Genomic DNA, 144,179 nt, shown 5'->3' on the forward strand with positions numbered 1-144,179 from the left:
TGGAAGTGGTATCTCTTTTGACGGAGAAGACAAACCACATATATTTAGACCTGAGAGCAAAAACTATTGAAATGGAAGCAACAAACTGACAAAGCAGATTTTATAATAGGACAGAACCCACGGTAGATTTTATAAATTTATTAAGAAAAAACACTGTTCAGGTTTCTCCGCTTTCATGGTTGCTTCATAGATTTGGAATTTTCTTTGGGAATATTTTATTTAAGGATTAAGCTTTTTATTAAAAAAAACCAATCAATGCCTAATTTAGTGCTGCTAAGTGCAATGCACATGTAATCTCGTCATTTTCTACAATATTATGTTTAACTTAATAACATTGTTCTAATCACACTTGGTTTTTTATTGATAAAATAATTAAGTTGTGCATCACCTCATGGTTACTTGTTTGAAACCCCAGATTTACTTGCCCCATTTTGCTTTGTCAGGACATCAGATAAGACCATCTTGAATTATATGCAAAATTATTTATTAAATAAGCTATAAATAGTTGGTTGGCATGAGAATATTATAAACCAGTAAATCCTTAAAGTGAACAAAAAGACATGTTGTAGTAAACAAGATAAGAAAAGAAGAAAAGTAAGCCTCAAGACTCAAGAGCCATCATTCAATGTATCGGCCTTACCCAGAATAGTGCTGAAACTCAGACGGGGGCCATGATGATGATGACAGCAATACATTTTGCAGGAATCAAGGATCGGCACACTTCAACTCTTGGTTTAACTTCACTGAAAGGAATGGAATCTTATTATTCATACGTTGGAGTTTTCTCCAGATAATAATAATAACACAAAAAAGTGATATAGATTCTTATGCTGAAGGTGACTTCTTTGGCTTCACTGTATAGAAGCCATGGTTGGTGGCCGTCAAGCATGGCTATCAAACAGGGCCTGTCCCACAAGTTGCAGCCGACTTATCTGATCTTTTGGTCACCTTATGCAAAGTTCAAGAAATCTAAGAAATAGTGAGATGTTTCTGCATATCACACAAGGGGTGTGAAAACATCTCTCAAACATTGTTTGGACTTGTTGGGTGTTTCCAAATGCTAGATCAACTAGGACCAAAAACTTGAACATATTTGTACAAGTTATAAGAAACTTCATATCAGCTCAATTTCACCTTCCACTTTACGAGGGCAAAACTACCTTCATATCACTACCAAAGTGAAGAATAATTCACAACTTATGAAGATTGTTCGCAATTACTTTGTATTTGATAAAGAAATCAAAACGAAGTACAATTCAGAATCTCTTTATCCAAACCCTCCACAAACATCTCACATGAATGACATGATTCAAACATCTAATAACGAGGATCCAAAACAAACGATTCTATGAAAGTGCATCCGCTCCAGCAACAATTTCCAATATCTCACCAGTGATCTTAGCCTGCCTCTGCCGATTATAAGCAACCGAAAGGCTTCTCTTCAACTCGATAGCATTCTCGGTAGCATTACTCATAGCATTCATCCTCGCTGCAAGCTCACTGGCAAATGACTCTTGAAGTGCCTTCAGAATCTGACTATTCAAGTAAAGAGGCATCAATGCATCAAGAATCTGAGCAGGATCTTGCTCGAACTGCAAATAAGGCGAAATCGGTACAGTTTTAGATTCCCTATGATCCCTCTCTACACTCAATTTCCCCTCCTTAGTACTCAACCTAAAGAACTCATCTCCCTCTACATCAATGCAGTTTCCATTCACATCTCGAATCTCGCCTTTTGCAGATAATGGGAGCAATGTGTGAATTACTGGTTGGGACTTAACCAAAGACACAAACTTTGTATACAAAAGCTCAACTTTATCAACCTCTTCACTCACAAACAACGAGAAAACATCATCTGCTATAACCTGAGCCTCCTTTGCGGTCGGAAAACTGCCTCCTTCGACAAAACTATCCACAGTTTTGTCGTCCCTTCGTCGGAAATAGGTATTCCCCTTTTTTCCGACGCTAATTATGGTGTAATCCAAGCCGAGATCCACCAATTCCTTTATACGATTCTCGGATTTTTTCAGAATAGCGTTGTTGAAACCTCCGCAGAGGCCTCTATCGCCCGTGACGACAACAAGGGCGATTTTCTTCACCGGCCGGACGGCGGTCAAAGGGACTTCCACATCGTCCGATTGGAGCTGCTCGTTGATGTTGTACAGAACCTCGACAAGGGCCTCGGCGAAGGGCCTGCCATTGATGACGGCCTCTTGAGCTTTCCGAATCTTTGCCGCGGCCACCAGTTTCATTGCTTCTGCGACTTTCTGGGTGTTCTTTACCGTCTCTATTCGATCTCGGATTTTGCGCAGATTGCAGCGGATGCAAGGAGAGAATGAATATTGGGGATTTCGGTTCACAGTGGGTTTAAAATTTGGAAATGAGGTAATCTGGGAAGAAGAAGAAGAAAGAGAAAGTGAATTGGAGTTGCGGAGAGAGGGTTTTGATAAGACCATAGATGTTAAGGCCGCCATAGATTGAATGAAAAGGGATGAGATTGTAATATTCCGGCGACTATCTGAGAATATTCCGGCGAGGCGGCTACACTTGAAGGTTTTAAAGTTATGAACAAGGAACTAAACGCGAGTCACGTGACAGAAATTAGATCGTATTTCGTTAATAGCTTAATCTACCATCTACATCTACAATTACATTATTATTACAAATTTAATAAAAGCGAATAATGTTAGGCCTTTAACTGGAACAAAAAAATGTAGGTACTAATTATTTTTTAAAATGAATAATTCATATTATTTCTACATCTACAATCTACATTTACAAATTTAATAAGAGCGAATAATGTGAGACCCTTAACTGGAACAAAAAAATGTCGGTACTAATTGTTTCTTAAAATGAATGATTCATATTATTTTGATTTTAGTATTTTTAATGATTTTCCTTATTTACCCTCTATTATATTATTTTCTTCCCTTAAATAACCCTAAATTCCGTTAGTTTAAACTTTAGTTAAAGAATATTCTTTTTTTTTTTTGAAAATAGTTAAAGAATATTCCGTTAACTATTTATTATTCTTAACATACTCTTAATTTATATAAGGTCTTAGGTTCGAACCCCATCCCAAGTATAGTTGGCATAATTGTTAAACATATATTATGAATTATGAATATTATATTTGTATAAAATACTTGATAAATAAATAAATAAATATGTTATTTATTTATTTATTTATTTATCAAGTATTTTATACAAATATAATAAATATTAATATTTTGTTCAATACTTTCACATGATTACCTACGACACACATCTCACAACACATGAAACATGTAGGGAAAAAACTACCACTACTAAATATCAATAGGTGTTTGTACGTTAAAGAGTTCATATTACAACTAAAATCTTAGTCATATACACAGCAAGGCAAATCTAAAACTTCCTACACTCTAATCTCATTGCATGATGAATCCCTCTATGCTTCTACCAGTAACCTAATTGCACATGACACAGTACCAATAAAAAAATAAAAAAAGAGAACATGTACTAAACTCTATGTTCATAATTACTGAACTTCATATTCATAATTATTGAACTCTATATTCACAATTACAGAACTCTATGTTCATAATTACTGAACTATATGTTCATAATTATAAAGGTATATATTCATAATTTTTTAACTTCATATTCACAATTATTGAATCTCTATATTCATAATTACAGAACTATATGTTCATAATTATGTTCACAACTCTATGTTCATAATTATAGAACTATATGTTTATAATTTTTGAACTATGTATTCATAATTATGGACAATTTTAGAACCGTGTCCACTTTGCAAGGTGGACACGGTTTCACAACATAATTTGCCCACTTTATTGCTCTTATTACTTAAATTAAAAAATAAAATAGTAACTACAAAAAAAAAAAAACAAAAAAAAAAAAAAAAACAAAAAAAAAAAAACAAACATACGCATTTAATTAATTTAGAATTAGATGTCTCACAACACATGAAACATGTAGGGGAAAACTACTACTACCAAATATCAACATGTGTTTGTAAGATAAATAGTTCATAGCACAACTAATATCCCAGTCATATACACAACAAAACAAATCTAAAACTTCTGATACTGCTAATCCTACGTAAGCAATATAAATAACACGAGACCAAATAAAGCAAGTAAAATCTTTATTGATCCCGGGAAAGGCCCTAAGTACAATCTACTTGGTTGTTCTGAGTACCGACTGACTGCGGTCGGGATTCTCTAACAACAACCTATCGATCGTCCAAAAGTCCCTTACACTGTAGCTACTGTGGGTACTTATAGCCGCTATGCCGGGGACAAGATTCCTGCCGCTCGGCATGTCTTCCACGTAGCCACCACGTGTCATCTTCCCGGGTGCCCTGTCTGTCGCCATGAAGAGCCGCCACGCGTCCTCCCGCGTCCTTGTACCAGCTCTTTCGTCGAAGGGCTACCGCTCGGTGGTTGACATCAGCGCTCGGGCAACTCCCGGCCATTCCCGACCGGGGTCTTCATGGAAAAAAGCCCGACCTGCCACCTGAAAAGATCATAAGAGAAAGACAAAGGCAAGTCGGTCGTGGTGGAGCTTATGTCGGTCGGGATATTCCCTACCAAAAGCCCCCCAGCCCGGGCCTTTTTGATCAGTCGGGAAAAAACGGGACGGGATGAAGAAGCCCAACCGTCAGGCATTAGACCGACCGGCCAGCTGTCATTCCCTCCTACGCCACGTGTCGGCCTCTGCCGGCCTCGGCGATCCCATCCGTCGCCTCGGATTCAGCGCGGGTCGTGTCAGGTAAGTTGGCCCATTTCCCGCCTAAATGCCCTCCTATAAATAGGCCCTTGAGGCCCTCATTTGAACTTTCCTCACTCTTTCGCATCAGTCGGTACCCTCAGAGAGTCCCGAGCAGAGCAGCTTAGCGAGGCAGTCGAGCAAGCAAACTTCAACTTTCAAGCTTCAAACTTCAATCTTCCTCCACTCGGTAAGCTCTTAACCCTCCTCTTTACTTTAGGTTCTCATTTATAGGTAGAACTGCTAGGTCAACTAACTGTCCCGGACGTCTCAAGTCCTTACTAACTCCGACCGACCTTTAGGTAGATCGATATGACGGACTCAGACAGTCAAAACGCCTCGATTGCTGATTACGACGAGGAGGTCGAGTACATCAGCGACGAGGAAGTGGACATTATGTCCTACACCCCGGACGCCAGTCCCCGAGCGACGCCAGCCCCCGAGCAAGCCGCCGAGCGAGACAACGCATCAAGCTCCACTGGATCGTCAAGCTCAAGCTCGAGCGGATCGGGGAGCTCCAGCGAAGAAGAGGAAGAGAGGACCACGTCAAGCGGGCGGGGTTCTCCAACCGAGGGCGTTAGGGAAACGCCCACCCAGGTGGTTGGGGACCACCCGGAAGCTGCTCCTCGAGGGGGTGATCGAGAAAATACCCCCGAGCAGACCGAAGAAGACCCGGCCGGGCCGGCCACACCAGCTGTCGAGCTCGAATTCTTGAACAGCGAGAGCGTTGAGCAAGAAATGAGCCTGCTGTCCAAAGGCGAGGCGGCTCGGATTGCCGAAATACTCCGGGGTCGGGCAGAATTCGACACGAGCCGGCAGCTGGGAAACGTGATTGAGAGGCATCGGGGCAAGTGGATCGGGATGCACTACGACTCCCTGATGGCCCCGATCGCCATTCCCTTCACCCCCCTCCTGAACGCCTTCTTGGCCTATTACCGGGTCGTCCCGGCCCAGATCTGTCCGAACGCACATCGGATCCTGGCCTGCTTCCCACAGATATGCGCTCGGCACGAGGCCGAGTGCACGATGGAGTTGTTTAACTTCATCTACCAGATCAAGGTTCTCCCGGGCCGCTACGGGGGTGGGTTCCTGATGCTGCAATCCCGAGCGGATATGTGCTCGATCAGAGGCTTGCCCGGGAACAACAAGGGGTGGAAAAACAGGATTTTCTCCATCAAGTACGACCCCTGGATCCTCCCGGTTGACCGCACTTGGAGCACCCACTTTCGAAAACAAGTGGTGCCGGACGCGACCCAGGCGCTCAAGGAAACGGTCTCCCGGATCTCGAGCGAGCTGCATGAATACACCATCTTTCGGACGGCCGAGAGTCTGGAAGCCGCCAAGCTCCCGCCCCCCACGTACGAGCTAAGGGAGAAGTACCTGCCCGTTCCGATGGGCGTGACGGTCGCCAAGCCGTCCAAACGAAAGAAGAAAGGTTTGCCACGAGCTACTTCTCTCGACCTGGCTTATTATCTCGATCTAAGCAACTTTCTTGTTTTGCAGCTATGGCCGAGTTCGGTGATGAAGACACCGCCCTTCCCCCACCCGTCAAGATCTCGCTCGGCGGGAAGAAGAAGGCCAAGACCAAGGCGGCCGGGGAGAAGGAGATCCCATCTGCCCGACCTCTGAGCGCCTCGACCGTGACGACGGGCGAGGGCTTCATCGTGGAGCAGCCGGACGTTCTAGTCACTCGGGTGGAGGTCGCCCGGGGCAAGGAGAAGGTCGCCGACCAGGGCGCGACCGAGGTGGGCAACCTGAAGCGCCGCCGTGAACAGCACAGCCCGACCCCTTCGGCCGGGCGGGAGAGGGGGCCTACATCCGTGCTGGCACGGATCGGCAATGCCGCGCCAGCCCGAGCGGACCTGGGGAAGATGACCCCAACTCAGGTTGCTGAGCGGATCGGCTACGATCTTGCTGAGGTAAGTCCCAACTTTTAATCTTTCTTTGCCCAAGTATCGTTGATCGGGCTAATCTTGAATATCCTCTTTGTATTGCAGATCTCCCGGGCGACCCAACTTCTTCAGGGTTAAGCTATGCTGGCCGAGGAGGCTGATCACCACAAGAAGACGGCCGCTCGTCGTCTGAAGGAGGTCAAAGAGCTCCAGGCCGAGCTGGAGAAAACGCAAAAGGCCCTGAAGAAGGGTGACGAGGAACGGGTGCTGGCCGAGAAGGTCGCCAGCCGGGCGATTGGGGAGGCCAAGGAGCTGAAGGCTCAGCTCGAGAGCCCGAGCGAGCTAGCGCGAGCAGCCTTCAAAGATAAGGACCTGGGCTCGGCCTTCCTCACTGAAGCCCGGGGGACAGCGATCGGTGAAGAGCTGATCGTTTCGTTCGGCCGCTGGGGTTTTACGGCCGGGAAGCGGAAGATGCTCGAACGAGTCCGCACCCGGTTGGAGCAAGCTTTGGATGGGGAGGACCTTCAGCTGGTCCTCTCGGTCTTGCCCCCAGACCTAGCCGATCCCGGTCCCTCTCCCTTCGCCCCGAAAGCCAAGGCGTCCGAGCCCGGGGCATCGTCGGCGGCCCCTTCGAGCGGGAAAGAAGCAGCTGCCGGAGCTCGGGAGGCGAAGAAGTAGACTAGGCTGTCTCCCCCTTTTGTAATGATGATCGATCGGGAGCCCGGTCCCGAATTGTACCGGGCACCTTTTGCTACTTAATAAAATTTTATTTTTGCTCTATCTCGTGCCGCTCGTCTTTTATTTCCTTGCCTTTCAATTTGCATACTGATCATAATCACTCGACCACTTGGCCTTTAGACCCGGTCTCGCGACACTCGATCCGCTCAACGCCCGATCTTACGACCTTATGGCCTGGTCGTGCGTTCGATGTTTCGACTTCAAAACTGGCCAACCGATCAGGTTTACCCGATCTCCGGGCCTTTGTCGAAAAAAATTTTCAAGCCTCTACGGTCGGAATGTAACCGAGCGACGGGCCGAGAACAAGCAAGCCTCTACGGTCGGAATGTAACCGAGCGACGGGCCTTGTACCATACTTCCTTATCCCAGCCCCCACACTATCGTGCGCTCGAGGCACGAGTGGGTGCGATAGTGGACAGAAGTTGGACGGATCGGGGAATAATGCCGAGAGCTCCTGGCTTCCCTGATCGGTGGCGTGACTTGAGTGTCCGCCTATGTGGAGCGCGTTTTGACCGGTCGACAGACTTCGCCCGATCGATTGAATGTTGAACTGATCTGCTCATGACGAGGGTGAAAGAAAGTAACCGATCGTGCCGCCGCATACAAACGGTCGAGCAATCATTGATCGTATATACATTAAACTTTCCCGCTCGCAGGCGGTTGAACTAATTTTACAACCATAACATTTACATAGAAATGACGACCGGGACTAACTCGCAGGTCCAGCCCCCACTTCGTCTAAAAATACAAAAAAAAAAATAGGCTAATGCCTAAAAAGAACGAGGTGCTCGGAATTCCAAGTCCCCTCTATTAGCCGACCCGTCGTTGTCTCTAGTCGGTATGTCCCCGGCCGGATGACAGCGTTGATGATGTACGGCCCTTCCCAGTTCTGAGCTAGCTTTCCCCCTTCTAAAGGTCGACTGGCCTCCCTTCGTCGTAAGACATAGTCTCCGACTTGAAAATAACGAGGGTTGACCCGAACGTCCTTCGAGCTCTTGACGCGCTTCTGGTACTCGGCCATACGCCGAGCGGCTAGCTCTCTTTTTTCTTCGACCGCATCGAGATCCACAGCCATGGCATGTTCATTGTCCTCGATCGGGAGTCGGGCTTCAGCTCCGTAAACCAGGGCGAAAGGGGTCTCCAAAGTAGCTTCCCTCGGGGTCGTCCGATAAGTCCATAAGACATATGGCAACTCATCGGCCCAACTACGACCGGCCGAGTGTAACTTCTTTTTAAGACCTTCCAAAATCGTCCGGTTGGCATTCTCCACTTGACCGTTTCCCTGCGGGTAAGCCACCGACGATCGGACGTGAGTCGTCCCGATCGTGGCCAAGAAGCTCTGGAAATATTGGCTCACGAATTGGCGGCCGTTGTCACTGATGAGATGCACGGGTACACCGAAGCGGGAAACCACATTTCGCCAAAGAAAACGAGCACATTGCTGAGAGGTAATCGTGGCTAACGGCTCGGCTTCTATCCACTTGGAGAAATAATCGATGGCAACAATCACGAACCTTCTCCGACCGGAGAGCTGAGGGAAAGGGCCCAAGATGTCCACCCCCCACCTAGCGAAAGGAATGGCGGTCGTGACTGGCTGGTAGAAGGTTGCCGGTCGTCCAGGCATCCGGGCGTACAGTTGGCACGTCTCACATTCCCGAGCTAACTTTTCACAGTCTAGCTGGAGGGACGGCCAATAGTACCCGATCAGCATGATACGACGGGCCAGGGATCGACCTCCCTGGTGTGAGGAGCAGATTCCCGAGTGCAGCTCCTTCATGACTAACTCGGCCTCGAATGCGGTCAAACAACGCATAAGGGGCCCTACATACGACCGCCGATAGAGACGACCGTTAACGACTTGGAACCTCGGGGCTCTCAGCTTGGCTTTTCGAGCACGTTGCGGGTCGTCTGGGAGTCGACCGTGCTCGAGGTATTCCTTCAGATCGGTGATCCAGCTATCTTCCACTGGTTGGATTGGATTGACCGGCAGGCGATGGATGCTGTGTTTGGGGATCACCAAGATCCGAGCTATCTTCGACATGTGTTCCGGGGCGTCTTGGGCCAATTTGGACAAGATATCCGCATCGGCGTTATCCAATCGGGGTATATGTCGGACGGTATACCCCCGGAACTGAGCGAGCTTTTCCATGGCGAGGTCTCGGTACAACTGCAAACGCTCACCATTGACTTCATAATCTCCGAGAACTTGCCCGACCACGAGCGCAGAATCTGTTTGAGCTCGAATGTATTCAGCCCCCAAGTCCCGAGCGCACTGCAGGCCGTTAACGAACGCTTCGTACTCGGCCTCATTGTTGGTCGGGTGGAACTGATACATGAGAGCAAAATAAACTTTGAATCCTTCTGGGCTCGTGACCACTACTCCTCCCCCTGCTCCTTTTTTGCTACTTGACCCATCAGTAGCCAGCGACCACCACTCGGCCTCGGGATCTGCAACCTCGGGGGGTCGAGTATCCCGGGCGGTGCATTCGACCAAGAAGTCAGCAAGGGCTTGACCTTTGATAGCAGGTCTTGGTCGGTATTCGATCGCGTATTGGGTCAGCATTAACGCCCACTTGACCAGGCGACCGGATGAAGAAGCGGTGCGGAGAACTGGGCCGATCGGCTGATCGGTCAACACGCGAATTGCTCGACCCTGGAAGTAGGGAGCCAACTTCTTCGCGGCGATATAGAGGGTGTAGACGACCTTCTCTAACCGGGAGTACCGGAGCTCGGGACCATGTAGCGCGTGGCTTACATAGTACACCGGTCGCTGGACCCCTTCCGGATCGGTTCGGCACAATACTGCGCTTACTGCACGATCGGAGACGGCGAGGTACACGTCTAGCTCTTCTCCGAGCTCGGGCTTTGAGAGCACAATAGGTGACATGAGGTACTCCTTCAACTCGTCAAAAGCTGCTCGGCACTCTTCGTCCCAGACGAACCCATTAACTTTTCGCAATACCTTGAAGAAAGGCAAAGCGCGCTCGGCTAACTTGGAGAGGAACCGGCTGAGGGCTGCCAGTCGACCGGTCAATTGCTGGACCTCGCGAACGGTGGAAGGTGGTCGCATGTCCAGAATCTCTTTTACCTTGGCCGGGTTGGGCTCAATTCCTCTCTTGGTCATCATGTAGCCAAGGAACTTGCCGGTCCGAACCGCGAACGTGCACTTGGTCGGGTTCAGCCGTAACTGGTACTTCCTCATGATCTGGAAGCACTCCCGGAGGTCCCGAGTGTGGTCGGATCGGTCACGACTCTTGACCAGCATGTCATCAATGTAGGCCTCCATCGTTCGGCCCAACAGATCGGCAAAGAGCATATTGACCATTCTCTGATAGGTCGCTCCTGCATTCCGGAGGCCGAACGACATCACTCGGTAGCAATACAGCCCGTCCGGGGTTACGAAGGCTGTCTTGCTCTCGTCTTCATGGTGCATCATTATTTGGTGATATCCCTTGAAGGCATCCATAAAGCTCATCAACTCGGCCCCGGCCGTCTCGTCGACCATCTGGTGAATGCTTGGTAGAGGATAAGGGTCGAGCGGACAGGCCTTGTTGAGGTCGGTGAAATCAATGCACATCCTCCAAGCTGGGGGCTTCGGAACAAGGACAATATTAGCCACCCACTCGGGATAGATCACCGGTCGGATGTGCTCGATCGCCGCCATCTTTTTGACTTCCTCCCTGACAAATTCGCGGCGATCGGAGGAGAGATGTCGTGTTTTCTACACGACCGGCTTGGCTGCGGGATCGACGGCTAACTTGTGACAGATGACCGACCGATCGATCCCGGGCATGTCTTCGGGCCCCCACACAAAGATATCAGCGTATTCCCGGAGTACAGCCAGGACTTCTGCCCGGAGCTCGGGGGTGAGGGCTCGGCCAATCTTAATCTTCCTGTCCGGGCGGTCCTCGGACAGGGGAACTTCTTCAATCTCTTCGGAAGGCTCAGGCTGCTCCTTCCGTTCCTTAGCCTCCTCCTTGGCTATGGTATTCACCCGGGATGACGGACCGGAGTCGCGTCTATTAACCGCTCGGGAGTAACATTTCCGGGCGGATTGGACATCGCCGCGGACCACGCCGACCCCATTGGGGGTAGGGAATTTCATGCACAGGTGGGGCATAGAAATTATCCCACCGATCTTCATAATGGCGGGTCGGCCCAAGATTATGTTGTGGACACAATGGAGGTTGACCACAACAAACTCCAGCTCCGTCTTGATCGACTTTGGAGGCGTGCCGATCTCTACGGGGAGCGTTATCTTTCCCTCGGGGTAGATCAAGGCCCCGGTAAATCCCGACAGTGGTACACCGACCGGAGTCAGCTCCTTCCTGTCGAGGCCCAGCTTCTCGAAGACGTCCAAGTAAAGGACGTTCACACTGCTGCCCGTGTCCACCATAACCCTTTGGACATCCGTCCCCTTGACATCGATCGTGACCACCAGCGCCTCCATGCCGTGGTCGCTGCTGCTAGGTTGGTCCTCGAGGGTGAAGGTTATGGGCTCCATCCTCTGTCTTTTCCCGGTCTCCCGAGAATCTACGATCGCGACCGGGCAGTTCGTCCTCGATCGAGATGCATCTTCTAGCCCGCCGAATATGACATGGATGGTGGGCTTGCCGGATGGTCGGCTGCCAGATGGGGGGTCAAGGTCCTGTCGGTCATCGTGACGATCGTCTCTTCGGTCCTGACCCGACCGATCAGAGCGGTGATGAGATCGCCTGTGATCCCTCCGATCGGTACTTCTCTTGTTATCCTCTCTCTTTCCCACACACTTGTCCAATTTTCCCAAATTGAGCAAATCTTCCAGCAATTGGCGCAAGTGGGTACACTCCTCGGTGTCATGCCCGGCGCATCGATGGTAAGCACAATGCTTACTCTTATCAGGGCCGTCTCGATCGGGTTGGGGGAGTTTGATGAGATTGCAGGACTGGGCGTACTGCATGGCCTCCGCGGCGGATCGGTTCAAGGCCGTAAACTCGCCATGCCTGGTGCGGGGTCGGGGATTGTCGTCTCCCGATCGGTGTTCCGCCCGGCCGGCCGGTTTACGGGATGACGAGCCGACCTCCTGCGAGCGCTTAACAGCATTTGCCTCGCCCGCATTGGCATAATCAGTGACCCGTCGAAGGGCCTCCTCGTACGAGGTCGGGGGGTGAAGGATAAAATCCTGGTAAAGATATCCCGCCCGGAGGGAGATGTGAAGCATGTGGGTGGCGGTCGCATCATCCATGGGCTCGACTTCCCCAACTGCTGCCTTCCACTTGACGAGGAAGTCGGTCAAGCTTTCCCCTTCGAGCTGCTTGGCCTTTTCGAGGTACATATAGGACTTCCTCACCACTTTGGAAGTAATGAACTTCCGTACAAACTTGATCGCCAGGGTCTCAAATTTGTCGATTGACCCCGGCTGCAGGGTTCGGAACCATTCTGCCGCCCGACCGGTGAGGGTTGAGTAGAAGGCCCTGCACATCACGGCGTCTGAAACGCCCTTCAGCATCATATTACTGAAAAAATCATTCACGTGAGCCTCAGGATCTGTCCGACCGTCGTAACTCTTCTCTCCCGAGACCTTTAAGTCGAGCGGGTAAGGCTGAGCCATTACCGCTGCTGTGAAAGGCGTCTGGTGTAGGGTCGATCGGTCGGCCGGGGGTGCTGTAGGATACGCACTCCTGAGCTGCGCAACTTCAGCCTGGAGGTTGTAGAGCAATCCTCGGGTTTCGTTGAGCTCGGCGGCTTGGGCGGCTTGGGCTGTATCCCGAGCGCGTCGCCGTCGGTGAGATCTCGACCCGCTGTGCCCAGACGAAGCCTCCTGGCTGGCTTCCTGCATCTGCGCGTCTTCTAACCGGCGATCTGGATCTTGGGGTCCCAGTCTCTGCCGCATTTCCGGTCGAAGGCGGTTAAAAGCTACCGCTCGGGCAACTTCCTCAGGATTCTCCGCTCGGGCAGGAGCTTCCTCTTCTTGCTGGGCCTGCGACGCCTCCATCGCAACAGCAGCCCCCGACCCCAACCGCGAACGAGCCGAGCGTCGAGCCCGGGAAGTGGGCTGATGCTGCGGCTCTACCTGAGCGGCCGGGTATACTGGGGGGGCGGCGGCTGGAGCTGTGTACGCAGGTGTGTACGGCGCGTAACCGACCGGTGGTGTGTAATATACCGGCTGGCCTGGCCAATACCCGTATGGTTGAGGTGGGACTGGGTATGGATACTGACCGGGATAGACCATCTGAGGCATCGGTTGCTGATATTGTTGACCGGGCTGCTGGTACCCTGGTTGGATGTACTGCACCGGCTGTTGGGCGGTCAGGTATGCATTCGATGGATGCGGTGGCGAGAGGTTGAGGTTGAGGTCCATCGTCTGACCCTGCTGTTGGGTAGCATAGTGGTCGGAGGAGCTCGCCGCATCCGCCTGGTCGTCGGCGAAGTTGTTGTGTGCCCACGGATACATGTTGGTATGGTGATCGGGTGCTCGTCAAGACGTTGGCTTGTTGCACGCGTTCCCCACGGACGGCGCCAAAATGATACTGCTAATCCTACGTAAGCAATATAAATAACACGAGACCAAATAAAGCAAGTAAAATCTTTATTGATCCCGGGAAAGGCCCTAAGTACAATCTACTTGGTTGTTCTGAGTACCGACTGACTGCGGTCGGGATTCTCTAACAACAACCTATCGATCGTCCAAAAGTCCCTTACACTGTAGCTACTGTGGGTACTTATAGCCGCTATGCCGGGGACAAGATTCCTGCCGCTCGGCATGTCTTCCACGTAGCCACCACGTGTCATCTTCCCGGGTGCCCTGTCTGTCGCCATGAAGAGCCGCCACGCGTCCTCCCGCGTCCTTGTACCAGCTCTTTCGTCGAAGGGCTACCGCTCGGTGGTTGACATCAGCGCTCGGGCAACTCCCGGCCATTCCCGACCGGGGTCTTCATGGAAAAAAGCCCGACCTGCCACCTGAAAAGATCATAAGAGAAAGACAAAGGCAAGTCGGTCGTGGTGGAGCTTATGTCGGTCGGGATATTCCCTACCAACTTCATACTCCATAATCTCATTGCATGATGAATCCTTCTATGATACCACCAATAACCCAAATGCACATGACACACTACTACCAATAACAAAAAAAAAAAATAAAGACATGTACTGAAAATGAAAACAATAACAATGTTACCCAAAAGAGAATTAAAAAAGTTTAAACCAAAAAGAATATTTTTTTTAGACTATCGCTTTTAGACTTAGTACTTAGATTAGCGTTATTACAAAGTTGCAAACATTTATTTTTGTGACAATTATATATAATCAACCTCTCATATATTATCTTGCATTTATATACTTTAAATTACCGATTTAAATAAACAAATTCAACATTTATTTACTTATGCATGAACATCTTCTATATAATATTTCATTAGTATACTTTGAAATACTTATTTAAAAATATGTATTGGGCATTATCCTATTCGCGCAAAGCGCGTAAAAAAAACTAGTTTCATATATACACGATGGGCCCGATAAAAATTAAAAAAAAAAAGATGATGGTTCAAGTTGGACAGCCCGCCAGGCGCTAATGGACCGAACTGCACCGGCCGGTTATCCTTCCACTGCAGAGAGGTGGAGGTTTTCGTTTCTCTGTGAAATCAGTCTCACGCGGTGCCGTCGTTCTATGGACCGAGATGCCAACGCTTTCGCTCAGACTCCTCGGCCCAACTAACTACTTGGAATGAGCATGCCAGAAAAGATAGCAGCCCAAGCCCAAGCCTTCAGGCAAGCCTAATTATTCCACCATCTTAGTGCTCCCACTTGGGTTAGAAGCTCGCATTACCAAGCCCAGCAAATAGTGTTTCCAGCTAACACATTATTAAGGGAAAATGTTGTCAAGCACATTATGCTCAAATGACACCTCTATGGCTTCCCTTGGGGGAATGTCACATGATTGAACCCCGATGGTGAGGTGTTGACTCTTTGAGATGTAGTAGTTAGAGAAAGTATAGAACATATACTAAAAAAAATGTTGCTTATCTGAGAACGATGTGGGAATCATGTTAAGGATACGTTTGGCTTGCGCATCCGTTGCAAATTTCATATTCCGTCACATAATTATGTTATAAGAAAACGACAAAACAAATTGACGTCGTGATTTCGTCACCAACCTTTCGGATTGCAAATTTCGTCTTCCGTCACAAATTTTGTCGTAAAAAAATGACGAAACAAATTTATGTCGCGACTCCATCGCTAGGTATTCCGTTACAAAATTTGTCTTCCGTCACAAAATTTCGTCATAAAAAATAAAATAACTAATTACTATAATATGTATAGGGTAATAATTCATTGACTATGTCTACAATATAGATATATTTAATGGACTAAAATCACTATTTTCCCATTAAATAATACTTTGTTTACAGTAACTCCGCGCTATTACAAATAAAGTAGGCATCAAATTATTTCAATTTAGATTACCAAAAGCGATTTTTTGAATCCAACATTACAATCAAATAATTTTAACTGAACTTAATAAACTAACGGCTTGTAATTTTTTTAAAAATATAATCTATACTAAAAACATATTGGCCATGTTTAGTAAATGACTATTAATTGATTGAGTTAATTAGAAGATATAACTAGTTGATAACATTAGTTGATTGTAAAAAAGTGTTTGATAAATTAGCTGTTTAGTATAATTTATTTTTCTCAAAAAGCTAATTGAAAAAGTTATTTTGAGTAGTTTTTAAAATTTTTAAATTTTAAAGTACAAAAAGTTAATTAATTTTTAAACTAAGTCAAACAACTAATAGTGATCAAATAAGTCAAAATTAACCTACATTAACTATTTTACCAAAGTCATTATTAATTACGACAAAGCCTTGTTGGCTGCTAAAATACATTGGAAAATTGCTTTGCGAATAAACATAAAATATTATCTTCATTGCTGTATGGGGTTTATTGGGCCAGCCAGAACCCATTCGCATGCATCTGGGCCAAAAATGATCGAGGAAAATTAAAAAGATGGTGGTTCAATTTGGACAGCCCATCAGGCTCTAGTGGACCAAGAATGCACCGGCTCGTTATCCTTCCACTGCAGAGAGGAGGAGGTTATCGCTGCTCTGTTAAGCCAGCCTCACGCAGTGCCCTCCGATCTAAGGACAGAGAATCCTCCGCCTTCGCGGAGACTCCACCGAACAACTCACCACTTGGAACGGGCAGGCCAGAATATTGCACTCCGAGCCCAGCCTTCAGGGCAAGCCCAATTGTTCCACCGTCTTATTGCTCCCACTTGGGTTACAGGCTCGCGTTACCAAACCCAGCAAGCATTTCATCCAACTACGGCCTTATTAAGAGAACTTATTTCTCGTCTGATTCCGATGTGGGAGCTTGTGCGAGAGCTTGTTTGCCTTAAAATTATACTTTGTCGCAATTTTCATATTTAGAGGAACACATCTATGCTGAAAGAAAAATGGGCCAAGAATTTGTTTGGTGATTGATATTTCCACGATAATTTTAGGTTTATGATGCTATTGAGCTTTGGCTTGTAGCTGCTCAAAGGTTGAGGCTACCTCTTATTCCCAAAGATGGTGAGATTGAAGATGATGAAATTGAGAAGTGGAGTGTACTCTGAAGAAGTTCCCTTGGCAGCATAAGTAGCAGTGTCACTAATGTGTGAGCAATTTTTAAATGGTGGCAGAAAAAGTTTATATGTTAGGTATTACTAAAAGAAAACCTGGACGTGATTTATGAATATGGATCATAACTAATTTATAATCAACTCTAATTTATAGATTATTTATTTAAATAATCTAAATGGTATTATACAATCCATAATCAATACAAACATAACTTGGCATGTGGCACAATTTTGTTACTCTAGCATCTGCCATTTTAGCTTTTACGTTTTATTTCATTACAGAGTTTTTTTTTAAAGTACTTATCAAAAACTGAAGCCAGTGGAAGAGTGGAGATATATTTATATAGATTGTTCTCTAAAATACTTCATTGTATAGCTCTGACACATTATCTAACTAATCATCTAAACAGGTGAAGTTTGTAATTGAGGAGATTGAGAGAGAAGAAGCATTTCTGCATCAGCAGAAAATTTACAATGTAGGGATCTCTTGCAGCCTTTTATCTGCAATTTCCTCTTCTTCATCTCTGGACTGACGTTAAGAACTTTGTTTCTCGATCAGCATGCTGACATATAATCTGTATGTGTTTCCATTCAAGGTTTTGGAGCAGATACTTAGAGTGGTTATGAAGCTTCTCAAAGATAAAAGTTGCAACATCATCATAAATATGCATGTGAGTTTAGTACTTTACCTCTTCTAGTATGATTCTTTATCAAGGAAATTTCAGCTTCTGAGTGGTTTCTAGGCTGATGCTTTATTCCCGACATGCTTCACGAGGATTGAGTTTTGCATGGTTTCTGATATTTCAGAGGCACAGACGAATCTACTGGTAATCAAATACCATGTTGTCTCTGTCTACATGGAAGATGTATACTATTAAGTAGTGATTAAGCCAATTTTGGTGTGAATGTAAAAGCATTAGGATTTACTATTTCTCATATATAGTTGTGTGCATTGCTGTCACATATATATATATATATATATATATATATATATATATATATATATATATATATATATTGGTTACAACTTTTATATTATACGAATTTAAACACCTTCGAAATTCTGTTTTTGTAAAGTACACATCCTATAAATATGTGCGTCAACGTTAAATAATATTTCAATGGAAATATAAAGTATTTATCAATATCATTTTTTTAATTCGTCACAATAATAAAAATTGCAATTCGTGATGGAAATATTATGTCGCGAAAACGCCAAACTCCATTAAGAATTGCGTTTTGCGACGAAATTTTGCATTTTCGTGACTCATTCCGTAGGCTCCAGGCTTGTCGAATTTCATTTTGCTACGGAAATAATCTGTCACGAGCGGTGGCGAGGAAAACGACAATGAAATTTTCTGTCATGAAGTTGGTGACGGAAATTATTTTATCGTGAGTCCGTCGCGATTTTGGCGAAGGAAATGTTTTTCATATGTTGCCATTGCGTAAAAAAATATTTCATCGTGAAACTCATATTTCACTGCCTATTATCTTCGTGATATATAACAACAGAAAATTTGTCGTCATGATTCCGTCGCTAACCTTTCTGTTGCAAATTTTGTATTCCAACACATAATTATGTCATAAAAAACTACGGAACAAATTGTCGTCGTGATTCCGTTGCCAACCTCTTTGTTGTAAATTTCATCTTCTGTCACAAAATTCTGTCGTAAGAAAATGATGGAACAAATTTCTGTTGCGCGATTCCATCGCAAGATATTTCGTCGCAAAGTTTTTCTTCCATCACAAAATTTCATTGTAAAAAAATAACATAACTAATTACTGTCATGATTCCCGCGAGAGGGGTGGATATAGGAAAAAAAAAAGGATGGTGGTTCAATTTGGAGTGGGCTGAATATGCCTTACACAATACCCTCCCATCAAAGTGTCGAGAGGCTTCCGCTTCCGACACAATTCAGTACATGGAGCGGGCAAGACTATGTAAATAGCAACTCAAACCTAATCTTCAGAGAATGTCCAATTATTCCATCATCTTAATGCTCCCACTCAAGTTACAAGCTTGCGCTATCAAGCCCAACACACGGTGTTAGTTGTTAACAACTTATTAAGAAAACATACTACTCCGTATCATTTAAGAACAATGCGGGAATTGTGTACGGACACGTTTGGCTTGCATTGGAAAAAATAAAATAGAGAATTGTCATTTTTATATAGTTTGTGATAGTTATGATTATTCCATAAATCAATCAACTAGTAATCAAATTACTAAATACTGATTGCTCAGCTTCCACAAAGTAAAGATCTTTTTCATGTTCTTTTCCTAAAGAGGTTTCAGGCATCACTTATTGCAATGTCTCAAGACAAGATTTATTTAGTTTTGATATTTTTATTGTCAACATGGTAATTGATTGTATCTAATACAAAATAGCAAAATATCGCTTAGTTATGTACATACGAAAGCATCTCAAAACTAGAATACACATTACATAACTAAATAAGTTAGGGTGGTTAACTTAAACATAATGTTTTCATTATGTAGAAGCAATGTTTAATTTGTTTCTAAAATTGAAGCATGTGCTCCATCTCAACAAGTCTAAGCTGATAGTTGAATTACACATTAATGGCTATATGCTCTGTTTCTAAAATTGGTTGGATTGCACATTAATGGCTATATGCTCACCCTCACGTGTGAGATGGGTTCCAAGCTCAAACCCATGACCTTTGGCATGACTCTGATACCAAATTGAAGCATGTGCTCCATCTCAACTAAAAGCCTAATCTGATAGTTGGATTACACATTAATGACTATATGCTCAATATCTAATACCTTTTTAATTTTAATTTCTTAGAAATGATTTTAAAAAAAACTAGAATCTCTATACAAATATCTTGCAAATGAGAAGGGTCAATATTTGTTAACATTTTTCATCTCTTTTTTTTTGAAAAACCAAAGAAACAACTTCATTAATAGCTCAGAAGAGCAGCAATACACGAAGGCGGGTTAACCAACCATGACCCTAGGACAGACGGAGAATCTGTCGCCCGCGCAAGAACGTGAGCTACATGATTCGCTGACCTCCTGACATGGCGAACCTGAACGGTCCCAATGTCAGTAGCAATTTGAACACATTGCTTTACAATTGACCCAACATACGAAAAATCAGAATTACCATAATTAAAAGCTGAACTAAACATTAAACAATCGGTCTCTAAAATGATATTATTAAGACCTAAACTCTGTAACCATCCCAACGCTTGTGCAATCACCGAGGCCTCTGCTAGCAACGGGTCTTGGATATAACCTAGTCTGCCACCATTGGCCGCCACGAAGCAACCGTCATGATTTCGAACCACGGCTCCAAAGCCTGCCTCCGTAGCGAAGAGAGCTGCGTCCACATTGCATTTCAGCCAGTTGGCTGGTGGTGGAGTCCAGAGAACACTCGATGCAGAAGAAGTCGCTGCTTCCACAGAATTTTGCTTGATAGAGGACCATAAAGCCTGTAGAGAATGTACCTGGATTAGTAAAGACTCGGGTGAAATAGATGTGTCTCGCCAGATCTTATCATTCCTAGCCTTCCACAGGACCCAGAAGATGGCCGCCGCACGAATGATCTGATGCATTGGTGCGCTCTTGATGAGAGCGTCCAAGAACTCCAGAATCGAACCGTTATGAAGCACATTACCATTCTCCCAAAGACGCATCGCTACCGTGCATTCACAGAACACATGTTCAGCCGTCTCCATTTGGCAGTCGCAGTGTGCACACCCCCCACCAATCCACACATGTTTTTGCTTTAGAACTTCCTTCACAGGCATGATGCCCCTAACGCATCGCCACAGAAGATTCTTTACTTTCGGAGGGATGGGTAGTTTCCACAACCGGTCCCATGCCGTGAAGCTGTCGTTCCAGTCATCTGAAGTATTGCTTTCCGTTAATAATTTATAGCCGTGCCGGGCAGTGTACATGCCCCTTGTGTCACCAAGCCACCGCCAGGAGTCCGGTAGCGTGGGCGATAGGGGCGTAGCTAAAATCCTAGGCACATCTTCCGGGGTGAAGAGGCCATGAAGAATAGCAACGTCCCATGTGCCTTGAGGCGTAAGCAGGCTTGCGACTGGCTGATCCCTTAAATGATTGATGCAGGACGTGGTCAGACGGGGATGTATCGTGTCGGCAAGCCACGGCCATTCCCAGATTTTCGATCCCTCACCATTGCCAATGCGTCGTGCGGCACCTCGCTTGAGTAATTCTTGGCCCGCCATAATGCTTCTCCACAAGTAACTCGGGTTGTAGCCCATTTGAGCGTTCAAAAAAGAATTGTTGGGATAATACTTTGCACGTAAGAGACGACTTACCAGTGAGTTCGGGTAAATCAAGAGACGCCACCCCTGTTTTGCAAGCAAAGCAATGTTGAACTCGTGTAGCCGTTTGAACCCAAGACCGCCCTTTGCCTTCGGTACACACAGTCGGTGCCAGCTTAACCAGTGGATACCCCTGCTGGTCGACCCGCCTCCACCACCCCACCAATAGCGGTTGAATAAACGTTCCAAAGTATCACAGAGTCATTGCGGTAAGTAGAACACCGACATTGTGAATATAGGTAAGGCTTGGGCAATGCTTTTCAAAAGAACTTCCTTGCTTGCCCGTGACAGTAACCTCTGTTGCCAACCCCCAATCCGCTCCCGAATTCTCTGTTCAATATAACAAAAGGTAGCCGACTTGTTACGCCCCAAAAACGAGGGTAGTCCTAGGTAGCGGCCCAAATCATTGCATTCTCGTACTGCCACAAACTCCATCACACTAGAGCGGGCTTCCAAAGTGGTATTGATGCTGAACATAATATTTGATTTTTCATAGTTGATTACCTGGCCTGACGCAGCACTATATGTATCGAGGCAGTTCCTGATAGTCTGAGCTTCCGTACTCGTGGCCCTGAAAAATAGAAGACTATCATCGGCGAAGAATAGATGTGTCACCGCCGGCGCTCCCCGAGCAATACGAATACCATGAATGTCCCCTTGTCTCTCAGCCTGTTGTAATAACACAGAAAGCCCCTCAGCACAAAGAATGAACATATATGGAGATATAGGGTCTCCCTGCCGAATGCCACGTGTCGGGGAAATAGTACCCACAGTCTCGCCGTTTACCTGGATATGATAGATTACTGATTTGACTCCCATCATGAGTAGATGAGTCCAACTTCTGTCAAAGCCCAGTGCCGTGAGCATACCTTTCAGGAATCCCCATTCCATACGATCGTAGGCCTTGGCCATGTCGAGTTTCAATGCGGTCCAACCCATAGCCCCACTGGTTTTCCTCTTCAGATAGTGACCCACTTCTCCGGCCACAATAATGTTGTCAGTCAGTAGACGGTCGGGAACAAAAGCACTTTGCGACTCCGACACCACGCTGTGAAGTAAGCTTTTCATACGGTTTGCTAATGCTTTGGCTAGCACCTTGTACACTACATTGCATAGGGCGATTGGGCGCAAATCAGAAACTTTCTCGGGGCACTTTTTCTTTGGAATCAGGACAATGTTCGAGTCGTTCAGACTCGGTGGTAGAGAACGATCCAATAAGCAGTGAGTAATAAAAATAAACAAGTCGTGACCCAAAATAGGCCAGAAATGTTGATAGAAAGCGGGTGACATACCGTCTGGACCTGGCGCCTTTTCCGGTGCCATAGAGAATAAGGCTTCTTTAATTTCCACGATGGTAAAAGGTAACGCTAGTGTAGCGTTCATCTCCGGTGATACTCGACTCGGGACGTGGTTAAAGATGTCAGCGTTGATGCCTGTGGACTGAAAAATATATGAGTAATAACGCAGTACTTCGCCATTTAGCTCCGTACCTTCAAGCCACTGACCCTCCGGGTTCCTAATGCGGTGCAACTGGTTCCTTCGACGTCTGGCCGAGGTTGATTTATGGAAATATTTCGTGTTGAGGTCACCATGCTTGAGCCAAAGCTGTTTCGCTCGTTGCCTCCAGTAGACTTCTTCTTGTCGTAGCAAACCCTGTAGTGTCCCCTCAGTTTCAATATAATCGGCCACATCCTGCTGTTCCCGTGAGTCTCTTAAATTTTCCAATTTGTGTCTGAGGCATTTTATCTGTTTGCCATTACGCCGGAAATAGTCCTCCCCCCATTTGCCCAGATAACTCCCACATTCCGTGATCCGGTCCTGAAAATTCATCCCCAATGTTGATCGCCATACTTGATCTACTGCCTTGTGACAACCCTCATCCTGTAACCAAGCAGATTCAAATCTAAAACGTTTCTTCGCCCGACGGAAAGTTCTTGATTCCATATCCAGAAGGATGGCGTTGTGATCAGATTCCATTGTAAGTAAGTTGCGGACAACTGCCGAATCATAAATTTCTAACCAACCGTGAGTAGCCACAGCTCTGTCTAGGCGTTCTTCGACCCAAGCATCTGTACCGCGTCCTCTTTCCCAAGTGAATCTACTTCCCTCCATGCCCAAATCAAACAACTGACAATCCATAAGCGCATCATTAAAACCCTCAATGAGATTTGTGGGTTGAGCATGAGGCCCCCGCTTTTCTGACTGACATGTGATGTCGTTAAAATCTCCTATGGTGACCCATGGGAGAGTTGACCGATCTCTGAGTTCCCGAAGGAGGTCCCAAGATTCTTGCCGCCGATTTTGGTCCGATTCACCGTAAAAGCAGGTTAGGCGCCATGCTGGGGTATCTGGTAAAGAAACACTTACATCGATGTGATTTGCAGAATAAGAAAGTAATGTGGCCATAGCTGCGTCCCTCCAAAACAAAGCTAATCCACCTCCCATGCCACTCCGTTCCACGCATAGCAGACCTTCAAATCCCATGCGCACTTTTATTCGTTCCACATATGTCTTCGTAGCCTTCGTTTCTATAAGGAAAACGAAGCTGGGTTGCTGGCTGGATACGAGACCTAGCAATTCCTGAACTGTCCGGTCGCCCCCCAATCCCCAGCAGTTCCAGCTCAAGATGCTCATTGCGTGGGGCGAGCCTGGACCGCCAGACCCGCCAAATCTGAGTTTTTTGAATGATCAACCATGTCTATATCCCCTTCCTCATTCCCTTCCCTTCGACGCTTCAGATCTCCGTGCAGACTGCTCGCGGCTTCAATCGACGCCACCTCCTGGATAACCGATCCCGAAGACAGGGTAGTCGCCGGCGGAACGGTCGGAAGATCTTGCAGCAGCCATTTCGCACCTATTGGCCTCACCTGACGGCGAGCCCCGACTCGCATCCATGCTCCATAGGTGTAATCAGTCGGTTCCAGGCCTTCATCGTAGGCTTCCTTGCAGTATTTTTGGGCATGCCCCAACACCCCGCAACAGAAGCAAAATGTACCGAGGCGCTCATATTTGAAGTTCACCCAGTGCACCGATCCATCCTTGCGAATTAGACGCATTCTGCGTTTCAGGGGAAGCAGAACATCGATCCGGACACGAATCCGGAAAAAGCTACGCCAATTACTTCCGAAATTGTAAGGATCGATCGCTTTGAACGAGCCGATGTAGTTTCCTATGCGGGATAAGAAATCCGTAGAGGCATAAACAGATGGTAAATCGTGTACCTGAACCCAGAAATCCACAAAGCCGAGGTTGACATCTGTTGGATTCGTTCTGATCGGCACCTTGTCGAAAACCAGAGTGTGGTTTTCGAAAGTCCAGGGACCATTGTCCGAGACGCGTTGCATGTCCTTCAGGTGCGGAAACTGGAACAGAAATAGGTTCTCTTCGATCGGAACAATGCGCATGCCCATGACTGGCCTCCAGACCGCCGCTAGAACCTGTTGCATGTGTTCATGCTTGATCGGACGATCAGTTAAGAAACGTCCCACCATTTCATAGTGGTAGATCTCCGGTGTGGCAGTCTGTCCTTCAGGAGCCTCCAATCCGCCTGTTTCCTCCTCCGACAGCTTCATAATCGCACAAGCCTCCTCAATCTCTTGAGTGTCCATGGGGAACCAAATCAGATCAATCGGGTGACAGGTAATATGATCGGATGGGATACGGAGACTGCTAGAATCACGAACCGGACGTAAAAGGCTGACTGAGTCGAGTGCAGAAATTCGAGCGGAGCCCGTGTTTTGTGTAATGCGATCGCGAAGCAGAGCGATGGCGGTACCGTGCGTAGGCCGATCGTGGAACAGATCACAGAGTGCGTTGATCGCAGAATAAACGTGACTAGGCCGATCGTGAAACAGATCACAGAGTGCGTTGATCGCAGAGTAAACGTGACGGAGATCGTAGATCACCGCGGTTGGGAGTCGATCGGAGAATCGATCGTGAATAAATTGACAGAACAGTATGGTGCCGAGTGATGGAATGATGTGATCGAAAGCTGGAATGATCGCATACGTAAATAGCATGCAGAGGAGAACGTGGAGGACTGCATCGTGGGAGAGGAAAGAACGCCATAGTGGGGGATAATCAGCCATAATGGGGTAGTGACCCTAGAGAACTAGGGAGAAAACTCTCTAAGGGAAACTCAGAGAGAGACCACGTTAACATTTTTCATCTCTAAATACAAATGACATAACAATTAACAAATTAATGTTCATTTAAATAAATAAATTAAAAGAGATATATGATTGTAGTAAAATGTGGATCGGAAGATGTATTCTTTTTAATAGAATTAATAAGTTAAAATTCAATTTTCTAAATACAAAATGAGTTTGAAAGGCTTTGTTAGGTCAGAAAGTATACTAGAAAGTGAAAATCATATCACTCAACTAGTTGACGGTGGCCTCTATTTATAATCATAGTAGGGATCACAATGTTAGAATCTCATCAACAAATTTGATTTGGTAGTGTGTGACTAGTTGATCATGACGTGTGTTAGATAATAATGTAATGTATAGAGAATAATAATAGAATTGATATGTTTTTTATATGAGTATATAACACATAGTATTGACAAATTGGCCGATTTCATGACCTTAAAGGTCGAGAAGTGCCTAAATATTAAAATTATTATACTAATAATCTTGTTATATAACCCAACTACTAGTTACTTGTTAAGCTCGTGACTTCATGATATGACTGTTGAAAAGGTTTGGATTATATTATTGGATTAAAAATTAATTACTTTGATTGGTTTACTTTTTTGGATGTCTTTGAATGAGATTCATATTATGAAGGAATGAAAAATGTTATTTCCTAACAATATTTATTGGAATGGAAAATGAAGAAAGAAAAAATTTCAAAAAAAAAAAAAAAATGCTATCATTTTTAAAGTCTCACATCTACTATTAAGGAGTCCATTCATATATTTTCTTTGAGCATAGTTGCATAGATGTGTTCCTCTAAATATGGAAATTGCGACAAAGTATAATTTATGAATGAAAAAAAATGTTATTCACTCATGGTTTTTGACAGCTATTAGATTTGCGAAGCCTTGATTTTTGTTTTTGTGATGGAAATTGTATCATTTTTGTTGAAGAGGTGAGGGGCTTATATGTGAAGCAGAGACATATATAGCCTGGAAGCGAGTGAACGAAATGACAGAGATGATTGGATTCTGCTGAGTGCTGGCAGCGTCCAATCACACCCTATATAAGTTCATTTCCATCTCACATTATATATTTTCATTTGTTTTATTATTTAGTTTAATTGTAGTTTGCTGAAGTTTTAGAAATGAATTGAAGTTGCAGCGGCGGTTTGTATAGATTTGGTTGTGGTAGGAAAATGGTGAAGGGGTTCAGTAACAGAGCAACTAGAGCGTCACTGCTTAGCCCCCTATGCTTCTCTCCTCTCCAAATCCACTACATCAACTATATATCATCTCCAATTTGTACTCTCTCCATCTATATATACAACTTGAAACCCCGTATATGGAATTTATTTTGTAACATTCTGGAATCTGACTAATTTTTTCTTTATCATTCCATAGGATGAGCGCTGCTCAAAGTTGAAAATTTATCCAATCTTGCAGAAGGTATGCTCCTGCTTGTTATGAATCCATAAATTCTGCATTCTGCTCTACCTCCAACAAATTCAAACCTGAAATTGATGCTTTTGCTGGAGAACTAAAACCACACCAGGTTTCTTTTTATTTGGTTAACCTAATTGTTACAGCAGCAAGAACTTCTGCCAGATAACTTTACTGTTCTGGATTGTGCTATACTGATTTTGTCACGTTTAGTTTTAAACTTTCAAATTACTACTATGATCTTTCGACTTTCAAATTGTTACCATCTCTAATCCAAGTTAATCACCCATGGTCATTCAACTTTCGAAATTTAACCAATCGCGGTCCTCTTGGAAGGACCATGGGTGGTTAAAATTTTATAGTTGAAGGACTATGGGTGGTTAACTTGGACCATAGATGATAACAATTTGAAAGTCGAAGAATCATGTGTGATAATTTGAAAGTGTAGGACTAAACGTGACAAAACTGCTATACTCGGAAGTTGTAGATGGTATTAACTTGTATATATTATATATATACTCTTGTCAATTATTAATGAAAGAAAGAGTGGTTCCTTCAATTTTTTGATCTTCTCTTTATTTTTCAAATATATACTCTTGTCAGTTATTAATGAAAGAAAGAGTGGTTCCTTCAATTTTTTGATCTTCTCTTTATTTTTCTTTTCATATTGTTCTTGCGTACAACTACGACAAAATCATCTCAAAAGATTGAGTTAAAAAGATCAATTTATAATACGTTATCAACATGATTCACGTCATATTCTCTCCGCTATGGTGAATAGTGACATAGTGTGTGTGTGTGTGTTTTATTCTAGCAGATTGTCCAAATATTCCTCCACCAAACTCCTTTTTTATGTAATAATATTTTCCCCATTAGCAGATTAGCAGCTTCGGTGCTCCGCAACACGCAGCTCGTCCTCTCCATAGCTGATAGCTCAACGCCTCCACTGCTGCTGCACCTTGCCGAGGAGAGATTCGCATGCGTCCGAATGAAAAATTAAAAAGATGGTGGTTCAATTTGGGAGGCCCATCAGGCGCTAATGGACCAAGGACTGCACCGGCCCTGTTATCCTTCCACTGCAGAAAGGAGGAGGTTTTCGCTGCTCTGTGAAGCCAGCCTCACGCGGTGCCCTCCGATCTAAAGGCCGAGGAGCCTCCGCCTTCGCAGAGATTCCACAGCACAACTCACCACTTGGAACGGGCAGGCCAGAAGATAGCACCCCCAGCCCAGCCTTCAAGGCATGCCCAATTGTTCCCACTATCTTAATGCTCCCACTCGGGTTACAGACTTGCGTTACCAAGCCCAGCGAGCAATTCTCCTAACTACGGCGTTAATAAGACAAAATATTTCTGCTGTAATTTCCATGTGGGAAGTTGTTCGAGGACATGCTTGGGTTTCATAGCAAAAAATGGAGCAGAGAAGTATCGTGTACTCATGGTTTTTGCGTTGAATCATTGTTCACCAATAACTTAGAAATGAATTGAAGTTGCAGCGGCGGTTCGTATAGACTGGTTGTGGTCGGAAAAAGGTGAAGGGACTCAGTAACGGAGCACAGAACCTCCCGGTGGACGTTACTCTGCTGATCGATCAGTTGCTTAGCCCCTCATGCTTTCTCTCCATCTTTATAACTTCCACATTTTTTTTTTTACTAAAAGTTCCGAGAGAAAATTTGTATTTCATTCAAATGTGGTTGGATGTATGTTGATGCAGGCGAGGCCGCGAGGGAGGAGATGAGGAAAGAATCGGCCGCATTATTTGGAATCATGGGTGCTATATATGTAAAATTTTGCAGTTTTGATTATATAGAGTTTAGGGGAAATTAGGATTGTGATTTGAGATTATGCTTATTTTTTTTCATTCTAATTTGAGTACAATTTGACCTTTTTATGGATTATGGATAAATAATGTAGGCAGTTTTACACTTTACATAGAGGCAATTGCATTGGTGGAAGAGTATCAGCAAGTGCTTTCTGCAGCAAATCTTTTAAAAATTCATCCTTTTTTCTGAACCATTTGCCACTTCAATTCAGAAAGATATTTAAAAAGATGAATTTTGCTGAAGCATCACCCTTAAAATTATACTTTGTCGCAAATTCCATATTTAGAGGAACACATCTATGCTGAACCCTTCATTTATGGTTTTTGCTCCTACACTGCACTTTCATCCATCTTCATTGATTCATTCTATCTCTGTTTTATATGATTGCTGATGTTTAGGCTATCTTTCTATTCACTATTGTCCACTAGGTGAATGTTAGTAGTTTGGGTGTCAAATGAAATATCTAAAGCTATGTTGCATTAATAGATTGGTGAATGTTTTTTGAGATATATGCTATTGCCTTTTTAGATTGGTGTATCTTATCAAAAGCTCGTCTTCCAGAAAGGTATTTCCCGCCTTCTCTCCCCAAACTATATTCTTGTTATACTGTTATTTATGAATGAATTTTATTTTTTCGGGATACCATATTGGCTCTGTCTACATGGAACTATTAAGCAATAATTTAATCACATCTGATTCCCCTCTGATCTTTAACCCTTCCAAAACTCAAATATAAATGAAGTTATTTGTCAACATGACAAACCTCAAACAATTTTTCAATGATGGCAGAAAAAAGTTTATATGTTAGGTATTACTAAAAGAAAACCTGGATGTGATTTATGAATATGGATCATGACTAATTTATAATCAACTCTAGTTGAATTGTAGGCAAATACAATTCACATATATAATACAATGTTGCTTTTATTAAGGAGTCCCAATACTAAACACATTCACAAATATTCTGAATATTTCAATTTTAAAATCATTTGAAATTTTGAATAATTTTATCTAAAATATTAAATTTGGAAAAAAATGTTCTTGTTGCCCATGCTAACATGGCCGAACACTTCACACTCCCATTTAGCTCTCTAACTGTTGTAAAGGCTTTATTGGGCTGTGTGGCCCATGCTAACTTGGCCAACAGGTAAAAAGATGGTGGTTCAATTTGGACAGCCAATCAGGCACTAGTGGACTGAATATGCACCAGCCCATTATCCTTCCACTGCAGAGAGGAGGAGGTCTTCGCTGCTCTGTGAAGCCAGCCTCACGCAGTACCCTCCGTTCTAAGGACACAGAAGCCTCCACCTTCGTGGAAACTCCTCCATCAACTCACTACTTGGAATGGGCAGGCCAGAAGATAGCATACTAAGCCCAACCTTCAGGGCAAGCTCAACTGTTCCACCATCATAATGCTCCCACTCGGGTTACAAGCTTGCGCTACCAAGCCCAGCAAGCAATTCTTCTAGCTAGGGAGTTATTAAGAGAACATATTCTTCATCTGGTTTCGATGTGGGAATTGTGCGAGGGCTGGTTTGGCTTTCATGGGGAAAAAATGGAGCAGACAACTATCGTGTACTCGTGGTTTTCTGCGGTGGTGTATCATATTGTTCACCAAAACTTAGGTATGTAGATGAAGTCTTGATTTTTATTTTAATTTTGTGATGAAAATTGTATCATTTTTGTTCACTGAATGAAATTGCAGAGACAGCTTGGAAGCTTTGCTTCCCTGAATGGGAAACTAAACTCCATTCAACCTTCCTTCCATTTATTTATAGTTTTTGCTCCTACACTTTCATCCATCTTCATTCTTGACTTTCAATCTTTCTCTGTTTTATATGTCTTAGCTTGCTGATGCTTAAGCTATCTTTCTATCCACTATCGTCCACTGGTTGAATGTTATGTTGCCTTTATAGATTGGTGAATGTTTGAGATATATGCTATTGCAAATCAAAATTGATTTGGGCTTATCCTACCTGTCTTGAGCTGTAGACTTTACATCATGAATAATTTATAATCAACTCTAGTTTATGGATTATTTACTTGATTAATCTAATTGGTATTATACAATCCATATTGTTTGATTGTGGCCTTGATCAATAATAACATAACTTGGCATGTGGCACAATCTACTCTAGCATCTGCCATTTTAGCTTTTAAACTTTATTTCATTACAAGAGTTTTTTTAAAAGGACTCTGCAAAAACTGAAGCCAGGGGAAGAGTCGAGATATATTTATATAGATTTTTATCTCTACAATTCTTCATTGTATAGCTCTAAGACAAGTTATCTAACTGATCATCTAAACAGAGTAAAGTTGGCAATTGAGGAGGACGTTGAGAGAGAAGAAGCATCTTTGCGTGAAGATTTATATTCATCGGACAGAAAATTTGCAGAATATTACAATGTATGGACTTCTTTCCCTTCAGTGCACCACCCCTTTTCTTCTAAGTTTTAATACCGGAAAAACTTCATATTGGGCTAAAAAGATGGTGGCATTTGTGGGCTTAGAATGCCCCAGCCTGTTATCCTTCCACTGCAGAGAGGAGGAGGTTTTCGCTGCTCTGTGAAGCCAGCCTCACGCAGTACCCTCCAATCTAAGGGCTAAGAAGCCTCTGCCTTTGCAAAGACTCCACCGCCCAACTCACCACTTGGAATGGACAAGCTAGTAGGTAGCAACCCAAACCCAACCTTCAAGGAAGGCCCAATTGTTCCACCATCATAATGCTCCCACTCGGGTTACAAGCTTGCGCTACCAAGCCCAGCGATCAAACTTCCTAGCTAGGCGTTTATTAAGAAAACATATTTCTCATCAGGTTTCGATGTGGGAATTTGTGCTAGGACTTGTTTCCCATGGGGAAAAATGGAGCAGAGAACTATCATCATGTACTCATGTTTATGTTTGGTTTTTGATCGCTATGAGATGGGTTCTGCTGGCAGAGATGAATTTTGCTGAAAGCATCACCCTTAAAACTATACTTTGTAGCAATTTTCATATTTAGAGGAACCCACACTTATATATATGCTCAAAGTAAAGTAAAATGGGCCAAGAATTTGTTTTGCTATAGATGACATTGAATTGGTATGTCAGCTAGCATTGCAATAACCTTCCTTCCATTCATTTATGGTTTTTGCTCTTACACGTACTGCACTTTCATCCACCTTATATATATGCTTGCTGATGCTTAGGTTATCTCTCTATCCAGTATTGTCCACTAGTTGAATGTTAATAGTTTGGGTGTCAAATGAAATATTTAAAACTATTTATAGATTGGTGAATGTTTTAGATATATATGCTATTGCAAATCAAAATTAATTTGGACTTATCCTGCCAGTCTTGAGCTGTAGAGTTTACATCTGACCAAACTTTTATTCCACAGATAGATCCATCAACTGGTAATCAAATACCCAGAATGGTTTTTCCCACATTCTGTACCCACATTATATTCTTGTTATACACTTATTTATGAATTACTCTGTCATGATCAAGGGGAGAAAAGAGAGAAGAAGAGAACAGAGGGGAATGAGCATGAGAAATGCAGGGATTGAAGAAGCTGGAAACAATGAAAGGTCAGACGACGTTGCTTGAACAAAGGTTCGTGGGAATTGCTACAAGCATTGTGACTAAGCTCATGGCAATATACTACAGGTTAGTGGAGTTAAAAACAACATTTTTACTTGCAACAAGGAAGATTTTTGACAATGTGAAAAGTTAGCAGATGTTGCTATAGATGATTAAGTAATTGTTTAAGTACATATTCGATATTCCCCTCTGATCTTTAACTCTTCCAAAACTCAAATATAAATGAAGTTTATCTCTGTCAACATGACAAACATAGAACAATTTTTCAATGATGGCCGAAAAATTTTATATGTTAAGTATTACTAAAAGAAAACCTGGATATGATTTATGAATATAGATCATCACTAATTTATAATCAACTCTAGTTTATGGATTATTTATTTAAATGATCTAAATGGTATGGGGTATTATACCAATCCATACTCTTTGACTGTGGTCTTGATCAATAATTTCACTATTGTTTCTTGGAATGAAAATGAAAAAGAATTATTTTTGTTTAATTACTCCTTTTTTAAGCCGCACACATTCATATAAGGTGAAGCCGGCTTCACGTGGGGCTTCCCGATCTGAAGGCCAAGGTACCTCCCACACTTACCTCAGCCTTCACTATTGTCCACTGGTTGAATGTTATGTTGCCTTTATTGGTGAATGTTTGAAATTTTGATCCTTTTCCTAAAGAAAAAAATAAGGGAAAGATAGGTGGTTTTATTAGGGGGGATGACCAGCCAGTTACACTTGCAGCGCAGAGAGAAGGGAGGAACACGCTGGTAATCTGAAGGCCGAGGCACCTCGGTCTCTTGCCTCCACCTTCGCAGAGAAACTTCCCGTCAACCCACTAGGCCAATTTTCCACCATCTTAATGCTCCCACTGGGGTTACAGGCTTGCGCTACTAAGCCCAGCAAGTGATGCTTCTAGCTAGGGACTTATTAAGAGAACAAATTTCTCATCTGATTTCGATGTGGGAATTGTGCGAGGACTTGTTTGGCTTTCATGGGGAAAAGATGGAGCAGAGAACTATCATGCATGTACTAATGTTTATGCATGGTTTTTAATTTGCTTCACTGAATGGAAAGGCAGAGATGATTGGGTTCTGCTGGCAGCATCCAATCACACCCTATATGCTTTAATTTGCTTCATCTTTATTTCCATCTCACATTATTTTCATATGTTTTTATTGTTTAGTTTAGAAATGTGCTCGATCATATATTGATAGATGCAGGCGAGGGAGGAAATGACGAAAGGCTTCAGCATTATTTGGAAGCCATGGTACTATATATCTAAAATTTAGCAGTTTTGATCATTTATTGAGTTTAGGGGAAATTAGGGTTGTGAGTTGAGATTATATAAGCATACACATTTTTTGTCATGCGATAGATGACATTGAATTGGTATGTCAGCAAGCATTGCAATAACCTTCCTTCCATTCATTTATGGTTTTTGCTCCTACACTGCACTTTCATCCATCTTCATTCTTCAGTTCGAATCTTTCTCTCTTTTATATGCTTGCTAATGCTAAGGAGGCTATCTTTTTATTCACTATTGTCCACTGGTTGAATGTTAAAGAACTTTGTTTCTCAGCATATAATAATTATGGACTGAATTGTGTCTTCCTCCGAGTTAAAGAACTTTGTTTCTCAGGATACTGAGATATAACTTGTGTTTCCATTCAAGGTTTTGAAGCAGATACTTGGAGTACATGCTTATCAAGCTTGTGAAAGATATAAAGTTGCAGCATCGGCATAAAAATATGTGAATTTGAACACTGCAAGTGAATATTTCTATTACATACCACCATGAAAATTGAGTCATATTTAATTATTTGCAATAGATCACCCGTCTAAATGAGTTTTCAGGTGTACGTGATCCTCACTCCAACATGATCGCCAGACAATTCTGTGACATAGTTAAGGTAAAGAAATATGTTTTGAGTAAAATGTTCTACTCTACTACTCCCTTTACGCTTTCCAGATAATTAAATTCATATAATTTTTTAGTTCATTTTGCAGAAATTGGAAAATATGCTTTGGACAGTTCAGCAAGTTGAAATGAACTTGAATTTTTCGACATATGCTTTATAGTTTAGTAGTGTATGCTACTCAACTCCCAATTATTAGTTGTATTTTATGTGCACTTGGTATGTTACTGTGTTATATACCCAAGTCCATATAAGTTACAGTTGTAAAGGCTTTATTGGGCTGTGTGGCCCATGCTAATACAATTTACATATATAATTGTTTTTATTAAGGAGTCCCAATACTAAACACATTTACAAATATTCTGAATATATCAATTTTAGAATCATTTGAAATTTTGAATAATTTTATCTAAAATATTAAATTTAGAAAATGAAGGTAAAAAATGTTCTTGTTGCCCATGCTACCCCGGAACACTTCACACTCCCATTTAGCTCTCTAACTGTTGTAAAGGCTTTATTGGGCTGTGTGGCCGCCCATGCTAACTTGGCCAACAGGTAAAAAGATGGTGGTTCAATTTGGACAGCCAATCAGGCGCTAGTGGACTGAAGATGCACTGGCCCGTTATCCTTCCACTGCAGAGAGGAGGAGGTCTTCGCTGCTCTGTGAAGCCAGCCTCACGCGGTACCCTCCGTTCTAAAGACAGAGAAGCCTCCACCTTCGTGGAGACTCCTACATCAACTCACCACTTGGAATGGGCAGGCCAGAAGATAGCATACCAAGCCCAGCCTTCACGGCAAGCTCAACTGTTCCACCATCTTAATGCTCCCACTCGGGTTATAGGCTCATGCTACCAAGCCCAGCATGCAATTCTTCTAGCTAGGGACTTATTAAGAGAACATATTCTTCATCTGGTTTCGATGTGGGATATTGTGCAAGGGCTGGTCATGGGATAAAAATGGAGCAGACAACTATCGTGTACTCATGATTTTTGCGGTGTATCATATTGTTCGACAAAACTTAGGTATGTAGATGAAGCCTTGATTTTTATTTTAATTTCGTGATGAAAATTGTATCATTTTTGTTCACTGAATGAAATTGCAGAGACATAGCTTGGAAGCTTTGCTTCCCTGAATGGAATGGCAGATATGATTGGACTTCTGCTGGCAGCATCCATTCAAAACCTATAAGCTTTGCTTCATTTTCATTTCCATCTCACATTATATATTTTCATACGTTTTTATTATTTAGTTTAAGTTGTAGCGGCTAAAGTTTTAGAAATGAATTGAAGTTGCAGCAGCAGTTCATATAGACTGGTTCAAGTTGATGCAGGCGATGCTGCGAGGGAGGAGATGAGGAAAGAGCGGCTGCATTATTTGGAAGCATGGGTGCAATATATGTTAAATTTTGCAGTTTTGATTATATATTGAATTTAGGGGAAATTAGGGTTGTGATTTGAGAATTTTATTATTATTATTATTATTATTATTATTATTATTATTATTATTATTATTATTATTATTATTATTATTATTATTTTCATTCTAATTTGAGTACAATTTGATCCTTTTATGGATTATGGATAAATAATGTAGGCAGTTTTACATAGAGGCAATTGCATTGGTGGAAAAGTATGAGCAAGCTCTTTCTGCAGCAAATCTTTTAAAAATTCATCCTTTTTGTGAACCATTTGCCACTTCAACTCTAGTTTATAAATTATTTATTTAAATAATCTAAATGGTATTAAATAATTTAAATAATCATTGATTGTGGCCTTGATCAATACTAACATAACATGGCATGTGGCACAATTTTGTTACTCTAGCATCTGCCATTTCAGCTTTTACTTCATTACAGAGTTTTTTTAAAGGACATCAAAAACTGAAGCCAGTGGAGGAGTGGAGATATATTTATATAGATTGTTCTCTAAAATACTTCATTGTATAGCTCTGAGACAGGTTATCTAACTAATCATCTAAACTAGGTAAAGTATGTAATTGAGGAGATTGAGAGAGAAGAAGCATTTCTGCGTGAAGATTTATGTTCATCGGTAGAAAATTTGAAGAATATTACAATGTATAGATCTCTTTCAGCCTTTTATCTGCACTTTCCTCTTCTTGATCTCTGGACTGGATTGTGCCTTCCACTGATGTAAAGAACTTTGTTTCTCAGCATGCTGACATATAATCTGTGTTTCCATTCAACGTTTTGGAGCTGATACTTATAAGAGTGGTTAGCAAGCTTGTCAAAGATATAAAGTTGCAACATCAGCATAAATATGCATGTGAGTTTAGTACTTTACCTCTTCTAGTCTGATGCTTTATCAAGGAAATTCTAGCTTCTGAGTGGTTTCCAGTCTGATGCTTTATTCGCGACATGCTTCACGAGGATTGAGTTTTGATTGCAATTCTAATTCTAATTTTGATACTTTAACCAAACGGCCCTTAGATATTTTTAGCGGCATTAATAGCAAGAACAATGGTACCAGCTTGCTTGAAGGGGTCTTAGCGATTCTAGTTCCAATTTTGATACTCTAACCAAATTCCCCATAGATATTTTCTACACAATTAATTTTTAGCGGCATCAATAGCAAGAGCAATGGTACCAACTTGCTTGAAGAGGTCTTAGCAGCAGGAATTGAGTTGTTTGAAGGAGACAAAACAATATAAACAAATGTGAGAAAATATTGAATCCTTGTAGACAAATACAGTTTACATATATAGTACAACATTGCTGCTATTAAGGAGTCCCAATATTAAACACATTCATAAACATTTTGAATATTTAAATTTAAAAAATCATTTGAAATTTTAAATAATTTTACCTAAAAAGTGTTTTTCTAAATTGTAATTTTTTTAAATTGAGCTAAACATACATAATTATAATGGTAAAGAAAAGATGTGAAAAGGACTTCACATTCCCTCCCACTTAGACTACAGTGTTTTTCTTCATTGTTGTAAAGGGAGGGGTTTATTGGCTGTGTGGCCCCAAAAGAAAAAGATGGTGGTTCACCTAAGCAACCCATCAGGCACTAGTGGACTGAGGTTGCACCTTATCCTTCCACCGTAGAGAGGAGGAGGTTATCGCTGCTCTGTGAAGCCAGCCTCATGCAGTGCCCTCCAATCTAAGGACAGTGAAGCCTCCGCCTTCGCAGAGACTCCACCATACAACTCACCACTTGGAACAGGCAAGCCAGTAGATAGCAACCCAACCCAACCTTTAAGGCAAGCCCAACTGTTCCACCATCTTAATGCCCCCACTTGGGTCACAAGCTCATGCTACCAAGCCCAGCAAGCAATTCTTCTAGCTAGGGATTTATTAAGAGAAAATATTTCTCATTTGGTTTTGATGTGGGAAATTGGGCAAGGGCTTGTTTGGCTTTCATGGGGAAAAAAGTGGGGCAGACAACTATCGTGTACTCACTCATGGTTCTTGAATTTTGTTTTTGTGATGGATATTGTATCATTTTTGTTGAAGGGGGGAAGGGCTTATATGTGAAGCAGAGACATATATAGCCTGTAAGCTTTAGTTTGCTTCACTTCACTGAGTGAATGGAATGGCAGAGATGATTGGGTTCTGCTGGCAGCATCTAATCACACCCTATAAGCTTTGCTTCATTTTCATTTCGATCTCACATTATATATTTTCATACGTTTTTATTTTTTAGTTTAATTGTACTTTGCTGAGGTTATAGAAAGGAATTGAAGTTGCAGCGGCGGTTTGTATAGATTTGGTTGTGGTAGGAAAATGGTGAAGGGGTTCAGTAATGGAGCAACTAGAGCGTCACTGCTTAGCCCCCGATGGTTTTCTCCTCTCCAAATCCACTAGAGCAACTATCATCTCCAACTTGTACTCTCTCCATCTATACACTTGTATTTTTATTTGTATTTTATATGAAATGTGCTCGATTATATATTGATGCAGGCTTGGGAGGAAATGATGAAAGTGCGGCGACATTATTTGGAAGCCTTGGTACTATATATGTAAAATTTAGTAGTTTTGATCGTTTATTGAGTTTAGGGGAAATTAGGATTGTGATTTGAGATAGGTTATGCATACAGATTTTTTGTCATGCTACTTTGTGTACAATTTGATGCTTTTATCGATAATGGATAAATAATAATGTAGGCAGTTTACGTAGAGGCAATTGTGATGGTGAAAGAGTATCAGCAATCTCTTTCAATTGGAGGTGCTCCCAATCAGTACCTTGGAATAACGCCTAATTATTTATGGGAAATTCAACTCGGGCAGTTGCCGTTATCCATGGTATGACCTTTGATTTTTTGGATTGAGGAATTGCTTTGCAAGTTTTTGCTGAGTTATAAGTGTTTGAGTTGTATATTGCTATTCTAATTACTTGAAGTCTTGAACTAAGTGATTCTAATGGAACATATATGTTAACACTTGTATTTTTCTGATATTGTAGGACATTGCAGAATAGCAGATATTGCTTTCACGTGAGATCAAAAATCATTTAGATTCTAAATGTTGTTGCTATCAAGGGGAGAAAAGAGAGAAGAAGAGAACAGAGGGGAATGAGCATGAGAAATGCAGGCTGGGATTGAAGAAGCTGGAAACAATGAAAGGTCAGACAATGTTGCTTCAACAAAGTGTTAATTTTGGCTCCTCCTCTTCTAAAATGAAATATGAGACACTCATTATGTGGGAATGGGAACAACCCTTGTTAGTGAAGATGAATGTAGATAGAGTAAGAGGGGTGAACCCGGAATTGCAACCTCGTTAGGATCGATAAACTTCATTTGAATAAGGGATCACCAAGCCAAATAGCTTCTAATATGTCCTCTTGTTCTTTTAGGGTTTTAGAGCACATTCTCCTACTTGAGACTTACACCAGATACAATTCCTGCTCTCTATAAAATAAGGCAAAGTAAAACATGACCTCTTCCCATTCTTAGTGGCAAGGCGGCTGAGCCCGCCTGCGCCCAACGGCCTACTACCGACTATGACTAGGCACCGAGGGGCGACGAGCCAACGAAGTGCCCATGTGAGCCTATTTTTGTCTCGTACATGGCCCTATAGCAAGGGCATGCATGGTAGGAGGTAGCCTATTTTTGAGTGTTCTTTTAGTCTTTAAAATGATTTTCAGCGTTTTCAAGTATTATTTTAGTATTTTCAATGATTTTCTGTGTTTTATTTTTAGTTTTTAAATTATTGTCATTGTTTTCAAGTGTTCATTTTTGTTTTTTAAAGCTTTTCAGAGTTACTATTTTAACATTTACAATCTTAATCTGGTTTTTCCTACAGTTTTGGGTTCTTTTCCCTTTGTTTTTTAAAAATGATTTTCAGCATTTTTTGAGTGTTCTTTTTAGTTTTTAAAATGATTTTCAGCGTTTACAAGTATTATTTTTAGTATTTTAAATTATTTTCTGCATTTTCTTTTTAGTTTTAAAATTATTTTCATTGTTTTCAAGTGTTCATTTTAGTTTTTTAAAAGCTTTTCAGAGTTACTTTTTTAACATTTACAGTCTGTTACGAAAGTAAAGAGAGGATTTCTGAATATACTGTTGTATGCTGTCTTATACTGTCATATAGAATAGAGAATACAAAGCCATATAAATAGGACCTAGAAGACTACGAAAAGGAAACAAGTTTCCACCATATGTCTTACCTACTTAAATCCCTAAGACTGCCTAATCTATAGAGCCGGGAAGCTTTGCTTCATTGAATGAAATGACAGAGATGGGTTCTGCTGGCAGCATCCAATCACACCCTATCATCCTATAAGCTTTGCTTCATGAATTCATTTCTATCTGACATTATTTTCACACGTTTTTATTATTTAGTTTGAATTGTGACGGCTGAAGTTTTAGAAATGAATTGAAGTTGCAATGGAGGTTTGTATAGACAGGTTCTGGTTGGAAAATGTTGAAGGAATTGAAGCACAGATCCTCCCGACCGGATGGTTCTCTCCTCTCCAAATCAACCTACTATGATCTCCAACTTGTACTCTCTCCATCTATACAACTTCCACCTTTTTCTTAAAAATTCAAGATAAAATTTGTATATTTTGCTTTGAATGTGCTCGGTTGTATGTTGATTCAGGTGAGGGAGGCATATTTGTCATCTGAGAACGATGTGGGAACTGTCATGTTTGTATATGGGTTTTGATTGCATAGATCAATCAACTGGTAATTAAATTATCAAATGCCAAAAATAGGAGGAATGGAGAGAGTTTACAAATGTGGAGAATTGAGTTTAATACAAGTTTTTTATTGTTCAATTTTCTATTCCTGAAATTTCCAATTTAAAAGAAAATTTGATCAATCCTCCACTTACTAAGTATATATAGATAAGATACTATCTTGTAAAGAATCATGAGTGCTTCAAAAAGAAAAAAGAAAGACTCACAGCTTTTTGTATCAAGTTCGGGCAGTCTTCTCTCTTGAAATTATTTTTCTAATTTGTAATTCTTGATCATTTTGCTGTCAATTTTTCTAATTTGTAATTCTTGATCATTTTGCTGTCAATTTCTTGAATATAAGTAATTTTTTTTTTTTTTAAATTTCAATTCTAAAAGTTAAAATTTTATGGTTTGATTAGTGGATGGTGGTTCACCTGGGCAGCCAATCAGGCAGCTGGCGGACCAAAGTTGCACCGACCAGTTATCCTTCCACCGCAGAAAGGGGGAGGTTATCGCTGCTCTGTGAAGCCAGCCTCACGCGGTGCCCTCCGATCTAAGGACAGTGAAGCCTCCGCCTTCGCAGAGACTCCGCCATACAACTCACCAATTGGAATGGGCAGGCCAGTAGATAGCAACCCCAACCCAACCTTCAAGGCAAGCCCAACTGTTCCACCATCTCAATGCTCCCACTTGGGTTACAGGCTCGCGCTACCAAGGACAGCAAGGCAGTATTCTAGCTAGGAATTTATTAAGAGAATATTTCTCATCTGGTTTCGATGTGGGAAATTGTGCAAGGGCTTGTTTGGCTTTCATGGGGAAAAAGTGGAGCAGAAAACTATCGTGTACTCACTCATGGTTTTTGACAGCTATGAGATTTGCGAAGCCTTGATTTTTGTTTTTGTGATGGAAATTGTATCATTTTTGTTGAAGGGGGGAGGGGCTTATATGTGAAGCAGAGACATATATAGCCTGGAAGCTTTAATTTGCTTCACTGAGTGAATGGAAAGGCAGAGATGATTAGGTTCTGCTGCAGCGTCCAATAACACCCTATAAGCTTTGCTTCATTTTCTTTTCCATCTCACATTATATATTTTCGTGCGTTTTTATTATTTAGTTTAATTGTAGTTTGCTGAAGTTTTAGAAATGAATTGAAGTTGCAGCGGCGGTTTGTATAGATTTGGTTGTGGTAGGAAAATGGTGAAGTGGTTCAGTAACGGAGCAACTAGAGCGTCACTGCTTAGCCCCCTATGGTTTTCTCCTCTCCAAATCCACTAGAGCAACTATGATCTCCAACTTGTACTATCTCCATCTATACATTTGTATTTTATATGAATTGTGCTCGATTATATATTGATGCAGGCTTGGGAGGAAATGATGAAAGACCAGCAACATTATTTGGAAGCCTTGGTACTATATATGTAAAATTGGGCAGCTTTGATGAGTTGGGCATACTGTTGGGAATTCCTCGTCAAAAGGTACCACACTATCTTCAACACAGTTCTGTTAAATTATAGAACATCATCACTTGGCTTGTAGTTAGATGTTTCAAGTTTGTTTACAATGGAGGAGGCCAAAGCTCAATCCTCATGGTCTCTTATTTTACCTTTCAGATAAGATGCTCTGCTAAAGAAATTTGTGCTTTGAGTTTTCCTATCTTGCAGAAGGTAAGCTCCTGCTTGTTATGAACCCGTAAATTCTGCATTATGCTCCTGTTAAGTAATACTGGTATATTCGTGTATTCAGCATGTCAGTGGAGCCCGAGAATTGTCTTGGTTGGCATAATATGCATTTTTCACTTTCCTTTTAGTATGTTAGTGGAGCCCAAGAAATTGATGCTTTTGCAGAAGAACTAAAACCACTCCAGGTTTCCTTTTATTTGGTTTATTAAGTACTATTAATATTATATGATTTCAAGTGTCTAAAATCTAAGTCATAACCTAATTGTTACAAGTTTACAACAGCAAGCACTTCTGCTTTTTAGTTTCTAAAATGATTTTCAGTGTTTTAAAGTGTTCTTTTTAATTATAAAAATGATTTTCAGCTTTTTCAAGTATTCTTTTAGTATTTAAAATGATTTTCTGTGTTTTCAGGTTTTATTTTCAGCATTTTCAAGTGTACTTAGTTTTTAAAATGGTTTTTGGAGTTACTTTTTTAAATATTGACATTCTTAATATGGTATCATTTTTGGCCATTTTAAAGTATTCTTTTTAGTTTTTAGAGCAATGGTACCAACTTGCTTGAAGAGGTCTTAGCAGCAGGAATTGAGTTGCTTGAAGGAGACAAAACAGTATAAACGAATGTGAGAAAATATTGAATCCTTGTAGACAAATACAGTTTACATAATACAACATTGCTACTATTAAGGAGTCCCAATACTAAACACATTCATAAATATTCTGAATATTTAAATTTAAAAATTCATATGAAATTTTAAATAATTTTACCTAAAAAGTGTTTTTCTAAACTGTAATTTTTTTTTTTTTTTGTTAAAAAATTGAGATAAACATACATAATTATAATGCTAAAGAATGTGAAAATGACTCCAGTATACAGTGCTGAAACACTTCACACTCCCTCCCACTTAGCTCTCTAAATTCTTCATTGTTGTAAAGGGGTTTATAAGTTTATTGGCTGTGTGGCCCCAAAAGAAAAAGATGGTGGTTCATTTGGGGAGCCCATCCGGCAGTAGTGGGCTGAGGTTGCACCGGCCAGTTATCCTTCCACCGCAGAGAGGAGGAGGTTATCGCTGCTCTGTGAAGCCAGCCTCACGCAGTGCCCTCCGATCTAAGGACAGTGAAGCCTCCGCCTTCGCAGAAACTCCACCATACAACTTGTTGGAATATTAAAAGTCTTGGGCAGCTCACTAGCCTTAGTAATTAAATGGGCAGCTCACAAGCCTCAGTAATTAAAGCCTTGGGGAGATGAGTAGTTTCTTTATTTATTATTGTTTACTTTTGTAGACCTATATATAGACTTGTAACTTGAAGTTAGATACAATACAAGAACCCTTTCTAGCTTTTAACATGGTATCAGAGCCTCTTTTTTGGGGCCTGAAATTTCTCTCAAACACCTACAGCCGATGAACAGTGGTGACTGTTCATCATCCCTTTTCCGACAAAATTTTCCAACTCAGTTTGTCCCTTTTCTGCGATTATATGGTGATTTTTTCATATTTTTCTGAAAGCTATGGCAAAACATGAGAGTTTAAACAGCATGCTGAAAGTTGCAAGGACCAACTTGTCTCATACTGCTCTTGCATTAAAATCTGATTCATCTTGGATTCTTGATTCTGGAGCCACTGATCACATTTCTGGTAATCTCTCATTTTTCTCTAATATTGAGTTCTCAGATTCTCTTCCCGATGTCACATTTGGTGATGGATCAAAAGGAAAAGCTATAGGAATTGGAAAAGTCACCATTCATTCTTTGTCTTTATCCAATGTCCTTTACATTCCTGGTTGCCATTTCAATTTGATTTCAGTTAATCAACTTACTCACTCACTTAATTGCCTTGTCACCTTTTCTTCTGATTCGGTGGTTATTCAAAACCGTCAAACAAAAGGGACAATTGGTGTAGGATATGAATCACGAGGTCTATACCATCTTTCATGTTCTGCCAATACCAAAACAGCTTGCTCGGCTTCTATTTCACCCCTTCTTAACCATTGTCGTTTAGGACATCCTGACCTCAATAAATTAAAACAACTGGTTCCTGGATTGTCGAATTTAAAAACCATAGAGTGTGAATCATGTCAGCTTGGGAAGCACTCAAGGGCTTCATATCCTAGTAGAGTGAATAAGAGGGCCAATACCCCATTTTCTTTAGTTCACTCTGATGTTTGGGGACCGTGTCGAGTTTCATCCACTTTGGGTTTCTCATATTTTGTTGTCTTCATTGATGATTTCTCTCGATGCACTTGGGTTTTTCTAATGAAGAACCGTTTTGAATTATTTGATGTGTTTCAAAAATTCTACAATGAAATTGTGAATCAATTTGGGGCATCTCTCAAAATCTTACGCAGTGATAATGCAAGAGAATATTTTTCTGACCCTTTCACTTCTTTCTTTTCCTCAAATGGAATACTTCATGAATCATCATGTGCTAGAACTCCTCAACAGAATGGAGTTGCTGAACAAAAAATTCGTCATCTTGTTGAAACAGCTCGTACTTTGCTTATTCATAACAAGGTACCTAAGAATTTTTGGGGGCATGCTATACTTCACTCTTGCTATCTCATAAATCGTATGCCTTCCTCTGTTTTGCAAGGAAAAATTCCTCTTCATATCTTACGTCCACAGGAACCTCTCCATAAGCTTCCATTGCGAATCTTTGGGTGTACTTGCTTTGTTCATAATACTTCTCCAGGGCGTGATAAACTTGATGCCAAGGCAATAAAATGTGTTTTCCTTGGGTATTCTCGCCTCCAAAAAGGCTTTAAGTGTTACTGTCCTAGAACACACCGGTTTTATACCTCTTCCGATGTTACCTTTTTTGAAACAACACCTTTTTTCTCTTCCACCTCCGTTGAGTCTAATTTCCTAGGGGAACCCATTGAAATCACAGAAATTCTCCCTGTTCCTACTTTCTCAGAACCTATATCTCCCACTGTTCCTGAAAGGACCATACCTATTCCTGAAAGAACTATTCCAACTCCAACCATTCAAGAGGAAGGACATATTCCACCGTTGTTGTACACCTACCAACGACGCAATCGTTAAGATTCCCAAGAGGATAGACATCCAGTTGAGTCATGTTCTACATCATTGTTACCCAATGATGCTGCCCAAAACACCACGACAGACTCTCCCATTGCCAGTCGGGTAGGTAAAAGATCCACTCGAAATCCTTACCCTATCTATAATTTCCTTTCACAAAAACGTCTGTCTCCATCATATTGTGCCTTCATTGCTAGTTTGTCAACTGCTTTTGTTCCAAACAATGTCAAGGAGGCATTAACTAATCCAGGGTGGACTCAAGCAATGGTTGATGAAATGAATGCACTACATTCTTCCGGGACTTGGGAGTTAGTACCTTTACCTCCTGGTAAAACTGTGGTTGGTTGTAGATGGGTGTATAATGTGAAGGTTGGTCCAGATGGACAAGTTGATAGACTCAAAGCTCGACTTGTGGCTAAAGGATACACACAGGTTTTTGGCATTGACTACACGGATACCTTCTCACCGGTGGCCAAGATCACTTCTATCCGCCTCTTACTCTCAATGGCAGCCAACCATCACTGGCCACTGTATCAGTTGGATATAAAGAATGCCTTCTTACATGGGGATCTGAATGAGGAAGTGTATATGGAGCAGCCACCTGGATTTGTGGCTAAGACAGGAGCTAATCTTGTTTGTCGTCTTAAGCGCTCTCTCTATGGGTTGAAGCAATCTCCACGTGCCTGGTTTGGGAGATTTAGAGATGTGATCCAACAATTTGGCATGATTCAAAGCAAGGCTGACCATTCTGTTTTCTATAAACATCTACTTGGAAAAAGTATATATCTTGTGGTTTATGTTGATGATATTGTCATTACAGGGAATGATAGTGAAGGAATAAATCAGCTTAAGAAACATTTGTTTCAACATTTCGAGACAAAGGATCTTGGAAAATTGAAATATTTTCTTGGTATTGAAGTTGCTCAATCCAAACAAGGTATCTATGTGTCTCAACGAAAATATGTTTTGGATATTCTTGAAGAAACAGGAATGACAAATTGCAAACCAGTTGACACACCCATGGATCCAAATGTCAAACTTCTTCCAAGACAGGGGGAGCTCCTATCCAATTCAAGTAAGTATCGGAGATTAGTTGGCAAGCTATTGTACTTGACTATCACTCGACCAGACATCTCATTTGCTGTAAGTGTAGTTAGCCAATTTTTGCAAGAGCCATGTCAAAGTCATTGGGATGCAGCCGTCAGAATATTGAGATATGTGAAAAGGTCTCCAGGTACAGGGTTGCTCTATAAAGATCATGGACATACAGAAATTGTTGGCTATACAGATGCAGATTGGGCTGGATGTCCTTGGGATAGGAGATCAACATCAGGATATTGTATTCTATTTGGAGGTAATCTTGTCTCTTGGAAAAGTAAGAAACAAGATGTGGTTGCACGCTCAAGCGCAGAAGCTGAATACCGAGCAATGGCACTTGGAATATGTGAGCTAATTTGGGTTAAACAACTTCTTACAGAACTCAATTTCTATAAGCATGGTCCTATGAAATTAATTTGTGATAATCAAGCAGCGCTCCACATTGCGTCTAATCCTGTCTACCATGAAAGGACTAAACATATTGAGGTTGATTGCCACTTTATACGAGAGAAGGTCGCATCCGGAGACATTGTTACCACATTTGTTGGGTCAAATGATCAACTTGCTGATGTTCTCACCAAATCTCTCCGTGGACCTAGGATTGAATACATTTGTAGCAAGAGGATTGAATACATTTGTAGCAAGCTGGGAGCTTTTGATTTATACGCTCCAGCTTGAGGGGGAGTGTTGGAATATTAAAAGTCTTGGGCAGCTCACTAGCCTTAGTAATTAAATGGGCAGCTCACAAGCCTCAGTAATTAAAGCCTTGGGGAGATGAGTAGTTTCTTTATTTATTATTGTTTACTTTTGTAGACCTATATATAGACTTGTAACTTGAAGTTAGATACAATACAAGAACCCTTTCTAGCTTTTAACACAACTCACCACTTGGAACGGGCAGGCCAGTAGATAGCAACCCAACCCAACCTTTAAGGCAAGCCCAACTGTTCCACCATCTTAATGCCCCCACTTGGGTCACAAGCTCGCGCTACAAGCCCAGCAAGACATTTTTCTAGCTAGGGATTTATTAAGAGAAAATATTTCTCACCTGGTTTCGATGTGGGAAATTGTGCAAGGGCTTGTTTGGCTTTGATGGGGAAAAAGTGGAGCAGACAACTATCGTGTACTCATGGTTTTTGACAGTTATGAGATTTGCGAAGCCTTGATTTGTGTTTTTGTGATGGAAATTGTATAATTTTTGTTGAAGGCCAGCTAGGGGGCTTTAATTTGCTTCACTGAGTGAATGGAATGGCAGAGATGATTGGGTTCTCCAACTTGTACTCTCTCCATCTATACACTTGTATTTTTATTTGTATTTTATATGAAATGTGCTCGACTATATATTGATGCAGGCTTGGGAGGAAATGATGTAAGAGCGGCGACATTATTTGGAAGCCTTGGTACTACATATGTAAAATATAGCAGTTTTGATCGTTTATTGAGTTTATGGGAAATTAGGATTGTGATTTGAGATAGATTATGCATACAGATTTTTTGTCATGCTACTTTGTGTACAATTTGATGCTTTTATCGATAATGGATAAATAATAATGTAGGCAGTTTACGTGGAGGCAATTGTGATGGTGAAAGAGTATCGGCAAGCTCTTTCAATTGGAGGTGCTCCCAATCAGTACCTTGGAATAACGCCTAAAGATTTATGTTCATCCGCAGAAAATTTGCAGAATATTACAATGTATGGATCTCTTGCAGCCTTTTATCTGCACTTTCCTCTTCTTCATCTCTGGACTGGACGTAAAGAACTTTGTTTCTCAGCATGCTGACATATAATCTGATCTGTGTTTCCATTCAAGGTTTTGGAGCAGATACTTAGAGTGGTTATCAAGCTTGTCAAAGATATGAATTTGCAACATCAACATAAATATGCATGTGAGTTTAGTACTTTTACCTCGTCTAGTCTGATGCTTCTTTATCAAGGAAATTCCAGCTTCTGAGTGGTTTCTGGTCCTTTACCTCTTCTAGTCTATCTGATGCTTAATTTTTTGTTTTTAAAATGTATATATACTTAATAGAATTTACATATATAATACAATATTGCTTTTATTAAGGAGTCCCAATACTAAACACATTCACAAATATTCTGAATATTTCAATTTTAAAATCATTTGAAATTTTGAATAATTTTATCTAAAATATTAAATTTGGAAAAAAATGTTCTTGTTGCCCATGCTAACATGGCCGAACACTTCACACTCCCATTTAGCTCTCTAACTGTTGTAAAGGCTTTATTGGGCTGTGTGGCCCATGCTAACTTGGCCAACAGGTAAAAAGATGGTGGTTCAATTTGGACAGCCAATCAGGCACTAGTGGACTGAATATGCACCAGCCCATTATCCTTCCACTGCAGAGAGGAGGAGGTCTTCGCTGCTCTGTGAAGCCAGCCTCACGCAGTACCCTCCGTTCTAAGGACACAGAAGCCTCCACCTTCGTGGAAACTCCTCCATCAACTCACTACTTGGAATGGGCAGGCCAGAAGATAGCATACTAAGCCCAGCCTTCAGGGCAAGCTCAACTGTTCCACCATCTTAATGCTCCCACTCGGGTTACAAGCTCACGCTACCAAGCCCAGCAAGCAATTCTTCTAGCTAGGGAGTTATTAAGAGAACATATTCTTCATCTGGTTTCGATGTGGGAATTGTGCGAGGGCTGGTTTGGCTTTCATGGGGAAAAAATGGAGCAGACAACTATCGTGTACTCATGGTTTTTGCGGTGGTGTATCATATTGTTCACCAAAACTTAGATATGTAGATGAAGCCTTGATTTTTATTTTAATTTTGTGATGAAAATTGTATCATTTTTGTTCACTGAATGAAATTTCAGAGACATAGCTTGGAAGCTTTGCTTCCCTGAATGGAATTGCAGATATGATTGGGTTCTGCTGGCAGCGTCCAATCACACCCTATAAGCTTTGCTTCATTTTCATTTCCATCTCACATTATATATTTTCATATGTTTTATTATTTAGTTTAAATTGTGGCGGCTAAAGTTTTAGATATGAATTGAAGTTGCAGCAGTGGTTCGTATAGACTGGTTCTGGTCGCAAAATAGTGAAGGAAGCATTATTTGGAAGCATTGGTACTATATATGTAACATTTAGCAGTTTTGATCATTTATTGAGTTTAGGGAAAATTAGGGTTGTGATTTGAGATAGATTATGCACACAAATTTTTTGTGTACAATTTGATCCTTTTATGGATAGTGGATAAATAATGTAGGCAGTTTACATAGAGGCAATTGCAATGGTGGAAGAGTATCTCAGGGTCATAACTCTCAGCTCAGTTTGAAATTCCTCATATTCCTTATTTTTGCACTGTATGTACTAAAATAATAGGAGTCAATATAAAGTCTCATCATTTTTGTGAACCATTTACCACTTCAAATCAATTAGAAGATGAAATTTGCTGAAAGCATCAATCACCATTAAAACTATACTTTGTAACATTTTTCATATTTAAAGGAACACACACACACACACACACACACACACACACACACACACACACACACATATATATATATATATATATATATATATATATGCTCAAAGTAATATGTGCCAATAATTTGTTTTGTGATATTTCTAGGTAAATGAAAATATTTTGGAATTATGAAGCTCAGGATTTTAGCTGCAGAAGCTGCTCAAAGGTCTTATCTCCATAGATGGTGAGATTCAAGATGACGAAGACAAGTTGAGTGTACTCTCAAGAAGTTCCCTTGACAACACGAGTACCAGGGTTACAATGAGTTCCAGCTCGAATTCAACCAATTTCAGTAATGTGCTTCAGACACTTCAATTGGAGGTATTCCCAATCAATACCTTGGAATAACACCTAATTATTTATGGGAAACTCAACTCCATTCAACCTTCCTTCCATTTATTTATAGTTTTTGCTCCTACACTTCCATCCATCTTGATTGTTCAGTTTGAATCTTTCTCTATTTTATATGGCTTAGCTTGCTGATGCTTAGGCTATCTTTCTATCCACTATCGTCCACTGGTTGAATGTTATGTTGCCTTTATAGATTGGTGAATGTTTGAGATATATGGTAGCTGTTGCAAATCAAAATTAATTTGGGCTTATCCTACCCGTCTTGAGCTGTTGAGTTTACATCATGAATAATTTATAATCAACTCTTTTTTTTTTTGGGAATTTATAATCAACTCTAGTTTATGGATTATTTACTTGAATAATCTAATTGGTATTATACAATCCATGATGTTTGATTGTGGCCTTGATCAATAATAACATAACTTGGCATGCGGCACAATCTTGTTACTCTAGCATCTGCCATTTTAGCTTTTAAACTTTATTTCATTATTACAAGAGTTTTTTTTAAAGGACTTATCAAAAACTGAAGCCTGTGGAAGAGTCCAGATATATTTATATAGATTGTTTTCTCTACAATTCTTCATTGTATAGCTTTGAGACAAGTTATCTAACTGATCATCTAAACAGTGTAAGGTTTGTAATTGAGGAGATTGAGAGAGAAGAAACATTTCTGAGTGAAGATTTATGTTCATCGGCAGAAAATATACAGAATATTACAATGTATGGATCTCTTGCCATATCCTTGCAGCCTTTTTTGTCTGCACTTTCCTCTTCTTGATCTCTGGACTGGATTGTGCCTTCCACTGAGGTAAAGAACTTTGTTTCTCAGCATACTGACTTAATGCTCGTGTTACCAACCCCAACGAGCATTCCTCCTAGCTAGGCTCTTATTAAGAGAACATATTTGGTGAGTTGTGTGAGGACATAGAAAAAATTGGAGCAGAGAGCTGATGTTTGTGCATGGTTTTTGACTGCTATGAGATTTGCGTTCTATTATTGTTCACCAAAAACATAGGACTTATTTGTAAAGCAGATACATAGCTTGGAAGCTTTGCTTCATTGAATGAAATGGCAGATATGGGTACTTAAAAGAAATTGAAGGGTTTTTTTTTTTTTTTTTTTTTTTTACTTCACATTGGCTTTGTTGCTAACTGGCCCCAAAAGAAAATGATGGTGGTTCACCTAGGCAGCCCATCAAGTGCTAGTGAACTGAGGTCGTACCAGCCAGTTATCCTTCCACCGCAGAGAGGAGGAGGTTATTGCTGCTCTGTGAAGCCAGCCCTCCGATCTAAGGACAGTGAAGCCTGTGCCTTCGCAGAAACTCCACCGTACAACTCACCACTTGGAATAGGCAGGCCAGTAGATAGCAACCCCAGCCCAACCTTCAAGGCAAGCCCACCTATTCCATCATCTTAATGCTCCCGCTTGGTTTACAAGCTCGCGCTACCAAGCCCAGCAAGCAATTCTTCTACCTAGGGAGTTATTAAGAGAAACTATTTCTCATCTGGTTTCAATGTGGGATATTGTGCAAGGCCTTGTTTGGATTTCACGGGGAAAAAGTGGAGCAGACAACTATCGTGTACTCACTCATGGTTTTTGACAGCTATTAGATTTGCGAAGCCTTGATTTTTGTTTTTGTGATGGAAATTGTATCATTTTTGTTGAAGGGGTGAGGGGCTTATATGTGAAGCAGAGATAGCCTGGAAGCTTTACTTTGCTTCACTGAGTGAATGGAATGACAGAGAAAAGAGAGAAGAAGAGAACAGAGGGGAATGACTAATGAGCATGAGAAATGCAGGGATTGATGAAGTTGGGAACAATGAAAGTTTCGACGACGTTGCTTGAACAAAGACTTAATTTTGGCGCCTCCTCTTCCAAAATAAAATATAAGACAGTTATTATGTGGGAATGGCAACAACCCTCGTTAGTGAAGATAAATGTAGATAGAGTAAGAGGGGCCAATCCGGTATTGCAGCTTCATGTGGTATAATTAAAAATGACTAAGGTTCGTGGGAATTGCTACAAGCATCGTAACTCTATATTACATGTACATGTTAGTGGAGTCTCCCCCGGCCAGTTACTTCAGCACCTCCGCCACTCACCTCAGCATACGCAGAACACTTCCCGCCAACCCACAGCCCAGTTTTCCACCATCTTAATTCTCCCGCTGGGGTTACAGGCTCACATTACAAAGCCCAGAGAGTGATGCTTCTAGCTAGGGACTTATTAAGAGAACATATTTCTCATCTGATTTCGATGTGGGAAGTTGTGCGAGGACTTGTTTGGCTTTCATGGGAGAAAGAAATGGAGCAGACAACTATCATGCTTGTACTTGTGTTTATGCATGGCTCTTGCTTCACTGAATGGAATGGCAGAGATGATTGGGTTCTGCTGGCAGTATCCAGTCACACCCTATAAGCTTTAATTTGCTTCATTTTTATTCCCATTTCACATTATTTTCATATGTTTTTATTGTTTAGTTTAGAAATGTGCTCGATCATATATTGATGCAGGCGAGGGAGGAAATGATATGATGAAAGAGCTTCAGCATTATTTGAAAGCCTTGGTACTATATATGTAAAATTTAGCAGTTTTGATCATTTATTGAGTTTAGGGGAAATTAGGGTTGTGAGTTGAGATTACATATGCATACAGATTTTTTGTGATACTAATTTGATCCTTTTATGGATTATGGATACTAAATGTGAAAAGTTAGCAGCAGATCAAATGTTGTTGCCCATAGATGACTTTTATCCATCTTGATTGTGCAGTTTGAATCTTTCTCTGTTTTATATGGCTTAGTTAAGGTAAAGAAGTATATTTTGAGCAAAATGTATGTTCCACTCTGCTCCCTTTTCCCTTTCCAAATAATTAAATTCATCTATTTTTTGAGTTCATTTTGCAGAAATTTGAAAAATATGCTTTGGAGTTTGGACGGACCTATTCGGCAAGTTAAGTTGAAATGGAGTTAGTTCAAGCGTTTGCCTGCTCATCCCAGCACCTAATTTGCATAGCCACATAATGGCGCCCAGTTAATCATGTTAGAGTCAAGTCATGGCAAGCTTTTGGGGCCTCCTCTTCCGAAATAAAATATAAAACACTTATTATGTGGGAATGGCGATAACCCTCGTTGGTGAAGATAAATGTAGATAGGGTACGAAGGGTCAAGTTGTTATAGACACTTATTTAGTAGGTTATCGCTAATGTGACAGTGACTAGACTAATATGTAGCGGTATAAGGTTTTTTGGATATTAAGTATCATTTATTATTTTATTTTTAATAAAATAAAAATATTTTTAGTAATTAGGTCACCCTTATTGAGAGGTCTTAAAGCTAGACCTTAAGGAGGTCCAGATCTAGAACGTGCAAGCAAGTGTGCAACTGATCAACCGTCAAAGAAAATGATCAGTGATTTTTTTTTTAAAAATTAAATAAGAAAATAATATTTCTATTGTATTATAAAATTAATAAATATAAAAAATAAATTAATAAATATTTTTATTATATTAAAAATAGAGTTAATTCCATTTTTTGTCTTACATTTATAGGTGTCAGTACACTTTTAGTACTTTAAAAAAAAAAATCATTTGGTTCTAGTATTATTGGTGACATGACCATTTTTGATCCTTTATACACAAAACCATTTAAATGGCCTTAAATATAATGGCATTTTGATCTATTCAGTTTTAAGTGTTAAGTCATTTTCCTTTTTTTGATCTTAAATTTATGTGTCTTGTTACTTTTAGTCATTTTTTAAAACATCTCCTTTGGTCCTAGGCTCCTAGCATTTTTTGTCATCCGTCAACGGTCAACAAATATGTTTAAATGATATTATTAACCACTCAAAACTCTCATTTTTCTTCTTGGTAATAAAACTATTATCAATACATAAGTCTACTACAAATTCCAAAAAATTGCAATCGAAAAATCCACATGTCTACTTCATGGCAAACTTTAATTCTTGTACATAAGTCTACTTTCATAAAAATCTACAAGACCTGTGGTTTATTACCAAGAAAAAACAAATGATTTTTTTTTTTTTTTGAAATAAAAGAGCTAATTCATTAATCATACGATGAAAAGTTTACAATAAGACCGATTCAATGATAAAACATTCTTACAATCAGACATTGAAACAAATTTTCAATGCTACACGAAACTTGAATCTCTGACTATTTTTCAAGATTAAAGCTGAATTCGTTTGGAGAACTTTTTTTTTTTTTTTTTTTTTTTGAAATATCGTTTGGAGAACCTGAAACTTCTTTAATATTGTTAAGTGGAGAAAAACAATCCGGAAGAGGAGCGCAGAAGGCTGAAACATACCCCCCATTTATGTTGAGGAGGACCGCTCCAGCCGTGGCCTTGCTCTTCGTGTGGTGGTATCCAGCATCGACGCGGCAGACTCTCGATGGTGGCGTGGTACCTGACATCGCTACAGCAGCTGCAGCCGGATGGATCTCGGGCAGCAGTGACGTGCCGACAACGTCGGGTGGCTCGGCAAGCGACTTTACTAAAAATTGGTTGAAAAATATGGTTACTAAAAATCAAAGGTTATCTAAAGTCCTAAATAATTAAATCGGTTGAAATCAGAAAAATAGCAAAAAGAAAAGCATGAAAAGAAAAAAATGCATTTACTAAAAATAGGAAAAGTCATGAGGAGAACTGAAAGTGTCAAAAAATAATAGTCTTGGATGTTAAATGGCAAAAACTATAGTCTGAGACTAAATTTGAAATTGCCACCAAAGACAAAAGACCCCAGTAAAATTAACTCTATAAATAAAGTATGCATTCAATTTTGTCATTACATAACAATTGACAAATTAATGTTCATTTAAATAAATAAAAGCGATATATGATTATAGTAAAATGTGGAAGATGTAAAATCAGATCACTCAATTAGTTGATAGTGATCTCTATTTATAGTAGCATAGTAGAGATCACAGTGTTGGAATCTCACCGACAAATTTGACATGGTAGTGTGTGGATAGTTTGCTCAGATTGGTCATGACATGAGGTAGATATTAATGTAATTTTATAATGTTGTAGTTTAAAAAAAAATGGAAGATAACCATTGTTAGAAAAATGTGGTTGTAAAATTTTTTTTTCTAAATTGAAAAAAAAAAATTAGAATGAAAGATTTTAAAAGTGAGATAAACATACCTATTAATGTTTAAGGAAAGAAAATGACTTCAGGACAAATTATTATGTGAACCTGGATTTAAAAATACACAATTTACATACTGAATGCACCCGCCTTTGCAAAGACTCCACCGTACACTCACCACTTGGAATGGGCAGGGCTGAAGATAGCACCCCGAGCCCAACCTTCAAGGCAAGTCCAATTGTTCCACCATCTAAATTAGAGATGTCAATTGTACCCGCACTCGACGGGGAACCCGATTCCCCGTCCCTACGGGGACGGGGATGGGGATAGAAATAGGGGATCGGGGATGGAGATGGGGGCAATTTTGAATTCCCCGCTGGGGACGGGGACGGGGATGGGGAGTTCTCTTCCCGCCCCGCCCTGTCCCCGATGTATGTATGTATGTATGGGGAGTACACACACATATGTATTACTTTGTATACAATATATATAATTTTAGAAGCATTCTTGTCATTGTTTGTCATGCTTATGAAATGCATATTTAAATAACATGTTTAATTGTAAAATATTGAATACTATTTTAAATTGGGGATGAATATATATACGTTATTTATTTCAATATTTTTGAATGTTTAATTTTTAATTTTTTTTATAACTTATTAATGGGGTGGGGATTCCCCGTACCCGAATAATCCCCGTGGGGATGGGGATGGGGGGAGTTTTCCATTCCCCGACGGGGATGGGGACGGGGACGGGGAATGGGAAAAAAGTCGGGGGCGGGGATGGGGGGTATGTCCCCCGCCCCGTTGACGTCCCTAATCTAAATGCTCCCACTTAGGGCAAATTATGCTGTGGAACCTGGGCACAGTTATAAAATTGTTCATAATTGTAAATATAGAGTTCTGTAATTGTAAATATGAACATAGAAGTGTGTCTACATTTCCACAGCATAACAATTGTCCACTTGGGTTACAGGCTCACATTATTAAGCCCAGCGAGAAATTCTTTTAGTTACGGCCTTATTAAGAGAAAATATTTCTGCTCTATTTTCAATGGGAGAAATTGTTCGTGGACATGCTTCGCTTTCATAGCAAAAAATGGAGCAGAGAACTGTATGTGTGTTTATAAGTTTTGTCAGGCATGAGATTTGCTTTGTATCATTGTGATGGAAATTGTATGATTTTTGTTGAAGGCTAGAGGGGCTTAACCTTATATGTGAAGCAGAGCAGATACATATATAGCCTGGAAGCTTTAATTTGCTTCTCTGAGTGAATGGAATGGCAGAGATGATTGGATTCTGCGGGCAGCGTTCAGCCATCTTGATTGTTCAGTTTGAATCTTTTTCTATTCACCTAAATATATTTCTATCCAAAAGATTGTGTATTGTTCAATTTTCATTCCCTATTGTACGTTGGCTATTGTCTTCTTATTTTCTCATAATAATACTTTACATCTCCAAGATGCAACTAATTCAGCCGGTCAAATCTCGATTCTCTTTTTGATCAAAATTGAAACAGCCAGCCACTCAAAACCTTGCCCTCTTTTCATTGTATGCAAAGATCGAGTTAGTGGCGGAGCCAGCTGCCCCCACTCCCCCATCCCCATCCCCATCCCATAGTATATATATGTTGTATCTATAGGTCCTTATATAGATAGTAAATGTTTATATATTAAATATATCAAAAGTTAATTAAATGTTAATTTAGCTTAGATGGTAATGCTACCTATTCTCATTCAAAGTGTCCAGGGTTGCTACCTTGTAGCACTATTCTAATTGGATTTTTTTATTTGTAATATTGTGGTTTTTTTTTTAAAAAAAATATTAATAGTGAGATGATTGAAATTTATTTTTGGCATTTTTAAATATTAATAGTGAGAATTCTAATTGGATTTTTATTTATTTATAACATTGTGACTTCTTCTCTATTTTATTTTTATTTTTGCTTTTTAATATTAATAGTGTGATGAGTGATTATAATGTGTTTTCCATTCGAACTGTTTTGTCTAATTAATTATGTTTTATATTTTGTTTTAAATATTTTTTATCTTGATGTATTTTAATTTTTCATCCCATAGTTAACAATATTTATGGCTCAGTCTCTAAGAAAAATATCTCGTTAGTAAAATCTTCGCTCCCACTGAAAAAGATTTCTGGATCCGTCACTGATCAGAGCTGAAGTTTATCCCCTTCCGATCTTTTGAGTTTTGAGGTGAGTGCAGATATTCCTATAATATAATCATTTTCAATTTTTCAGTGGAACAACTTGAACTAATGTATGTGCTCCAGGCCAACTTGCCAACTTGGCTGTCGTTTTGTAAGTAGAAAAAGATGTAAAGTTTAGTTTGGGTTGAACAGATTTGGGTTTTGTGGCCTCGGTATGTTCCATGTGGAATGCATTATATTACAGACTTGAATGTTGATACAGATGTCTGGTCTCACAACTGTATAATTCTCAGTCCAGTTGGCTACATGCACCATGGATATTTATTTATCAATTTTTACTAGAAATTGGTTTAATTTGACCCCACTTTCTAATCCTTTTATTTTCTTTATTTATTTTCTAAAAAATTTCCCCATTTTTTAAGGTTTTTTTTTTTAAAAAAAAAAAAAAATCAAATAGAACTTCCATTAATGTAAATCGGCATAGAGTTCGTTAACAATAAAAGGCAGAGGGGTAGTAACCCACTCCTGACGTACAGACAAAGAACGGGACACTGTTCGCAGTACGATTAACATAAGAGATAGCAACGTCGATAAGAGAACGAAGCATATATTTAACATCAAGAAGCATTAAATCACATGAAGATACATCTTGGTCGTAATTGAGACCGTGAACAATCTGCAACGCATCACATTCAATCTGCACATTGTGAAGGTCCATTCTCGATCTTGATCCAGCTCAAAGCTTCCCTAATGGCCAAAGCCTCTGCTTCCTTTGGTGAAGAAACTCCCAGGCCTGTTACGCATGATGCCGCCAGGAAGTGCCCATTGTGATCTCTCAAGACCCAGCCGAACCCCGCTCGGTTGTGGACAACATTAACAACAACATCAGTGTTCAGCTTCAGATGACCTGATAATGGTTTACCAATTAAATGCCTTTAAAAAATACCAAAGACCTTGTAGTCCATTGATATCACGTTGCTCCCTGAGATGTGTTGGGTTCGAGCCAGAAAAAAAAAATGCCTTTAAAAATAATTTCAGAAAATGTGTTTACTGCAAATAACTAATATATTTGGTTTTACTTAAAAAATCTGTAGTAAACTAACTTGACATTAAATGCTTTTCTTTTTTTCTTTTTTTTGAAAGGAAAATGCTTTTCTTTAGTTCTCTTTGTGTTGTATGTTTATACTTCCTCACCAAATTTACCCTTAATATTTTTGTTTTCTTTTGTCAATTATATACACTCACTATGTAAAAATAGAAACGCATGCGTACATATGAACCAAAAGGCTAGGTTTAATCAGGAAAATGTTTTAATTTCTTATTTCGCTAATTGAGTAGTCATGGTATTAAATTGATAATTTTAAAAGTTGTGAATTTTAATTAACAACACCCAACAGTTATATTACCAAAACTAAAATTTCTCTAAAAAAATTAAAAGTTCTATTTTCTTTGTGCTTCAATAGATTGAAAAAGTAGTTATGAACAAATATTGCATTGTAAGGGAGTTATAATACTCAAAAAAATTATATTAATATGTTTAAAATATTTTAAACAATTTATCATTTCATGTGGACTCAAAACCTGTTAACTAAATCTACCTATTGCGTGACTAATTTAACTCACTTTAAAATCATGTTTGTGTTTAATTAAAATGTAACATATCATTATCGTGTTAATCCGTTGACATAAATTTTCAGTTTTAAATAAAATGAGATGAACAAAGTATTTGTTATAATTAAAAATAATTTAATTAGATGTAATAAATAATAATAAATCAATTTTATTTTAAGTGATTTTAATTTAGTAAATATGTAGAATAGTAAATTAGCTAGGGATAGCAATGTGAACCGTCCCCGTCCTCGTAGGGGATCGGGACGGGTACGGGAAAAAATTTCGGGGATCGGGGACGGGGATGGAGAATTTTTTAAATTCCCCACCGGAGACGGGGAAACCCCTCCCGCCCCGTCCCGTCCCCGAAAATTAAAAAATTAAAAAAAGAAATATATATATATATATATATATATATATATATATATATATATATATATATTAGGAATTAGGAATTAGATTATTAGTTATTTAGTTAATTAGTTTTATTAGATTTTAAAATTAAAATTTAAAACACAGTAAGTACTATTCAATTATTCAAACAGTATGTATATATTGGATGAAGGAATTAAAATTTAGAATATATTGAATATTGATTACATTGTATGCACTATGAATATTGAATGTGTATATATAGGATTAATTAGATTATTAGAATATATTGACTATGAATTTCAATTTTTTTTGTTTTTATTTTTTAAAAAGTTGTATTACTTTTACACATTAACTATGGATTGACCAGAAATAGAAATTTCCCGTCCCCGCCAAATTTCCCGCGAGGATGAAAACGAAAAATTTTTTTAATTTCTCGCCGGAGATGGGGACGGAGATTAGGACGGGGTCGGAGTCGCAGAGACGAAGACGAGAAGGCGGAGTATATTCCCCGCCCCCGCCTCGCCTCGTCACGCCTCGTTGCCATCCCTAAGATTAAGTATTAATTTATTCCGGTGTACATATTTACAGTAATTTGTTCTTTTTTTTTTTTTTAAGAAAAAGAAAAGAAAGTCCCCACCGCCTCACGCAAAATACCGAACACGATAGATGTATCTAGATTCTTCACGTACTAGGCTAGTAGATGAGGATGACGATGTGGGTCCAAAATCTTTTGACCCGAGTGAGGTGGGTCCACTAGGATTTCTCTGACACCCGAATTTTATGTTGTCGTGTTTTCCAGCGGATGCGTGGAATCTACGCGTTTCTTAAAGACGGCAAACTATAATTATATTCCGTATCAAATTCGAATTAACCGTAGAATAGACGGTGGTTAAATGTACGTGGCTCGAATACTATGGACCCACCGCCTCATTCCACCCCTTTATATACCCCTCACGCTTCTCCTCTTTCCCATATACAAATTCATTCATTGAAGCTTTTGCCTTCTACGCTCTCAAGGTTAGTAATTATAAGCTTTTCTCCGTTTTCTTCTTCTTTTAGTTTTCGTTTATGATTATTATTTGTTAGATTTTGATTTGATGCGATCCATGTCTCGAGCTCAATAGATTATTAGATTCTCTCTGAAATTTTGCGTTGAATTTAATTTTGTGGCCATTAGGGTTTCCTATGTATCCTTCTGTTGAAGATTGGATTACAGTAGGAGCGGTTCATCAGCCCTAATGTTTTGATCTTTGGAAGAATTCATGGATTATTCGTTGTTGATTTTGTTTGATGTGATATAATATGATCTGTTGTTATGAATTATGATCGGGATTTATGGTTTTGATGGGGGTTTTTGATCTGCAGCTCGCTGGTAAAGGTTTCAGATCGAAGCGACAGTTTTCTTCATCAAGCAAGTTACATGGTTGATATCGAGGCTCATCTCCCAACCGCTTTTGATCCGTTTGCCGAGGCCAAGGAATCGGGCGCCCCTGGAGCGAAGGAGTATGTGCATATCCGCATCCAGCAGAGGAATGGAAAGAAGAGTCTGACAACTGTGCAAGGGCTGAGGAAGGAGTACAGTTACGACAAGATCCTCAAAGACCTCAAGAAAGAGTTTTGCTGCAACGGTAATGTTGTGCAGGACAAGGAGCTGGGGAAGGTGATACAGCTCCAAGGCGATCAGCGCAAGAACGTGTCCCAGTTCCTTGTCAGTGCTGGGCTCGTGAAGAAGGATCAGATTAAGATTCATGGTTTCTAGTCCTTCTTTACCTCCACTGTCTGTGTGCAATCATAAGACTATAGATTATACAAATATATTGCAGTACTGGTGTTGTTTGCCTTTTTTTTTTTCCTGAATTTTTCATTTTGAATTGATTTCCATGCCCATAGTCATGTCATGGGGTGGCTGTTGAATTGTAATTCAACTTTCTCTTCCAGCAATAAATGTGGGTTTTATATTTATCATAATACATTTGTTCTTGTTATAAATATGAGGTAAGAACAGATACTGAAAGAAATTTCTCAATACAATTACTGGCCAGCCAGTAAAGCTACAATGATTCCATGGCCATCCCAGAGCATAAATTACATGATGTTAGAAGAGCTTGCCTGGCTGTTTGCTTCCAGTTCTCATCATGGTGCAGAACTCTTCATAGTTGATGGTTCCATCCTGAAAATTTTATCAAATTATCACTGATGTTCAGATGAATCATAAGCTTTTGAACTGGGAAGAGAAGATAGCTTACATTGTCTATATCCACTTCAGCTATAATCTCTTTTATAGTTTCTGCATCAGCTATTCCATGTTCCTTCAGAGCTGTTTGCAGTTCATCTCGAGTTATAAACCTACAATAGTGGAAAACAGAATGAGTGTATTGTATTGTGTACTGAATTACATTAATTTTTACAAGATGTGCTGCAGACTTTACCCACTACTATCTTTATCAAAATACTGAAATGCTTTGTATAGATTCTCTTCTCTTTCTAGCCTGTGTTTGTGCATTGTAGCAGTGATGAATTCTATATAGTCAATTGAGCCATCTCCATCCACATCTGCCTGCAAGTGTTTGAAAAAAAAAATTGAAATTAACGATACCACGAGTCCTTCATATGACAAGCTTGTGTTTCCCGTTGTCTATATCTGATAGCCAATAGGGGTGTAAACGAGCCAAAGCCGAACATAGGGTGTTTGGGTTTGGCTAAGATCAAGTAATGAAACACTGTTCGGGTTTGGCTAGTCAAGTAATGAAACGATATAGGGTGTTCGGGTTTTGGCTAGATCAAGTAATGAAACGATATTCGGTCTCTGATCAAGTAATGCAACGAGCTTACTTACAGCTTCCATCAACTGCTTGACTTCAGATTCTGTGAGCTTGGACCCGAGTTTAGCCAATCCAGTCTTCAGCTCTTCATATGTAATCGTGCCACTCTTATCGGTATCCATGTTCATGAACATAGATTTCAGCCCCTGGATTTCTTCTGCCGAGAGATTTTCTGCAATTACCTGGGATCCAAAAGTCCATTTAGCACACAGCTCAACGAGCGTACTAGAAGGGGATTGATTCATCCCTTTTGTCATTGTTACATCGAATTAAGATGCACTTGAGTTTCAGTAGCTTCTGAGATTACCTTAAGGGCAAGCTTTTTGAGTTTGTTCATCGCTCTGAATTGCTTCATTCTCGAGAGGACTGCACTGTCTATTGGTTTATCAGACGCTTCTCCTCCTCTCATCCATGGATGCTCTATCAGCCAAACATACAAAGAGTTGCATTAGAGTTACCAATATTGATTTTTTTTATTGAATTAGGATACACATACCAAGAACTTGAGCAGCAGTAATGCGTCTCTTTGGATCTTCCGTTAGCATCCTTCGTACCAGGTCCTTGGCACTACTCGATATAGAAGGCCACGGTTCACTTTCGAAGTCAATTTCTCCCTCAAGTATAGCATCAAAAATTCCCCGCTCAGTTTCTGCAGAGAAAAATGTTCAAAATGCCATAAAGCCTAGTTGTAACGACTCTATGTTGCTTAACTATCAAACAACTTTCTTGCTGAGCATGACGAGATAGATATAAGATATATCGTCTTTACCAGCCCAGAACGGAGGGACACCGCTGAGTAATATGTACAATATAACACCTGCACTCCAGATGTCTGCTTCCTTCCCATACTTACGTCGCAACACTTCAGGAGGAACATAGTAAGCACTTCCAACTATATCCTTGTACACCTTTCCTGCAGAAGATTCAACGCTAAAATCACTATAGAGAACTTTCAGCTTTCATCAAGACATCATGACAAACAATGTGCTTTTGCACTGGAAAAAAACGAATTGAAGCCAATGGCTAAGTCCAATTGAAGCATGTGCTCCATTTCAACTAAAAGTCTAAGCTTGTAGTTGGATTGCACATTAATGGCTATATGCTCAACACGCCCCCTCACGTGTGCGGTGGGTTCCAAGCAACACGTGGACTGTAGTCGCTTATGGGTGGCGCTGAGATTCGAACCACCCATAACCTTTGGTCTGACTCTGATATCAAATTGAAGCATGTGCTTCATCTCAACTAAAAGCCTAAGCTCGTAGTTGGATTGCACATTAATGGCTATATGCAAACAAGTCCTAGTATTGGTTTTGCATTCTGAGTACTTAAATTATCGAGGATGAGAGTTGTTAAACTTTCTTAAACTCGTCAACTATCAGATCCTTAGACTACATTTCTCAACATTTTCTCCCTGCAATATGCCATTGGAAATATGGTTCAGAGTCACGGTTCAATAACGAAAGAAGTGCATCCTAGATAACTACAATTCAACTAAACACGAAAATCACATGGAAATGCCCACCAAGACCTCGAAACCTAGAAGGTAAAACGATTAAGCAACATAACGAATTTCTGTACACTACAAGATTAAGATACAAATGCCCGAATTCATAAGCAATTTACCTTGCTCAATGAACACAGAGAGGCCAAAATCGGTTGCCTTCAAGGCAGCATTTTCAGCTTTATCAGACAGCAAGAAATTCTCTGGCTTAAGATCACGGTGCATTACGCCCATAAAATGGCAAACATTCACAACATTCACAATGGACCGACAAAGCGAGGCAGCAGCCTTTTCACTATAATGCCCATTAGCAATGATCCTATCAAACAGCTCTCCACCAGCACAAAGCTCCATCACAAGATAAACAGAGCTCTTGTCCTCATAAGCACCTTTAAAGGCAACAATATTAGGCTGCCCACTCAAGTGCTGCATAATCTGAATCTCTCTTCTCATGTCCTCCTTATCAGCCTTGGTAACAAGCTTTTTCTTGGATATTGATTTGCAAGCATATTGTTGACCACTACTGATCTCAGTACAAAGATAAGTAACCCCAAATTGGCCCCTACCCAATTCTTTCCCAAGACTATAATGTGACCTAACATCTTCATATGCCTTTCCCAGAATTGTATCTGACCTGAAAGCTGGTTTTGGGCTTGGTTGAGGCCTCACCACAGGCAGTTGAGCTTCTGGGCCAGGAGATTTTGTGTACTGAATTTGATTCTGATTCACAATTTCACCATGATACCCATTGGCCTTTGACTCTGCAGGCTTATCCTTGCCTAAACACAGACCCATTTCTCTATTTCAGTCTTCCAGGAAGGCGAAAAATGAGATTCCACTCAAAATGAAGAAGAATCAAGAACTGGGTTTAGCAAAAGGTCACTGCCCAGATTGAGAATTTGGTTGTAATCAAGAAAAAAAAAAGCTTTCACTTGTTTCCAGGAGTGCAGAAAGGGAAATGTGTAAATTTAGTGAGACTTGGTAAGAAGAATAAATCAAACGAAGCTAAAAGTTTGAATCATTCTTCACAGAAAGACGAAGTAGTAGAGACGAGACGATAAAGAACTTTATCAGCTGATAATAATCGAAACGTTCGGTGAACGGTTCAGGACTCTACTGAAGGAAGAAAAGGCGAAAAAAGATATTTTAAGCATTTGGTTTAGAGGTTAGTGTGAAGGCTTCTTCTACTTCTTCTAGATTAGGTAGATTCTACGGGTTTAGCTTACTTATTTAGTAGATAATATTTGAAAAAGAAATCAAAGTTTGAATTTTAATGGATAGAGATTATATTCAATGTAAACAGATTCTTTGTATGTATTGACATTTAACCTTATTATTAAATTATTGTAATTTATATCTTTTTAAATGTTTTGTGGAATCGATGTGTGGGAGCGCTTTGGATTAAAAATTTAATCTTTTAAGAAAAGAAGGATTAAACTTACCAGAAATGGAGAAACACTGCGCCAAGTAGGCAAGTATCCAACCCACCGTTTTTTAGTTTTTTTTTTAGTTTTTTTTTTTTTTTTTTTTTTTCGCTTTTTGGCCCTTGGGAGGATTGGAATTTGGAAGACTTCTTATTTCTATTTTCTTGTAGACTTGTAGTTTCCGTTTATAGAATTATAGGTAACTTATATTGTTGTGCCCATTACTGTTGTCTGCTGTTGTACCATTTTTAATTTTAGAAAAGTTGAACTTTGGAGTGGGGGTGGTGCCAAAAAATTTTGTCAGTAAAGACAAATATTAAAACAAAAAAATGGTTTAAAAAAATTAATAAAATACATACGAAGTATATATCTATAAATATTGTTGGATATGGTCGACAAATAAACTGCATCAAAACATTATAAAAATAATCATAACAAAATATGAAACATAATTATTTTGATAAAATGATTCGAATATAAAGCACATTGGCCCTGTTTGGTAAAAAATTGGCCTATAGGCAAATTTTGGCTTATTTGACTATTATTAATTGTTTTGTTTAGTTAAAATATCAATAGAAATATTTGGTTAATTAGCTTTTTGCAACTTCAAAAAGCTAAAATTCAAAAAGCTACTCCAAGCAACTTTTTCAATTAGCTTTTTGAGAAAAGAAATTATACCAAACAGCTATCAGCTAACAGCTAATTTACCAAACACTTTTCTACACTCATCTAATGTTATCAACTATTTATACCCTCTAATTAACACAATCAGCTAACAGCAAACAGCTATCAGCTAACAGCCATTTTACCAAACAGGACCATTATAAATCTATGGCTAGCTTTTGTAGCTCAGTTGGTTAGAGCACCCGTTTAGTAAGCGGGAGGTCTTGAGTTTAACTCTCAACAAGAGCAACCACTAAAGATAGTCATAAAATTAAAATTGGCTGATATTAAAAATTATTATTTTAATAATGTGTTGGACTACTAGGTAGGGCTCGTAACTAACTTACTTATGAGAGTTAATGCAAGTTAAACTCGAGCAACTAGTAAAGAAAGTCATAAAATTAAAACTACTACGTAACTAGTGTTCGTAACTAACTTACTTATGAGAGTTAATGCAAGTTAAACTCGAGCAACTAGTAAAGAAAGTAATAAAATTAAAACTACTAGGTAGGGTTCCTAGCTAACTTACTTATGATAGTTAATGCAAGTTAAACTCGAGCAACTAGTAAAGAAAGTCATAAAATTAAAATTGAGCGATATTGAAAATTATTATTTTAAATATTTTAATAATGTGCTAGACTGCTAGGTAGGGTTCGTGACTAACTTATTTATGAGAGTTAATGCAAGTTAAACTCTTAAATTATGGCCAAACACCTTGTGCTCAGATAACATGTAGTGACTCTCCCATATGGGAGGTCATGAGATCGAGCCTCAGTGTAGAGTAATAGGGACTTAGAAGGTCGAGTAATTAAATTCATCATTCTTTACTAGTTACAACTTTTGATGTAGTGATAGATGTTAATAGGTATAAAGTTGTGCATTTACTATTAGCAGTGGTTGTTATATGTGTTGGTTTAATTTTATGATTTGCGACCCCTCGGGTGGCCAACAAAACCGTTTGAAAGCAAGAAAAATTTCTAAGAGAAAAATTAGTAGAGTTGTGGAAAAGTGTTTATTGCTTTAATTTGTGTATCAAGGATTTTGAACCCTTTACAAGTCCTTTATCAGGGTATTTATACAACTCAAGCTAATTAAAACACTCATCCAAATTAGGAAATAAAATTCTAAAAATCCCAAAAAATATTGCTTATTAATTACAAATTAATTGCCTACAAAAATAAGTAATCTCCTTAAATATAAAAGAAAATAAAAAATTTAAGAGAACACATTCATGAAATTATTGGTCAAACTGGTTTGAGTCTGACCACCCGAGTACAACCACTAAATCGTTCATCATTATCACATCAATATGTGTCTCAATTTTTAGTTTTGAATTGAAAATTAAATTTTTGATCCCTTTATTAATGATTTGTAAAAGGTTATTGTAGCTCATAATTTTCTTATTATTTTTCAAATTGCATTCTAACTTAACAACCTAGTAGTTAGGAATGCAGAAAGATAGACCATTGACTTCTATTAATTTTCTTGGTGAGAGGTTGACATCTAATTGCATAAATTTAGGCTTACAAGTAAAATTTGTATATATGTTGTGAGTTGGAAATTAAATTATAAAAATATATATTAAATGATGAAATTTTTAAGATAAAAAAGAATCTCATCCCGTGATGGTGATTGGTAGGCAAATCTTCAAGTTGAATTTTGATTGATTTGGAGAGACGATGGAAGAGTGTGTGCTCCAAGGTTGATGAGCCAAGTGTGGTCTCAAAATGAATACTAAGGAATAAAGTTTGTAAAATGTCTAGATTGAATTAGACTAGTAGGTAATAATATATGGTGAAGGTCTAATGGGTGGGGAAAGGGCGAACTTAAGAACTTTTCCCTCTTGTAAGATTAATTTTAATAAGCGGTTGAAATAGAGATGAGTACAAGGTGATAACATATACATTATGTATTTTTATCTAATCCTATCCTATATATAATAAAGCCATATGGTCTTCTGAAAATTAAATGGTGATAATCAACATTTAATTTTCACAAGACCATAATAATATTGTTATTGTGAAAATTAAATGTTGATAATCAACATTTAATTTTCACAAAACTATAATAATATTGTTAATTATAATAACAATAATAATAATAATAATAATTGCAATAATAATTATAATGATAATAATTTACACGAACAGTTTCTATCTAATATATATATATATATATATATATTATATTTATTTATATTTCAATTTCTACTGGCAAATTATTGTGAGGAACGATGGTCCACATAATTGTATGGATCATGAATATTAAATACATTTTTAATATATTAAAAATACATTATTTTTATATTGAAAGTACCTTACATACATATATAATGTACCCTTAGTATATTTAAAATATACTTTTTATTGCATGCAACCCCAAAATTCATAAGTTTGAAATTAATATATGGCATAGCTAGGCGGCCTAATATTTAAGATTGTTGATGTGCATATTGAGAACTACGGAGACAAAGATGCGTTATTCGTGGATTCATCGGATATTATCCAACAACACTCTCCAAATTAATTGACGTGAAGTGGCTTAGTAACATTAAGATTATATTCTCGAATTATTAGTTCTCATCTTTTATTGATTACACACTTAATTCGATAGTATTTGGAAGAAAAAATCAATGTTCGAACTAAGATTGTGATTTTGGTCTTTAAAGGTCAATTGTATGTTGCTACATCTAGAGTTAGAAATCTCAAAGGTCTAAAAATTTTGATCCGTGGTGACTCTAAAATTGTAATTCAATTACTATTGTAGTTTACTAAGTTCTTAAAAATTTGTAATATTAAATACTATGTACTAAATTTTTAATATAGTTTAAGATTTGTAGTAATCACCCACCTTAAATATTATTTTAATTGTAAATATATTTATGTTCATAATTTTATCATAGGAATTCACACATAATAATTATTAAATAACAAAAATTTAATATATGAATAAACCTCATATAGGGTATATTTTTATAACATATTTTCCGTGCATCGCACGGGACAAATACTAGTATATATAGTATAACGTAACGCTGGTGTGGTGTTAATATATATTTCAATTTTTTTTTTAAATAAGTAACAATTTTCGTGAAACAAGAAAACAACGGCATGTTAGCTAAACAAACAAGGAAGACACACTATCATAAAAATACATTGAAATAACTATAGTTTTACTTACAAATTAAATATCTATGAATTTCATTAATTTATCTATACATATTCGTTGGTAAATTTAATACATATGAACTTTTCTATTGTTGAATTTGATTTTTGTTATAATGATGCATTGATCTCTAGTTTTTAAGGAAATATTAATATTTTTAACACCATAATCCAATTATACCATATCGAAATCCCAAATGTCCAATTATTACTTGGTTCTCTTGCTTGTTGATTCTCACCTCTCTTTCTCTTCATTGTCGTTGTTCTTTTGTTATTTTTAGAGTAAATTCTCATCCAAAATGAAATAATGATCATATTGAATTCAGATTTTGATAGAGATTAAACCCTATTCGGATATTTAATTATGTGCACGAATATTGCACAGAAAGTTACTGGGCTCACTTCTCGAACGTAGCTGCCCAACTTTATGTTTTCCCCAACTAGATCGAGGTTGGGAAGGAGGTTCCTCTCGGCATAGTGAGGATTTGGCCTGGTAGTCCTCCCAATCATGTGCGGTCGAGAAAAACTTATCCGAGCATGTGACTTGATTGTTAAAGAAACGTAATCCAAATAGATTGTATAGTTACATCGCATTCATGCAATATGTCAAAATACTCCAGGCACTTGGGATAAGTAGGATTGCTGTCATCCCAACCAGTGCATGAAGGACACGTGTGCGTCATGTCGCAGGGTTGACATGTGTTCCCTCCAAACTCCTATATATATAATTAGCCACATTTTATTCATAAAGGGAGACTTTTTTATGACAACGAAAGGTATTGCAAATCATATCGGGACCCTCCAACCTATTACGTTAAATTAATATTAAAATTCAGGCCGGACACAACATAAAATTCGATGAAATAACCACATCAGATTTTTTGGAGTTAAATATTATATTGAAAGAACTAATCTTTAGATCTAATTAATTTCTTGGTATCCGTCTTTATTTCTTTTAATTTGCTTTATGTGATACTTGATAAGGGTGAGAAGTATTCACTTACATTCACCGTAGGCGTCAGGGATTTATCTCTTTATTTTTTGAATGTATCGAGAGTTTCCACTATCAAATACAGTGATTAATTCATTTGCTGAATTGTAGGCACCTCTATTGAGTGAGATAGCTGGTCAGGGGATTTAAGACTCCTCCATACCCAAAGTCAAAGATCAAACTCTTGACGTTTGGTTAATGATGAATGCGTCTCTTTCATTCCACTACACTCTGAATGTTGGGTTTGATCTCTCTATAAACAATGGAGGTTTGGGGTTTGGATGTACAATTTAATGTTAAGATATAATTCGATGAAATTGACAAACTTAGGTTTGAAAAAAAAAAAAAAAAAAAAAAAAAAAAGCAATAACAAGTGTTTTGAGAACGTGCTCACAAGTCACAAACAATTAATGAAGTAGTTTTTTAGGCAAAAATCTGATAGGATAATTCTGGTGAGACCCACAAGAGAATCTCAACGCCAGTATTCCCCTCGTTGAGAAAACGCCACCTTGACATTTGACAAATTATTGGCACATGGTCGGTACAGCGACAGAAGCTCCAAGGTACAAACCAATTAAGAGCAGTGTGAAACACGTTGCCGCAATTAGTGCTAAAACGTGTGATGCTTAATACCTCTCATTTTCTTCTTTCCTGTTTTTAACCCATTGATGGAGCAAGTTGGGGAATCGTGGAGAAGACCAACATTCTTAATTTGTGAAATGTATGTTTGGCAATTTGGCTTAACAAATCGTGTTCACCATTGCTAAATTTCAATTAGCCCAACATTATATCAAATCTTTTTCTCACCAAATATTCTACTATTTAATTTAGGAATTATATTCACTTTTGATTCCATATTTGAGTTCTATCGTAGACTCGAAGTTAATCATCAAGTCTATACAAAATATTATTTTTGTCACATTTAATTTTTGGATCAAATCTCAGTAAAAAAAATAATTATAATAGCTTAAGTTTGTTCGAAATTTATATAGTAATGAAGATTAATGGTTCGGATAGACTACCATGAAAGCTTAAATAATATTTGGAGTTGTGGAGTTGTAAATATTATTTTAGTTTGGTAGAAAGTTAATTGGAGAATGAGTTTGCTGGAAGACTTTGTCTATTCCCCAACATTGGGGGATTATTCTCCAACATTGTGGGATTATTCCCCAATATAGGGAAATTGTGTATTTCATTTGGAAAATGATTATACAGCACGTAAGCTTCCAATTTCCCAAACTTACATGCAAAAGTGTGCTAGAAAATTATAATATATATCAATGTTGCAAAACACGCTAGGCGCCCCCTAGGCGCCAAGGGGGCGCCTAGCGCCTAGGGCGCCTAGGCGCCGATTTTTTTTTTTTATATATATTTTTTTTTAATTAAAAATTTTAAAATTTAGTAATAAAACATAAGGTTTCTATAGTTATTTCTTAGAAATTATTTACGAAAGTGGTTGTAAAAGTGTTCAAAAGATTGTTTAAACCATCTAAATACATAAAAAAAACTAAAATTAAGAGCTAAAGAAGCATTTTTTTGAGAAATTAGTGGACCAAACCGCCTTCGGCATTTGCGGTGGATAGATCTCGAAAAAATACGCGATTTGAAAAAAAAATTGTCCAAATCGGACAACCGAGTCAAAAGTTATGTCTTCCGAAACTTTTCCGACATTTTCAAAAAAAAAAAAAAAAAAAAAAAAAAAAAACGCCGAACCGCCGAACCGGCCGGCCGCGGAGGAGGCCGTTCCTCGCGGCGGCGCAATGGCGCCTAGGCGCGATTTTTGCAACATTGATATATATAAATATATTTGCACAGTTATTTGCATGCGGTTCGTAACCTTACAAAGGTTCATAATTACATATATATTCATGTTGAACATGATTGTTGTAATTAATATTCTCTTATGATAAATATATCATTTAAGATATATTTTATGGAAGATAAGTTTTTTAAAACTGCAGAAAACTTCCATGTAACTTCTCCAACAGTCATATTTGCATTTATAAATATTTTAGAGAAACATCTGAAAAGTAGATGCAAAATTATCTTGTTGCATATCTTGATATTTCACAGTTCTACAATTCTACAGGAAATTCTTAAACAAAGCAACTTAAGAATTTCATTCATATTCTTGTATCCCATAAGATTAAATTTTGAACCTTGTTGCTTTTATAGAGGGAGATTTAAAACTTATAGGAAAGTGATTACACGCCTGAAGATATCAAATGATCCAGTTTTTGTTCCTTGTTGTTTTCTGTATTTTGTTGTATTTCAAATGTATTACAGATTACAAACATTTTTTCCAACAATCTATAAGCTTTAAATTTATAAACATGTGATCATTGGTCTTGTCTTGAAAGTTTTGAAGACAAGATGTAAGGCGTGAAAGAACAATTTTCTATCACGGAAATATTTCGGAATTAGAATTTAATTTCGAATTTGGTGGTAATGATGATAGAAATCACTTTCATTCTATTGTATAAGAATATTTTCATGCGGTTTTTGCATGGAGTAGTGGCATGTATTGTACATGTGGATTTAATGCATGTTATGCAGTCCGTTTTCTTCTTTACACAAAATCATGGGATATTGATTATGCCAAGATGATTAGGGAGATGTGAAAATGGTTTATATGCAGTTTGTGTGCATATTTTACTTGGAACGAGAAGATGTGTTATCTCCACAGTGGGGTGAGTGATTTTAGCGCATCAAAGGCCGGAAGAGATGGATCATCAAAAGCAGATACAAGTTACAGGATGTGATCGGTACAATACTTTTCATTTGTCTCGGTCTCGACATGAATGTAAGTTTTATTTTATTTACTGGTTAAGTTCTAGTTTATGACTAGAAGATATGCATGAGATTCCTTTGAGTTTTGCATAGTCTGTTAAATACAAGGATATGTTTATGCATGTGTATAAAAATTTTATTTTGAGATTTTGTCTCAATGGCATGCATAGTACACAAGATACATATATATGTTGGATCTTGAGGTGCTGTAAATATGCCAAATTTGAATTAATTTGGTGATATTAATTTATCTGTTGCGTTCTGCATGGTTACAAAAGTTGTGAAATTGTTTTAATGTCTTGCATGCCATTATTGGTTATTTTAGAACAACAGAAATTTTATCCTTATGAAATCCTTTGGAATATCTGTCATATTTCTGGAGAAAGTCTTGAGAATATTTTATTATATTTCTGATTAAGGCAGGAAGCCTTGGAAATATCTTTGATATTTCTTATGAAGGGATGCAGAAAGTTTATGCATGAGATATGCATAATGAAATTCATAAAATTTATGAATGCATTTATCACAAAGTTTCTCATATTGAGAATGTGTTAAAATTCTGAAAGTAAAAAAGTTTACTAGTTTATCTAGTATGAAAATTAGTAGTGAAAAGAAAGTTTCAAATTTAAATCATGGATTATGATTTAAGTTGGTATGATTCTTCAGTTTAGAAGAAACATGAAAAGTTAAAAGCTTAAAATCAAAATGGTTTATTCTCCAAAGTTGATGATGTCTCAAATGGAGGAGGTTGAATTTTTATTTTAAGGAGTCCTCACTGCTAATAAGTTCAACATGATGATTGAAATTCTTGGTTGTAGAATTTGCAGGATATAAATATTTATTGACTAGGAACTTATTAAGTGGGTCCCGGTATAATCAATTAAATATTTTATTTCACCAGTTCATTAATAGAATATTAAAATTCTATCTATCATCATGTTCAGTTGGCTAAGTGGATGAGATTAAAAGAAATTTTGATATACTTGAATAAAACCATTAATTATGGTTTAGTATATTTAATAGAGATTCCCATCCTGGAAAGATATTCTAATGACAGTTGAATGTCTAATCATGAAACTTGTTCCTCAATTTTTACTATATAAATGGAGGAGGAATGTTGGAAATTTATATAGTAATGAAGATTAATGGTTCGGATGGACTACCATGAAAGCTTAAGTTTTCAGTTTAAAATTATACTAAGTTGACCAAATCAAAATTTTTGTTTTAAAAAAAAAACATATGATTCCAAACTAAAAACATGATTCATCCACCCTATTTCTATTATGACATATTTGGTAGAGAGGAATTGTACTTCCTTTCCCACTTAATTTCAAGAAGTGAAAATTTTCAGAATTTGGTTGGGAGAATTGCAAATCACACTTCTCTTAAGAATTGCAAATACATAATACATGAGAATAAAATTTGGAGTGTAAGAACAAAAGTGCACTCCATAATAATTATACATCTTTCCTTAAGATTACAATTACATGAGTATTTTGGTCTTTAATTTATACCAATTATTCATTTTCAATTCTCATATATACTGTTTTCAAAAAAAAAAAAAAAATCTCATATATACCAAACATTATAATTAAAATTCTCAATAATTTAATTCATGTCTATCAAACAATGCAATTTGTATTTTTACTTTATTCCTACTTTATTTCTTTTCAACAGAACTATAACTATTTTCCTCTCTAATTCCCTCCTTAGAATCAAATTAAATTGCCTCTTAGATTAGTTGAAAGAATCAAATATGACCCAAACAATAAAAAATAAAAGTTATACATTATTATTACATTATAGAGTTTTTTCCACTTTTGGTCCCTCGACTTCACTTGTGGTGACAAATGGGATTCATGACTTTTATTCCGGACATAATAGGTGCTCAACTTTAATTTTTTTTTCACATTTGGTCCCATCCGACCAAGAACCCGGCCAACCCACCGGAATTAGACTCAACCATTGTTATGTTAAGGGTATTCTAGTCATTTCTAACCCATGTAAAATAATTAAATATAAGATTTATTCTGTATATACACCTCATTCTCGCCTGGTAGAAGCTCGGCGACAATCACCGGCGTTGTCTGGTTCAAGATTCATGGTTGTATTGTTATACTAGCATGAAACAAGATATTTCTTTGAACCCAACTCTCAACTCCTCCCACTGTGTCCTCGAATTCCATTTCTCCATTGACGACCTTCATCTCCACCAGCCATAGCTCCGGCGCCACTTGAAGAATTTCCACCATTAACGTTACTCTTGCTTTTACCAGTCTAATTCCCCCTCCCTTTCCCCTCTCCACCCTATACCCTGCTTCACTCCCGATCTTCTTTACCTTCTCCTCAACCTCTCCAACCTCGGAATTTGTGGTGAATCTCATTTCTTTCTTGTTCAATCCCGCCTGGAATAGCCCTGATAGATCCAACCCGGGAGACATTGAAATGATATCGAATGCGTTCATTTTGGTTAAGTGTTTGCAATCTTTGTCGAACTCTTGGTTCCCGAATTGATGTTCGTCTGTCAAATCTATCACTGATGATGACTTCTTGAACCACGGGAGCTTCATCAGTTCCTCGATGGACATTCTGGTTACCGGATTGGGATCGAGCAGCCGAAAAATTATGCTCCGGGTGGGCTTTGTGATCCAATCCGGGAACTGAAACGCGCGGCTTCGTATTGCACGGTACATGTTTGATATATTGCTGTCGTCGAATGGGAGGTACCCTGCGAGGAAGGCGAAGAGGATGACGCCGCAAGACCACGCGTCGTCGTAGCCTTTTCTGATCATCACCTCCGGGGCGGTGTAGGCCGGAGTACCGCACGCGGTGTGGAGGAGGCCGTTCCGGATCTGCTCCGGCAGCGCGGAGAGGCCGAAATCGGAGATCTTGAGCTTGCCGTCCTTGTCGAGGAGGAGGTTCTGGGGCTTGATGTCACGGTGGGTGACGCCGTTCTGGTGGCAGAAGTGGAGGGCGAAGACGAGCTGGTGAAAATAATACCTCACCGTGCGAAGAAATATCTTCCTTCTTCGCACACCTTCGATTTGAACAGAGATAGGCGAGAATGAGGTGTATATACAGAATAAATTTTATATTTAATTATTTTACGTGGGTTAGAAATGACTAGAATACCCTTAACATAACAAGGGTTGAGTCTAATTCCGGTGGATTAGCCGGGTTCTTGGTCGGATGGGACCAAATGTGGAAAAAAATTGAAGTTGAGCACCTATTATGTCCGGAATAAAAGTTGTGAATCCCATTTGTCACCACAAGTGAAGTCGAGGGACCAAAAGTGGAAAAAACTCTTACATTATATAACAAAAATAATATTCCCTCTGCCCCATTTTTTCTGTCTCATTTACTATTCATGGGTCAAATCAATTTTTTCTTCTTTGCTTATTTCTATTATCATTTTATTATAATTTTTAAATTTGATTTTTTATGTCTAATAGTATTTTTAATGTAGTTTCTAAATATATAAATTTTACATATTAATTATAAACTTAATATTATAAAAAATTAAATTGTAAATAACTTTAGTCAAACCTCGTTAACCGAACTCGACACATAGAATGAAACGGAGGGAGTACTTGATATCAAATGTGGAAATAACATAATATTTATGAGATCAGAAGTGAAAAATGACTTAGCTTTAATTTAGTTTAAGATACGTTTCATTAGTCTTCATTTTCATTACTTATTTATAAATTGATTTATAATTTAATTAAATCAAATCACATCATATTCATTAGTGGCAAAGGTGGTTTCCGGATTTACAACTCTTCTTCTTCTCCAACGAAAAGGAAGAGTAACACCATAATTGATATGTTATAGAAATATTAATCTCTTGCAGTGTTCAAATTTACATATTTATCCCAATGCTGCAACTCAACTTTATATCTTTGACAAGCTTGATAAGCACTCCAAGTATCTGTTTCAAAAACTTGAATGGAAACACAAGTTATATCTCAGTTTAATTTGCTGAGAAACAAAGTTCTTTAACTCGGTGGAAGGCACAATTCAGTCCAGAGATGAAGAGGAGGAAAGAGCAGATAAAAGGCTAAAAGGATATGTGAAGGAAGTCCATAAACTGTAATATTCTGCAAATTTTCTGTCTGATGAATATAAATCTTCATGCAAAGATGCTTCTTCTCTCTCAATGTTCTCCTCAATTACCAACTTAACCCTGTTTAGATGATCAGTTAGATAGCTTGTCTCAGAGCTATACAATGAAGAATTGTAGAGATAACAATCTATATAAATATACATCGACTCTTCCACTGGCTTCAGTTTTTGATAAGTCCTTTAAAAGAACTCTTGTAATGAAATAAAGTTTAAAAGCTAAAATGGCTGATGCTAGAGTAACAAGATTGTGCCACATGCCAAGTTATGTTACTATCGATCAAGGCCACAATCAAACATTATGGATTGTATAATACCAATTAGATTATTCAAGTAAATTATCCATAAACTAGAGTTGATTATAAATTATTCATGATGTAAACTCTACAGCTCAAGACTGGTAGGATAAGCCCAAACTAATTTTGATTTGCAATAGCTACCATATATCTCAAACATTCCCCATTTTATAAAGGCGACATAACATTCAACCAGTGGACAATAGTGGATAGAAAGATAGCCTAAGCATCAGCAAGCTAAGCCATATAAAACAGAGAAAGATTCAAACTGAACAATCAAGATGGATGAAAGTGTAGGAGCAAAAACTATGAATAAATGGAAGGAAGGTTGAATGGAGTTGAGTTTCCCATAAATAATTAGGTGTTATTCCAAGGTATTGATTGGGAATACCTCCAATTGAAGGGTCTGCAGCGCATTGGTGAAATTGGGTGAATTTGAGGTGAAACTCATTGTAACACTGGTACTCGTGTTGTCAAGGGAGCTTGTTGAGAGTACACTCAACTTGTCAATTTCGTCATCTTGAATCTCACCATCTATGGAGATAAGACCTTTGAGCAGCTTCTGCAGCTACAATCATATCTGCAATTCCATTCAGGGAAATAAAACTTCCAAGCCATGTCTCTGCAATTTCTTTCAGTGAACAAAAATGATGCAATTTTCATCACAAAATTAAAATAAAAATCAAGGCTTCATCTACATACCTAAGTTTTGGTGAACAATATGATACAAATTAAAGCTTCCAGTCAAGAGATCAAGAAGAGGAAATTAAAGAGCAGATAAAAGTATTCATAGGAGTAATTCAATTGTATAACAAGAATATAATTTGCTAAAAAGTATAGTTTTAAGGGTGATGCGGCTTTCAGCAAAATTCATCTCTGCCAGCAGAACCCATCTTATAGCGGTCAAAAACCATACATAAACATGAGTACATGATGATAGTTCTCTGCTCCATTTTTCCCCATGGGAAACAAGTCCTAGCACAATTTCCCACATCGAAACCTGATGAGAAATATGTTTTCTTAATAAACGCCTAGCTAGGAGGTTTGACCGCTGGGCTTGGTAGTGCAAGCCTGTAACCTGAGTGGGAGCATTATGATGGTGGAACAATTGGGCCTTCCTTGAAGGTTGGGTTTGGGTTGCTATCTACACGCATGTCTATTCCAAGTGGTGAGTTGGGTGGTGGAGTCTTTGCGAAGGCAGAGGCTTGTTAGCCCTTAGATCGGAGGGTACTGCGTGAGGTTGGCTTCACAGAGCAGCGAAAACCTCCTCCTCTCTGCAGTGGAAGGATAACATGCTGGGGCATCCTAAGCCCACTAATGCCTGATGGGCTGTCCATATTGAACCACCATCTTTTTAAGGGGTGGTGCACTAAAGTCATTTTCACATCTTTCTTTCAACATTATAATTAGCCAATTAGGTGCACACACACTAACAAGTTCAAGTTGTTCCACTGAAAAATGGAAAATGATTATAAGGATATCTGCAGTCACCTCAAAAGATAGGAAGGGGATAAGCTTCAACTCTGATCTTTGCATTGAACATCATAACCTTTTGAGAACAGACCGAGATTTGACTGGATTAGCTTTATCCTGCGAGATGTGAAGTATTATGAAAAAACAAGAAGATAATAGTCAACGTACAACAGGGAATGAAAATTGAACAATACACAATCTTTTGGGTAGAAATATATTTAGATGCTGGGATGAGCAGGCAAACGCTTGAACTAACTCCATTTCAACTTAACTTGCTGAATAGGTACGTCCAAAGCATATTTTTCTAATTTCTGCAAAATGAACTCAAAAAGAGATGAATTTAATTATCTGGAAAGGGAAAAGGGAGCAGAGTGGATGGAACATACATTTTGCTCAAAATATACTTCTTTACCTTAACTATGTCATGGTATTGTCTGGCGATCATGCCCAAGTGAGGATCAATACCCTCATACTCATATACACCAGTGACCTATTGCAAATACTCACAGTATAACAAAAATATAATTTGGGGAGAGAATGTGGGAAATACCTTTTGGCAAGGCAAGATGAGCTTTAATTTTGATATGATATGATACTCCAATCTATAATGAATATAGCATACATCTCAAACATTCACCAATCCTATAAAGGCAACAAATTAAGGCTTTAGATATTTCATTTGACACCCAAAATATTAGCATTCCAACCAGTGGACAATAGTATAGTGTGTTGAGAAAGAAGATGTAGAAGAAGTTTTTATTACTTGCTTGTCTCAATGAGGAGACAATAGATAAATATATATACAGACTAAGAGACACAATCCTAATAGACACAACCCTACACAACTTCAACAGCTATATTTCTACAGACACAACTTTTGTGTTTCAACACTCCCCCTCAAGCTGGAGCATGTATATCATATGCACCAAGCTTGTTACAAATGTATTCAATCCTATGATTTCTTAAAGCTTTAGTAAATATATCAGCTAATTGATTATTTGAGCCTATAAAAGATGTAGTAATATCTCCAGAAGTAACTTTGTCTCGAACAAAATGGCAATCAATTTCAATGTGTTTCGTCCTTTCATGAAAAACTGGATTTGATGCAATATGCAAAGCTGCTTGGTTATCACAAATGAGCTTCATGGACTCCTTTGTACAAATCTGCAGTTCGGTAAGGAGGTTTTTCAACCACACAAGTTCACATGTTCCAACGGCCATAGATCGATATTCGGCTTCTGCACTTGATCGAGCAACAACATTTTGCTTTTTACTTTTCCAAGTGATTAAGTTGCCACCAAGAAAGATACAATATCCAGATGTTGATTTTCTATCCCATGCACCTGCCCAATCTGCATCTGTGTACCCAATAATTTCAAGGTTTCCATGGTCTTTGTATAACAAACCAGTGCCTGGAGATTTTTTAATATATCGTAAAATCCGAATGGCAGCTTCCCAATGACTTTCACGTGGAGATGCCAAGAACTGACTAACAACACTTACCGCAAAAGAGATATCAGGTCGAGTTACAGTTAAATAAAGTAATCTTCCAACCAATCGTCTATATTTTCCCGGATCTTGGATAAGCTTCCCCTGGTCTGGTAGGAGTTTGATATTTGGATCCATAGGAGTGTCAAGAGGTTTGCAATTCATCATACCTGTGTCTTCTAGTATATCCAATGCATACTTTCTTTGTGATATGCAAATTCCTTGCTTGGATTGTGCTACTTCAATTCCCAAAAAGTATTTTAACTTCCCCAGATCTTTTGTTTCAAAATGTTGGAATAGATGTTGTTTCAACAATTGTATTCCTTCAACATCATCTCCTGTAATGACAATATCATCAACATATACAACAAGATAAATGCTCTTACCATGTTGATGTCTATAAAAGACGGAATAGTCAACTTTGCTTCGATTTAAACCAAAATTTTGCACTACTATGCTGAACCGTCCAAACCAGGCACGAGGAGATTGTTTTAGACCATAGAGAGAACGTTTGAGCTTACAAACCAAGTTACTCTCCCCCTGAGCAACAAACCTAGGAGGTTGCTCCATGTAGACTTCTTCCTCTAAATCTCCATGCAGAAAGGCATTTTTAATATCTAACTGATGCAAGGGCCAATGATGAACGGCAGCCATAGAAAGAAAGATTCTGACCGAAGCAATTTTAGCTACTGGTGAAAAGGTGTCAGTGTAATCAATCCCAAAAACCTGTGTATATCCTTTAGCTACCAGTCGAGCTTTAAGTCTATCAACTTGTCCATTGGGCCCAACTTTCACAGTATAGATCCATCGGCAACCAACAGTTGTTTTACCTTCGGGTAATGAAACTAACTCCCAAGTTCCCGATGAATGAAGAGCAGCCATTTCATCAATCATAGCCTGACGCCAACCAGGGTGGGAAAGGGCTTCTTTAACAGATTTAGGGGCAGAAACAGAAGATAAACATGTGATAAAAGCATTATATGAAGGTGAGAGATTATCATATGAAATAAAGTTGTATATGGGAAAGGGATTTCGTGATGACCTGTTACCTACACGACTTGCAATAGGAGAGCTTGTTGCCGGAACCGGGTTCGAGGGCATAGATAGCTCAAGAGATGAATCAGTTGGGATTTCATCGATTTGAACTGTCGCGGGTGGTCGAGAGCGGCGATGATAAGTGTAAGGAAAGGGGGTAACACCGTTGTTTTGTAAAGGAGGTTCAGTAGGTGAGGGACTAGGATTTCTAGGCGATGACGGATCTTGAGGTAAATGTACCTCGGTCCCTCCTTGAAAAGTAGGAACAGGAAGAACATCAGGAAAATGAGAGATGGAGGTCGGTAAACTAGACGAAAAGAAAGGTGTTGATTCAAAGAAAGTAACATCAGAAGATACATAAAATCGATGCTTATCAGGAGAATAACATCTGAAACCCTTTTGCAACCTAGAGTACCCAACAAACATGCATTTTAAGGATTTTGGAGAAAATTTATCACGCCCTGGGGTAGTGTCCCGGACAAAACAGGTGCACCCAAAAATTTTTAAAGGAAGAGTATGAAGAGGCTTATCGGGAAATAAAATATTATAAGGTATCTTACCATGTAAAACAGATGAAGGCATACGATTTATTAAATAACAGGAATGAAGGATAGCATCTGCCCAGAATTCTGGAGGGACTTTATAGTGGAGAATCATGGTGCGGGCTGTTTCAACGAGATGCCGGTTTTTACGTTCAGATACCCCATTTTGTTGTGGAGTATCGGGACAAGATGACTCATGGAGGATGCCCGCTGAATCAAGAAAGTTAGATAAAGGAGTTGTAAAGTATTCTCCAGCATTATCACTTCGTAAAGTTTTAATAGACACCCCAAACTGATTTTTTATCTCATTAACAAATTTTTGAAGAACATTAAGTACTTCAGAACGGTTTTGCATTAAAAAGACCCATGTACAACGAGAAAAATCATCAGTGAAGGTAACAAAATATTTAAAACCAAGAATTGAATTATAACGAAAAGGTCCCCAAACATCAGTATGAACTAAGGAAAAAGGGAAAGCAGCTCTTTTATTAACACAATTAGGAAACGATGTTCTAAAATGTTTGCCAAGCTGACAGGCTTCACACTCTAGGGTAGATAAGTGAGACAAACTAGGGACAAGTCGCCGTAATTTTTTAAGGCTAGGATGTCCTAGTCGGTCATGGGCAAGGGAAGGAGGAATGGTAGCAGTGCAAACTGTAGAAGGGTTTGGGGTAGATAATCGATAAAGTCCTTCTGATTCATACCCCGAGCCAATCATCTTCCCCGAACGACGGTCCTGCATAATGACAGAATCAGAAGAAAAAGTGACTCCAAAGATTTTGTAAGTTGATGAACAGAAATTAAATTGAAAGGACAGTTAGGAATATAAAGAATTGAAGAGAGAGGCAAAGTAGGAAGGGGGGAAGCCTTTCCAATTGCAGTAGCCGTACTCTTGGACCCATTACCGAAAACAATAGATGGAAGGGACTTAGACTTGGTGAAATGAGAAAATAAAGATGAGTTACCAGAGATATGCTCAGAGGCACCTGAATCGATAACCCATGGTCCGCTCAGGCCAGATTGTGATACAAGGGCAGTATGAGTTCCATCAGTGTAGGCTGCAGGAGTTAAACCAGAAGCTTTGGGAGTGGCTTTAAATCGAACAAACTCTTCATACTCAGCAGCGGAAATGGTTCGAGAATTTGGTTCCCCAGGTTGAGATTGAGCAACACTTGCTTGTGTACGTACCGGTCTCCCATGAAGTTTCCAACACTGATCTCGTGTGTGCCCAGTTCTATTACAATAATCACACACTCTAGTGTTTTTTTGTCCACCACGATTGTTAGTTCGTCCACGACCACCTTGTGTGACTAGAGCAGATTGTTCGGTAGTGGATGTGTAAGTACCCGGAATGGAGGTGACCTGCAAGAGCCGTTTGAACAACTCGGTGGTCCCCGGGACAATGTTGCTTCCAAGAACTTGATTCCGGATGCTTTCAAATTCTGGACCTAATTTGGTTAAGAGAAGTATGACAAAGAATTTCTCTCGTTGGGTAAGTTGCTCTGCGGGTGTACCACCAATAGGCATGAGTGTACCAAACTCAGCAATCAAACTTTGGGCTTTGCCAAGAAAAGTTTCCATATCAATACCATCTTTCTTCAAGTTAACCAAATTGTCAACAACATTATAGAATTGAGAGACATCATTAGTGTACAGAGATTGAGCTTGACTCCACACCCCGACACATGTCTTAAAGGGCCGGAATAAAGGCAACAATTGTGGAGAAAGAGACTGCCAAAGGAGACTACAAAGTTGAGCATCTAACCTTTGCCAAACTGTCTTTTCTTTTTCCGGTATCATATCCACTTCTTTTTGCAAGTGGTCAACAACACCTTGGCCCATAAACCATAATTCTACGGCATCCGACCAAGAGTGGTAATTTTGAGAACCACATAATCTTTCAGAAGTGATTACCGGGTTTCCAGACAGATTAGGCACATAAACAGAGCTCGAAGAAGTAGATAAATTATTGGCAGGAGAAATAGTACCCGAATTATCAGAATTTCCGTCGGAAGACATCGTGACCAAAAATAAATCTGATTGCACGGAAGGAAAGGAGGAGAGCCGACGATACGATCTGGAAAATCTCGCCGGAAAAGGACGCCGGAGATGGCCTCACGCGCCGGCGCGTGGTGTCGGAGCGCCGGCGACGCGATGGCGCGTGGAGGCGCGTGGAGGAGATTCCGGCGACCGGAATTGATGGGTAATGGTCGCCGGAGGATGGGTAAGGCGGCTGTAGTACTAATTTGATAAAATATCTCACCAATAGCAAGTAATTTGAAAAATTAATTTCGAATGAACAGTAAATGTACTGTTCACCGGAAAAAAATTTCAAATTTTGACTTTTGGCTCTTGATACCATGTTGAGAAAGAAGATGTAGAAGAAGTTTTTATTACTTGCTTGTCTCAATGAGGAGACAATAGATAAATATATATACAGACTAAGAGACACAATCCTAATAGACACAACCCTACACAACTTCAACAGCTATATTTCTACAGACACAACTTTTGTGTTTCAACATAGTGAATAGAAAGATAGCCTAAGCATCAGCAAGCTAAGCCATATTAAAACAGAGAAAGATTCAAACTGCACAATCAAGATGGATAAAAGTCATCTATGAGCAACAACATCTGCTGCTAACTTTTCACATTTAGTATCCATAATCCATAAAAGGATCAAATTAGCATCACAAAAAATCTGTATGCATATATAATCTCAACTCACAACCCTAATTTCCCCTAAACTCAATAAATGATCAAAACTGCTAAATTTTACATATATAGTACCAAAACTTCCAAATAATGCTGAAGCTCTTTCATCATATCATTTCCTACCTCGCCTGCATCAATATATGATCGAGCACATTTCTAAACTAAACAATAAAAACATATGAAAATAATGTGAAATGGGAATAAAATGAAGCAAATAAAAGCTTATAGGGTGTGACTGGATACATCCAGCAGAACCCAATCATCTCTGCCATTCCATTCAGTGAAGCAAGAGCCATGCATAAACACGAGAACATGCATGATAGTTGTCTGCTCCATTTCTTTCTCCCATGAAAGCCAAACAAGTCCTCACACAACTTCCCACATCGAAATCAGATGAGAACTATGTTCTCTTAATAAGTCCCTAGCTAGAAGCATTGCTTGCTGGGCTTTGTAGCATGAGCCTGTAACCCCCTCCATATTCTCTCCATGTTGGAAGTAACTGGCTGGTGCATCCCTTAATTCAACCACCATCTTTTTACTTATTTTCCTTTTAGGCCCAAGTAAAGGATTTATTCATTTTTTAATTATAAATCCACACTTTCAATGAACAACCACCATCTTCCTTGTTGCAAGTAAAAATGTCGTTTTTAACTCCACTAACATGTAGTATATTGCCATGAGCTGAGTTACGATGCTTGTAGCAATTCCCACGAACCTTAGTCATTTTTAATTATACCACATGAAGCTGCAATACCGGATTGGCCCCTCTTACTCTATCTACATTTATCTTCACTAACGAGGGTCGTTGCCATTCCCACATAATAACTGTCTTATATTTTATTTTGGAAGAGGGCGCCAAAATTAAGTCTTTGTTCAAGCAATGTCATCTGACCTTTCATTGTTCCCAGCTTCTTCAATCCCTGCATTTCTCATGCTCATTAGTAATTCCCCTCTGTTCTCTTCTTCTCTCTTTTCTCTACCACTCCATTCACTCAGTGAAGCAAAGTAAAGCTTCCAGCCTGTCTCTGCTTCACATATAAGCCCCTCAGGCCCTCACCCCATCAACAAAAATGATACAATTTCCATCACAAAAACAAAAATCAAGGCTTCGCAATCTAATAGCTGTCAAAAACCATGAGTGAGTACACGATAGTTGTCTGCTCCACTTTTTCCCCGTGAATGCCAAACAAGGCCTTGCACAATATCCCACATTGAAACCAGATAAGAAATATTTTCTCTTAATAATTCCCTAGCTAGAAGAATTGCTTGTTGGGCTTGGTAGTGTGAGCTTGTAACCCAAGCGGGAGCATTAAGATGATGGAATAGTTGGGCTTGCCTTGAAGGTTGGGCTGGGGTTGCTATCTACTGGCCTGCCCATTCCAAGTGGGGAGTTTCTGCGAAGGCAAAGGCCTACCATTTCATTCAATGAAGCAAAGCTTCTCCAGGCTATGTCTCGGATTCACATATAAGCCCCCCTTCAACAAAGATACGCAAATTGCTCATAGCATCAGTTCTCTGCTCCAATTTTTTTCTAAGTCGTCACACAGCTAACCACATTGAAATCAGATGAGAAATATGTTCTCTTAATAAGAGCCTCCTAGCTAGGAGGAATGCTCGTTGGGGTTGGTAACACGAGCATTAAGTCAGTATGCTGAGAAACAAAGTTCTCCTTACCTCAGTGGAAGGCACAATTCAGTCCAAAGATCAAGAAGAGGAAAGTGCAGACAAAAAAGGCTGCAAGGATATGGCAAGAGATCCATACATTGTAATATTCTGTATATTTTCTGTCGATGAACATAAATCTTCACACAGAAATGCTTTTTCTCTCTCAATCTCCTCAATTACAAACCTTACACTGTTTAGATGATCAGTTAGATAACTTGTCTCAAAGCTATACAATGAAGAATTGTAGAGATAACAATCTATATAAATATATCTCGACTCTTCCATAGGCTTCAGTTTTTGATAAGTCCTTTAAAAGAACTCTTGTAATAATGAAATAAAGTTTAAAAGCTAAAATGGCAGATGCTAGAGTAACAAGATTGTGCCGCATGCCAAGTTATGTTATTATTGATCATGGCCACAATCAAACATCATGGATTGTATAATACCAATTAGATTATTCAAGTAAATAATCCATAAACTAGAATTGATTATAAATTCCCCCCCCAAAAAAAAAAAAGAGTTGATTATAAATTATTCATGATGTAAACTCAACAGCTCAAGACTGGTAGGATAAGCTCAAATTAATTTTGATTTGCAATAGCTACCATATATCTCAAACATTCACCAATCTATAAAGGCAACATAACATTCAACCAGTGGACGATAGTGGATAGAAAGATAGCCTAAGCATCAGCAAGCTAAGCCATATAAAACAGAGAAAGATTCAAACTGAACAATCAAGATGGATGGAAGTGTAGGAGCAAAAGCTATAAATAAATGGAGGAAAGTTGAATGGAGTTGAGTTTCCCATAAATAATTAGGTGTTATTCCAAGGTATTGATTGGGAATACCTCCAATTGAAGTGTCTGAAGCACATTAGTGAAATTGGTTGAATTCGAGCTGGAACTCATTGTAACCCTGGTACTCGTGTTGTCAAGGGAACTTCTTCAGAGTACACTCAACTTGTCAATTTCGTCATCTTGAATCTCACCATCTATGGAGATAAGACCTTTGAGCAGCTTCTGCAGCTAAAATCCTGAGCTTCATAATCCCAAAATATTTTCATTTACCTAGAAATATCACAAAACAAATTCTTGGCACATTTTACTTTGAGCATATATATATATATATATATATATATATATATATATATATATATATATATTGTGTGTGTGTGTGTGTGTGTGTGTTCCTTTAAATATGAAAAATGCTACAAAGTATAGTTTTAATGGTGATTGATGCTTTCAACAAAATTCATCTTCTAATTGATTTGAAGTGGTAAATGGTTCACAAAAATGATGAGACTTTATATTGACTCCTATTATTTTAGTACATACAGTGCAAAAATAAGGAATATGAGGAATTTCAAACTGAGCTGAGAGTTATGACCCTGAGATACTCTTCCACCATTGCAATTGCCTCTATGTAAACTGCCTACATTATTTATCCACTATCCATAAAAGGATCAAATTGTACACAAAAAATCTGTAAGCATAATCTATCTCAAATCACAACCCTAATTTTCCCTAAACTCAATAAATGATCAAAACTGCTAAATGTTACATATATAGTACCAATGCTTCCAAAAAATGCTTCCTTCACTATTTTGCGACCAGAACCAGTCTATACGAACCGCTGCTGCAACTTCAATTCATATCTAAAACTTTAGCCACCACAATTTAAACTAAATAATAAAACGTATGAAAATCATGTGAGATGGAAATGAAAATGAAGCAAAGCTTATAGGTGTGATTGGACGCTGCCAGCAGAACGCAATCATATCTGCAATTCCATTCAGGGAAGCAAAGCTTCCAAGCTATGTCTCTGCAATTTCATTCAGTGAACAAAAATGATACAATTTTCATCACAAAATTAAAATAAAAATCAAGGCTTCATCTACATATCTAAGTTTTGGTGACCAATATGATACACCACAAAAATCGTGAGTACACAATAGTTGTCTGCTCCATTTTTTCCCCATGAAAGCCAAACCAACCCTTACAATATCCCACATCGAAACCAGATGAAGAATATGTTCTCTTAATAAGTCCCTAGCTAGAAGAATTGCTGGCTGGGCTTGGTAGCGTGAGCCTTTAACCCGAGTGGGAGCATTAAGATGGTGGAACAGTTGGGCTTGCCCTGACGGCCGGGCTTGGTATGCTATCTTCTGGCTTGCCCATTTCAAGTGGTGAGTTGACGGAGGAGTCTCGACGAAGGTCGAGGCTTCTCTGTCCTTAGATCGGAGGGTACCGCGTGAGGCTGGCTTCACAGAGCAGCGAAGACCTCCTCCTCTCTGCAGTGGAAGGATAACGGGCCAGTGCATCTTCAGTCCACTAGTGAACCACCATCTTTTTACCTGTTTGGCCAAGTTAGCATGGGCCACACAACCCAATAAAGCCTTTACAACAGTTAGAGAGCTAAATGGGGGTGTGAAGTGTTTTGGGCAACAAGAACATTTTTTACCTTCATTTTCCAAATTTAATATTTTAGATAAAATTATTCAAAATTTCAAATGATTTTTAAAATTGAAATATTCAGAATATTTGTGAATGTGTTTAGTATTGGGACTCCTTAATAAAAGCAATACTGTATTATATATGTAAATTGTATTTGCCTAAAAGGATTCAATTTTTTTCCCCATTCTTTTATATGGTTTTGTCTTCTTCAAACAACTCAGTTCTTGCTGCTGAGGCCTCTTCAGGAAAGCTGGTACTGCTGCTCCTGCTATTGATGCTGCTCAATATTAGTTGTCTAGGAAATATATAGAGAGCGTTTGTTAGAGTATCGGAATTAGAATTAAAATTGTAATTAAATATTCAGTAATTGGAATGAGTTTTAACAAAAGCAGACTCTTTATTTAGTAGTGGATGGGAATCATATATATGGGTGAATCCTAGCTACCTCAACTTTGCACTCATAGTGTCACACCTTTCTGGAAGACGAGCTTTTGATAAGATACACCAATCTATAAAGGCAATAGCATATATCTCAAAAACATTCACCAATCTATTAATGCAACATAGCTTTAGATGTTTCATTTGTCACCCAAACTACTAACATTCAACTAGTGGACAATAGTGAATAGAAAGATAGCCTAAACATCAGCAATCATATAAAACAGAGATAGAATCAAACTGAACAATCAAGATGAATGGAAGGAAGGTTGCAATGCTGACAAAGCAATGTCATCAATAGAAACAACATCTGCTACCTTTTCACATTTAGCATCTAAATGATTTTTGATCTCACGTGAAAATATCTGGTATTCTGCCATGTCCTACAATATCATTACACTAGAAGTGTTAACATATATGTTCCAATAGAATTACTTAGTTCAAGACTTCAAGTAATTAGAATAGCAACTCAAAACAATTACAACTCCACAAAAACTTGCAAAGCAATTCCTCAATCCAAAAAGTCAAAACTTGCAAAGTAATTTGAAATCATAGAATCAAATTTACCTTTACCAAATTTCACTATTCAAAGTTCAATTTTTAGAAATCTTAGAAATCTAATTACTTATATGAACAAATATCGAATTTCACTATTCAAAGTTCAATTTTTAGAAATCTTAGAAATCTAATTACTTATATGAACAAATATCGAATTTCACTATTCAAAGTTCAATTTTTAGAAATCTTAGAAATCTAATTACTTATATGTGACTTATATGAACAAATATTGAATTTCACGATATTTTTCACAACACTATTGAAATATAGGAGTATCTCACTATGAGGAATCAATTTCCTTTTCGTTCGGTTTATTACAAAATAATAAATTCAGTTCTTGCGGCTGGACTTTATTATGGGTTTTTGAGCGCTTTCTCTATCAAGACCTCTCATTTATTACTTCTTCGAACTCTGGTTTTTGAGGAGGAAGAAGAAACCAAGAAGAGAATAGTAGCAAAAACTGGATTGATTATGGGGCAGATCTTACTATTCATATCAATATATTATAAACCTTTCCATATTGCTTTGACTAGACCTCGTACAATAACTGCACTCGGGTTTTTCTATCTTTTTTTCCAGAAGCCATGGATAACGGCAACTGCCCGAGTTGAATTTCCCTTAAATAATTAGGTGTTATTCCAAGGTACTGATTGGGAACACCTCCAATTGAAAGAGCTTGCTGATATCCTTTCACCATCACAATTGCCTCTATGTAAACAGCCTACATTATTATTTATCCATTATCGATAAAAGGATCAAATTGTACACAAAGTAGCATATCAAAAAATCTGTATGCATAATCTATCTCAAATCACAACCCTAATTTCCCTAAACTCAATAAATGATCAAAACTGCTAAAGTTTACATATATAGTAAGTACCAAGGCTTCCAAATAATGCTGAAGCTCCTTTCATCATTTCCTCCCAAGCCCGCATCAATATATAATCAAGCACATTTCATATAAAATGCAAATAAAAATACAAGTGTATAGATGGAGAGAGTACATGTTGGAGATCATAGTTGCTCCGTTACTGCACCCCTTCACCATTTTCCTACCACAACCAAATCTATACAAACCGCCGCTGCAACTTCAATTCATTTCTAAAACCTCAGCAAAGTACAATTAAACTAAATAATAGAAACATATGAAAATATATAATGTGAGATGGAAATGAATTCATGAAGCAAAGCTTATAGGGTGTGATTGGACGCTGCCAGCAGAACCCAATCATCTCTGCCTTTCCATTCACTCAGTGAAGCAAATTAAAGCTTCCAGGCTATATATGTCTCTGCTTCACATATAAGCCCCTCACCCCTTCAACAAAAATTATACAATATCCCACATTGCAACCAGATGAGAAATATTTTCCCTTAATAACTCCCTAGCTAGAAGAATGGCTCGCTGGGCTTGGTAGCGCGAGCCTGTAACCCAAGCGGGAGCATTAAGATGGTGGAATAGTTTGGCTTGCCTTGAAGGTTGGGCTAGGGTTGCTATCTACTGTCCTGCCCGTTCCAAGTGGTGAGTTGTACTGTGGAGTCTCTCCGAAAGCGGAGGCTTCACTGTCCTTAGATCGGAGGGCACCACGTGAGGCTGGCTTCACAGAGCAGCGATAACCTCCTCCTCACTGTGGTGGAAGGATAACTGGCCGGTGCAACCTCAGTCCATAAGCGCATCCGTATGACGTATACTGGAGTCATTTTCACATCTTTTCTTTACCATTATAATTATTATGTTTATCTCACTTTTTTCTTTTTTTTTTAAATTACAATTTAGAAAAACACTTTTTAGGTGAAATTATTTAAAATTTCAAATGAATTTTTAAATTTAAAATAATAAGAGTCAAGTAGGGCACCTAACTGCACACCAAAATGCAATTAGGTCATTGAACTCAAAAAGAATGCAATTGTGACATTGAACAACACAAAAAAAATACAATTTAACTCAAAATGACTTGTTTACCTGATGTAGCAAGTTATCAATTTTAAAATTAATTTTTAAAAATACTTTTTAATAAATAAATAATTAAAATATTTAAAAAATAAATAAAAACAAAAACTGTCGGCCAGAGACGAATCATCTCCGTGGCCGGAGACAAATTCGTCTCCATAGCTAACTTTGTTTTGAATAGCTTTTTGAGTGGTCAAATAAATTAAAATTAATTGATATGCTAACTATTTTACCAAACATGGTTTATATTTAGTATGGAGTCGGAAGTCCTTAATAGCAGCAGTAACAATGTTGTATTATATATGTAAATTGTATTTACCTACACAGATTCAATATTTTTTTAAATTTGTCTATATGCTTTTGTCTTCTTCAAATAACTCAGTTCTTGTCGCTCGCTAAGAGCATCCACACCAAAGGATCATAGAGAGTTTTTGGTACAGGAATTATTTCATAGTGAAGATCATCACTGATGTGCGAATGAAATAATTGAAAAATCTTCCGCGTGCAAGAAACAAAATAATGTCCGGAAAAAAAAAAAAAAAAAAAAAAAAAAAGGCAGTGTCTCACTGTCCAGTGCCCACCCAGCTGGCGCGTGTGATAAATGCGCCCGCCAGCTGGCAGCTACTCTCAATTTAATTAATTTTGGTCGTTGTTGGCCGTAGCAACGACCAAAATTTAATCTGTTGCCAGCAATGGTCATATTTCCAGCCGTTGCGGGCAACATATATTTAAAAAAAAAAAAAAAAAAAAAAAAAAAAAAAAAAGTCTATAAATACCACTAATCTTCATAATTTTTTCACATTTCATCCTACCCTCAATTCATTCATATTACTCTCAATTTCTACATCTCAAATCAATTCCTTTTGCATATCATAATGAAAAACAACAATTCTAACAATCAAAATTCATAATCCAATTTTCCTTTTTCCCAACCATCTTCACAAAACCAACAATTTCCGCAAAATTCTTAATTTCTCCCAAATTTTTAATTTGTACAAAACTCTCAATTTTCACAAAATGCCCAACTTCCGGGTAATTTCCAATTTTCATCATTTCTACCTATATTTCAAAACTCTCAATTTGTAGGGTCTTCTCAATTTCCTATCAACGTACAAAGTGGCCAATTTTCCGGGTAATATGCAATTTACTCAATTTTCGTCTTTTTCTACACAAAACAAAAATGAAGTAACAATTACTCCACCATTTGACAACTCAAAGAGTCGTCGACAACAATGGAATATGGAGGATGACAAAATGTTGACACATGCGTACACCACAATCTCACAAGATTCAAAGAAGGGCAATGAGCCAAATTGTGCGACATTTTAGAAGCGTATTGAAACATATTACAACAACAATCATTCCAACGGTGGACCAATGAGAACCCACCAAAGATTAAAGGCGTATTGGAGTCATATTCGTTCTATTACCATGGATTTTAATACAATTTATTGTAAGTTACAATCAATGCAGCCTATCGGTGCTAACTATGCAGATATTGTTGTGCGTGCCTTGGAAGAATATAAACAAAAATATGGTCGATAAAAATTTTGCTACAAACACATATGGGCCCTTGTGAAAGACCTTCCAAGCTGGCAACCCCAAACGGTAGCTCGTCAAATCTCTTTAGGTACGTCATCTACCAATCAAACTTCAAGTCGCAGCATGTAGTGCAAGTGACAGCGAAGAAGTTTTCCCTAGACTACTAGGGAAAAAAGCAGCGAAACGAAAATCTAAAGAACGCTACTCCAACGACGATCATGTTGAAGATGTCCATGGATCATTTGAAAATCTAGACGAAATGTTGGAAAACAAATAAGAAAGGAAAGCAATGACAGGAAAATATAAATAAAAGAATATAAAATATTAATGAAATACACATAAAAATGACGGAACAGCAACTTACGGACCACTTAAAATATTGTAACGATATTAGGCGACGTCGGCAAAATGTAAAACAGTCATAGTTTTTTATTTTTATTCTTTTAATTAACGTAGGTTAATGTTCAATTTTCGTATTTGTAAGTTTAAAATGTTGAAAATTTTTTTTGAGAAAAAAAATGTTGTAATTTTAATTCTCTTAATTTTAATTTTAATGTTAATGTTAATGTAGTATGTGTTATTTGTACTCAATTTCGGTACATTAATGTAATATGTGGTAATTTAATATGTATTATAATTAATTTTATATTTATTTCTCAAACCAGTGAGAAATTTCCCAAACCAGTGAGAAATTCCTCACTGGTTTGAGAAGTTGCCGTTGCTGCAACTATCCGTTGCAGCAACGGATAGTTGCTGCAACGGCAACTTTATTTTTTTTTTATTTTTTTATTTTGCTTATATATATATATGTTAGCATGCAATACTTATTCACAACCAATCTCATTTACATCATTTAAATTCTTGCACTTCTATATTTTTATTTTTCTTACACTAGCAAAATGTCGTCACTCCCTCCTAATTGGGATCTTAATTCGGATCCTATGGATGTCCCTCCTAATTGGAATCCTATGGATGATGATAGTAGTGATGACAGTAGTGATGATAGTAGTGATGATTCAATTGCAGAAGAAATTGAAGAACTTGAAGAACAAATTGAAGAAGAAATTGTGAAACACATATTGCGGTTGGCAAAGCTAGTTCAACAACGTCAAAATTCTTCCCAACCGAGAAAGAAAAGACGATACTTCAATAGGAACCATGTGGCAGGCCACAATCGTTTAGTCGCTGATTACTTTTCCGATGATCCGGTGTTCCCGGACGACATCTTCCGCCGACGTTTTCGAATGAGGAAAGAATTATTTTTACGCATAGTCAATGCATTGCAAAGTCGTTATGAATATTTTCAACAAAGAGAAAACGCTGCTAAAGTGACCGGTTTATCAACGCTACAGAAATGCACCGTGGCCATTCGACAATTGGCATATGGTACACATGAAGACACAATGGATGAGTATCTACGCATGGGTGAAACAACTGCCGTAAAATGCTTATTTCACTTTTGCCGATGTGTCATTGAAGTTTTTGGCATTCAATACTTGAGAAGACCAAATGTAGAAGACACCGCTCGATTGCTTCACATGCATGAACAAAAGCACGGCTTCCCGGGAATGTTAGGGAGTCTTGATTGCATGCATTGGGAGTGGAAAAATTGTCCGGTAGCATGGAAAGGTCAATTTACACGAGGCGATCATGGAGTTCCAACAATTATGCTAGAAGCGGTCGCATCAGCAGACTTATGGATATGGCATGCATTCTTCGGCGTCGCAGGTGCTATGAATGATATCAATGTTTTAAATCAATCGCCTTTATTCAATGATGTGTTGCAAGGAAATGCACCGGAGGTTAATTTTATTATGAACGGTACGGAGTACAAAAGAGGTTACTATCTAACAGACGGTATCTACCCACAATGGTCAGTGTTTGTGAAGAATTTTTCATGTCCAGCAGACCCCAAAAGAATATTGTTTAAACAAAAACAAGAAGCGGCTAGAAAAGATGTAGAGCGAGCATTTGGGGTCTTACAAGCTCGATGGGCAATGGTTAGAGGTCCTGGACGATTTTGTTATAAGGAACACTTGAGAGAAATAATGTATACTTGCATTATTTTACACAACATGATTGTTGAGGATGAAGGCGAGCACATAACTACTTGGGTGGACGAAGAAAATGGAACAACAACAGAAGCGACCCAAGGATCAACCGAAGAGTTTCAACAATATTTACAAAGAATGCCGAGTTACATGACTCGCAATTGCATCATCAACTTCGCGCGGATTTGGTTGAGCATATATGGAACAACAACAACAATTAATTTAACCGATTTGTATTTTATTTTTGATATACTTTAATTTATTTTTAACCACTTTGTAATTGGTTAATATTAAATCGCGTTGTAGTTTAATTTTAAGTAATTAGTTTTAATTATCATTTTATTTTATTTTGTTCTACAATTACCGTACAAAAAGAGAACGAACACCCCCACATTGACATTATTTCCAGCTTCTTCAATCCCTGCATTTCTCATGCTCATTCCCCTCTGTTCTCTTCTTCAATCTCTCTTTTCTCCCCTTGATCATGACAGAGTAATTCATAAATAACTGTATAACAAGAATATAATTTGGGTAGAGAATGTGGGGAAAACCATTCTGGGTATTTGATTACCAGTTGATGGATGTATCTGTGGAATCATAGTTTGGTCAGATGTAAACTCTACAGCTCAAAACCAACAAAAAACTTGCAAAGCAATTCCTCATATCTGCCAATCCATAAATTAAATCATAAAAACGTATGAAAATATATAATGTGAGATGGAAATGAAAATGAAGCAAAGCTTATATGGTGTAGGGTGTGATTGGATGCTGCCAGCAGAACCCAATCATCTCTGCCATTCCATTCACTCAGTGAAGCAAATTAAAGCTTCCAGGCTATATATGTCTCTGCTGCACATATAAGCCCCTCCCCCCTTCAACAAAAATGATACAATTTCCATCACAAAAACAAAAATCAAGGCTTCGCAAATCTAATAGCGGTCAAAAACCACGAGTGAGTACACGATAGTAGTCTGCTCCACTTTTTCCCCATGGAAGCCAAACAAGGCCTTGCACAATATCCCACATTGAAACCAGATGAGAAATATTTTCACTTAATAACTCCCTAGCTAGAAGAATGGCTTGCTGGGCTTGGTAGTGTGAGCCTGTTACTCAAGTGGGAGCATCAAGATGGTGGAACATTGGGGGTTGCTATCGATTGGCCTGCCCGTTCCAGCACCACATGAGGAACCTCCTCCTCTTCATGCGCCTGAAAGGCTGCCTAGATGAACTGCCATCTTTTTTTTTTTGGGGGCCAGTTAGCAACACAGCCAATGAACCCCCTTTACAACAATGAAGAAGAATTTAGAGAGCATTGTTGTTTTATATATGTAAACTGTATTTGCCTACAAGGAAGGATTCAATATTTTCTCACATTCGTTTATATTGTTTTGTCTCCTTCAACAACTCAACTCAATTGCTGAGAACAAAGTTCTTTACCTCATTGGAAGGCACAATTCAGTCCAGAGATGAAGAAGAGGAAAGTTCAGATAAAAGGCTGCAAGGATATGGGAAAGAAGTCCATACATTGTAATATTCTGCAAATTTTATGTCCGATGAATATAAATCTTCACGCAAAGATGCTTCTTCTCTCTCAACGTCCTCCTCAATTGCCAACTTTACCCTGTTTAGATTATCAGTTAGATAACTTGTCTCAGAGCTATATACAATGAAGAATTGTAAAGGTAACAATCTATATAAATATATCTCAACTCTTCCACTGGCTTCAGTTTTTGATAAGTCCTTTAAAAATACTCTTGTAATGAAATAAAGTTTAAAAGCTAAAATGGCAGATGCTAGAGTAACAAGATTGTGCCACATGCCCAAGTTATGTTATTATTGATCAAGGCCACAATGAAACATTATGGATTGTATAATACCAATTAGATTATCTAAGTAAATAATCCATAAACTAGAGTTGATTATAAATTATTCATGATGTAAACTCTACAGCTCAAGACTGGTAGGATAAGCGCAAATTAATTTTGATTTGCAATAGCTACCATATATCTCAAACATTCACCAATCTATAAAGGCAACGTAACATTCAACCAGTGGATAGAAAGATAGCCTAAGCATCAGCAAGCTAAGCCATATAAAACAGAGAAAGATTGAAAGTGAAGAATGAAGATGGATGAAAGTGTAGGAGCAAAAACTATAAATAAAAGGAAGGAAGGTTGAATGGAGTTGAGTTTCCCATAAATAATTAGGTGTTATTCCAAGTTATTGATTGGGAATACCTCCAATTGAAGGGTCTGAAGCACATTACTGAAATTGGGTGAATTTGAGGTGGAACTCATTGTAACACTGGTACTCCTGTTGTCAAGGGAACTTGTCAATTTCGTCATCTTGAATCTCACCATCTATGGAGATAAGACCTTTGAGCAGCTTCTGCAGCTACACACCTGAGCTTTATAATCCCAAAATATTTTCATTTACCTAGAAATATCACAAAACAAATTCTTGGCACATTTTACTTTGAGCATATTTCTGTCCCTCTAATTTGAAAAATGCTACAAAGTAGAGGTGACGCTTTCAGCAAAATTCATCTTCTAAATTGATTTGAAGTGGTAAATGGTTCACAAAAAGGATGAAATTTTACAAGATTGTTAACATTATGGCATTCTTTATATCGACTCCTATTATTTTAGTATATACAGTGCAAAAATAAGGAACCTGAGGAAGGTTTTTCAAACTGAGCTGAGAGTAATGACCCTGAGATACTCTTCCACCATTGCAATTGCCTCTATGTAAACTGCCTACATTATTATTTATCCATTATTCATAAAAGGATCAAATTGTACACAAAAAATCTGTATGCATAATCTATCTCAAATCACAACCCTAATTTTCCCTAAACTCAATAAATGATCAAAACTGCTAAATGTTACATATATAGTACCAAGACTTCCAAATAATGCTTTTTTTTCACTATTTTCCGACCAACGCTGCTGCAACTTCAATTCATTTCTAAAACTTTAGCCACCACAATTTAAACTAATTAATAAACACGTACGAAAATAATGTGAGATGAAAATGAAAATGAAAATGAAGCAAAGCTTATAGGGTGCGAGTGGACGCTGCCAGCAGAACCCAATCATATCTGCCATCCCATTCAGGGAAGCAAAGCTTCCAAGCTATGCCTCTGCAATTTCATTCAGTGAACAAAAATGATACAATTTTCATCACAAAATTAAAATAAAAATCAAGGCTTCATCTACATACCTAAGTTTTGGTGAACAATATGATACACCGCAAAAACCATGAGTACACGATAGTTGTCTGCTCCATTTTTTCCCCATGAAAGCCAAACCAGCCCTCGCACAACATCCCACATCGAAACCAGATGAAGAATATGTTCTCTTAATATGTCCCTAGCTAAAAGAATTGCCTGCTGGGCTTGGTACCGTGAGCCTGTAACCCGAGTGGGAGCATTAAGATGGTGGAACAATTGGCCTTGCCCTGAAGGCTGGGCTTGGTGTGCTATCTTCTGGCCTGCCCGTTCCAAGGGGTGAGTTGATTGAGGAGTCTCAGCGAAGGCGGAGGCTTCTCTGTCTTTAGATCGGAGGGTACCGCATTAGGCTGGCTTCACAGAGCAGCGAAAACCTCCTCTTTGCAGTGGAAGGATAATGGGCCAGTGCATCCCCACTACTGCCTGATGGGCTGCCTAAATTGAACTGCCATCTTTTTACATGTTGGCCAAGTTAGCATGGGCCACCCAGCTCAATAAAGCCTTTACAACAGTAACTTATATGGACTTGGGTATATAACATAGTAACATACCAAGTGCACATAAAATACAACTAACAACTGGGAGTTGAGTAGAACACTAGTAAAATATAAAGCATATGTCAAAAAATTCAAGTTCATTTCAACTTGCTGAACTGTCCAAAGCATATTGTGTAAGGTTAGATTGAATTGTTAAATCATTTAGCAACATCTTGCAGAAATTGGAAAATATACCAGAGGGGAATATCGAATATGTACTTAAACAATTACTTAATCATCTATAGCAACATCTGCTAACTTTTCACATTGTCAAAAATCTTCCTTGTTGCAAGTAAAAATGTCGTTTTTAACTCCACTAACCTGTAGTATATTGCCATGAGCTTAGTTACAATGCTTGTAGCAATTCCCACGAACCTTTTGTTCAAGCAACGTCGTCTGACCTTTCATTGTTTCCAGCTTCTTCAATCCCTGCATTTCTCATGCTCATTCCCCTCCGTTCTCTTCTTCTCTCTTTTCTCCCCTTGATCATGACAGAGTAATTCATAAATAACTGTATAACAAGAATATAACTTGGGTAGAGAATGTGGGATAAACCATTCTGGGTATTTGATTACCAGTTGATGGATGTATCTGTGGAATAAAAGTTTGGTCAGATGTAAACTCTACAGCTCAAGACTGGTAGGATAAGTCCAAATTAATTTTGATTTGCAATAGCATATATATCTAAAACATTCACCAACCTATAAAGGCAACAAATTAAAGCTTTAGATATATATTTTATTTGACACCCAAACTATTAACATTCAACCAGTGGACAATAGCCTAAGCATCAGCAAGCATCTATATAAGGTGGATGAAAGTGCAGTACGTGTAGGAGCAAAAACCATAAATGAATGGAAGGAAGGTTATTGCAATGCTAGCTGACATACCAATTCAATGTCATCTATAGCAAAACAAATTCTTGGCCCATTTTACTTTACTTTGAGCATATATATATGTGTGTTCCTCTAAATATGAAAATTGCTACAAAGTATAGTTTTAAGGGTGGTGCTTTCAGCAAAATTCATCTCTGCCAGCAGAAACCATCTCATAGCAGTCAAAAACCATACATAAGCACTAGTATATGATGATAGTTCTCTGTTCCATTTTTCCCCATGGGAAACAAGTCCTAGCACAATTTCCCACATTGAAACCTGATGAGAAATATGTTTTCTTAATAAACGCCTAGCTAGGAGGTTTGATTGCTGGGCTTGGTAGTGCAAGCCTGTAACCCAAGTGGGAGCATTATGATGGTGGAACAATTAACTTGAAGGTTGGGTTTGGGTTGCTATTGACAAGCTTGTCCTGCGTGAGGCTGGCTTCACAGAGCAGCGAAAACCTCCTCCTCTCTGCAGTGGAAGGATAACAGGCTGGGGCATCCTATGCCCACTAATGCCTGATGGGCTGTCCAAATTGAACCACCATCTTTTTAGCCCAATATGAAGTTTTTCCGGTATTAAAACTTAGAAGAAAAGGGGTGTTGCACTGAACTCATTTTCACAGCTTTCTTACAACATTATAATTAGCCAATTAGGTGCACATACACTAGTTCAAGTTGATCCACTGAAAAATGGAAAATGATTATAGGGATATCTGCACTGACCTCAAAAGATTGGAAGGGGATAAGCTTCAACTCCGATCTTTGCATAAATGAAAAGAGGGCAAGGTTTTGAGAACAGACCGAGATTCGACCGGATGAGCTTCATCCTGTGAGATGTGAAGTATTATGAAAAAATAAGAGATAATAATCAACATACAACAGGGAATGAAAATTGAATAATACACAATCTTTTGGGTAGAAATATATTTAGGTGTTGCGATGAGCAGGCAAACGCTTGAATTAACTCCATTTCAACTTAACTTGCTGAATAGGTCCGTCCAAAGCATATTTTTCTAATTTCTGCAAAATGAACTACAAAAATAGATGAATTTAATTATCTGGAAAGGGAAAAGGGAGCAGAGTGGAACGTACATTTTGCTCAAAATATACTTCTTTACCTTAACTATGTCATGGTATTGTCTGGCGATCATGTCCAAGTGACGATCAACAACCTCATACTCACATACACCAGTGACCTATTACAAATACTCACAGTATAACAAAAATATAATTTGGGGAGAGAATGTGGGAAATACCTTTCGGCAAGGCAAGATGAGCTTTAATTTTGATACGATATGATACTCCAATCTATAATGGCTATAACATACATCTCAAACATTCACCAATCCTATAAAGGCAACAAATTAAGGCTTTAGATATTTCATTTGACACCCAAAATATTAGCATTCCAACAAGTGGACAATAGTATAGTGAATAGAAAGATAGCCTAAGCATCAGCAAGCATATAAAACAGAGAAAGATTCAAACTGCACAATCAAGATGGATAAAAGTAATCTATGGGCAACAACATCTGCTGCTAACTTTTCACATTTAGTATCCATAATCCATAAAAGGATCAAATTAGCACGACAAAAAATCTGTATGCATATAATCTCAACTCACAACCCTAATTTCCCCTAAACTCAATAAATGAACAAAACAGCTAAATTTTACATATATAGACTATAGTACCAAGGCTTCCAAATAATGCTGAAGCTCTTTCATCATATCATTTCCTCCCTCGCCTGCATCAATATATGATCGAGCACATTTCTAATGTGAAATGGGAATAAAAATGAAGCAAATTAAAGCTTATAGGGTGTGATTGGATGCTGCCAGCAGAACCCAATCATCTATGCCATTCCATTCAGTGAAGCAAAAACCATGCATAAACATGATGAGTACATGCATGATAGTTGTCTGCTCCATTTTTTCCCCATGGGAAACAAGTCCTCGCATAATTTCCCACATCGAAATCATATGAGAAATATGTTCTCTTAATAAGTTCCTAGCTAGAAGAATTGCTCACTGGGTATAGTAGTGTGAGCCTGTAACCCCTGTGGGAGCATTAAGATGGTGGAAAATTGGTGTGTGGGTTGGTTGGAAGTTTTCTGCGTAGGCTGAGGCAAGTGACGGAGGTGCCTCGGCCTTCAGATTGGAAAGCCCTGCATGAAGCCGGCTTCAGCACATCAGCATGTTCCTCCTTATTCCCTCCACGTTTGAAGTAACTGGCCGGTGCATCCCCTAATTCAACCACCATCTTTTATATTTTCCATTTAGGCCCAAGTAAAGGATTTATTCTCACCATCTTCCTCGTTGAAAGTAAAGAGAAAGAGCACGCACATTGACATGGTCAAAAATCTTCCTGGTTGCAAGTAAAAATGTCGTTTTTAATTCCACTAACCTGTAGCATATTGCCATGAGCTTAGTTACAATGCTTGTAGCAATTCCCATGAACCTTAGTCATTTTTACATACCACATGAGGCTGCAATACCGGGTTGACCACTCTTACTCTCTCTACATTTATCTTCACTAACGAGGTCGTTGCCATTCCCACATAATAAATGTCTCATTTTTTATTTTGGAAGAGGAGGCACCAAATTAACGCTTTGTTCAAGCAACATCGTCTCACCTTTCATTGTTCCCTGCTTCTTCAATCCCTGCATTTCTCATGCTTATTCCCCTCTGTTCTCTTCTTCTCACTTTTCTCCCCATGATCATGACAGGGTGTGATTGGACGCTGCCAGCAGACCCCAATCATCTTTGCCATTCCATTCACTCAGTGAAGCAAATTAAAGCTTCCAGGCCATGTATGTCTCTGCTTCACATATAAGCCCCTCAACCCTTCAACAAAAATGATACAATTTCCATCACAAAAACAAAAATCAAGGTTTCACAAATCTAATAGCTGTCAAAAACCATGAGTGAGTACACGAGGGTTGTCTGCTCCACTTTTTCCCCATGAAAGCCAAACAAGGCCTTGCACAATATCCCACATTGAAACCAGATGAGAAATATTTTCTCTTAATAACTTCCTAGCTAGAAGAATGGCTCGCTGGGCTTGGTAACACGAGCTTGTAACCCAAGTGGGAGCATTAAGATGGTGGAACAGTTGGGCTAGCCTTGAAGGCTGGGCTGGGGTTGCTATCTACTGGCCTGCCTGTTCCAAGTGGTGAGTTGTGTGGTGGAGTCTCTGCGAAGGCAGAGGCTTGACTGTCCTTAGATCGGAGGGCACTGCGTGAGGCTGGCTTAACAGAGCAGCGATAACCTCCTCCTCATTGTGGTGGAAGGATAACTGGCCGGTGTAACCTCTGTCCACCAGTGCCTGATGGGCTGCCCAAGTGAACCACCATCTTTTTTTTTTTTTTTGGGGGGGGGGGGGGGGGGGGGGGGGGGGGGGGGGGCTGCAGTTAGCATCACAGCCAATAAACCCCTTTACAACAATGAAGAATTTAGAGAGCATTGTTGTATTATATATGTAAACTGTATTTGCCTACAAGGGGATTCAATATTTTCTCACATTCGTTTATATTGTTTTGTCTCCTTCAACAACTTAATTCCTCATCAAGCATGCTGGTACCACTGCTCTTGCTATTGATGCCGCTAAAAATTAATTGTGTAGAAAATATCTAAGGAGTGGTCGGTTAGGGTATCTCAATTGGAATTAGAATCGCAATCAAATATTTAGTAATTAGAATGAGTTTTAACAAAGACCACACACTACCACATCAAACTTGTTGGTGAGATTCCAACATTGTGATCCCTACTTTATTATTATAAACAAAGACCACCATCAACTAATTGAGTGATATGATTTTCACTTTCTAGTACACTTTCTGACATAGCAAATAGCAAAGCCTTTCAAACTCATTTTGTATTTAGAAAATTGAATTTTAACTCATTAATACTATTAACAAAATACATCTTCTGATCCACATTTTACTACAATCATATATCTCTTTTAATTTATTTATTTAAATGAACATTAATTTGTTAATTGTTATGTAATGACAGAATTGGATGTATATTTTATTTGTATTTAGAGATGAAAAATGCTAACAGATGTAATGACAAAAGCACAGTACTAAACTCACATGCATATTTATGCTGATGTTGCAACTTTATATCTTTGACAAGTTTGATAACCACTCTTATATGTATCTGCTCCAAAACCTTGAATGGAAATAAAGATTATATGTCAGCATGCTGAGAAACAAAGTTCTTTACGTCAGTGGAAGGCATAATCCAGTCCAGAGATCAAGAAGAGGAAAGTGCAGAGATCAAGAATATAGTTTGGGGAGAGAATGTGGGAATACCTTTCTTGAAGATGAGCTTTTGATAAGATACACCAAGTCACCAATCTATAAAGGCAATAGCATATATCTCAAAAACATTCACCAATCCATTAATGCAACATAGCTTTAGATATTTCATTTGACACCCAAACTACTAACATTCAACCAGTGGACAATAGTCAATAGAAAGATAGCCTAAACATCAGCAAGCATAGAGATAGAATCAAACTGAAGAATCAAGATGGATGAAAGTGTAGTGTAGCAGCAAAAACCATAAATGAATGGAAGGAAGATTGCAATGCTGACAGAGCAATGTCATCTATAACAACAACATCTGCTAACTTTTCACATTTAGCATCTAAATGATTTCCGATCTCACATAATTAGAATAGAAATATACAACTCAGACAATTGCTAATACTCTCCCACGGAATTGCAATTCTTTTCCACCTAATTCCCTCCCTCCAACCAAACACTCCGTTAAAGGATCAAATTAGCATGACAAAAAAATTTGTATGCATAATCTATCTCAACTCACAACCCTAATTTCCCCTAAACTCAATAAATGGTCAAAACTGCTAAATTTTACATATATAGTAAGTACCAAGGCTTCCAAATAATGCCGAAGCTCTTTCATCATATCATTTCCTCCCTAGCCTGCATAAATATGTAATCGAGCACATTTCTAAACTAAACAATAGAAACATATGAAAATAATGTGAGATGGAAATAAAAATGAAGAAGCAAAGCTTATTCAGATGCGAAGCCAATCATCTCTGCCATTCCATTCAGCGAAGCACAAATCCATGCATAAACATGAGTACATGATAGTTGTCTGCTCCATTTTTTCCCCATGAAAGCCAAACAAGTCCTCACACAATTTCCCACATCAAAATCAGATGCGAAATTTGTTCTCTTAATAAGTCCCTAGCTAGAAGCATCACTTGCTGGGCTTTATAGTGCGAGCCTGTAACCTTAGCGGGAGCATTAAGATGGTGTAAAATTGGTCTTGTGGGTTGGCGGGAAGTCTTCTGCAGAGGCTGAGGGCAATTGTGGGAGGTGCCTGGGATCCTTCAGATCGGAAAGCCCCGCGTGAAGCCAGCTTCACCATAGCAGCGTGTTCCTCCCTATTATGTACACCACTGGAAGTGACTGGCCGGTGCATCCCCTTAATTCCCACCATCTTTTTTATAACCCCCGTAAAATAATAATTCTTCTTCATTTTCATTCCAAGAAACAATAGTGAAATTATTGATTAAGGACATACACAGTCAAAGATTATGGATTGTATAATACTCCGTACCATTTAGATTATTTAAATAAATAATCCACAAACTAGATTTGATTATAAATTAGTGGTGATCTATATTCATAAATCATATCCAGGTTTTGTTTTAGTGATACCTTACATATAAAAATTTTCTGCCATCATTGAAAAATTGTTCTATGTTTGTCATGTTGACAGATAAACTTCATTTATATTTGAGTTTTGGAAGAGTTAAAAGATCAGAGGGGAATATGTACTTAAATCATTACTTAATAGTCTGAATCTTCCAGGTAGATAGAGCCAATATGGTATCCAAAACTAAAAATCCAGCTTTAAATATTTCATTTGACACCCAAACTATTGAAATTCAACCAGTGGATAATACTTAAGAGTGGATAAAAAGATAGCCTAAGCATCAGCAAGCATATATGTTGAAATTGAGGGATTGATAGGTCTGGCGGGTGGAGAATAACCACCACCCGCCAGTTAGGCGGAAGCAAAATATGTGAGAACCAAAGAACAAGAGAATAAAGAGAATATATTATAGTGAAAGATTACAATAGAATCGTCTCTCTTAATGTATATTCTATACTTCTATGGACCTCTATATATACTAAACTAGATACTAAATTAGTTTAGGAAACTACTAATAAGAATAAGAAACTAAGACAACTTTCCTAATATTCAACACTCCCCCTCAAGCTGGAACATCTGAAGTTCCAAGCTTGGATTAAAACAAGCACTCTACCTCACTCAAAATTACAAGTGAAAATTAAATGCAACTAGAGGATAACAATGCGAGATGGCTTCGGAGGGACAATGCAACCCTTGGGAATGAACACACCAGGGGCAAAGCTTGTCACGAACATCCTTGGGAATGGAGGCACCAAGGGAAAACACGAACACCATCACAACAATATAAGCACTCGAGGATGGATGACTTCAAAAGAGATTGCGCTATGTCTGACCCTTCCTTGGGAATGAAGACGAAGGCACCAAGAACGGAGCTGAACACAATCCTTGGGAATAAAGACGAAGACACCAAGGACCCTTGGGAATAAAGACGAAGACACCAAGGACGAAGCTAAACACGATCTTGGGAATGAACACACCGAGAACAGAATTGAACATGAACCTCGGGAATGAAGATGAACACACCAAGGATAGAGTTAAACATGAACAACCTCCCGATAACACAAGAGAGCGGTAGAGGCAGAAAGGGAGCAAAGAATAGCAAAGGGAGCCCATAGTAGATAAAATAGCAAATAATAGTAAATGATAGCACACCAATTGTAGATAGTCACACTCCCCCTTACTTGAAACATGGGAAATAATCAAAGGCCTTTATAGTAGTGCTGAAACTGACCATCCATGGGATAAGGCATACCGGAGATAAAGAAACAAACACGGTTATACCAAAACACAAACACCATGGGAAAATGTTCGGCAACAAACCCAAAGAAGCCTTCAAATTTCACCAAAAAGTTGAAAGAAGGGCAAAACAACCATCTGAAAAATCTCGCCGGAGGCAGACTCACGCACCGGCGCGTGAGGAAGGTCGACGGCGCGTGACGGCGGCGGTGGCGCGTGAGGACGACGGCGGTGGAGGAAAGCGATGAAATTTTCCAGATAAGGTCGCAAGAGGGAGAAGAATCCATTGGTGTAGGAGGTGAGATCACAAAATCACTGGAGAAGAGGAGATCTGGCCGGAAAAGCGAAAGCACTCCCGACGACGGTGGTGGCGCGTGTGGGCGCGTGCGACGGTGAATGGCGACCGGATTTCAAGCGACGGCTCGCGACAAGGTTCCGAGTAAGGCTGTGGTGTTAGTTGCTTTGAACAACAACTAGAAGTGCGTCGGAACGAGAGAAAACAGTGGCGGCAGTGGTTACCCTCCGGTGGCGGCAGCGGCGGCGGAAAGCTAGGGTTTATATTAGGGTTTTAATATTTGAAGAAAAAACAGCCTAGGAAAGTAGGCTCTGATACCATGTTGAAATTGAGGGATTGATAGGTCTGGCGGGTGGAGAATAACCACCACCCGCCAGTTAGGCGGAAGCAAAATATGTGAGAACCAAAGAACAAGAGAATAAAGAGAATATATTATAGTGAAAGATTACAATAGAATCGTCTCTCTTAATGTATATTCTATACTTCTATGGACCTCTATATATACTAAACTAGATACTAAATTAGTTTAGGAAACTACTAATAAGAATAGGAAACTAAGACAACTTTCCTAATATTCAACAATATAAAAGAGAGAAAGATTCAAACTGATCGAACAATCAAGATGGATGAAAGTGCAGTGTAGGAGAAAAAACCATAAATGAATGGCAGGAAGCTTACAATGCTGACAGACCAATGTCATCTATAGCAACAACATCTGCTACCTTTTTCACATTTAGCATCTAAGTGATTTTTGATTTCACGTGAAACCAATATCTGCTGACTGCTATTCTGCCATGTCCTACAATATCAGAACAATAGAAGTGTAAACATATATGTTCCATTAGAATTACTTAGTTCAAAACTTCAAGTAATTAGAATAGCAATATACAACTCAACAAAAACTTGCAAAAACAATTCCTCATCACTGCCAATCCATAAACTAAATCATAAAAACGTATGAAAATATATAATGTGAAATGGAAATGAAAATGAAGCAAAGCTTATAGGGTGTGATTGGATGCTGCCATCAGAACCCAATCATCTCTGCCATTCCATTCACTCAGTGAAGCATATTAAAGCTTCCAAGCTATATATGTCTCTGCTTCACATATAAGCCCCTCCCCCCTTCAACAAAAATGATACAATTTCCATCACAAAAACAAAAATCAAGGCTTCGCAAATCTCATAGCTGTCAAAAACCATGAGTACACGAGGGTTGTCTGCTCCACTTTTTCCCCATGAAAGCCAAACAAGCCCTTGCACAATTTCCCACATCGAAACCAGATGAGAAATATTTTCTCTTAATAAATCCCTAGATAGAACAATTGCTTGCTGGGCTTGGTAGTGCGAGCCTGTGACCCAAGTGGGAGCATAAAGATGGTGGAATAATTGGGCTTGCCTTGAAGGTGGTGAGTTGTATGGTGGAGTCTCTGTGAAGGCGGAGGCTTCACTGTCCTTAGATTGGAGGGCACCGCGTGAGGCTGGCTTCACAGAGCAGCGATAACCTCCTCCTCTCTGCGGTGGAAGGATAACTGGCCGGTGCAACCCCGTCCACTAGCAGCCTGATTGGCTGCCCAGGTAAACCACCGTCTTTTTTCATAAATCATATCCAGGTTTTCTTTCAGTAATACCTAACATATAAAATTTCACTGTCATCTATTGCATGACGAAAAAGCTGTATGCATATAATCTATCTCAAATCACAACCCTAATTTCCCCTAAACTCAATAAATGATCAAAACTGCTAAATTTTACATATATAGTACCAAGGCTTCCAAATAATACTGAAGCTCTTTCATCATATCATTTCCTCCCTCGCCTGCATCAATATATAATTGAGCACATTTCAAAACAAAACAATAATGTGAGATGGAAATAAAAATGAAGCAAATTGAAGCTTATAGGGTGTGATTGGATGCTGCCAGCAGAACCCAATCATCTCTGCCTTTCCATTCAGTGAAGCAAAAACCATGCATAAACATGAGTACATGCATGATAGTTCTCTGCTCCATTTCTCCCCATGAAAGCCAAACAAGTCCTCGCACAATTTCCCACATAGAAATCAAATGCGAAATATGTTCTCTTAATAAGTCCCTAGCTAGAAGAATTGTCAATTGGTTGATGGGCTTAGTAGCACGAGCCTGTAACCCGAAGGCTGAGGTAAGTGTGGGAGGTAACTCGGCCTTCAGACCGGAAAGCCCTGCGTGAAGTCACCTTATATGAATGTGTGCGGCATTTTCATTGTATAATACCCCGTACCATTTAAATAAATAATCCATAAACTAGAGTTGATTTTAAATTAGTGATAATCTATATTCATAAATCATATCCAGGTTTTCTTTTAGTAATACTTAACATATAAAATTTTTCTGCCATCATTGAAAAATTGTTCTATGTTTGTCATGTAGACAGATAAACTTTATTTATATTTGAGATTTGGAATATTGACTATGTGCTTAAATAATTACTTAATCATCTATAGAAACATCTGCTAACTTTTCACAATTAGCATCTAAATGATTAAACAATTCAATCTAACCTTACACAATATTATATGGTATTAATATAAATTCCTATCAAAGCTACATCAAATTTTACAAAAATAATTATACACAAAATTTCAAAGAAACCCACAAAAAATTTTGAATTTTGAGTGTTTTTTTTTTTAAAAGTAGATTATGAGACTAAATAAATCTGGGTCTTGAGAGCCATACAATGTCTGCAGGCCCCAAGTCTCTTTGGAAACTTATCAAAGATCTGCAAATGGGGTGTGGAAGGGGTATAGCTTGAAGCAAACCCGTCAACACAACTATTTGCTTCACTGTGAATGTGGCGGATAGAGCAAACTCAATCATCATGATTCGTGTAACATGCCCCGAATAGCTTCCATTAATCAAAGAGAAGGAGCACGCACATTGACATTGTCAAAAATCTTCCTTGTTGCAAGTAAAAATGTCGTTTTTAACTCCACTAACCTGTAGTATATTGCCATGAGCTTAGTTACAATGCTTGTAGCAATTCCCACGAACCTTTTGTTCAAGCAACGTCGTCTGACTTTTCATTGTTTCCAGCTTCTTCAATCTCTGCATTTCTCATGCTCATTCCCCTCTGTTCTCTTCTTCTCTCTTTTCTCCCCTTGATCATGACAGAGTAATTCATACATAACTGTATAACAAGAATATAACTTGGGTAGAGAATGTGGGATAAACCATTCTGGGTATTTGATTACCAGTTGATGGATGTATCTGTGGAATAAAAGTTTGCCATGAGGCTGCAATACCGGGTTGACCCTCTTACTCTATCTACATTTATCTTCACTATGCAACGTCGTCTGACCTTTCATTGTTTCCAGCTTCTTCAATCCCTGCATTTCCCATGCTCATTCCCCTCTGTACGTTCTCTTTTCTCCCCTTGATCATGGCAGAGTAATTCATAAATAACTGCATAACAAGAATATAATTTGGGGAGAGAATGTGGGAGAAACCTTTCTGGAAGACAAACAGTTGGTATTTGATTACCAGTTGATGGATCTGTGGGATAAAAGTTTAGTCAGATGCAAACTCTGGCTACAGCTCAAGACTGGTAGTACAAGTCCAAATTAATTTTGATTTGCAATAGCATATATCTAAAGCATTCACCAATCTATAAAGGCAACATAGCTTTAAATATTTCATTTGATACCCAAACTATTAACATTCAACCAGTGGATAGAAATATAGCCTCTGCATCAGCAAGCATATAAAAGAGAGAAAGATTGAAACTGAAGAATGAAGATGGATGAAAGTGCAGTGTAGGAGCAAAAACCATAAATGAATGGAAGGAAGCTTACAATGCTGACAGACCAATGTCATCTATAGCAACAACATCTGCTACCTTTTCACATTTAAGCATATAAATGGTTTTTGATCTCACGTGAAAGCAATATATGGTATTCTGCCATGTCTACATATCAGAACAATACAAGTGTTAGCATATATGTTCCATTAGAATTACTTAGTTCAAGACTTCAAGTAATTAGAATAGCAATATACAACTCAACCACATTGAAATCAGATGAGAAATATGTTCTCTTAATAAGAGCCTAGCTAGGAGGAATGCTTGTTGGGGTTGGTAAGTGCTAACACGAACATTAAGTCAGTATGCTGAGAAACAAAGTTCTTTACCTTAGTGGAAGGCACAATCCAGTCCAGAGATCAAGAAGAGGAAAGTTCAGATAAAAGGCTGCAAGAGATCCATACATTGTAATATTCTGTAAGTTTTCTGTCTGATGAATATAAATCTTCATGCAAAGATGCTTCTTCTCTCTCAACGTCCTCCTCAATTACCAACTTTACCCTGTTTCCACTGGCTTCAGCTTTTGATAACCCCTTTAAAAAAACTCTTGTAATGAAATAAAGTTTAAAAGCTAAAATGGCAGATGCTAGAGTAACAAGATTGTGCCACATGCCCAAGTTATGTTATTATTGATCAAGGCCCCAATGAAACACTATGGATTGTATAATACCAATTAGATTATTTAAGTAAATAATCCATAAACTAGAGTAGATTATAAAGTATTCATGATGTAAACTCTACAGCTCAAGACTGGTAGGATAAGCTCAAATTAATTTTGATTTGCAATAGCTACCATATCTAAAACATTCACCAATTCTATAAAGGCAACATAACATTCAACCAGTGGATAGAAAGATAGCCTAAGCATCAGCAAGCTAAGCCATATAAAACAGAGAAAGATTGAAAGTGAACAATGAAGATGGATGAAAATGTAGGAGCAAAAACTATAAATAAAAGGAAGCAAGGTTGAATGGAGTTGAGTTTCCCATAAATAATTAGGTGTTATTCCAAGGTATTGATTGGGAATACCTCCAATTGAAGGGTCTGAAGCACATTATTGAAATTGGGTGAATTTGAGGTGGAACTCATTGTAACACTGGTACTCCTGTTGTCAAGGGAACTTCTTGAGAGTACACTCAACTTCTCAATTTCGTCATCTTGAATCTCACCGTCTATGGAGATAAGACCTTTGAGCAGCTTCTGCAGCTATAATCCTGAGCTTCATAATCCCAAAATAGTTTTTTTTTTTTTTTTCCAAAATAGTTTCATTTACCTAGAAATATCACAAAACAAATTCTTTGCACATTTTACTTTGAGCATATTTCTGACCCTCTATGTATGAAAAATGCTACAAAGTATAGTTTTAATGGTGATCGATGCTTTCAGCAAAATTCATCTTCTAAATTGAAGTGGTAAATGGTTCACAAAAAGGATGAGATTTTACAAGATTGTTAACATTATGGCAATCTTTATATTGACTCCTATTATTTTAGTATATACAGTGCAAAAATAAGGAACCTGAGGAAGGTTTTTCAAACTGAGCTGAGAGTAATGACCCTAAGATACTCTTCCACCATTGCAATTGCCTCTATGTAAACTGCCTATATTATTTATCCATTATCCATAAAAAATTGTACATAAAAAATCTGTATGCATAATCTCAAATCACAACCCTAATTTCCCCTAAACTAAATAAATGATCAAAACTGCTAAATTTTACATATATAGTAATTACCAAGGCTTCCAAATAATGCTTCTTTCACTATTTTCCGACCATCGCTGATGCAACTTCAATTCATTTCTAAAACTTTAGCCGCCACAATTTAAACTAAACAATAAACATGTACGAAAATAATGTGAGATGAAAATGAAAATGAAGCAAAACTTATAGGGTGCGAGTGGACGCTGCAAGCAGAACCCAATCATATCTGCCATCCCATTCAGGGAAGCAAAGCTTCCAAGCTATGTCTCTGCAATTTCATCCAGTGAACAAAAATTATACAATTTTCATCAAAAAATTAAAATAAAAATCAAGGCTTCATCTACATACCTAAGTTTTGGTGAACAATATGATACACCGCAAAAACCATGAGTACACGATAGTTGTCTGCTCCATTTTTTCCCCATGAAAGCCAAACCAGCCCTCGCACAATATCCCACATCGAAACCAGATGAAGAATATGTTCACTTAATAAGTCCCTAGCTAAAAGAATTGCCTGCTGGGCTTGGTAGCGTGAGCCTGTAACCTGAGTGGGAGCATTAAGATGGTGGAACAATTGGCCTTGCCCTGAAGGTTGGGCTTCGTGTGCTATCTCTTCTGGCCTACCCGTTCCAAGTGGTGAGTTGACTGAGGAGTCTCAGTGAAGGCCAAGGCTTCTCTGTCTTTAGATCGGAGGGTACCGCGTTAGGCTGGCTTCACAGAGCAGCGAAAACCTCCTCCTCTTTGCAGGAGACGTTATGCCATGGAACCGTGTTCACCATGAATGGTGAACACGGTTCCAACGGTGTTAGTGCACCGTTATCTTCTTCTTTTTTTTTTTTAATTTTTAATTTTTTATTTTTTTTTAATTAATTACGTGACTGCCTACACATTCACTTTAGAACCATGCTTACACATTCACTTTGGAACCATGAGATTATGAATTTTCTGTTATGAGATTATGAATTTTCTGTTATGCGATTATGAATTTTCTGTTATGAGATTATGAATTTTCTGTTATGAGATTATGAATTTTCTGTTATGAGATTATGAATTTTCATTACATTCATAATTTCGGAGTTTCGGACATTCATAAATTATGAATTCATGCATGCACATTCACTTTTGAACCATGCCTACATATTCCCGTCCGAAATCACGGACATTCATAAATTATGAATCCATGCCTGCACATTCACTTTGGAACCATGCCTACACATTCACTTTGGAACCATGAGATTATGAATTTTCTGTTATAAGATTATGAATTTTCTGTTATGAGATTATGAATTTTCTGTTATGCGATTATGAATTTTCTGTTATGCGATTATGAATTTTCTGTTATGAGATTATGAATTTTCATAAAATTCATAATCTCATAACAGAAAATTCATAATTTGATCAGTAACGCGCCGTTAACTCCACATCCGCGATTTTTTTTTTTTTTTTGCCTAAAAACGACGTCGTTTTGACTTGTGTTCACCATTCTCGGTGAACACGATTCCACGGCATAATTTGCGCTCTGCAGTGGAAGGAAAATGGGCCGGTGCATCCTGGGTCCACTACTGCTTGATGGGCTGCCTAAATTGAACCACCATCTTTTTACCTGTTGGCCAAGTTAGCATGGGCCACACAGCCCAATAAAGCCTTTACAACAGTGACTTATATGGACTTTGGGTATATAACATAGTAACATACCAAGTGCGTATAAAATACAACTAATAATTGGGAGTTGAGTAGCATACACTACTAAACTATAAAGCATATGTCAAAAAATTCAAGTTCATTTTAACTTGCTGAACTGTGTCCAAAGCATATTTTCCAATTTCTGCAAAATGAACTAAAAAAATTTATTATCTGGAAAGCGTAAAGGGAGTAGTAGAGTAGAACATTTTACTCAAAACATATTTCTTTACCTTAACTATGTCACGGTATTGTCTGGCGATCATGTTGGAGTGAGGATCACGTACACCTGAATACTCATGTAGACGAGTGACCTATTGCAAACAATTAAATATGACTCAATTTTCATGGTGGTATGTAATAGAAATATTCACTTGCAGTGTTCAAATTCACATATTTTTATGTCGATGCTGCAACTTTATATCTTTGACAAGCTTGATAAGCATGTAGTCCAAGTATCTGCTTCAAAACCTTCAATGGAAACACAAGTTATATCTCAGTATGCTGAGAAACAAAGTTCTTTAACTCGGAGGAATACACAATTCAGTCCATAATTATTATATGCTGAGAAACAAAGTTCTTTAACATTCAACTAGTGGACAATAGTGAATAAAAGGATAGCCGCCTTAGCATTAGAAAGCATATAAAAGAGAGAAAGATTCGAACTGAAGCATGAAGATGGATGAAAGTGCAGTGTAGGAGCAAAAACCATAAATGAATGGAAGGAAGGTTATTGCAATGCTTGCTGACATACCAATTCAATGTCATCTATCGCATGACAAAAAATGTGAATGCTTATATAATCTCAACTCACAACCCTAATTTCCCCTAAACTCAATAAATGATCAAAACTGCTAATTAAATTTTACATATATAGTACCAAGGCTTCCAAATAATGCTGAAGCTCTTTCATCATATCATTTCCTCCCTCGCCTGCATCTATCAATATATGATCGAGCACATTTCTAAACTAAACAATAAAAACATATGAAAATAATGTGAGATGGAAATAAAGATGAAGCAAATTAAAGCATATAGGGTGTGATTGGATGCTGCCAGCAGAACCCAATCATCTCTGCCTTTGCATTCAGTGAAGCAAATTAAAAACCATGCATAAACATGAGTACATGCATGATAGTTCTCTGCTCCATTTTTCCCCATGAATGCCAAACAAGTCCTCGCACAATTCCCACATCGAAATCAGATGAGAAATTTGTTCTCTTAATAAGTCCCTAGCTAGAAGCATCACTTGCTGGGCTTAGTAGTGTGAGCCTGTAACCCCAGTGGGAGCATTAAGATGGTGGAAAATTGGACTTGTGGGTTGACGGGAAGTTTCTCTGCGAAGGTGGAGGTGAGAGACCGAGGTGCCTCGGCCTTCAGATCGGAAAGACCCCATTGCTGGCTTTAGCATATCAGCGTATTCCTCCCTTCTCTCTGCGCTGCAATAACTGGCCGGTCATCCCCCCTAATAAAACCACCTATCTTTTCCTTATTTTTCTTTAGGAAAAGGGTCAAAATTTCAAACATTCACCAATAAAGGCAACATAACATTCAACCAGTGGACAATAGTGAAGGCTGAGGTAAGTGTGGGAGGTACCTTGGCATTCAGATCGGAAAGCCCCACGTGAAGCCGGCTTCACCTTATATGAATGTGTGCGGCTTAAAAAAGGAGTAATTAAACAAAATTAATTCTTCTTCATTTTCATTCCAAGAAACAATAGTGAAATTATTGATCAAGACCACAGTCAAAGAGTATGGATTGTATAATACCCCATACCATTTAGATCATTTAAATAAATAATCCATAAACTAGAGTTGATTATAAATTAGTTACAATCTATATTCATAAATCATATCCAGGTTTTCTTTCAGTAATACTTAACATATAAAATTTTTCGGCCATCATTGAAAACTTGTTCTATGTTTGTCATGTTGACAGATAAACTTCATTTATATTTGAGTTTTGGAAGAGTTAAGGATCAGAGGGGAATATCGAATATGTACTTAAACAATTACTTAATCATCTATAGCAACATCTGCTAACTTTTCACATTGTCAAAAATCTTCCTTGTTGCAAGTAAAAATGTCGTTTTTAACTCCACTAACCTGTAGTATATTGCCATGAGCTTAGTTACAATGCTTGTAGCAATTCCCATGAATCTTTGTTCAAGCAACGTCGTCTGACCTTTCATTGTTTCCAGCTTTTTCAATCCCTGCAATTCTCATGCTCATTCCCCACTGTTCTCTTCTTCTCTCTTTTCTCCCCTTGATCATGACAGAGTAATTCGTAAATAACTGTATAACAAGAATATAATTTGGGTAGAGAATGTGGGAAAAACCATTCTTGGTATTTGATTACAAGTTGATGGATCTATCTGTGGAATAAAAGTTTGGTCAGATGTAAACTCTACAGCTCAAGACTGGCAGGATAAGTCCAAATTAATTTTGATTTGCAATAGCATATATATCTAAAACATTCACCAATCTATAAATAGTTTTAAATATTTCATTTGACACCCAAACTATTAACATTCAACTAGTGGACAATACTGGATAGAGAGATAACCTAAGCATCAGCAAGCATATATATAAGGTGGATGAAAGTGCAGTACGTGTAAGAGCAAAAACCATAAATGAATGGAAGGAAGGTTATTGCAATGCTAGCTGACATACCAATTCAATGTCATCTATAGCAAAACAAATTCTTGGCCCATTTTACTTTACTTTGAGCATATATATAAGTGTGGGTTCCTCTAAATATGAAAATTGCTACAAAGTATAGTTTTAAGGGTGATGCTTTCAGCAAAATTCATCTCTGCCAGCAGAACCCATCTCATAGCGATCAAAAACCAAACATAAACATGAGTACATGATGATAGTTCTCTGCTCCATTTTTCCCCATGGGAAACAAGTCCTAGCACAAATTCCCACATCGAAACCTGATGAGAAATATGTTTTCTTAATAAACGCCTAGCTAGGAAGTTTGATCGCTGGGCTTGGTAGCGCAAGCTTGTAACCCGAGTGGGAGCATTATGATGGTGGAACAATTGGGCCTTCCTTGAAGGTTGGGTTTGGGTTGCTACCTACTAGCTTGTCCATTCCAAGTGGTGAGTTGGGCGGTGGAGTCTTTGCAAAGGCAGAGGCTTCTTAGCCCTTAGATTGGAGGGTACTGCGTGAGGCTGGCTTCACAGAGCAGCGAAAACCTCCTCCTCTCTGCAGTAGAAGGATAACAGGCTTGGGCATCCTAAGCCCACTAATGCCTGATGGACTGTCCAAATTGAACCACCATCTTTTTAGCCCAATAAGAATATAATAGTCAACGTACAACAGGGAATGAAAATTGAACAATACACAATCTTTTGGGTAAAAATATATTTAGGTGCTGGGATGAGCAGGCAAATGCTTGAACTAACTCCATTTCAACTTAACTTGCTGAATAGGTCCGTCCAAACTCCAAAGCATATTTTTCTAATTTCTGCAAAATGAACTCAAAAAATAGATGAATTTAATTATCTGGAAAGGGAAAAGGGAGCAGAGTGGTTGCTCAAAATATACTTCTTTACCTTAACTATGTCATGGTATATTGTCTGGCGATCATGTCCTAGTGAGGATCAACAGCCTCATACTCGCATACACCAGTGACCTATTGCAAATACTCACAGTATAACAAAAATATAATTTGGGGAGAGTATGTGGGAAATACCTTTCGGCAAGGCAAGATGAGCTTTAATTTTGATATGATATGATACTCCAATCTATAATGGCTATAACATACATCTCAAACATTCACCAATCCTATAAAGGCAACAAATTAAGGCTTTAGATATTTCATTTGACACCCAAAATATTAGCATTCCAACCAGTGGACAATAGTATAGTGAATAGAAAGATAGCCTAAGCATCAGCAAACTAAGCCATATTAAAACAGAGAAAGATTCAAACTGCACAATCAAGATGGATAAAATCTATGGGCAACAACATCTGCTGCTAACTTTTCACATTTAGTATCCATAATCCATAAAAGGATCAAATTAGCACGACAAAAAATCTGTATGCAAATATAATCTCAACTCACAATCCTAATTTCCCCTAAACTCAATAAATGATCAAAACTGCTAAATTTTATATATATAGTACCAAGGCTTCCAAATAATGCTGAAGCTCTTTCATCATATCATTTCCTCCCTCGCCTGCATCAATATATGATCGAGCACATTTCTAATGATAATTGGGAATAAAAATGAAGCAAATTAAAGCTTATAGGGTGTGATTGGATGCTGCCATCCATTCAGTGAAGCAAAAACCATGCATAAACATGATGAGTACATGCATTATAGTTGTCTGCTCCATTTTTTCCCCATGAAAGTCAAACAAGTCCTTTCATAATTTCCCAGATCAAAATCATATGAGAAATATGTTCTCTTAATAAGTCCCTAGCTAGAAGAATTGCTCGCTGGGCTTAATAGCGTGAGCTTGTAACCCCAGCGGGAGCATTAAGTTGATGGAAAATTGGGCTGTGGGTTGGTGGGAAGTTTTCTGCGTAGGCTGAGGCGAGTGACGGAGGTGCCCCGGCCTTCAGATCGGAAAGCCCTGCATGAAGCCGGCTTCAGCACATCAGCGTGCATCCCCTAATTCAACCACCATCTTTTATATTTTCCTTTTAAGCCCAAGTAAAGGATTTATTCATTTTTTTAATTGTATATCCACACTTTCAATGAACAACACCATCTTCCTCATTGAAAGTAAAGAGAAGGAGCATGCACATTGACATTGTCAAAAATCTTCCTTGTTGCAAGTAAAAATGTCGTTTTTAACTCCACTAACCTGTAGTATATTGCCATGAGCTTGGTTACGATGCTTGTAGCAATTCCCACGAACCTTAGTCATTTTTAATTATACCACATGAGGCTGCAATACCGGGTTGACCCCTCTTACTCTATCTACATTTATCTTCACTAACGAGGGTCGTGGCCATTCCCACATAATAAGTGTCTCATATTTTATTTTGGAAGAGGTGCCAAAATTAACACTTTGTTCAAGCACTTAACATCGTCTGACCTTTCATTGTTTCCAGCTTCTTCAATCCCTGCATTTCTCAGGCTCATTCCCCTATGTTCTCATCTTCTCTCTTTTCTCCCCTTGATCATGACAGAGTAATTCATAACTAACTGTCTAACAAGAATATAATTTGGGTAGAGAATGTGGGAAAAACCTTTCTGGATGACAAAAAATCTGTATGCAAAATGTAGCAAAGCTTATAGGGTGTGATTGGACGCTGCCAGCAGACCCCAATCATCTTTGCCATTCCATTCACTCAGTGAAGCAAATTAAAGCTTCCATGCCATGTATGTCTCTGCTTCACATATAAGCCCCTCATCCCTTCAACAAAAATGATACAATTTCCATCACAAAAACAAAAATCAAGGCTTCACAAATCTAATAGCTGTCAAAAACCATGAGTGAGTACACCATATTTGTCTGCTCCACTTTTTCCCCATGAAAGCGAAACAAGGCCTTGCACAATATCCCACATTGAAACCAGATGAGAAATATTTTCTCATAATAACTCCCTAGCTAGAAGAATGGCTTGCTGGGCTTGGTAGCACGAGCTTGTAACCCAAGTGGGAGCATTAAGATGGTGGAACGTAGGGCTTGCCTTGAAGGCTGGGCTGGGGTTGCTATCCACTCGCCTGCCTGTTCCAAGTGGTGAGTCTCGCAGAGGCTTCACTGTCCTTAGATTGGAGGATAACTGGCTGGTGCAACCTCAGTCCACCAGTGCCTGATGGGCTGCCCAAGTGAACCCCCATCTTTTTTTTTTTTTTTTCGGGGGGGGGGGGGGGGGGGGGGGGGGGCAGTTAGCAACACAGCCAATAAACCCCTTTAAATGAAGAATTTAGAGAGCATCGTTGTATTATATGTGTAAACTTTATTTGCGTACAAGGAAGGATTCAATATTTTCTCACATTCGTTTATATTGTTTTGTCTCCTTCAACAACTCAATTCCTCTTTGTTATAGAATATTCTGTGTGATTGAGTATCCTATATTTTAGGAAACTAAAATATTAGCATACCATATCAGTCTAGATCAAGCTAGTATTTAAGGGGAGGTTGACTAACCCAAAAGACAGACAGAATGTGAGAGAGAGCTACACAGAGGTACTTCTCACTGCTTTAACATGGTAACAGAGCCAGGGCGATAAAAAAAAAAAAAAAATTCCGGCGTCTCCTGTTCTCACCGCCGGTCCACCGCCACTCGCCATCGTCCGGCAACCTCGACTGGAAATTTTCAGGTCAAGCCGACCTGCGCGTGAGGCTCACGCGCCACCGACAGCCGCCGCCGCCGCCGCCACGCGCCGCCGCGTGAGGGGTCTCCGGCGACCGGAATTTCGTCCGGTCGGTCTTCGAAGGGTCGCCTGAGTTCGGGGGTCTCGGTTCCGGGCTCAGTTTGGACCAGTTTCGCGTCGGTATTTTCGGTTCTAAGGTCAGGTTGTTTCGTAACCCTTCGACTCAGTTTTTTTGCGTGATTTGTGATTTGTTTGGGGTCAAATATTTGTGGGTATGGCTGAGAATAGGTCTGTGGTTGTCACTGATATAGTTCCTGTTAGTTCTAAAATCACGGATTGTAAGCTTAATGACTCTAATTACTTGGAATGGATTCATGTCGTTAAACTTTATCTTACTAGTTTGGATAAGAGTGACCACTTGTCCAAACTTTTGGCTGACCAAGATGCTACTTGGGTTCGAGATGATGCCCGTTTGTTCCTACAAATCCGTAATTCTATTGATGAGGGTGTTGTTGGGTTCATTAGTCATTGTGCCTCTGTTAAGGAGTTAATGGAGTATTTGGAATACTTGTACGCTGGAAAGGGGAATGTCACTCGAGTTTATGATGTTTGCAAGTCTTTTTTCCGTACTGAAAAATGTGATTTGTCTCTCCCTGCATACTTTATGGAATTTAAGAAGACTTTTGAGGCACTTAATCAGCTTATGCCATTCACTGCTGACATTAAAGAGCAGCAAAACCAACGTGAACAGTTGGGTGTTCTGAGTTTTTTGGCAGGTCTCCCTTCTGAGTATGACATGGCGAGGTCTGCAATTCTTAGTAGCTCTACAATCCCTTCTCTTGCTGATGTTTTCCCACGTCTAAGTCGATCGGTGCAATCGCAACCAAATGTGCTTGAGGCTACTATCCCGTCAAACAATGCTCTTGTTGGCCGTCATCCTCGCAGTGGGAATGGTAAAAATTCTCAGGGATACACTTCTGGTGGTATTGTGTGTCATTATTGCCATAAGCCTGGCCACATAAAAAGGGATTGTCGGAGATGGTTGAGGGAACGAGGAAATCCGACTGCTAATGTTGCATCCACCACTGAGGCGTCTTCCAAGACGGTTACTGTCTCTGCTGATGAGTTTGCTGAGTTCTCTCAGTATCGAGAATCTTTAAAGCGTTCATCCTCCTCTTCAGTCACTGCTATTGCTGACTCAGGTAATACAACTACGTGCCTTCTCTCATCCTCCTCCAAGTGGGTTATAGACTCGGGTGCCACGGATCATATGACAGGTAACTCTAGTTTGTTTTCCACACTTTCTTCTCGCCCACATAGTTCCCCCGTCACCTTAGCAGATGGTTCTACCTCCCATGTTCTTGGGTCCGGTACCATTACGCCCATCTCCTCGCTCCCCTTGTCTTCTGTCTTGCATCTACCTAACTTTTCGTTCAACTTAATTTCAGTCAGCCAGCTTACCCGTACTTTAAACTGTTCTGTTACGTTTTTCCCTGATTATTGTCTGTTTCAGGATCTTTTGACGAAGAGGGTTATTGGTAAGGGGCGCGAGTCTGGGGGCCTCTACATTCTTGACACCACGAGGCGAGAGCTTATTGCTTGTTTAGGTGCTGTCACTCCAGTAGAAGCTCATTGTCGTTTAGAGCATCCTTCCCCCCTTGTTGAAGAAATTGTGTCCGCAGTTTTCTAGTTTGTCTTCTTTACATTGTGAGTCGTGCCAGTTGTCCAAGCACCATCGTGCGCCTTTGAGTCCTAGAGTTTACAAACGAGCGTCTGCTCCTTTTGAGTTAGTGCATTCTGATATTTGGGGTCCGTGTTCTGTGACCTCTAAACTTGGTTTTAAGTATTTTGTTACGTTTGTTGATGATTTTTCCCGAATAACATGGTTATATCTAATGAAGTCTCGTTCTGAACTTTTTGAGGTGTTTTGTGGATTCTGTGTTGAAATTGAGACTCAATTTGGTGTTCCTGTCAAAGTTTTACGTAGTGACAATGCAAAAGAATATTTTTCTTTTCCCTTTGTCTCTTATATGCGTAAGAAGGGTATGTTACATCAGTCCTCTTGTGTTGATACACCTTCCCAAAATGGGGTCGCTGAACGCAAAAATCGGCATCTGCTTGAAACTGCAAGGGCCTTGATGTTTCAAATGGGGGTTCCCAAGCAGTTTTGGAGTGATGCCGTTTCCACAGCCTGTTTCTTGATTAATTAGATGCCCTCTGCGGTCTTGGGTGGAAAAACACCTTTCCATACTCTGTATCCTTCAAAGCCTATGTTCCATGTTGACCCGCGTATATTTGGCTGCGTGTGCTTTGTTCGAGATGTCCGTCCCCATGTCACCAAGTTAAATCCCAAGTCTTTGAAGTGTGTGTTTCTTGGATATTCCCGTGTGCAAAAAGGGTATCGGTGTTACTCTCCTGAGCTTGGTAGGTACCTTGTTTCCATTGATGTTGCTTTTCATGAGGACGTCCCTTTCTTTCCTTCATCCCCAGATGTTGTTCGTAAGGGGGAGGAGGATGATATATTGATGTATACGGTAACGTCGTCTGTTCCTACCCCTCCTGTCTTGCAAGTGTATTCTCGTCGACCTCGACCTGACACACTCGTACCGGCACCGCCTCCCATTCCAGACTTGGTACAGACTCCGTGCCCTGACACCACCTCTATGTCATCAGATCCAGTCTTAATTGATGACCGTCTGATTGCCACCCAGAAAGGTAAACGTACCTGTACTTATCCTATATCCTCTGTTGCATCATATGATATGCTGTCACATGCCTCGTGTTCTTTTATTGCTGCCCTTGAGTCTATTTCCATTCCTAAGACTGTTAGGGATGCCTTGTCCCATCCTGGGTGGCGAAATGCCATGATTGAAGAGATGAACGCTTTGGATCACAATGGTACTTGGGAGTTGGTCACTATGCCTGCGGGTAAAAGATCTATTGGTTGTAAATGGGTGTTTACTGTCAAAGTTAATTCTAATGGGTCTGTGGCTCGATTGAAGGCTCGTCTTGTGGCTAAGAGATATGCCCAAACTTATGGAGTTGATTATTCTGACACCTTTTCTCCTGTGGCTAAGCTTACTTCTGTCAGGTTACTCATCTCAATGGCTGCCATTCATGATTGGCCTTTGCATCAGCTTGATATCAAGAACGCCTTTTTGCATGGGGATCTTCATGAAGAGGTGTACATGGAGCAACCTCCTGGGTTTGTTGCTCAGGGGGAGTCTGGGAAAGTATGTCGTCTTCGGCGATCGTTGTATGGGCTGAAACAAAGTCCACGTGCATGGTTTGGAAAATTTAGTCAAGTTGTTGAGAAGTTTGGGATGGTGAAAGGCAAATCGGATCATTCCATGTTCTACAAGTGGTCCAAAACAGGTATCATCTGGTTGGTGGTTTACGTAGATGACATTGTCATTATAGGGAAAGACACCGAAGGGATTTTGTCTCTCAAGTCATTTCTTCACAGTCAATTCCAAACAAAAGATTTGGGACCACTAAAGTATTTCCTGGGTATTGAAGTTATGAGGAACAAAACAGGTATATTACTCTCCCAACGAAAATATGTTATTGACTTACTCTCTGAAACAGGAAAACTAGGTACTAAACCATGCAATACTCCCATGATACCGAACTTGCAATTGTCAAAGGAAGGGGAATTGTTTGAAGATCCTGAGAGGTATAGGAGATTGGTTGGGAAGCTAAACTACTTGACCGTAACCCGTCCAGATATTGCATACCCAGTTAGCGTTTTGAGTCAATACATGTCATCTCCAACTATTGATCACTGGGCAGCTGTAGAGCACATCTTAAGTTACTTAAAGGGAGCTCCGGGACACGGAATTTTGTATAAGAATCACGGTCACACTCGGATTGAGTGTTTTACTGATGCGGATTGGGCAGGTTCCAAAGAGGTTCGTAGATCAACAACTGGATATTGTGTTTTCTTTGGAGGTAATCTGGTTTCCTGGAAGAGTAAGAAGCAGAATGTAGTCTCTCGTTCGAGTGCAGAGTCTGAATATAGAGCGATGGCACAATCAACGAGTGAAGTAATGTGGATACACAACCTTTTGTATGAGTCTGGTTTCAAAGCTCCAATTCCTGCAAAGTTATGGTGTGATAACCAAGCTGCTCTTCATATTGCATCAAACCCGGTGTTCCATGAACGAACTAAGCACATAGAGATTGACTGTCATTTTGTACGTGAGAAGATACAACAAGGGTTAATCTCCACAGGATTTGTGAAGACAGGAGAACAACTTGGGGACTTATTCACGAAGGCCCTTACTGGAACCCGAGTCAGTTATTTGTGTAACAAGTTGGGCATGATCAATGTCTTTGCTCCAACTTGATGGGGAGTGTTATAGAATATTCTGTGTGATTGAGTATCCTATATTTTAGGAAATTAAAATATTAGCATACCATATCAGTCTAGATCAAGCTAGTATTTAAGGGGAGGTTGACTAACCCTAAAGACAGACAGAATGTGAGAGAGAGCTACACAGAGGTACTTCTCACTGCTTTAACACTCTTCAAGCATGCTGGTACCATTGCTCTTGCTATTGATGCCACTAAAATTTAATTGTGTCTAAGGAGTGGTCGGTTAGAATATCAAAATTGTACCCGCATGGGCTTAGCTCAATGGTTTAGTGGGCAGTATTTAGGGTAAGAGACCAAGGTTCGAACCTCGGCGGCGGCAGTGTGGGAATTATGTCCAAAGTGGGCAGATTCCTTGTGCGCACCGGTATTTGGCCCTGCCTACTAACCCATTGAGTCACCGTGATTTACATTCTCCCACATGCTCTGTCGAAGGGCTGGGAATTCAGTCTTTGGGTAAGAATATCAAAATTGGAATTAGAATCGCAATCAAATATTAGTAATTAGAATGAGTTTTAACAAAGACCACACACTACCACATCAAACTTGTTGGTGAGATTCCAACATTGTGATCCCCACTTTATTATTATAAACAAAGACCACCATCAACTAATTGAGTGATATGATTCTCACTTTCTAGTACACTTTCTGACCTAGCAAATAGCAAAGCCTTTCAAACTCATTTTGTATTTAGAAAATTTAATTTTAACTCATTAATACTATTAACCACATTTTACTACAATCATATATCTCTTTTAATTTAGTTATTTAAATGAACATTAATTTGTTAATTGTTATGTAATGACAGAATTGGATGTATATTTTATTTGTATTTAGAGATGAAAAATGCTAACATATGTAATGACAAAAGCACAGTACAAAACTCACAAGCATATTTATGCTGATGTTGCAACTTTATATCTTTGACAACTTTGATAACCACTCTTATATGTATCTGCTCCAAAACCTTGAATGGAAATAAAGATTAAATGTCAGCATGCTGAGAAACAAAGTTCTTTACGTTAGTGGAAGGCATAATCCAGTCCAGAGATCAAGAAGAGGAAAGTGCAGAGATCAAGGATATAGTTTGGGGAGAGAATGTGGGAATACCTTTCTTGAAGATGAGCTTTTGATAAGAATACACCAAATCACCAATCTATAAAGGCAATAGCATACATCTCAAAAACATTCACCAATCCATTAATGCAACATAGCTTTAGATATTTCATTTGACACCCAAACTACTAACATTCAACCAGTGGACAATAGTGAATAGAAAGATAGCCTAAACATCAGCAAGCATAGAGATAGAATCAAACTGAAGAATCAATATGGATGAAAGTGTAGCAGCAAAAACCATAAATGAATGGAAGGAAGATTGCAATGCTGACAGAGCAATGTCATCTATAACAACAACATCTGCTAACTTTTCACATTTAGCATCTAAATGATTTCCTATCTCACAAAATTAGAATAGAAATATACAACTCAGACACTTGCTGATACTCTCCCATGGAATTGCAATTCTTTTCCACCTAATTCCCTCCCTCCAACCAAACACTCCGTTAAAGGATCAAATTAGCATGACAAAAAAATTTGTATGCATAATCTATCTCAACTCACAACCCTAATTTCCCCTAAACTCAATAAATGATCAAAACTGCTAAATTTTACATATATAGTAAGTACCAAGGCTTCCAAATAATGCTGAAGCTCTTTCATCATATCATTTCCTCCCTCGCCTGCATCAATATATAATCGAGCACATTTCTAAACTAAACAATAGAAACATATGAAAATAATGTGAGATGGAAATAAAAATGAAGAAGCAAAGCTTATTCAGATGCGAAGCCAATCATCTCTATCATTCCATTCAGCGAAGCAAAAACAATGCATAAACATGAGTACATGATAGTTGTCTGCTCCATATTTTCCCCATGAAAGCCAAACAAGTCCTCACACAATTTCCCACATCGAAATCAGATGCGAAATTTGTTCTCTTAATAAGTCCCTAGCTAGAAGCATTACTTCCGGGGCTTTGTAGCACGAGCCTGTAACCTTAGCGGGAGCATTAAGATGGTGGAAAATTGGGCTTGTGGGTCGGCGGGAAGCCTTCTGTGAAGGCTGCGGCAAGTGTGGGAGGTGACTTGGATCCTTCAGATTCCAGTGACTGGACGGTGCATCCCCGTAATTCAACCACCATCTTTTTTATAACCCCCGTACAACAATTGAAATTAGAATAATTCAACCACCATCTTTTTTATAACCCCCGTACAACAAATTGAAATTAGAATTGGATTCAATAATTGAAATGAGTTTTAACAAAAGTAGACTCTTTGTTTAGTAGTGAACAAGAATCGTATATATGGATGTGTGCGACTTAAAAAATGAGGGTAATTAAAAAATAATAATTCTTCTTCATTTTCATTCCAAGAAACAATAGTGAAATTATTGATGAAGGACATACACAGTCAAAGATTATGAATTGTATAATACTCCGTACCATTTAGATTATTTAAATAAATAATCCATAAACTAGATTTGAATATAAATTAGTGATGATCTATATTCATAAATCATTTCCAGGTTTTGTTTTAGTAATACCTTACATATAAAAAATTTCTGCCATCATTGAAAAATTGTTCTATGTTTGTCATGTTGACAGATAAACTTCATTTATGTTTGAGTTTTGGAAGAGTTAAAGATCAGAGGGGAATATTTACTTAAATCATTACTTAATACTTTGGTGACAAAATGTGGGAAAACTAAAGTAGATAGAGCCAATATGGTATCCAAAACTAAAAATCCAATATTTATAGGAGTAATTCATAAATAACTGCATAACAATTAACAAGAATATAATTTGGTGACAAAATGTGGGAAAAGGCTTTCTGGAAGACAAACAGTTGGTATTTGATTACCAGTTGATGGATCTATCTATGGAATAAAAGTTTGGTCAGATGTAAACTCTACAGCTCAAGACTGGTAGGATAAGTCCAAATTAATTTTGATTTGCAATAGCATATATATCTAAAACATTCACCAATCTATAAATAGTTTTAAATATTTCATTTGACACCCAAACTATTAACATTCAACCAGTGGATAGAAAGATATAGCATAAGCATCAGCAAGCATATAAAAGAGAGAAAGATTCAAACTGAAGAATGAAGATGGATAAAAGTGCAGTGTAGGAGCAAAAACCATAAATGAATGGAAGGAAGGTTCAATAGAAGTGTTAACATATATGTTCCACTAGAATTACTTAGTTCAAGACTCCAAGTAATTAGAATAGCAATATATAACTCAAACACTTACAACTAAACAAAAACTTGCCAAGCAATTCCTCAATTCAAAAAATTAAAGGTCATACCATGGAATCATGGATAACGGTAACTGCCCGAGAGTTGAATTTTCCATAAATAATTAGGCGTTATTCAAAGATACTGATTGAGAACACCTCCAATTGAAAGAGCTCGCCGATACTCTTTCACCATCACAATTGCCTCTAGGTAAACTGCCTACATTATTATTTATCCATTATCGATAAAAAGGATCAAATTGTGTACAAACTACAAAGTAGCATGACAAAAAATCTGTATGCATAATCTCAAATCACAATCCTAATTTCCCCTAAACTTAAAAAATAATCAAAACTGCTAAATTTTACATATATAGTAAGTACCAAGGCTTCCAAATAATGCCGCCGCTCTTTCATCATTTCCTCCCAAGCCCGCATCAATATATAATCGAGCACATTTCATATAAAATGCAAATAAAAATACCAAGTGTATAGATGGAGAGAGTACATGTTGGAGATCATAGTTGCTCCGTTACTGCATCCCTTTACCATTTTCCTACCACAACCAAATCTATACAAACCGCCGCTGCAACTTCAATTCATTTCTAAAACATCAGCAAACTACAATTAAACTAAATAATAGAAACGAATGAAAATATATAATGTGAGATGGAAATGAATTCATGAAGCAAAGCTTATAGGGTGTGATTGGACGCTGCCAGCAGAACCCAATCACCTCTGCCTTTCCATTCACTCAGTGAAGCAAATTAAAGCTTCCAGGTTATATACGTCTCGGCTTCACATATAAGCCCCTCCCCCCTTCAACAAAAATCATACGATTTCCATCCCAAAAACAAAAATAAAGGCTTCGCAAATCTAATGGCTGTCAAAAACCATGAGTGAGTACACGATAGTTGTCTGCTCCATTTTTTTCCCCATGAAAGCCAAACCAGCCCTCGCACAATATCCCACATAGAAACCAGATGAAGAATGTGTTCTCTTAATAAGTCACTAGCTAGAAGAATTTCATGCTGGGCTTGGTAGCGTGAGCCTGTAACCCGAGTGGGAGCATTAAGAAAGTGGAACAACTGGCCTTGCCCTGAAGGCTGGGCTTGGTGTGCTATCTTCTGGCCTGCCCGTTCCAAGTGGTGAGTTGACTAAGGAGTCTCAGCGAAGGCAGGGGCTTCTCTGTCTTTAGATCGGAGGGTGCCGCGTTAGGCTGGCTTCACAGAGCAGCGAAAACCTCCTCCTCTCTGCAGTGGAAGGATAATGGGCTGGTGCATCCTCAGTCCACTAGTGCCTGATGGGCTGCCTAAATTGAACCACCATCTTTTTACCTGTTGTCCAAGTTAGCAGCCCAATAAAGCCTTTACAACAGTAACTTATATGGACTTGGGTATATAACATACCAAGTGCACATAAAATACAACAAATAATTGGGAGTTGAGTAGAACATAGTCACATACACTAATAAACTATAAAGCATATGTCAAAAAATTCAAGTTCATTTCAACTTGTTGAACTGTTCAAAGCATATTTTCCAATTTCTGCAAAATGAACTAAAAAAGTATATGAATTTAATTATCTGGAAAGCGTAGAGGGAGTAGTAGAGTAACATTTTACTCAAAACATATTTCTTTACCTTAACTATGTCACAGTATTGTCTGGCAATCATGTTGGAGTAAGGATCACATACACCTGAATACTCATGTAGACAGGTGACCTATTGCAAACAATTAAATATGACAATTTTCATGGTGGCATGTAATAGAAATATTCACTTGCAGTGTTCAAATTCACATATTTTTATGCCGATGCTGCAACTTTATATCTTTGACAAGCTTGATAAGCATGTAACTCCAAGTATCTGCTTCAAAACCTTGAATGGAAACACAAGTTATATCTCAGTATGCTGAGAAACAAAGTTCTTTAACTCGGAGGAATACACAATTCAGTCCATAATTATTATATGCAGAGAAACAAAGTTCTTTAACATTCAACCAGTGGACAATAGTGAATAAAAAGATAGCCGCCTTAGCATTAGCAAGCATATAAAAGAGAGAAAGATTCGAACTGAACAATCAAGATGGATGAAAGTGCAGTACATGTAGGAGCAAAAACCATAAATGAATGGAAGGAAGGTTATTGCAATGCTAGCTAACATACCAATTCAATGTCACCGGTCTATCGCGTGACAAAAAAATCTGTATGCATATATAATTAATAATCTCAAATCACAACACTAATGGCTAATTTCCCCTAAACTCAATAAATGATCAAAACTGCTAAATTTTACATATATAGTACCAAGGCTTCCAAATAAAGCTGAAGCTCTTTCGTCATTTCCTCCCTCGCCTGCATCTATCAATATATGATCGAACACATTTCTAAACTAAACAATAAAAACATATGAAAATAATGTGAGATGGAAATAAAGATGAAGCAAATTAAAGCATATAGGGTGTGATTGGATGCTGCCAGCAGAACCCAATCATCTCTGCATTTCCATTCAGTGAAGCAAAAACCATGCATAAACATGAGTACATGCATGATAGTTCTCTGCTCCTTTTTTTTCCCATGAAGGCCAAACAAGTCCTCGCACAATTCGTACATCGAAATCAGATGAGAAATTTGTTCTCTTAATAAGCGCCTAGCTAGAAGCATCGCTTGCTGGGCTTAGTAGCGCGAGCCTGTAACCCCAGTGGGAGCATTAAGATTGTGGAAAATTGGACTTGTGGCCGTTGTGGGTTGACGGGAAGTTTCTCTACGAAGGTGGAGGCGAGAGATGTAGGTGCCTTGGCCTTCAGATCAGAAAGACCCCATGAGGCCGGCTTCAGTATAACTGGCCGGTCATCCCCCCTAATTAAACCACCTATCTTTTCCCTTTTCCCTTTTCCCTTTTTCTTTGGGAAAGGGTCAAAATTTCAAACATTCACCAATCTATAAAGGCAACATAGCATTCAACCAGTGGACAATAGTGGATAGAAAGATAGCCTAAGCATCAGCAAGCTATTCCATTCAGGGAAGCAATGCTTATAGGGTGTAAGATGGAAATAAAAACGTACGAAAATAGTGTAAGATGGAAATAAAAATGTACCAAAATTGTGTAAGATGGAAATGAAAACGTACGAAAATAGTGTAAGATGGAAATAAAAACGTACGAAAATAGTGTAAGACGGAAATAAAAACGTACGAAAATAGTGTAAGACGGAAATAAAAACGTACGAAAATAGTGTAAGATGGAAATAAAAACGTACGAAAATAGTGTAAGATGGAAATAAAAACGTACGAAAATAGTGTAAGATGGAAATGAAAATGAAGCAATGTGTATAGTGTGTGAGTGGACGCTGCTAGCAGAACCCAATCATATCTGCCATTTCATTCAGGGAAAAAAAGCTTCCAAGCTATGTCTCAGCCATTTCATTCAGTGAACAAAAATGATACAATTCTCATCACAAAATTAAAATAAAAATCAAGGCTTCATCTAAATACCTAAGTTTTGGTGAACAATGATACAACGCAAAAACCATGAGTACACGATAGTTGTCTGCTCCATTTTTATCCCCATAAAGCCAAACCAGCCCTCGCACAATATCCCACATCAAAACCAGAGGAAGAATATGTTCTCTTAATAAGTCCCTAGCCAGAAGAATTGCTTGCTGGGCTTTGTAGCGTGAGCCTGTAACCTGAGTGGGAGCATTAAGATGCTGGAACAGTTGGGCTTGCCCTGATGGCTGGGCTTGAGGTGTTATCTTCTGTCCCACCCGTTCCAAGCGGTGAGTTGACGGAGGAGTTTTGGCGAAAGCGGAGGCTTCTCCGTCCTTAGATTGGAGGGTATTGTGTGAGGCTGGCTTTATAGAACAGCGAAAACTTCCTCCTCTCTGCAGTGGAAGGATAATGGGCCGGTGCATCCTCAGTCCACTAGCGCCTGATTAACTGCCCAAATTGAACCACCATCTTTTTACCTGTTGGCCAAGTTAGCATGGGCCACACAGCCCAATAAAGCCTTTACAACAGTTAGAGAGCTAAATGGGGGTGTGAAGTGTTTTGGGCAACAAGAACATTTTTTACCTTCATTTTCCAAATTTAATATTTTAGATAAAATTATTCAAAATTTCAAATGATTTTTAAAATTCAAATATTCAGAATATTTGTGAATGTGTTTAGTATTGGGACTCCTCAATAAAAGCAATATTGTATTTTGTATTTGCCTACAAGGATTCAATATTTTTCCTTATTTTTTATATGGTTTTGTCTTCTTCAAACAACTCAGTTCTTGCTGCTGAGGCCTCTTCAGGATGCTGCTGAATATTAGTTGTCTAGGATATATATATTAGTTATTGAAAACAAAAAACACAGTACTAAACTCACATGCATATTTATGCTGATGTTGCAACTTTATATCTTTGACAAGCTTGATAACCACTCTAAATATCTGCTCCAAAACCTTGAATGGAAGCACAGATTATATGCCAGCAGACCCCAATCATCTTTGCCATTCCATTCACTCAGTGAAGCAAATTAAAGCTTCCAGGCTATGTATGTCTCTGCTTCACATATAAGCTCCTCCCCCCTTCAATAAAAATGATACAATTTCCATCACAAAAACAAAAATCAAGGCTTCGCAAATTTCTTAGCTGTCAAAAACCATGAGTGAGTACACGATAGTTGTCTGCTCCACTTTTTCCCCATGAAAGCCAAACAAGCCATTGCATAGTTTCCCAGAGCAGCGATAACCTCCTCCTCTTTGCGGTGGAAGGATAACTGGCCTGTGCAACCTCAGTCCACTACCGCCTGATGGGCTCCCCAAGTGAACTACCATCTTTTTTTCTTTTGGGGCCACACAGCCAATAAACCCCTTTACAAACAATGAAGAATTTAGAGAGCATTGTAGTATTATTATATATGTAAACTGTATTTGCCTAAAAGGATTCAATATTTTCTCACATTCGTTTATATTGTTTTCTCTCCTTCAACAACTCAATTCCTCTTCAAGCATGCTGGTACCATTGCTCTAGCTATTGATGCCGCTAAAAATTAATTGTATAGAAAATATCTAAGGGGTGATTGGTTAGAGTATCAAAATTGGAATTAGAATCGCAATCAAATATTTAGTAATTAGAATGAGTTTTAACAAAAGCAAACTTACTAGAGCCATGAATAAAAAAAACCATTCATTTGACCCCTTCAATTTTTTTTAAGTCTAAATTCACCGTAATAAAATCTATACATACATATGACCTCCATTTGAAAGAGCCACAAAGATGCCATTGAGCTACAAGCCACTTGACAACTACGTCATTTTTTTTTTTTTTTTTTTTTAAAGCAAGAAAGAAATAAATCAAGTGGATAATTTATCAAATTTTCATTAAAATTGGAAATTTGAGGATTAGAAAATTGAAAAATAAAGAACTTGTATTAAACTCAATTCTCCACATTGGTAAACTCTCTCCATTCCTCCCATTTTTGGCATTTGATAATTTAATTACCAGTTGATTGATCTATTGCGTAGCAGTCAAAAACCATGTACAAACATCAGTTCTCTGCTCCAATTTTTGCTATGTCATCGCACAACTCAACACATTGAAACCAGATGAGAAATATGTTCTCTTAATAAGAGCCTAGCTAGGAGGAATGCTCGTTGGGGTTGGTAACACGAGCATTAAGTCAGTATGCTGAGAAACAAAGTTCTTTACCTCAGTGGAAGGCACAATTCAGTCCAGAGATGAAGAAGAGGAAAGTTCAGATAAAAGGCTGCAAGGATATGGGAAAGAAGAATTGTAGATATATCTTGATTCTACCACTGGCTTCAGTTTTTTTTATAAGTCCTTTAAAAAAACTCTTGTAGTGAAATAAAGTTTAAAAGCTAAAATGGCAGATGCTAGAGTAACAAGATTGTGCCACATGCCAAGTTATGTTATTATCGATCAAGGCGACAATCAAACATTATGGATTGTATAATACCAATTAGACTATTCAAGTAAATTATCCATAAACTAGACTTGATTATAAATTATTCATGATGTAAAGTCTACAGCTCAAGACTGGTAGGATAAGCCCAAATTAATTTTGATTTGCAAATTGCAATAGCATATATCTCAAACATTCACCAATCTATAAAGGCAACATAACATTCAACCAGTGGAAAATAGTGGATAGAAAGATAGCCCAAGCATCAGCAAGCTAAGCCATATAAAACAGAGAAAGATTGAAACAGAACAATCAAGATGGATGAAAGTGTAGGAGCAAAAACTATAAATAAATAGAAGGAAGGTTGAATTGAGTTGAGTTTCCCATAAATAATTAGGTGTTATTCCAAGTTATTGATTGGGAATACCTCCAATTGAAGGGTCTGAAGCACATTAGTGAAATTGGGTGAATTTGAGCTGGAACTCATTGAAAAACTGGTACTCGTGTTGTCAAGGGAACTTGTTGAGAGTACACTCAACTTGTCAATTTCGTCATCTTGAATCTCACCATCTATGGAGATAAGACCTTTGAGCAGCTTCTGCAGCTACAATCCTGAGCTTCATAATCCCAAAATATTTTCATTTACCTAGAAATATCACAAAACAAATTCTTGACATATTTTACTTTGAGCATATTTATGTCCCTCTAAATAAGAAAAATGCTACAAAGTATAGTTTTAATGGTGATCAATGCTTTCAGCAAAATTCATCTTCTAAATTGATTTGAAGTGTTAACATTATGGCAATCTTTATATTGACTCCAATTATTATATACAGTGCAAAAATAAGGAGCCTGAGGAAGGGTTTTCAAACTGAGCTGAGAGTAATGACCCTAAGATACTCTTCCACCATTGCAATTGCCTCTATCTCTATGTAAACTGCCTACATTATTTATCCATTATCCATAAAAAGATCAAATTGTACACAAAAAATCTGTATGCATAATCTATCTCAAATCACAACCCTAATTTTCCCTAAACTCAATAAATAATCAAAACTGCTAAATTTTACATATATAGTAAGTACCGAGGTTTCCAAATAATGCTTCCTTCACTATTTTCCGACCAGAAGCAGTCTATTCGAACCGCTGCAGCAACTTCAATTCATTTCTAAAACTTTAGCCGCCACAATTTAAACTAAATAATACAAACCTACGAAATTATATAATGTGAGATGGAAATGAAAATGAAGCAAAGCTTAAAGGGTGTGAGTGGACGCTGCCAGCAGAACCCAATCATATCTGCTATTCCATTCAAGCAATGTCTCTGCCATTTCATTCAGTGAACAAAAATGATATAATTTTCATCACAAAAAAAAATAAAAATAAAAATCAAGGCTTCATCTACATACCTAAGTTCTGGTGAACAATGATACAACGCAAATACCATGAGAACACGGTAGTTCAGTAGTTGTCTGCTCCATTTTTATTCCCCATGAAAGCCAAACCAGCCCTCGCACAATTTCCCACATCGAAACCAGATGATGAATATGTTCTCTTAATAAATTGGCCGTAAATTTATCCATAGTGGGCTTTCTAACTTTTCAACAGGCCTTATTGTGCCGGAATTGAAGCCTAAATTTAACAGATATGCTATAAACGGGTCCGGGTCGGTTTGTACCCCGCTAGATCTAGTATTGTGTGTGCGACAAATTATGTTGTGCATCATCATACACGGATGCAAAAATGAAGTCGTTTTGCATCAAAACGCGCATCCTACTTAAAAAAAAAAAAATCAGTTTTGATTCCCAGTAACAACATTATGTTATTCATTTTTTAGTTTATTCATTCTGAATTTTTAGTTATGAAATTCTGGATGTGTAGTTATGCAATAATTCTGGATTTATAGTTATGAAGTTATGAATGTGTAGTTATGCAATTCTGGATGTATAGTTATGAAGTTATGGATGTGTGGTTATGCAATTCTGGATTTATAGTTATTAAATTATGGATGTGTAGTTATGTAATTCTAGATGTATAGTTATGAAATTATGGATGTGATGAAATTATGTATGTGTAGTTATGCAATTCTGATTTTTTTTTTTTTTGTTTTAAGTTAGACGTCAAAATGACGTCGTTTTTGGATCTGTATGCACCATGCATGGTGCATACGGATGCACAGCATAACGCTCCTGTGTGTATTTACAATCAGGGACGGAGCCAAAGGGGGGGCAGGGGGCTGCTACCCCCTCCCCCCACCCCCACCCCCATCCCATATATAATTTTTGTATGTATATATGTAATATTATGTATATATAGTATAGGTATTAGTATTAGTAAAATAAAACTATTAAATATTAATAAGATGTGATTTAAATGAGTTGGTTAAGCGTATGTTGAGTTGTGATAAAGTGTAGGGGTTCAAATCTTTATGATAACATATTTTTATAGTTGGCTTCAACAGTCTTTTTTTACTCATTCCTATGGTTTCAATACAGTCACGTTTTTAATAGCTTTTTAATATTTAATACATACACACATATATATAACATTCTTTTATATTAATAATGAGATGTGTTTTTTTTTAATTATCTCTTTTGTTTGAACGTTTCGCCTTTACTGATTTTTTTTTTTTAATCTGTCCCTACTTCTTCGCCCCCCCCCCCCCATCCCCCCCCCCCCCCCACAACTGAATTTCTGGCTCCGTCCCTGTTTACAATGCATTATGCGCCCTAAGACTGAATTGTGCCGGAATTGAAGCCCAAATTTAGCAGATATGCTATAAACGGGTCCGGGTCGGTTTGTACCCAGCCAGATCTAGTATTGTGTGTATTTACAATGCATTATGCGCCCTAAGACTGAATTGTGCCGGAATTGAAGCCCAAATTTAGCAAAATGCTATAAACGGGTCCGGGTCGGTTTGTACCCAGCCAGATCCAGTATTGTGTGTATTTACAATGCATTATGCGCCCTAAGACTGAATCAGTGAATTGTGTCGGAATTGAAGCCCAAATTTAGTAGATATGCTATAAACGGGCCCGAGTCGATTTGTACCCAGCCAGATCCAGTATTGTGTGTATTTACAATGCATTATGCGCCCTAAGACTGAATTATTTATTATGTTAGATTTTTTGTTTAATGTTATTATTACAATGCAGTATCTGTTCATAACTACTTTGTCAACTTACTGAAGTAAAGAGAGTCAATAGCGCCTCTACTGAGGCTCGAACCCACAATATCCTTGGTATTTATTATGTTAGATTATGTGTATTATGTTAGGAATTTATATGTATTCTATTATACAATTATGTACATACAAAACATGAGATTTTTAGGGCGCACAATGCATTGTGCGTCCTGGTACACGATATAACAATTGATTTAAAATAATGTGAGGTAGTAATCAATGGAAAGCAAGCTTGATTTGAAAAGTTACGCCATTTCTCAATTAATATATTTTGAAAAATTCGACATATGAGATAGTATTTTTTTTTTCTTAAAAAAAGTCAAGACCTTGTAGTCTAATGGCACCCGGGTTGGACTTTCATATGAGAAGTTGTGAGTTCGTGGAGGCGATTCAAAAAAAAAAAAAAAAAAAAAAAAAAACAATTACATAAATCTATACCAAAGTATACGAGGGCAGTACCTTTTGTAGGTTTGAGTATTTGGCCTGTTGAATCTAGAGCGGAAATTAAGTCTTAATTGAATTGAATGTTGTTTTTGCATGATGCTTTTCATTATTGCTCTCCTATGGATTTTGGTACCATAATGATGTTTCTACTAGAACTATAAGTTTTCTTTTAACTTTTCTCTGATTGTTGCTGGGTGGTAGGTGGTGGGTAGTGAAGTACAGCTTTAGTGGCTAAAGAATTGAGATTTTTCTAATATTTTTTGGTGAGATGTTTTCTTTAGTCATGGACATTAAAAAATACGTTGTTGGTGTTGGGACTTGGGTGGGCGAATGGAAAAGGACAATTGACCCATCCTGATGGCAAAATTGCCTTGTAGCAAGGTATAGTGATAATCCTCATTGAAGGGCACTTCTTAATGCCTTTGTGACCAACAAAAAAAAAAAAAAAAAAGAGATAAGAGTAAAAAGTTATCTTACTGCTTGTTGAATGATTTGATCCACCTGCATCTCTATTCTATGGTGTGCCTTTATTATATAAAAAAAGTTAGTACTTTTGTCCTCTTTTAGTTCTTTATATCTTCATATTTAGTTGCCACGTGAGTAAAACGAAAATTCTTGAGGTAACCTATAGACCCCAGAAGATAGTCTGTTGCACCTTCCTAATCCATCTCCACATCAAGCTGAATCACCTCGGCCCTATTTGGATGTGTAATTGGGGTCCCCTACAATAACGAGGTGGTAATTTGGTAATTTTTGCATCTAAGTCAAATTTAATGTGCGTGATTTTCCTTCTTAAGGTGCGTGATTCTTGTGCTTAAGGTGCGTGAGTTTTCGTGCTTAAGGTGCGTGGTTTGTGTGCTTAATTAAGGTGCGTGGGTTGTGTGCTTACTCTTAATATTTGTTGAAACTTAAGGTGTTGGTTTTACTTTTTAAGATGCGTAATTTTTGTGCTTAAGGTTTGTAGATTTTGTACTTAATGTAGGAATAGTTTTTGAAAGTTAAGTTGCTTTGTTTTTTCCTTACTTTTTCAACTTATTGGAGACCAACCTATTACTTTTTTACTGCGGTTTATACGGCAAATTATGCTATGCGCACGTGCGCACCTTGCAAGGTGCGCACGGCGCTAAAACGGCGTCGTTTTCCGTGAAAACGACGCTGTTTTAACTATAAAAAAAAAATTTGTTCGAAACGCCGTTAACGGCGTTAACGGCATATTCGTTATGAAATTATGAATATACAGTTATGACATTATGAATGTACAGTTATAGAATTATGAATGTATAGTTATGGAATTATGAACATAGAGCTTCGAAAATTATGAATGTTCGGTATGGAATTATGAATGTACAGTTATGGAATTATGAATGTACAGTTATGGAATTATGAATGTACAGTTATGAAATTATGAACATAGAACTCTGACATTATGAACTTACAATTATGAACATAGAGCTTCGAAAATTATGAATTTACAGTTATTGAATTATGAATGTACAGTTACGGAATTATGAATGTACAGTTATAGAATTATGAATGTACAGTTATGAAATTATGAACACAAAGTTGTGAATATATGCTCCTATAACGAAGCGGTCTGAAATTAAATTAAATTTAAAAAAAAAAAAAAAAAAAAAAAAAAAAAAAAAAAAAAGAGAGGGAAGATAACGGTGCCTGACGGCACCGTTATCCGTGCCCATGAAGCACGCTGGGCACGAGCCCACAACATAACTATCCGGTTTATACCATACACACTTACAGGCCCGGATTCTGGGCTGTGCAAGCTGGGCTACCGCACAGGGGCCCAAATTTTAGAAGCTCAATATTTTATTTTTACCTAGTTAGTTTAGAAATAAAAATTAAAATTTTTTAATTAAACTTAAAAGGCTTTATAAAGAAATGGTAGGAACATGTATTTATTGTATTTTAACTTTGAGGTCTAAGGTTCAAAACTTGTGCACACTATTATTATTATTCCATTCCATAATGTCTATTTTACTTGTGCGTTGCACGGAAAAGATTTGTTATAATCTTTAAATTATAACAATGAATATTATATAGTGCAATTGATGAAATGAGTTGTATCGATTATGTTTTTTTATGTTATCCTTGCTTGAATTCGAGCAAATAATTGTCCAATTATCCGTGCAGTGTGCGTGCAATGTGCATGCGATGCACGGATAATTTTTTTTTTTTGTTATATATTTAGATAATAAAATTACGGTATTAGTTTTATAGATTTTAATTTTGGTAGGGCCTTATTTATTTACCCGAAAAGGGCCACAAAAATCTAAAAATCGGCCCTGTAAACTTATACTGTTAAACGGCGCATTTTGAAGAATATGCTTAACTGACCACCATTATCGATTTAATGAAGAAACAAACAATCAACACCACCATAGCTAACAAACAAACAATCACCATAACAAACAATCACATGCTAAGCAAACTTGGCCAAAAATAGTTTAAGTGGTACAATCCCACAATGTTTAAGTGGTACAATCCCACAATGTAAAGAAACTTTAAGAGTGTATCCAATGGTACATTCTGAGAGAGTTTCTCAATTAACTAGGAGCGGAGCCCCGGTGGATACACTCTTAAAGTTTCTTTTATGATCGTCTTGAAATATGGCAATTCTTGAATATAATGTCTTCTTCCTGTACTCTGTCTTTGTTCCATACATGCTCCCTGATTTCCGATTGGACTATATTCATCACCCTTGGATCTTTCATCAGAGTCATATAACAGATGCACTTGTGTCCGTCCCACCAATGAAAACATTTTGAATATTATGCAAAATAATTAAAGAACCTAAGGATCGGATAAATTTAAAATGAATTATATATATATATATATATATATATATATATATATATATATATATACACACATGCAAAACCTAATAACTTAATAAAATATGTAGATCAAGGAAGAAAAACTTTGAATTTATTATTAACACAGCTTTAACATGATCCAAAGTGAGATTGGTTGAAGACAGAGACGGAGTTAGGATTAAAATAGAATCTTGATTAAAATATTCGATGTAGTTACATTTTAGCAAGTTTTTAAAATTGTTATGTTATTTATGTAATTATGTTGTATAATAGGTGAGCTAGTGTGTGAAATGTTAGTTTCACAAAATTAAATGTCATCTGATCGATCTTCTAATCTTCTAGCTAAGAGTTCAAAGTATGTAGTCAAAAGGTAGAAAGCGTGTTGAGCATTAATATGCAAATTAAGCAAGTTATATACTTATATAGAAGGTAGTTCAAGTAAAATCCAAAATTAAAAATAGTGAATTAGACAAGTACTTAACAATCAATGAGAAAATTAAACAAGTAAGCAAAGAGTGAGATAAGCTAAGTAAGCAATAATAAAGAAAGGTGTCATTCCAAACTAAGATGTAAAACACGATCTAAGCTAGCTAGGATTAGGGAGCACGCGATTCTTAGCAAGTGTTAGAGACACATCAAACACCCATATATATATATATATATATATATATATATATATATATATATATATATACCACTATAGTACAAAAATGATCATTCATATCTCTTCTAGAAGTCAATATGCATATGCAGTAGAGAGATGCATCAAACACCCCAAACAGTGACCGATCCAGAAAATCATCTGAGTGGGGACGAATATTAAATGATGTTAGAAATGTCAATGACAAAATATCAAACAACCATAATAAGGTTAAAATACAAAATACATTATAAATTACAATATATTTATGAGAAAATATGAAATATAATTAGATAAAATAATTTGAATAACAATATTTTTTTGAATGCTACTGGCTCTATTACATTGTAGTATCTGTTCATATACTTTCTCAACCTACTGAAACACAAAGAACCAATAACGCCTCCACCGAGGCTCGAACTCATAACCTTCCAAATGGAAGTCCAACCCGGGTACCATTAGACCACATAGTCCTGGTAATTTGAATAACAATATATTCATAAATACTTTTAAATTTTATTTGCTTTTAGTTAGATCGATTTTTCTAAATTAATTCGAATACAATAAAGTATATTATGAACTTATATACTACATTAATTAAATAATTTATAAAAATTAGACTAAAAGAGCATTTAATTTGTTAATTAAATGATTCATAAAAAGTAGACTAAAAATATTTAATTTATCTTGTGAAGAAATGAAAGAGATAAGATAATTAAAAGTGTTGCTAATGAGATTCGAACCCATGACATAAGGCTTTCATAACATAAAATTTGACATTCAACTAACTAAGCTACTCAAACTATTATTATTTTCAATATAAATATAGATTTTATATAATATTTCATGCTATATATGTATACATATATATACATTATACATATATTTAAACGGGTGGGGTGGGGGAGTGGGTGCAGCTGCCCCCACACCGGGTCTGCCCCTAACTCCAAATGTCAATATTAAATAAATGATCATTCACGCTTCTTGTAGAATATTATAAACGTATGTTCTATGACAGATGCCATTAAAGCGTTAACTTTACACATTTATGTTTATCAAATAAGCCCAAAAAAATCGTTGAGTTTGTGTGCAAAAAAAACTCAACAAGTAATGGTAAGATACTAAAACTTTCCCTACTCTTTTAACTCTTTATACACAAAACACTATGGGGTCGTTTACTAACTTGAAAAAATAGAAAAATTGAAAATGAAAAAAATAAAGATTAGAGAAATTGTTTACTAAATTTATGCCTCCAAATACTGATTCCACCTCCATTCTCTAACTTTGTATATAAATTTGGAGAACTCAATTTTAGATGTCTCTAAATAGGAGAATGGAGAGAGGGTGGGTGAATAGTGGTAATTGTGTGAGATGTCAATAGTTCGATTCTTGTTATCGTTTCTTTCTTTCCCTTATGCCCAATTGTGCAGCTTTTTATTGTATTTGATATTACAGATTTACAAACTGGAAAATAAAAAAAAAATAAAAAAATAAATAAATAAATAAATAAATAAATATATATATATATATATATATATATATATATATATATATATATATATATATATATATATATATATATATATATATATATATATATATATATATAAATAATTTTTCAAAAAAAAAAATATAAATATTAAAAAATATATGTATAGACGGCGGTTGTTTCTTTGAACCGCCGTCTAAAAATATTTTATAAGGTTCAAATTATATGTATAGACGGCGGTCCTCAAGAAAACCGCCGTCTATACGTATTTTTGACGTCCAAATTATATGAATAGACGGCGGTTCATCAAAAAAAGCGCTGTCTATACATATAATTGTTGAGATTGCACAACATACATTGTGAGATTAGACGGCGGTTAGCAACCGCCGTGTTTTAGAAGTATACACGGCGGTTCAAATAACCGTCGTAGAAAGTCTTTATTTACAAAGGCGGTCACTTACACGGCACTTCAAGAACCGCCGTATATTTATAAAAATAACCGTCGTGGTAAGTGTGTTTTGTAGTAGTGTGTTATTATTATTATATTATTATATTATTATGATTTGTTATTATTATTATTATTATTATTATTATTATTATTATTATTATTATTATTAACATGCCCACATATTATTATTATTATTATTATTATTATTATTATTATTATTATTGTTATTATTATTATTATTATTATTATTATTATTATTATTATTATTATTTGTACAAATGTTATATGCGATGATTGTATTTAATGAGGTTTTACATATTTTGTTGTGGAATCAAACTATGTACTAAAATGATTTAAATAATTCAAATGTGATGAAACAAATTATAAAATTATTTAATGTTAGTGTATTAAAATTTATATTTAGTATTACTGTATTGAACTTTTTTATGTGATGAAATAAATTATAAAATTATTTTTAAGAAGATCATATTATTTAGAGAAATGAAAACGGGAGGAATGGAGAAATGGAAAACTGGAAATGAAAAAATGGAGAAATGAAGTAAACGACCCCTATGTTTTTGGAGTTCAACACACGTGCTCTCTTGTAGTGTCATTTGGATTATATTGATTATTGGAGATAGTTAGAAATGTGTTTATGAAACTGGTAATTTACAGGGGGTTTTGACAGTTTTCTTAGTGAGTTAGTGCCAAGGGGGTAATAACCAATGGAGAATACAAGTAACAATCAGACTTCAAATAATCTAGCTTAGAGCATTCACAATGGTTGGGGAGAATTGGGGGATAATGTAAGAGTGATTAGGAGAGAGAATATGGGAGAGGAGAGAAACAAAAAAAAAACAAAAATTGAAATTAAAAAAAATAATAATAAAAAAACTGTTGCGTGACGCGCCACGCGCCCGTGTAGCCATGGGCTGTGCACCATTGTTAACTTTTTATTTTTTTCTGACATTATCTTCATATTTGCAGGACAAATATCTTCTAAAATAATCCCACCCCACATTTTTTATTAACCCCACCCAAGATAATTCATCTTACAATAACTCCATAATAACCACTGATGTGGATGCTCTTACTACTTTCTTCTATAATAGCTTTCCCTTAAACAACTGTATGTGCCTGATTTGTAGCATATCCATATGTGTGCATCTGACTTCATATACATGTAGGTGTTTCTATACATAGCTTATCAGTCTA

The 144,179-nt window shown here is 38.2% G+C and overlaps 5 protein-coding genes, 5 long non-coding RNA genes, 1 other non-coding gene and 1 pseudogene across 16 annotated transcripts in view; 4 read left to right on the forward strand and 8 right to left on the reverse strand.

Moving 5' to 3' along the window:
- The window catches only part of LOC109190724 (ATP synthase gamma chain, chloroplastic-like), a 3,831-nt gene extending 1,252 nt beyond the window's left edge, over positions 1-2,579 (reverse strand). For 2 of the 4 annotated variants that reach the window (XM_019341294.1, XM_019341293.1), the window contains exons 1-2: positions 641-2,579; positions 1-50 (exon numbers count right to left, since the gene is read on the reverse strand). The exon at positions 1-50 is cut by the window's left edge. In XM_019341294.1, coding sequence (XP_019196839.1) covers positions 1,347-2,474 — 1,128 coding nt within the window. In that variant the 5' untranslated portion in view covers positions 2,475-2,579 and the 3' untranslated portion in view covers positions 1-50; positions 641-1,346. The remainder of the gene's footprint in view (positions 51-640) is intronic. The other 2 variants (XM_019341296.1, XM_019341295.1) reach the window with 1 other exon arrangement.
- A 24,105-nt stretch (positions 2,580-26,684) lies between these two features.
- On the reverse strand, positions 26,685-30,320 carry LOC109190437. Its single transcript, XR_002055693.1, has 3 exons — positions 30,113-30,320; positions 28,134-28,145; positions 26,685-26,698 (listed from the first exon to the last, which is right to left on the reverse strand). It is a non-coding gene; the product is annotated as an uncharacterized LOC109190437 (long non-coding RNA).
- A 929-nt stretch (positions 30,321-31,249) lies between these two features.
- On the forward strand, positions 31,250-41,000 carry LOC109190441. The gene is made up of 2 exons (XR_002055697.1): positions 31,250-31,284; positions 40,880-41,000. It is a non-coding gene; the product is annotated as an uncharacterized LOC109190441 (long non-coding RNA).
- Positions 33,352-41,797, reverse strand: LOC109190442. The gene is made up of 3 exons (XR_002055698.1): positions 41,762-41,797; positions 35,414-35,542; positions 33,352-33,430 (listed from the first exon to the last, which is right to left on the reverse strand). It is a non-coding gene; the product is annotated as an uncharacterized LOC109190442 (long non-coding RNA).
- Positions 41,798-60,183: 18,386 nt separating this feature from the next.
- On the forward strand, positions 60,184-61,257 carry LOC109190435 (protein translation factor SUI1 homolog 2-like). The gene is made up of 2 exons (XM_019340919.1): positions 60,184-60,302; positions 60,651-61,257. The coding sequence occupies exons 1-2, from the start codon at positions 60,199-60,201 to the stop codon at positions 61,042-61,044; spliced, it is 498 nt and encodes a 165-aa protein (XP_019196464.1). The 5' UTR covers positions 60,184-60,198; the 3' UTR covers positions 61,045-61,257.
- LOC109190434 (calcium-dependent protein kinase 19-like) lies at positions 61,126-64,725 on the reverse strand. 2 transcript variants are annotated; one of them, XM_019340918.1, is made up of 9 exons: positions 63,731-64,725; positions 62,877-63,020; positions 62,604-62,756; positions 62,415-62,527; positions 62,122-62,289; positions 61,715-61,842; positions 61,532-61,631; positions 61,376-61,455; positions 61,126-61,330 (listed from the first exon to the last, which is right to left on the reverse strand). In XM_019340918.1, the coding sequence occupies exons 1-8, from the start codon at positions 64,401-64,403 to the stop codon at positions 61,381-61,383; spliced, it is 1,554 nt and encodes a 517-aa protein (XP_019196463.1). In that variant the 5' UTR covers positions 64,404-64,725; the 3' UTR covers positions 61,126-61,330; positions 61,376-61,380. The 2 variants fall into 2 exon arrangements, with proteins under 2 accessions (XP_019196463.1, XP_019196462.1); XM_019340917.1 differs by having other exon boundaries at positions 61,126-61,455.
- Positions 64,726-65,870: 1,145 nt separating this feature from the next.
- Positions 65,871-65,944, forward strand: TRNAT-AGU. The gene has a single exon. It is a non-coding gene; the product is annotated as a tRNA-Thr (tRNA).
- An 8,748-nt stretch (positions 65,945-74,692) lies between these two features.
- LOC109190318 (CBL-interacting serine/threonine-protein kinase 7-like) lies at positions 74,693-75,900 on the reverse strand. The gene is made up of 2 exons (XM_019340788.1): positions 75,867-75,900; positions 74,693-75,677 (listed from the first exon to the last, which is right to left on the reverse strand). The coding sequence occupies exons 1-2, from the start codon at positions 75,898-75,900 to the stop codon at positions 74,740-74,742; spliced, it is 972 nt and encodes a 323-aa protein (XP_019196333.1). The 3' UTR covers positions 74,693-74,739.
- An 11,749-nt stretch (positions 75,901-87,649) lies between these two features.
- LOC109190320 lies at positions 87,650-113,284 on the reverse strand. Its single transcript, XM_019340789.1, has 6 exons — positions 113,274-113,284; positions 113,007-113,090; positions 98,192-98,538; positions 97,327-97,354; positions 96,407-96,590; positions 87,650-87,660 (listed from the first exon to the last, which is right to left on the reverse strand). Exons 1-5 carry the CDS (start codon positions 113,282-113,284, stop codon positions 96,425-96,427), a joined length of 636 nt encoding a protein of 211 aa, XP_019196334.1. The 3' UTR covers positions 87,650-87,660; positions 96,407-96,424.
- On the forward strand, positions 93,819-95,190 carry LOC109190319 (annotated as a pseudogene).
- Positions 99,061-112,982, reverse strand: LOC109190438. Its single transcript, XR_002055694.1, has 9 exons — positions 112,728-112,982; positions 112,413-112,647; positions 111,707-111,891; positions 111,082-111,178; positions 103,710-103,788; positions 103,136-103,218; positions 102,248-102,459; positions 99,310-99,435; positions 99,061-99,215 (listed from the first exon to the last, which is right to left on the reverse strand). It is a non-coding gene; the product is annotated as an uncharacterized LOC109190438 (long non-coding RNA).
- Positions 113,285-132,689: 19,405 nt separating the features above from the next.
- Positions 132,690-135,431, reverse strand: LOC109190439. Of its 2 annotated transcripts, XR_002055696.1 has the most exons (5): positions 135,338-135,431; positions 135,014-135,252; positions 134,356-134,574; positions 132,966-133,048; positions 132,690-132,876 (listed from the first exon to the last, which is right to left on the reverse strand). It is a non-coding gene; the product is annotated as an uncharacterized LOC109190439 (long non-coding RNA). The 2 variants fall into 2 exon arrangements; XR_002055695.1 differs by lacking the exons at positions 132,690-132,876; positions 132,966-133,048 and having other exon boundaries at positions 133,416-134,574.
- Positions 135,432-144,179: the final 8,748 nt, after the last annotated feature.

This window comes from Ipomoea nil, unplaced genomic scaffold (assembly GCF_001879475.1).
Source record: "Ipomoea nil cultivar Tokyo-kokei standard unplaced genomic scaffold, Asagao_1.1 scaffold1576, whole genome shotgun sequence".
Lineage (NCBI taxonomy): Eukaryota > Viridiplantae > Streptophyta > Magnoliopsida > Solanales > Convolvulaceae > Ipomoea > Ipomoea nil.

Coding starts and splice junctions, on each gene's coding strand:
- LOC109190435 (XM_019340919.1), top strand. CDS start 60,199: ATGGACCCACCGCCTCATTCCACCCCTTTATATACCCCTCACGCTTCT. Junction 60,303..60,650: donor TTGCCTTCTACGCTCTCAAG/GTTAGTAATTAT, acceptor TTTGATCTGCAG/CTCGCTGGTAAAGGTTTCAG.
- LOC109190434 (XM_019340918.1), bottom strand. CDS start 64,403: ATGGGTCTGTGTTTAGGCAAGGATAAGCCTGCAGAGTCAAAGGCCAAT. Junction 63,021..63,730: donor CTCTGTGTTCATTGAGCAAG/GTAAATTGCTTA, acceptor AATCTTCTGCAG/GAAAGGTGTACAAGGATATA. Junction 62,290..62,414: donor TCAAAAAGCTTGCCCTTAAG/GTAATCTCAGAA, acceptor TTTGGATCCCAG/GTAATTGCAGAAAATCTCTC.
- LOC109190318 (XM_019340788.1), bottom strand. CDS start 75,900: ATGGGATTCACAACTTTTATTCCGGACATAATAG. Junction 75,678..75,866: donor TTTTATTCCGGACATAATAG/GTGCTCAACTTC, acceptor TTCAAATCGAAG/GTGTGCGAAGAAGGAAGATA.
- LOC109190320 (XM_019340789.1), bottom strand. Junction 98,539..113,006: donor AGTCAACTCACCACTTGGAA/CGGGTAGGCCAG, acceptor AGCCTAATGCGG/TACCCTCCGATCTAAAGACA. Junction 97,355..98,191: donor TATTGTTCACCAAAACTTAG/GTATGTAGATGA, acceptor TAGCTGCAGAAG/CTGCTCAAAGGTCTTATCTC.